Here is a 144,179-nt window from a genome sequence, read left to right as displayed (position 1 = left end):
AGGTCATGCGTACCATGTGTTGATCGCTTACTCTGGCTAAGTAAGTAGTGAACGCATGATACCATGAGCTTCTTATAATGAGCACAGTTATGTTCGATGTGGTAAGGTCGAGACGAATGAAAAAAAAAGTTGAAAGAATCTTGGGGTCAAGAAATCTTATGGGCATACTCGTATAAATGGTTTTCGAGGGAACCATAAAAACGATGTATGGCGTGCATAGAAATAAATGACCCAAGGGAATTCGTGAAATAGGTCATTATGGACGAAAGAGCCAGGGTTGACAAAAAGGGCATGTAAAACCAAATTATAAATGACCCGCGAGGTCATAGAAACGAAGGTATTGCCCATACAAAAAGACGATCGAAGTCATTGACTTTGGTCTTAGTAAAGAAAGGATGATGATGATAATCATCGTTCAGAAATTTTAAGACCATCAAGCATGGTCACATAAAGAATAAAGGTTTGATTAAATAAAGCGATCGATTTCGCTAAGACAACCAAACAAGTCAAAACGAAGTCCTAATGCATATCTAAAAGGTTGCATTAATAAAGACTTCGGTAAAATCACCCGGTTGATGGATAGGAAAATAAACACATGCGTAAACCGAGAGACGGGAACGCGGATTTAAAGTCAAAGGACTCGGATTCTAAGTTACGACTAAAAGACTATAAAAATTTTGTAAATAGAAACTTTGAATAAATATGTTCAACTATTTTGAGGTTGAACGGGTTGAATAAAGAATAAAGTTCGATTGTTTATAAGTGATGGATTTCACATTAACAAGTCAAACGGATTAAATATAATATAATACCGGATGGCATAAGTATAAGCAAACCAGATAACGGTGAGCATAAGATGAACCGACGCATAAATGACGTGAGAAGTCATAGAGTCGGGATAATGATCTGAAATAAAACGATTGTAGTCACGAACTACAGTCAAGGTTAATGGATCTGAAACTTGAAACCAAATGATTTTGCAAATATAAACAAGGTGCCTTAACACCAAACATATATTTTAAGAAATAACGTTTTTATAAATATAAATTCTGATAGGAATTTAGATAGTAAATATTAAAGATACAGGTCTTGACACTGAAAAGTGCAAGATGATACATTCGAAAAGAAAGGTTTTCGATAAAGAAAGGCTAATGTAAACCTTAACATGACGGGAACACGATCACGGTCAAGAAAAATAATGTGAAATACAATCACATTGTAGCCCGAGTGATGGGTGTAAAGTAACGGGACTGATAAGTCTAGTTAGTGAGACCGGTTAAGGTCAAAATTCAAATTAAGAATTTGTTTAGTACGCTATTCACTACGAAGATTAGCGTAGAATAAACATAATTTATAAACTCATGTGCCTAAGTGGCCAACTTTTGGCAACTCAGTCAAGTAAACAACAAAGGTAATAGTACATGATGAAAGTGATGGCCCATGAGACCTTACTAACGGAAAATACTGATCACCTATATTGAGGGATCACAAGGCAACACAAGCAAAGTGTCGGGAAATCAATTCGAGCAAAAGCTCGATTAAAGGATAAAGCTATAAGGTATGTGCTTATATGCTTTATAGAATTTCATTAATATCATCTATTAAATTGTGCTAGATAATTAAGACAAAAATCAAGAAATTGGTTTGTTTGTAAGCGATGGATTCCGTATATATGAATTGAATAAATGAATTCGAAAACAAAAGAGTATGTTTGCTAAAAAGTGAAAGATTTCACTAAATACCTTTAAACAGGTCAAAATAACGGATTCATAAAGAATTCGATAGTATGAAAGCGATGGATTTCGCTAAGTTAACTAAACTAGTGGAAATAATGAGATTATGTTATTTCAAGTTGCATTATGTCGTATGAGATACGTAGATGATTTGTAACCAAAAAGATATTACCTTACTTTTCTGGTAATATTAACAATTGGTTAAGGTATAAGTAATGCTTAAAGGATTACTCGGGTCAAATTGCATTGAGTTTAAAACCTCAATGAACTATGTAAGAAAGGTTTCGAGGGCGAAACCTCTTTAAGGGGGGTAGACTTGTAACACCCCGAAAACGGGTTTGGTAACCAAACCACGTTAATACTAAAAGACGGGTAAAGTACCGTTAGTGATAAAATTAATCCGATGAATATTAGGATTTTTAATAAATAAGCCTATTATTAAATTAAAAGCTGAAAGAAAGCTTTTGAGAAAATAAGGTTTATAGAAGCCCGAGTTAACGGGACTTAAAATAAACTGAGTTTTAGATTCCCCGAACCCACTAATTTAACTAGGAATGTTTAACCTAGTTAATAAGTGGGAATATTGTTAGAAATAAGTAGGTTGTGCCCTACTTAATAACTAACCAAACAAGAGGGACCAAACTTGGATAATTATGAACTTAAATTATAAATAAAGAAGTCAAAACAAAACACACACTCAGAGTGTGTGTTCTGTTCGAACCTAGGAGGTTCCCCAGGAGCCAAAACCCTAACTCTCAACATAATCATCAAATTGAAGGCTCAAACGAGGTCTAAATTCGCAATTGAACGTGAATTAATGATCACCCAAGCTAGGGGATCATAAGGTATGTCAATTTTTGATGATTTGTGAAGTTTTGAAATTTGGATAATCATCATAATCGCGAATTATGAATGAATTATTGAAGCTATGATTGAATTAATGATGTATACATGCTTAGGAACCAAACCCTAAGTGAAAATTTTACATATGATGTTATAATTTGAATGATTTGATGAATTACCACACTAGGATAAGTGGGTATTAATCGTATGATGATATAATTATGATTAGAATCATCATACATGCTAGTAATCATGAAATACTTGAACAAATTGTGGGTTTGAGTATATAATCATACTTACTATGAAATAAGTTTAGTATGATATGATAAAATTTGATGATAGGTTCATGTTAAATGATGTCTAATATCATCAAGTAATAATTCGGTAACTTATGGTTACAAGATTTTGGTAAATAAGTGATTAAACGGTAGCATAATAAGGATACTTACCGTATAGTGGCAAAGTAATAAAACGAGTAGTTAAGCTACATCGTGTAATTACTTTTGTCAACAGGCAGTTTGACTTTAAAAAGTCAAACTGACCAATGATATGATCGAATGATAATTTCGACATAAAGATCGTAGGATGGAGTAGTCGTGAATGATTATGACTAATCTAACCATCTTACCACTTACAATGATAGTTTGACGCTTGACAAGCTAGGTGAAAGCTTGGGAAGGAAGCGGGTCAAACGAATCAAGAATGACGGAAAAGCATAATCTGGATGTTAGGTAAGTCAAAGCTTACACCTTTTATTTAATAACTATTGGTTTTATAGGTTATGAATAATAGAAAGTCATGTTTGAATTTTGATGTTCCGACACGCATGTGCGGTTCGGAACAAAAGACAATGGTAATAAACCATGTTTAATGGTTAAAAAGGACTAAAACGATTATTTGGTCATGCAATGACTAATAGATAATGAGTTTCGAGTGGTTACCTCATAGGGTAAACCAAAACAAATAATAAGGGTAAAACGGTATTTTGGTCACTTGTTGACACTAACTGTTACTTTGTGAAAGACACTTTATAGCATAAGTTATAATGGTTCAAAAGAATCAATAAATGATTTATAAGTAAAATGACTATGCGGTGTAAACCAGAGCGAGTCATATAGATAAGATGGTAATAAATATCATCTCATATAGACTCACGGTCATTTAGACCAAACGGGTCAAAAGGTGAAATTATCACCCTTTGAGAATATCGACTAATGGTTTGTCGAGTTGTATGATTATAGGAATAAATATCAAATGGATATTTACATCGCTATTGCTTAACGGCTACTAAGGCAAGGTATCGAAACGGGTCAATATATTGATCCGAGTCTGGTATGTTACCGTATGTATAATAGGTTAACTACTCAATTTGAACTAGAGGTTCATTGAGAGTTAAATGAAGTTAATAGACATTAGGTTACTTTAAATAAGTAAACTGAATGATTTAAATGATGGTCATGGTGTTTTGAAAACCTAATGACCTTTAATATAAGATCATAGCTACAAGAGGGATTTTGGGTCAAACATGCTTTCCAGAAGCCCTTCATCGTAAATGAAAGGCTGAAATGGACCAAAACGCCCTTGTAAGCTACATCAAGCGAACGACCCTTAAAGGTTGTTTGGAAACAAGTATTATGCTTAAATAAATACTTAGAATAAGTATAAAAAGAGAAAAATGTAAGTCTCTGGTCATTTGACTCTATAAGAGTCTTTGCCGTAAAATAACGATCCGAGGGGTAAAACTCGGAATATAATGATTGCCACGTTAAATCCACCCCAATTATAGTTGTGGTGGAAGATCATTTGATAAATAATGTGGAAATAAGATGATAGAAATAAACTAGCATGAATTATGCGGAAAAGTGCTTATATACCCTTAACGGGTCAAATAAGCATTTAAGTAAAAACGGGTTTAAGAATGTACATAAACTCGTGAATTGAACCTAATATGATAGACAACATTGAAATTATAAGGTTCATGTGAAATTGGGATCAAACAAACTTGTTTGTTTGATAAATGCATGAACGGGTCGAATAATTTGGAAGACCCCTACTGTTCAGTGAACACTCCTACTGTACCGTGAACACTCTTACTGTACAGTGAAAACTCCTACTATTCACTAAAAACCCCTACTATTCAGTGAACACTACTACTATTTAATGAACATTCCTACTGATGGGTGAACATTCTTTAGAAAGGGGTTAAACTAGAGCCCTCGCGGCCCGCAACCAACCTAAATGACTGCAAAAGTGTGTTGGTTGTTAAAATGCGGCTGCGAACTCGTTTAGACATGTTTTAAGCGCTATATGACTAACTCATTTCATGTTTTATGAAATGTAGGTACCAATTGAGTTACCGGAGGACGATCAAGCTCAACGAAGAACCGAACACATAAAGAACAAAGCTTCCGCGAAATGATTCGTCGTCACGTTTTAAACGGCGAATGTTTTATAAAATGTGGAAATGTTTTATTTCTTAAAATGTTTTGACGAACCTGTATTTTTAGTGTATGGTTAACCGTAAATACACTATTATAGTCGAATTCATATAATAATCGTATAATTGGACTAAGGGTCTTACAGAATGTGCCGGTTCTGGATCAAAGATGTGTGATGTGCAGGGAGTATACTGAAACGAGCAAACATATTTTTGTATCTTGCCAGTTTGCACAATCGATTTGGCACAACATTGCGGGTTGGTGCAAGTGTCCTCCTATATATGCGTTTGGCTTAAAGGTTCTGCTCGAATTACATGAAACAGTCTCCGGCTCAAGGATAAAACGAAAAGCTTTTCATGCGGTGGTCTTGGTGACAATTTGGTGTCTATGGAAATCGAGAAACGATGCTGTGTTTAGGCAGACAACTCCGAATACCACGAAGTTGTTAGATGAGATAAAAGCAATGGCGTTCCTTTGGGTAAAAAAATAGATCTAAATTGGCGACATTATCTTGGGAGGTTTGGAGCCGTTTTAGTTTTGGTGGATAGAGTAGTTAAGGTGTAATTGTCTAATGTATTGGTGTTAAACTATTGTATATTTGGTGTAGCATCTTGCTACGTATTTGAATAAAATTTTGTCGGCCGTTCAAAAAAAAATTGATTCCATGATAATTCAAGAAGCAAGGTCAGCTTACAACGAATCCATTCCATTGTAAGGAACCTAATGTTAACTGACAATACTGATCACAGTATTCGGTTTGTATATTTTCATATATTTGTAATTATTTTAGAGATATAGTTTCCTTTTGCTTGTTCCTAATTTTACTCAGTAGCTTTGTATATATAGGATTTATGTTTATCAATAAAGTCAAGGAATTCACTTCTTTACATGGTATCATACACCACAGAGGATTGATTTCGATCTTCCTCCATCACCATCCTTCCTTCCTTTTTTTTTAACAAAATTATTTACTCATGGGTGATAAAGCCGGTGATAAAATCGATCCGGAAAACTCCACCACAACCGACTCCAAACAACAGCCTCTGCATCCTGTTTACACTGTCACGAAACATTCTGAATAAGGTACGTGTTCTCGATGGTGTTAAGGTTTCTTACTCATCTTGGGTAAAACTATTTTTGCTTCATGCGAAAGGGTACGAAGTGCTTAATCACCTTGACGGTTCGCCGGCCCCAACGAAAGACTCCCCGGAATTCGTCACTTGGGAAAAGATTGATGCAGTTGTTTTTCAATGGATCTACAGCTCTCTCTCGGATGATCTCCTCGCCCGAGTTCTTAATGATGAGTCCACGGCCCATGAAGCATGGTTACGGGTCAAACGGTTGTTTGTTAATAACAAAGGTTCTCGGGCTCAAGCTCTTCAGCATGAACTCACAAACCTCACTCTTGCTTCAATGCCCAATCTTGAAGCTTACTGCCAACGAATTCGTGAGTTATCGGACCAACTGGCAGCGGTCGATTATCCTATGAATGATAATCAAAGGGTTCTTCATCTTGTTCGAGGACTCCCAAAAGAATATGACACTATTGCCTCCATCCTCAACCAATCTCTCCCGTCTTGGGAAGATGCCATCGATCAACTTCAGTCCGAGGCTAGACGCATAGCCGCCAGAGAAGCTGTTACGCCCACCCCATTGGTCGCTGCTGCCCTAGCACCATCACAGAGTCACACCAGTGACTATAACCGCCCCAATAATAATAATAATCAGCGGCGCAATAACAATCGAACCGGGCGGCCCAACAACAACCGTAGACCCCCCTCTTCGCAGCCAAGGCAGCCCGCTCCACAGGCCCAATATAATCAGCCAACCCATTTTTACCCACCGCAAATGCAACAGCCCTATTATCAGCCTCCTTATTGGGCTCCACAGCAATATTGGGCCCCGCCACCTTGTCCCTATCCTACTCAAGGTTGGGCTCAACCTTGGCAACCCAGGCCCAACACGCAGTCCAACAGCTACTCTGGCCCACGCACCGCTCAAGCTCATGTCGCAGAAATCGACCCATTACAACCCACACAATTGGCAGATGCGGTCCAGGCCCTTTCGATCGACCAGAATCAGACTGATGATCAATGGAACTTTGATACATGTGCTACTTCCCATGTCTCTTTCGATAAAAACAAACTTGATAATTTTTCTACGTTTGCACCAATAGCGTCAATAGTTGTTGGTAATGGCAATAGAATTCCAGTCTTGGGTTCAGGATCCTCAACTCTAACCATTTCCTCTAAACCTTTACACCTTAAATCCGTGCTTTTTAACCCACACATAGTTAAAAATTTAATCTTTGTGCGTCAATTCAATATTGATAACAATACTTCTATCGAATTTGACCCCTTTGGTTTTTCTGTGAAGGATTTCAAGGATGGCACGATCCTGAGTCGTCACAACAGTTCGGGTGATCTCTGCCCGCTCACACCAACTGCTTCCGCCACAACCTGTTTTGTTTCAACCAAAGACTCTCCGTTTTGGCACAACCGACTTGGACATCCGGGTCAACCAGTCATGGAGTTTCTTCGTTCAAAACAATTTATTTCTTGCAATAAAGTTAAATTACCTTTTATTTGTCATTCATGTCAATTATCAAAACACAAACGATTGCCTTTTTCAGATTCAATGTCACGTACTTTATTACCATTTGCTATGTTACATTGTGATTTATGGACATCGCCTGTTTTGAGCCATGCGGGGTACAAATATTATATGGTTATAACTGATGATTTTACACAATATACATGGGTTTATCCTCTACGATTTAAATCCGAAACCTTCTCAAAATTTACCCACTTTCATCAATTTGTGAAAACCCAATTTTGTTTACCTATTCAAAAGTTCCAATGTGATATGGGCGGTGAATTTGACAATACCAATTTTAAAAATTTTGCAACAAATAATGGTATCCAATTTTGCTTTTCATGCCCCCCACACATCGCAACAAAATGGTAAAGCCGAAAGGATGATTCGCCGTTTAAACGAAATCATGTTTACCTTACTCACTCATGCCTTTCTCCCATCCACATTTTGGGTCGAGGCGCTACATACTGCTTCTTATCTTCATAACCTTCTTCCAACACAACTTCACAACAATCTCACACCTATCTCCCTCCTTTACCTTCGTCAACCCTCGTATGAGCATCTACGCGTGTTTGGTTGCTTATGCTACCCCAACACCTCGGCCACGCGCTCGCACAAGCTTACACATCGCTTGGTTGCGTGCGTTTTTCTCGGTTACCCAGCTAACTACCGCGGATACCGTTGCCTTGACACCACCAACGGGAAAACATTCTTCTCACGACATGTCACTTTTGTTGAGGATGTATTTCCCTTCGCCAAACCACCTCAACCCACACCTTCACACTCCTTCCTCGATCCCTCCCCTTTACTCTTTCAGCCTCACGTCTTTTCCCACCCAACAACCACACTACAGCATCGTCTTCGGCCCATCCGTTCCAGCCTACGGCTTTGGCCCAAAACCCATCCACACCACCGCCTCAGTCACCACACTCTGCATGCCCCAGTCCCACTCGGCTTGGCCACCATTCTCCTCATTACAACCCTCCTACGAGCCCACTACACTCCCCTCAGCCCGTTTCACCCATTCACCCCCCACCCACCATTAACACCTCACACCCAATACCTCCACACCCGATACCTCCTGCTCCTGCTCAAACACTTCATCCGATGAAAACCCGATCCCAATCGGGCATTTTCAAACCGCGTACCCCTTTCTCTCTTCATACTGAAACTTCTCCTTCTATTTCTCCATTACCTAAGTCTCACTTGACTGCCCTCAATGAGCCAAACTGGAAACTTGCCATGACAAACGAATATGAAGCTCTATTGGCTAACAATACGTGGGAACTTGTCCCGAGACCGGCCGATAAACCTGTAATACGTTGTATGTGGTTGTTCAAACATAAATTTCACGCAGATGGTACCCTCGAACGCCACAAAGCTAGACTAGTTGTGAATGGTAAAAGTCAAACAGTTGGGATTGATTGTGACGAGACATTCAGTCCGGTGGTTAAACCCACTACTATTCGGACGGTTCTTAGTCTCGCTGTTTCTAAGGGATGGTCCATTAATCAATTAGATGTTAAAAATGCATTTTTACACGGACATCTTAAAGAAACAGTCTACATGTTTCAACCACCGGGGTTTACTTCTCATACGAACCCGAAGTATGTGTGCAAATTAAATAAATCTTTATATGGTTTGAAGCAAGCCCCAAGGGCGTGGTATCAACGTTTTGCAGGGTATCTATCCAAGTGTGGTTTCAAAAGCAGTGTGTCCGATACGTCTCTCTTCATTTATCAACAGGGTGCTCATCTAGCTTACTTGCTGTTATATGTGGATGATATTATCCTCACTAGTTCTAGTAATACTCTTCTGCAATGTATCATCAAATCTCTCACTGCTGAATTTAAAATGACTGATCTTGGCAATTTGCATCACTTTCTTGGTATTGCGGTTCAACAACAGTCCTCCGGTTTATTCTTATCTCAATCTACTTATGCTGCCGACATTTTGAACCGGGCAAATATGTCAAATTGCAAGCCTGTTAGCACCCCGGTTGTGTGACAACTGGCACAAACCGGTAACTTCCGTACACTTTAATTATTATTTAATGACTGCAATTATATGCTTAAATGTCAACATTGACTGATTAGATGCCAAGCAAGTGAATTCATGCACGATGTATACTACAAAATATTGCTTTATGCATAAACGAGAGCGTTGCGTCAGAAATACTAGTAAACTCACCGGTAAGACACACTGTGTCAGCAGAACTGCAGAAAGCAGTCAGACAATAAAAATTGGGGCCTAGGTGTAGGTCCAACGACAAGAATACATTAAAACCCAAGAGTACATACAAGGGTTTAATATATATACTATACGAAAGCAAAAATAAGCACTAAAAAGCACCCGAACGCACTTTAAGTGCAGAATCTTATATAATTCAGCAATAATTCAGCTTTTAGCATACGAATATTATGTAGAAAATATAATTTTTCAGTCAGAATATTTCCCTAAGTGTTGGGAATCAAAAGTGTTACAAAAGGATACATTAAAGTCACTAAAAAGTGTAATTTAGCACTTTAACAAATCGGTATATAACCGAACAACCGGATATTACCCGAAACATAAAAATAATGTTAGAAGCATTGTTTTTGTTTTTCTAAGCTAGTTAGGGTCCCCGAATACCCTAACGCCCGTTATAAATTATAACACCCAAATAATCTATTTATTCACCTAACAAATCCCACTAACTAATACTTAGCTAGTTAGTGAAAACAAACTATTAACCAAACACCCTCTTGGACGGTTCCCCCATGTGAGACACACCCTTACACATTAGAATATTTTATCCTCTTGTGTCTTGTATCAAGTGAACACAATATCTAATGGTCTTTAGTGGATGATGGATTATAATAATACATGGAAGGTTACCATTTCATTCATTCAACACATCACAAAATAAAAAAAAATTACGACTCTCTCTTCCTTCTCTTTGAGGTTCGGCCGAGAGCCACAACACACCCACTAACATCTTCCAATTTCATACTAGCCAATTTACATACTTACAAGTGTGAAGGATCACGTATAAGGAGGCCCGGTGCTTACGGATTGCCAAGGACCTCACCACAACGTTATTAACCACTCATTTTTCGTCTAGTTTCTTCTCTAGCCACGAGCTAGTAGTAAGTGACTCTAAACATCTTCTTGTTCATGTTTAACGTGGTTAATAAGAGATTTAACAGGTGAAAATTATGAACACTAGAGATCAAAGTTTAAAGTCTACTAAAAACACTAATAATGATGGTTAAAAGCTCATATGTTGTGTAAATGTTGTAGTAATTGATTTGTGTGGTTATTTGGACCCGATCTATGTTGTGGTAGCTCGGATCATCATTTAACCCGGGTTGGTCATGATCATGGATCATGACATAAGGATGTTTTGAAAGAAACAAGGGTTAAAGGGTGAAACTCTACTACACATGAATCATGAACTTGTGTAAAAAGGAATTTTTCTTGTAAAATGAAGTTCTAAACTAATAGATCTAAAGATCTACAAGTGGTATTTTCGAAAGACCAACTGTAAGACGAAACCATGTTTTAAAACCGAATCTTTCATGAACTAGAGGTGTTTTTGTGAACAAACAAGTGTGTGGACACTTGTGTAACAAAAGTTTTAACAAAGAAATAATTTTCATAAAAACCGACTAGAAGTTGTGAAACTTCATATTCTTTAAAAATAAGGTTTTTAAGAAATTAAACTTATTTATAAAGATAACAAGACTTACTAAATGTGCTAGTAAATTACTACACATTTTTGTAAATATTCAAGTTCATGAAATGGAGTAATTAGTGAATGTTGTTGATGATTATTGTTGATAATTGTTGATGTTGATTGTTGTCGATTTAAAAGAAAATAAACACATGTTTTGAAAACATGGGAAACCTCCATTTTTAGGGGAAACTCTGTCAAAATTTTTATAAATTTTGACACTTAGAAAAAAATATAAGTTTTTGAAGAACTTATTCCCTAAAAATGTATTTAAGAGTATTACCAAGGTTTCCCTAATTTTTGGTGATAAGAAATGAGGATTTCTTCAAAAATAAAAATGGATATAAGTATGTATATTTTTTAGAGAAAAATATATATTATTTTATCACCAACTTTTGTGCTAAGTGGACATAGTATGTGTTATACGTGCTAGCGTATTAAGACTTAAAAATACACATACCTCATACAAGATACATAATTCGGGTGCAAATTGCAAAACACAAGATACTTATATTAATTTTAGAGAAAATAATATGAGTAAGATACTTAGTTAAAAATATAAAATATTTTTAACACAAGAATATAAACATAAAAGAGAGTGACTGTACTTGTGCGATGCAAGTCTAGTGACTAACGTTAAGAAAACGCGTATAGGTTACGACGTTAATTAAGCAAAATCCGGTGAAGTTTACGACGCACAGGAACGCAAAGTTGTGAGTTCATGCTCCCCCTTTTCTCTTAACTGTTTTCAGTTTTATAACTTCGGGGGTGAAATACATGTTACAAATATTTTTATGTTTAACAAATGGTATGATAATAAAAAGCACACTTGGTGAGAACGAGTACCAAGTGTGTAGCGATATAATAATACAAGAAACACACTTGGTGAGAAACGAGTACCAAGTGTGATGTGATATAAGAATACGGGAAGCGCGCTTGGTGAGAAACGAGTACCAAGTAGGATGCGCTATGAAAAATGATGCGAGGAATCGTGTCACGAATAGGGTACAGAAGCACCATTAATCAACAATATACCTAGACCGCAGAACAAAAGGTTAGATCTAACGGGTGCCGGGCAGCCACACTCTCGGTGAGGGCGAGTACCGAGTAGTGCTTTTGTGTCTCAGAATATACCAATTAAATGCCTAAGGTTTGGTGACTTCCTATGTCGTGTCACATGTTAATGGCTTTGCAACCCATTAACAATCCTGATACTTACAGGAATACCTTATTTACATAAAATTTCATACCATACTAAAACTTGATGAATACTTGAGTACGTGGGGTACTCAAGAAAATGGGAATTATACTTGAGTACGTGGGGTACTCAAGAAGAATTTGAATTATACATGAGTACGTGGTGTACACATGAAACTGGATTTAAATATATGAAAACTTGATATATAGTACAAAACATGTTTTCATACAAAGTATACAAACGTGACATACAAAAACTGCATGAATTCACACCAACATTATGTTGACGTTTTTCCAAAACTCACATGTATTTCAGGTAACTAAGGTGGATGTGCGTGTGGTCTTACTTATGCTCTTGGATGTCGCTTATGTTTATCTTTAAATAAAGTTGTAAACTTTTAAGACAATGTTTTATGTGACCTAGCAATGTAAACGCTAAACATATGTTTCAAATTATGGTATTTGAAGTTATTTTCATGAGCATGTAGTATGTTTACCTTTCGTATGCAATGAGATCCTTTCATGATCACACCTCGTGCTTCCGCCGCAGAAAGGGGGTGACAGATTGGTATCAGAGCTGCGATTGTAGTGAACCAGGATTCCTTCTCGAGTCTAGACTACAATCTCTAGGATCCTATCACGAAAACAATTTTTCAAAAAGTTTTCATTGCATAAAACGTTCCGCGACATCCACTGCCTGAAACTGTTTACATGAGTCTAGAAAGGACACTACGAGACTTAGGGTGCAGGAGTAGCACTTGTCTTAACTGAGAAATTACTTGCAATTATGTGTGATAATTAGCATGTACTAGAAGTAGGATGTCACAAGTATATGTGACTTTACCTGAAAGCAATGGCCCATCCGAAGGAAGAAATATGAGGATGAAACGAACTGTGCGGACTGTGCAAGGAGTTACGTAATTATGGATGCATACATAATTATGGAATTTAGTGCACAGAAACCACAGCAAGTCTCGTCACGTGTAGATTCCCTCAGTTCAAGCCTACTATGTACTCTGCTGACGTAATAATTGTTTGATGTCACTTATGTGGTATATATACCTGTGAATATATATGCTACTATTGTTTAGTACGACGACATCAAACAAATATTTAACCCTGTTGTGTCATGTTCTATCAGAACATGGCACCCAGGAGAGCTGTGAATGCTCGAGGTGGTGATCAACCTCCTCCTCCCCCACTGCCAAGAACTGCTGAAGAGCTGGACGCTCTACTGGAAGCGAGGATCTCTGCTGCTATCGCCCAGTACGAGGCGAACCGTACCCAAGACAATGGAGGGCCAAGCAATGCTAGGCGTAACGGACATGGAGATTCGTCAGGAGGAAACGCAGCCCAAGGTTGTACCTTCAAGCAGTTCCTCGACTGCAAACCAATGAACTACGATGGCACTAGAGGAGCGGTAGCATTTGTGCGTTGGACGGAGAAGACTGAGGCCACTATCCGCATGAGCAAGTGTACCGCGGATCAACAAGTCACCTTTGCTACTGGGTTATTTGTCAATGAAGCTTTGACTTGGTGGAACCTGCAAGTCCAAACCCTAGGCGATGATGCCGCGTATGGCATGACTTGGAATAGAATCTAGTAGATTAGAAATTCCTTATTCCATAGAACTAGCCAATGGTAAACTTGTTGAATCGGGCGAAGTTGTTAGAGGCTGCACACTAGAACTTGGTGAACGAAAATTTAGCATCAACCTCTTACCTATCCAATTAGGTAGCTTCGATGTTGTAGTCGGCATGGACTGGCTGTCCAAGAACAAAGCTGAAGTTGTATGTCATGAGAAAATCATTCGCATCCCTTTGGCGAATGATGAAACCCTCATCGTACATGGAGAAAGACGAGACGCGCCTCTGCGAATCATCAGCTGCATAAAAGCACAGAAGTGCTTAAGGAAAGGATGTGTCGCTTTCCTGGCACATGTTGTAGATATAAAGGCTGTGGAGCCGAAACTCGAAGACATTCCTGTGGTGAAGGAATTTCCTGATGTTTTTTCCCGAAGATCTACCAGGACTACCTCCGCAACGACAAGTCGAATTCCGTATAGACTTGGTTCCAGGAGCCGCTCCTGTAGCCAAGGCCCCCTATCGACTTGCACCATCCGAAATGCAAGAATTATCCACACAACTCCAGGAGTTGTTGGATAAAGGATTCATAAGGCCAAGCTTCTCGCCTTGGGGAGCTCCAGTATTGTTCGTGAAGAAGAAGGATGGAACTCTGCGAATGTGCATCGATTTAGAGAACTGAACAAGCTCACTATCAAAAATCGGTACCCACTACCGAGGATTGATGACTTATTTAATCAGTTGCAAGGATCAAGCTACTGTTCCAAGATCGACCTTCGATCTGGATGTCATCAGTTAAGGATCCAAGAAGAAAGCGTACCAAGGACGGCATTCAGAACACGTTATGGACATTACGAGTTTCTTGTTATGCCATTCGGACTGACGAACGCACCAGCGGTCTTTATGGATCTGATGAATCGAGTATGCAAACCATATCTCGATAAATTCGTGATTGTATTTATCGACGATATCCTGATCTACTCACGGACGAAAGAAGAGCACGAGCAACACCTCAGAACCATCCTAGAACTACTGAAGACAGAGAAACTGTATGCAAAGTTCTCAAAGTGCGAATTCTGGATTCACGAAGTACAATTTCTTGGTCACGTGGTGAATGAGAAGGGAATTCATGTAGACCCGTCAAAGATTGAAGCCATAAAGAATTGGGAAGCTCCCAAAACCCCGACTGAAGTTCGGCAATTTTTGGGCTTAGCGGGCTACTATAGGCGATTCATCGAGAATTTCTCAAGAATAGCTCAGCCACTAACCGCCCTTACACAGAAAGACAAGAAGTATGACTGGGGTGTTAAGCAAGAAGAAGCTTTTCAGCTACTCAAGATCAAGCTATGCGATGCACCAATATTGTCACTACCCGAAGGCACGGACGACTTCGTGGTATACTGCGATGCCTCGCGACAAGGACTGGGTTGCGTGCTCATGCAACGCCAAAAGGTCATCGCTTACGCTTCAAGGCAATTGAAGGTGCACGAAAGAAACTATACCACTCACGACCTGGAACTGGGCGCAGTGGTATTTGCCTTAAAGATCTGGCGACACTATCTATATGGTACTCGATGTACAATCTTCACAGATCACAAAAGCCTGCAACACATACTTGATCAAAAGGAACTGAACATGCGCCAGCGGCGATGGGTCGAGCTGTTAAATGACTACGACTGTGAGATCAAGTACCACCCTGGAAAGGCAAACGTTGTAGCGGACACGTTGAGCCGAAAGGAAAGAGTTAAGACCCTATGGGTTCGAGCATTGGAAATGACTATCCGATCGAACCTCACTTCACGTATTCGTGACGCACAATAAGAAGCCCTTAAGGTGGAAAATCGCAAAGCTGAATACCTTCGGGGTGCATTGAAGTACATGGCGCCAAATGAAGAGGGAGCCTTATACTTTAAAAAGCGCATTTGGGTTCCGCTCTATGGTGGCCTACGAGAAGTCATCCTTGATGAAGCGCACAAGTCAAGATACTCGATCCACCCAGGGTCGGACAAGATGTATCAAGACTTAAAAGAATATTATTGGTGGCCAAGACTCAAAAGCGACGTTGCTGTCTATGTAGGAAAGTGCCTGACCTGCGCTAAGGTTAAGGCTGAATACCAGAAACCGTCTGGCCTACTACAACAACCAGAGATCCCCATGTGGAAGTGGGAGCAAATCTTGATGGATTTCATAACAAAATTACCCAGGACCCCGAGAGGGCACGATATGATATGGGTGATAGTCGATCGGCTAACAAAGTCTGCGCATTTCCTACCAATCCGAGAGAAGGATAGCACTAGAAAGCTTGCTGAAATATACCTAAAAGAGATTGTCACGCGTCATGGAGTGCCAATCTCCATTATTTCAGACAGAGATGGACGCTTTGTCTCAAGAATCTAGCAATCATTTCAGGAAGCCTTTGGATCTCAGCTAGATCTAAGCACGGCATTCATCCTCAGACAGACGGCCAGAGCGAACGGACTATACAAACGTTAGAAGATATGCTTCGCGCATGTGTCATGGATCTAGGCGGCAGCTGGGATACTCACCTACCCTTGGTTGAGTTTTCCTACAATAACAGTTATCATACAAGCATAAAGGCCGCGCCGTTCGAAGCTCTGTATGGCCGCAAGTGCCGATCACCCCTATGTTGGGCAGACGCCGGTGACAAGCGTATGGTTGGTCCTGAACTAGTACAAGAGACAACCGACAAGATCGCGCAGATCCGAGAGCGCATTAAGGCAGCTCGAGATCGACAGAAGAGCTACGCCGATCAAAGACGAAAACCATTAGAATTCGAGGTGGGAGACAAAGTGTTGTTAAAAGTCTCACCTTGGAAGGGAGTAGCCAGATTCGGAAAACGTGGGAAGTTGAATCCACGATACATCGGACCATTCAGAATCTTGGAGAGAATTGGTACTGTGGCGTACAAGTTGGAGTTACCGGAAGAACTTAATGGAGTACATGATACGTTTCATGTGTCCAACCTCAAGAAAAAGTCCAACACAAGAGAACGTGATCATCCCCGCGGATGAAGTGCATATTGATGACACCCTCCGATTTACATAACAACCCGTTGAGGTTACCGACTGGAAAGTCAACAAGACCAGGAGGAGCAGTGTGTTACACATGGGAACGCGAAGACCAGTTCAGGGAAAAGTATCCCCACCTATTCAAGAAGACTCCTGCGAGACTTAGTTCAGTCTGAATTTCGGGACGAAATTCTTTTAACGGGGGGAGACTGTGACAACTGGCACAAACCGGTAACTTCCGTACACTTTAATTATTATTTAATGACTGCAATTATGTGCTTAAATGTCAACATTGACTGATTAGATGCTAAGCAAGTGAATTCATGCACGATGTATACTACAAAATATTGCTTTATGCATAAACGAGAGCGCTGCGTCAGAAATACTAGTAAACTCACCGGTAAGACACACTGTGTCAGCAGAACTGCAGAAAGCAGTCAGACAATAAAAATTGGGGCCTAGGTGTAGGTCCAACGACAAGAATACATTAAAACCCAAGAGTACATACAAGAGTTTAATATATATACTATACGAAAGCAAAAATAAGCACTAAAAAGCACCCGAACGCACTTTAAGTGCAGAATCTTATATAATTCAGCAATAATTCAGCTTTTAGCATACGAATATTATGCAGAAAATATAATTTTTCAGTCAGAATATTTCCCTAAGTGTTGGGAATCAAAAGTGTTACAAAAGGATACATTAAAGTCACTAAAAAGTGTAATTTAGCACTTTAACAAATCGGTATATAACCGAATAACCGGATATTACCCGAAACATAAAAATAATGCTAGAAGCATTGTTTTTATTTTTCTAAGCTAGTTAGGGTCCCCGAATACCCTAACGCCCGTTATAAATTATAACACCCAAATAATCTATTTATTCACCTAACAAATCCCACTAACTAATACTTAGCTAGTTAGTGAAAACAAACTGTTAACCAAACACCCTCTTGGACGGTTCCCCCATGTGAGACATACCCTTACACATTAGAATATTTTATCCTCTTGTGTCTTGTATCAAGTGAACACAATATCTAATGGTCTTTAGTGGATGATGGATTATAATAATACATGGAAGGTTACCATTTCATTCATTCAACACATCACAAAAAAAAAATTACGACTCTCTCTTCCTTCTCTTTGAGGTTCGGCCGAGAGCCACAACACACCCACTAACATCTTCCAATTTCATACTAGCCAATTTACATACTTACAAGTGTGAAGGATCACGTATAAGGAGGCTCGGTGCTTACGGATTGCCAAATACCTCACCACAACGTTATTAACCACTCATTTTTCGTCTAGTTTCTTCTCTAGCCACGAGCTAGTAGTAAGTGACTCTAAACATTTTCTTGTTCATGTTTAAAGTGGTTAATAAGAGATTTAACAGGTGAAAATTATGAACACTAGAGATCAAAGTTTAAAGTCTACTAAAAACACTAATAATGATGGTTAAAAGCTCATATGTTGTGTAAATGTTGTAGTAATTGATTTGTGTGGTTATTTGGACCCGATCTATGTTGTGGTAGCTCGGATCATCATTTAACCCGGGTTGGTCATGATCATGGATCATGACATAAGGATGTTTTGAAAGAAACAAGGGTTAAAGGGTGAAACTCTACTACATATGAATCATGAACTTGTGTAAAAAGGAATTTTTCTTGTAAAATGAAGTTCTAAACTAATAGATCTAAAGATCTACAAGTGGTATTTTCGAAAGACCAACTGTAAGACGAAACCATGTTTTAAAACCGAATCTTTCATGAACTAGAGGTGTTTTTGTGAACAAACAAGTGTGTGGACACTTGTGTAACAAAAGTTTTAACAAAGAAATAATTTTCATAAAAACCGACTAGAAGTTGTGAAACTTCATATTCTTTAAAAATAAGGTTTTTAAGAAATTAAACTTATTTATAAAGATAACAAGACTTACTAAATGTGCTAGTAAATTACTACACATTTTTGTAAATATTCAAGTTCATGAAATGGAGTAATTAGTGAATGTTGTTGATGATTATTGTTGATAATTGTTGATGTTGATTGTTGTCGATTTAAAAGAAAATAAACACATGTTTTGAAAACATGGGAAACCTCCATTTTTAGGGGAAACTCTGTCAAAATTTTTATAAATTTTGACACTTAGAAAAAAATATAAGTTTTTGAAGAACTTATTCCCTAAAAATGTATTTAAGAGTATTACCAAGGTTTCCCTAATTTTTGGTGATAAGAAATGAGGATTTCTTCAAAAATAAAAATGGATATAAGTATGTATATTTTTTAGAGAAAAATATATATTATTTTATCACCAACTTTTGTGCTAAGTGGATATAGTATGTGTTATACGTGCTAACGTATTAAGACTTAAAAATACACATACCTCATACAAGATACATAATTCGGGTGCAAATTGCAAAACACAAGATACTTATATTAATTTTAGAGAAAATAATATGAGTAAGATACTTAGTTAAAAATATAAAATATTTTTAACACAAGAATATAAACATAAAAGAGAGTGACTGTACTTGTGCGATGCAAGTCTAGTGACTAACGTTAAGAAAACGCGTATAGGTTACGACGTTAATTAAGCAAAATCCGGTGAAGTTTACGACGCACAGGAACGCAAAGTTGTGAGTTCATGCTCCCCCTTTAATCTTAACTGTTTTCAGTTTTATAACTTCGGGGGTGAAATACATGTTACAAATATTTTTATGTTTAACAAATGGTATGATAATAAAAAGCACACTTGGTGAGAACGAGTACCAAGTGTGTAGCGATATAAGAATACAAGAAACACACTTGGTGAGAAACGAGTACCAAGTGTGATGTGATATAAGAATACGGGAAGCGCGCTTGGTGAGAAACGAGTACCAAGTAGGATGCGCTATGAAAAATGATGCGATGAATCGTGTCACGAATAGGGTACAGAAGCACCATTAATCAACAATATACCTAGACCGCAGAACAAAAGGTTAGATCTAACGGGTGCCGGGCAGCCACACTCTCGGTGAGGGCGAGTACCGAGTAGTGCTTTTGTGTCTCAGAATATACCAATTAAATGCCTAATGTTTGGTGACTTCCTATGTCGTGTCACATGTTAATGGCTTTGCAACCCATTAACAATCCTGATACTTACAGGAATACCTTATTTACATAAAATTTCATACCATACTAAAACTTGATGAATACTTGAGTACGTGGGGTACTCAAGAAAATGGGAATTATACTTGAGTACGTGGGGTACTCAAGAAGAATTTGAATTATACATGAGTACGTGGTGTACACATGAAACTGGATTTAAATATATGAAAACTTGATATATAGTACAAAACATGTTTTCATACAAAGTATACAAACGTGACATACAAAAACTGCATGAATTCACACCAACATTATGTTGACGTTTTTCCAAAACTCACATGTATTTCAGGTAACTAAGGTGGATGTGCGCGCGGTCTTACTTATGCTCTTGGATGTCGCTTATGTTTATCTTTAAATAAAGTTGTAAACTTTTAAGACAATGTTTTATGTGACCTAGCAATGTAAACGCTAAACATATGTTTCAAAGTATGGTATTTGAAGTTATTTTCATGAGCATGTAGTATGTTTACCTTTCGTATGCAATGAGATCCTTTCATGATCACACCTCGTGCTTCCGCCGCAGAAAGGGGTGTGACAGGTTGAAGTAGGTTCCAAGCTGAGCGCTGATTCTGGGGCGTTATTCTCTGATGGGTCATTGTATCGAAGCTTGGCAGGTGCGTTGCAATACCTAACTATCACCAGACCCGATATCTCTTACGCTGTTCAGCAGGTCTGCCTCTTTATGCACTCCCCACGGGAACCTCATTTTCAGTTTCTGAAACGAATTCTTCGCTACATTAAAGGTACCCTATCTCAAGGCTTGCTAATCTCTCCCTCTCCTTCTACTAAGTTGACTGCTTATTCTGATGCGGATTGGGGAGGGTGTCCGGACTCTCGTCGGTCTACTTCCGGGTACTGCGTTTATCTAGGCTCGAACTTAATCTCTTGGTCTTCAAAGAGACAATCTACTATTTCCCGATCCAGTGCCGAAGCTGAATATAGAGGGGTTGCCAACGCTGTCGCGGAGCTCAGTTGGGTTCGCAATCTCCTACTAGAACTCCGTGTCCCGGTACGTAATGCTACAATTGTTTATTGTGACAACATCTCGACTGTTTATCTTGCTGAAAATCCAGTTCAACATCAACGGACAAAACACATTGAAATGGATATTCACTTTGTCCGAGAAAAGGTTCGACTTGGCACTGTTAAAGTCTTACATATTCCTGCCGACTATCAATATGCCGACATATTCACCAAGGGTCTTCCGAAGCATCTTTTTCAACGTTTTCGTTCCAGCTTATGCCTTCGATTACCTACGGCTCAAACTGCGGGGGCGTGTTAACTGACAATACTGATCACAGTATTCGGTTTGTATATTTTCATATATTTGTAATTATTTTAGAGATATAGTTTCCTTTTGCTTGTTCCTAATTTTACTCAGTAGCTTTGTATATAGAGGATTTATGTTTATCAATAAAGTCAAGGAATTCACTTCTTTACACCTAATGCTCAAAATATTCCAACTAATAGAAAAAAGAGTTCGATATATATATTGAAGTAGTACTCACCATAACAAAGACTTCTTGGGTAGGTCGCATTCATATCCACAAAATACTTATGCCTTCCGTTCTATTTCAGCTTGCTGTCAACTCCATTGATGATCATGCATACATGCCCCCTAGACGTAAACTTCACACGCCAAGTGTATATGACGTCTCGCATGGCCGGGCCCTGGGGTGGGCGGGGAGGACCACCGGCCAGGGCCTGATATTTCGAATGACACGTTTTTTATGAAAAAAACCCGATATGTATATGTTAAATATTTTTTTAATAGGGTATACACGTACAAACACCAACATATGTCCACTTACAAAACTATTCTTATGGTTTAGATTAGTTATTAGCCCATTGACATTAGGTTTAGACTTTTAGTGAGCTCAATAACCATTTTCGTTAAGGCCTAAGGGCACGTTTTTTAAGCTCGAACAGGGTACATGAATTCTGAGGGCCGCCCTGACGTTTCGCATAGACCTTTTGTGTGATTGTGCTACAACCCAAGTCATACCATGTGGGAGAAATCATTTTCAATTTAGCCATTTAGATTTTGACCTATCATAGGAGCAGCCAAACCAGAACTGACATGAGTCAGACACTGAGTTTGATGTAACCCTATACGCCCCGTATAGGCCTATATGAAGCATATACAAGGCAAAGGGTGTCTAAATAGGCGGATAGGGTGTGTGGATAATTTGAGCCTATTAATATTCGCACGACATGTAGAATCGTGTGATTATTGTATACGTGTCTTTTTTTTATCGATTTTTTTTTGTTTCTTAGCTTGTTAATTTCCTTCTTTAGTTAGAATAAATGGTCAGATGCCTATTTAGGAAAGTTTTTGCACTCAACAGTGGAATAAATCCATCTTTGCCACAAAAGGAGTTTGAAACCTGAATCTGGTTCTTCCATTTACTTTTGGAAGACCAAATGAATCCATTCTAGAGCTATAAAGGTTGAAGGGACAACAAAAACTAGCAAGCAACCCCACAATCATTCTACCTTCTAAACAACTCTAAAATAAGCTAGAACAACACAAACATGGCGACAACTGCGGCGAAACAGTGCAATACATGCCAAAGAAACCTTGTTAAGATGCCTGGATCACAATATGAAGTGTGTCCCGTGTGCACCACCGTCAACCTTTTCAACCAAAAGATCAAGGGTCGTGTTCTCTTCCGAATCGGGCAGGTTATCAACGCAGCGGCAAATCAACATCAGCATGAGCTTCAACGACAACCCTCAAATCACGGCAGGAAAAGAGCTGTTCTATGTGGTATCACCTATAATAACCACAAAAAGAAACTTGAAGCTAGTGTTCATAATGTCAGGAGCATGCAACAATTACTAGTGAACAAATTGGGCTTTCCAAATTATTCCATTATTGTCCTTACAGGTATTCTGTTCTCTGTATACAATGCTTTTTACAAGAGAATAATATGCAACTTTATGAGTATATATCACCAGTTGGCGCATAAGGGGGTAGGGGTGGTTATCACTCACCACCCATTTATCACTCACAACATCCAATCAAGTTCCGCCATGTCATCAACCATTATTCCATCACTCACAACCTTTTTTAGTGGAAATGCCCTTCACTCACCACCACACCCTCACAACACTTACCCTCACAACACATAAATCGTCACACATCAATTTTATCACGGAAATTCCATTTCACACGTTAACTTTGAGGGGTGGCGGTGGTTTCTTCCCTTGTTTCACGAGTTGAAGTAATATATCATGTACAAAAAAGCCACTGCCCCGGTTGGCCTAACAGAAGCAAGAAAACAGACAGCTATAGAATTCCCCAATATATTGATATAAAGTTGATACTATGAATTAAACATTACATGAAAGCCCTTTTATACCTAGTTCTAAATTTTTTAGGTTTGTCAAATTTTCGAAATTACAAATTCGTAATTATTACCATAAGACTAAATTTAAGTCAATCAAGGATAAGTCAAACAACTCTTGGATCAACTCATCATCACCAGTGTAATGTTTGATGCAGAGGAGGAGTCGGATAGCTCGAGGATTCCAACGAAACATAACATACAAGGGGCATTAAAGTGGCTCGTCCAGGGTAGCCAGCCCGGGGACTCATTGATGTTCTACTACGCAGGCCATGGAACCCGAGTTCGCGATCAAGATGGAGATGAGATTGATGGGTATGATGAAGCATTGTGCCCTCTTGACTATAAGAAGGCTGGAACAATGCTAGATGATGAAATCAATGCCACCATTGTAGCACCACTCACTCATGGTGTAACACTTCACAGTGTCGTTGACACTTGCCACAGTGGAACTCTTCTTGATCTACCTTTTCTGTGCACGATCAACCAGTCAGTATTTTACTCATATGAAACATCTTCCATTTTTTCACAACCGTAAAAGGCGTGTTTACATTTGCTAAAGAAACCTCCGTAATGACATTGAATTTCCAAACAGGGATGGATTGTATAAGTGGGAAGAACATCAACTAACAAATAAAGGAACCCGTGGAGGAAAAGCAGTGTGTATTAGTGCATGTGCGGACGACCAGTACTCAGGAGATACATCAGTAAGCACACTCATGCATGACTAAATAAAAAGAAAAGAAGTGTGTATGCACATTCTTTTCGTATCAAATCCACTTTTGTATATGTATTTGTATTTGATCCGGACTCTATATATATATGCAGGCATTCACAGGCAAGGCTATAGGCGCATTGACTTTTAGCTTCATCCAAACTATGGAAAAAGAAAGCAATCTAACATATGGAAAGTTACTTGCCTCTATGCGAAAAAAAGTTAACCAAGCTCAACAAGTGGTAGGCCGATTTGCGCCACATGCATCTCCTATGTCGCAGGTACTATGTAAATCCTTAACCTGAGTTGTCTAATTATGTATTCTTGGTGAGTAGTGTGTAGGAGAGAATAGTGAAAAATGGTTTTAAGTAACTTTGGACACGGATGATTATGTCTAATTATTATTTATACAAGTATTGCGATTTTATTGATGAGAGCTTCCCTTCGCAACAAGCTATCCAAAATGAAGCTTAAAGTGGAGTAATTAAAATTTTTTTTTGAGAAATCGGGTGACGACTTGTCCACGTAGATGATCTATACAGTTGTGTTTTACTTCAGCTCATACGTTGACAAACAGTGGCATGGGTCGAAAACGTATATACCCAAAATTTTCTATAGAACCGGGGGGGTCGAAAACATATATACTAAAAATTTCTATACGAAAACTACATATATAACACTACTGGCCGAAAAGTTCGGGGGGTCGGGCGCCCCTCACTACTAGAAAAGGGGACAATTTGCTACAGAAATTTCCTACACAATTTTTTTCGTCACAGATTACAACACCTTTATGACGAATTTCCTACAAAAAAAAAATTCATGATTTTGTTACAAATTTTCGATGCATCCATGACGAAAAACAAGAAAACCCTAATTAATTGACACTTGCGTCACAAATCTGTCAGAAATAACCTACAAAAGGTTAATTATTATTCTTTACCGAATAAATATTTACATGAGCCTAATAAATAAGGGAAAATAATATCGTTTCCTACAAATTTGTGACGCAAAATAAGAAAACCCTAATTAATTGATAGTTGCGTTACAAATCTGTCATAAATTATATCGTTTCCTACACATTTATGACGAAATATTTATCGTTTCCTCCCGGCCCCTTCAAAGCATCGCCCCTGTTGACAAATTGTCGAGAGTGCCGAGTATGAACATTACTTATGAGTCTGACATGTTACACAAACTAACAAGTGAAGTAAAACTACTATCTCTATGAATTTCTTTTCTTTTTTTTTTACGCTAATAAATGCTAATTGTTGCTAAGTTTTTGTTATGTGCTTACATTTTGAAGTTTGGTCATTGTAGGAGCCTCAACTATCCTCTTCCAAAAGATTTGAGATTTACTCAGAGCCTCTTATAATCTAGAGAATACGTCTGGCCGGTGTTAGCTCCAATAAATGATTTATGATCTACGATTTCAGCGACACAAAATAAGTGTCAAAAAATACAAAACTGTCAAAACAAAAGTGTCCCTATATGTAACAATCGGTCACTAAATTTTACTTGCCCATAAAAATGTGTGATCGTAAAAGCCCATATATATATAGTGACACAAAAATAGGGGATATAGACTTTTAATCCTTTATGAAATAACTTTTGATCCATATAGTGTATTTAATACTCAACTATAACCTTATACGCAAAACTTTATGAAGGTGTAAATTAAAACCCAAATGCAGTGACATATTTTAGTGTTAATAAATGTCATTTTCCTTTGTGGTGAAATGCACTAGCGTGAGAACTTGTGGCATTATTTGACATCTAATATAAACTTTGTATTAGACCCGTAATCTGAATTGAAATATTTTATTGTAAGTAATAATGTATGAGAGTAAATTATTAAAACACTATAACATGAATCATCGTAATACAATTATTCTATAGAACACCATGACTTAAAATCATTTGTATCTAATAGACTTGATATATTTATAGAAAATTGATATATATTTACAGGAAAGTATTGTATTGTATTTATTTTATAGAAATCTCCTCCTAAAATAATGGAGAGAGATTGTATTATTTATAGGGCTTTCGTATGAATGATAAGGGCAACGAATATTACAACTTTCATGGTATTAAGAGGGAAATCGTTCCTCTCGACCTAAGCCTACCCCCTTCCAGCGCCGATTACATCTGTTCCCCCCTTCCAGCGCCCATTACATCTGTTCCCCTGGTTTTTCTGCCTCAAATTCCCTTTCCTTCTACAATAAGAGGGACTTGCAGCATATGATTGGGCGGGCCGTGGGCCGAGTATTGCCCATTCCTCCTTACCAAACACTTATTGGCATCATGCCCTTGACGTTGCCACATACCTTCTAAACATTCTTCCAAGCAAGCTCCTCAACTACCAATCTCCAACCGAATGTCTTTATTTTAGCCACCCTTCATATGACCATCCTTGCGTCTTTGGTTGCCTATGCTACCCACTTATACCCTACACTACAATAAACAAACTTGAACATCGCTCAACGCCTTGTGTTTTTCTCGGGTATCCTCCCAATCACAGAGGGTACAAATGTCTTGACCTTGCCACAAAGAAAATCATAATTAATCGTCACGTCATTTTTTTACGAAAGCACCTTCCCCTTCGCTAATAACCCCAAATCGTCTCTCCACTCATATGACTTTCTCACTAACTCTCTAAACCCAATGTATTGGACACACATACAACCTTCTCCTTCTTCTGATTACCCACCCCCAAACTCCTCCGGCCCAGACCCACCCACTTCCGGCCCAAACCTACCCACTTCTCCCATCCCATCCAACGAACCTACCACCCCATCTGATACTCTTGGCCCACTATCACCAAACGTAATCAACCCTCCACCCTCGTCTCCAACCCAAACGCCACCAACCATACACACTTACTCTCGCCGACCCAAACCCTTCACTACGGTCCAACTACCTACAACCCAATCTCAAATGCTTATTTCTCCTCAGAATATTCCTTATCCACCACCACCTCCTCTTATACAGACTCGTACCATATGCATCGATCCATGGACGGGATTACCAAGCCTAGACAACCGTTTAACCTTCACACCACCGTCATAACTCCCTTACCTAAAACACCCAAAGTGTAACAATCCGCGTTTTAAAAGTCAAAGTACAAGTCAAAGTCAAAGTCAAAGGAAGAAAAGATTGCTAATTGTGATCTGTCACTCCTTGCTTAACTATTGACTGTACGTCATTGACATGTAATCGAATCCTGTATCTTAATTGCTTTAGTTGTATTATGTGGAGTAAATGCTAATAATCGAGGTTCAATCGCATGTTTTATCGCTTTATCGCTAATCGCATCGCAGTCGCATTCGCAACTTGATTGATAGGTTCTGTATATTATTTTACGTGTGTGTGCTATTTATGTGTTCCCTGTGCATGTTTACTTTATGTCGGTGGTGATTAATCGAAACGCAATAGCAACTTATTCGAAATTTAACCGCAACCGCTAAAACGCAAGTTATTTATGTTGATTGTATGTTAGAATAGTATTTGTGTGATTATTATCAATCTATCACATCGCTTAATCGACACTCGCTTAAACGCATCGCAACACTCAAAACGCTAAACGAAACGTCGAAACCTAACTCGCCGGACCACTTCGATCGAATGACCATTCGATCGAATGGTCATCCGTACGGATGTCACTCCGATCGGAGTGACATCCGTTCCGACACTTGTGCTCCCCTTTCCTCTTTTGGCAACCTATAAATACCCCTGTCACATTACCAACGGTGATGTGACAGCTCTCTCTTCCGACCAGCGTGCTCAAGCCCACTTTTCTCTCGATTTCTCGCGATTCTTGTAAGTTTTCAATCCGAGTTTTGTACATCTATCATCTACACACACTTCTTTATCATTTTTACCTTTGAATCTTCACTTTTAACCGTGAAATCAGTGGATTTGAGGTGTTCTAGGGTGTTGTCATCATGGAGTTCTTATGAACTTCAAGATTTGGCTTCATTCCACCAAGAACAACTCAGATCTAAGTGATTTCCACATGTTTTAACACGACTTTCACATAGATCTTAACATTTTCTAAGTTAAAAGGATTGAGAGATGCTTTTCCAACTTTCTTTCAACTCTTTTACACTCAATGCACTCAACCGATAGAATCGGAGTTCGTTCAGGCCTTCTACTCATTTCTTAGTGAAGTGTCAGTCTGAGATCTGATTCCTAGCAAAGAGACAACCGATTTCGGGTTGAACATGAACAACCGTCACAAACAGTTAGCTGAACAGACTGGGGTGATTCCCACTTCGATCGAATGACTTGGACGTGACGAGGTTCCGTTGTTTAATACGTTGTCATACCGTCTCGATCAAACCGTAAACTTTTCAAAATATTCAAAACGATCAGATTGTTGGACGGATTGCCATACGATCGGATTGCCATCCGATCGAACGATAATCCGCTTGGAATGCACTTGTTCTCAACACTTAAACATTTTCATAACTTTCTAAGATCATCAGTTTCTAACGGATTGCCACTCGATCGGAAGACCATCTGATCGAATGACAATCTTGCTGTGAACTTGTTCTCAACTGAAATGTCTCGCCAATCAGATCGCTATCCGATCGAACGACCATCCGATCGGATTTCCGTTCGATCGAACGACCTGAAAGGTAGAGATACTTCTCTGTTTTTAAAATGCTACAACGAAAACTTCAAAGCCATCATACACAAATACATCTATCCCAAACAAATGTCAATCCGACCGAATGGCCATCCCATCGAATGACCATCCGTTCGGATTGTCATCCGATCGGGTGACCCTTCGTCACTTCCTCACTTGACACCGTCTTGCGCACCATTCATCACTTATGCTATCGTTAACTGTTCCGGCTAATCTCTCAGCGCTCCCTTCAATCCAAGAGAGTGTTTATTTACTTAAACGCTATCTGTGAGTATACTCGAACCCTTTTTGCTTTGCGCACTTTTGGGTGTTACATACGTTACTTATTCAAAACACAATCGACACACAACGCAAACACTTTTATACGCTGACCGTTATTGCATGCTACGTGTTATTCGATGAATGCTTGTATGTTATGTTTACACGGTGATTGTTGCCTGACACCTTAGCAACGTCCACCCGACTTTCCATGTTTCGAACCTTAGAAAGTGCCTGGCTGAGTAGAATTTACAAGTTTCACTTGAAGATCTACAAGTGAACGAAACATTACACTTCGTGCAGAAGCCTGTCGAGATCATGGATCGAGAAACCAAGAAGCTCAGACGCTCACGCATTCCCATTGTGAAAGTTCGCTGGGAAGGCAAACGAGGCGCAGAGTTCACCTGGGAACTCAAAAGTGACATGAAGGCGAAGTACCATCAGTTGTTTGTTACGCCTACGGCCTAATTTCGGGACGAATTTCCCTTAAGTAGGGGAGATGTAACAACCCGCGTTTTGAAAGTCAAAGTACAAGTCAAAGTCAAAGTCAAAGGAAGAAAAGATTGCTAATTGCGATTTGTCACTCCTTGCTTAACTACTGACTGTACGTCATTGACTTATAATAGAATCCTGTATTTTAATTTCTTTAGTTGTATTATGTGGAGTAAATTCTAATAATCGAGGTTCAATCGCATGTTTTATCGCTTTATTGCTAATCGCATCGCAATCGCATTCGCAACTTGATTGATAGGTTCTGTATATTGTTTTACGTGTGTGTGTTATTTATGTGTTACCTGTGCATGTTTACTTTATGTCGGTGGTGATTAATCGAAACGCAATCGCAACTTATTCGTAATTTAACCGCAACCGCTAAAACGCAAGTTATTATGTTGATTGTATGTTAGATATAATATTTTTGTGATTATTATCAATCTATCGCATCGCTTAATCGACACTCTCTTAAACGCATCGCAACGCTCAAAACGGTAAACGAAACTTCGAAACCTAACTCGCCGGACCACTTCGATCGAATGACCATCTGATCGGATGGCCATCCGATCCGAGTGACATCCGATACGACACTTGTGCTCCCCTTTCCTCTTTTGGCAACCTATAAATACCCCTGTCACATCACCAACAGTGATGTGACAGCTCTCTCTTCCGACCAGCGTGCTCAAGCCCACTTTTCTCTAGATTTCTCGCGATTCTTATAAGTTTTCAACCCAAATCTTGTACATCTATCATCTACACACACTTCTTCATCATTTTTACCTTTGAATCTTCACTTTTAACCGTGAAATCAACGGATTTGAGGTGTTCTAGGGTGATGTCATCATGGAGTTCTTATGAACTTCAAGATTTGGCTTCATTCCACCATGAATAACTCAGATCTAAGTGATTTCCACATGTTTTAACACTATTTTCGCATAGATCTAAACATTTTCAAAGTTAAAAGGATTAAGAGATGCTTTTCCAGCTTTCTTTCAACTCTTTTACACTCAATGCACTCAAAACCGATAGAATCGGAGCTCGTTCAGGCCTTCTACTCATTTCTTAGTGAAACGTCAGTCTGAGATCTGATTCCTATCAAAGAGACAACCGATTTCGGGTTGAACAGGAACAACCGTCACAAACAGTTAGCTGAACGAACTGGGGTGATTCCCACTTCAACCGGACGACTTGGACATGACGAGGTTCCGTTGTTTAATACGTTGTCATACCGTCTCGATCAAACCGTAAACTTTTCAAAATATTCAAAACGATCAGATTGTTGGACGGATTGTCGTCCGATCGGATTGCCATCCGATCGAACGACAATCCAATCGGATTGCACTTGTTCTCAACACTTAAACATTTTCATAACTTTCAAAGATCATCAGTTTCTAACGGATTGCCATTCGATCGGAAGACCATCCAATCGAATGACCATCCTGCTGTGAACTTTTTTCAACTGAAATGTCTGGCCAATCGGATCGCTATCCGATCGAACGACCATCCGATCGGATTTCCTTTCGATCAAATGACCTGAAAGGTAGAGATACTTCTCTGTTTTTAAAATGCTACAACGAAAACTTTAAAGCCACCATACACAAACACATCTATCCCAAACGAATGTCAATCCGACCGAATGGCCATCCGATCGGATGACCATCCGATCGAATGACCATCCGTTCGGATTGTCATCCGATCGGGTGACCCTTCGTCACTTCCTCACTTGACACCGTCTTGCGCACCATTCATCACTTATGCTATCCTTAACTGTTCCGGCTAATCTCTCAGCGCTCCCTTCAATCCAAGAGAGTGTTTATTTACTTAAACGCTATCTGTGAGTATACTCGAACCCTTTTTGCTTTACGCACTTTTGGGTGTTACATACGTTACTTATTCAAAACACAATCGACACACAATGCAAACACTTTTATACGCTGACCGTTATTGCATGCTACGTGTTATTCGATGAATGCTTGTATGTTATGTTTACACAGTGATTGTTGCCTGACACCTTAGCAACGATAGTACTATAGTTTGGACTCAGCACCTGTCGTGGACTGGGGTTGTTTAGGGCTTTCTCACATGTCACAGTGGTGATATGTGTTGTGCATTCTACAACTCGCAGTCACGTCTGTGCATATTTCATTGTCGATAACCTACTAGCTTTCAGTTTGCTACATGTTACATGCTGGTTATGCGTAAATGATTTCGAATTCTATTATACTATTAAACTTGTATGCTCACCTTTACACTATGTGTATTGACCTCTATTTTAACGTATGTGACAGGTGCTTAGGATGCTTGCTTGCTATTTGTTGGAATCAAGCTAGGATGGAGTCTAGAAACAAACAAAAACAATTTATATTTGAGTTGTCGGAACAGAACTATTTGTCTTTGAGAATTTGTCTGTAATAACTATGTTACTTATTATGTCATGGTATGGGACGTGATGCTTAAATAATCGGTAATCATAGTTGTTATGGAAACTCCTGGACAAACTGTTTCGCTCAGTGCCTCACCCCGATGTTTCCGTCATCTGTTGGGGTGTGACACAAAGAAGCTTTGTCCACACCGGATTGGTATAATGCCATGACTACTGAATCTAATGCTCTTATTAAAAACTAGACGTGGGAATTAGTCCAACGAACACCAGACATGAATGTCATTCGTAGTATGTGGTTATTTCGGCATAAATTCAGGTCTGATGGCACCTTAGAGAGATATAAAGCACGATTAGTATGTGACGGGAGCACTCAACAGATTGGTATTGACTGTGGTGAAACGTTTAGTCCTGTTGTCAAACCTGCAACTATTCGGACTGTTTTGACTCTTGCTTTATCTCAGTCTTGGAAAATTCACCAGTTGGACGTCACCAACGCATTCTTACATGGGTGCTTGAATGAAACCGTGTATGTGTATCAACCTATGGGTTTTCGACATCGTCAGTATCCGGATCATGTGTGTCGACTAAAGAAGTCTCTATATGGTTTGAAACATGCACCCCGAGCTTGGTATCAACAGTTCACCGATTTTGTGGTCACCATTGGATTTTAACAAAGTAAGTGTGACAACTCTCTATTTGTTTTTCATCATGAGAGAAACGTTGCCTACTTACTTATTTACGTAGATGATATTATCCTCACCACTTCCAGTGAACAATTGCGGGTTGACATTATGACACGTCTAGCAGCTGAATTTGAAATGAAAGATCTCGGTCCGTTAAGTCATTTTCTGGGAATCAATGTTTCTCAGCAACAAAACACCATGTTTTTATCTCAAAAATCCTATGCAACGGATATCATTGAACGAGCAGGAATGCACTCTTGCAAGCCAGTCGCCACTCCTGTAGACACTAAGGCCAAGCTGAGTGCCACCTCCAGTCCTATTTTTAACAACCCTACCTTATATCGCAGCCTTGCTGGCGCTCTCCAGTATCTTACATTTACACGATCCGATATAAGCTATGTTGTTCAACAGGTTTGCATGCACATGCACGCTCCTCGGATAGATCATTGGAATGCATTAAAACGTGTTATTCGCTACCTTCAAGGCACGGTTTCGCTTGGATTAACTCTTGGTCCTTTCGCGGATTTATCACTACGTGCATACACTGATGCTGATTGGGTTAGGTGCCCTGACACTGGGCGATCCACTTCGGCTACTGTGTATATTTGGGTTCAAATTTGTTATCCTGGTCGTCTAAACGGCAAGCTGTTGTCTCTCGATCCAGTGCGGAGGCCAAGTATAGAGGAGTGGCAAATGTCGTTGCAGAATTGTGTTGGCTTCGTAACCTTTTGCTTGAATTACATCGCCCTTTACCGAAAGCCAGCTTGGTCTATTGTGATAATATCATTGCCGTATATCTCTCGGGTAATCCAGTTCAGCAACGGGGTACTATTCGCGTCCTTCATGTTCCTTCATGTTATCAGATTGCGGATATCTTCACCAAGGGCCTTTCCCGGGTTCTATTTGATGATTTCAGATCCAGTCTTAGCATACGGCCACCCCTAGCTTCGACTGCCGGGATGTAATAGACCTGATATATTTAGAGAAATTGATATATATTTATAGGAAAATATTATATTTATTTTACAAAAATCTCCTCCTAAAATTATGGATATATATTATGTTAGTAATTCTTATATATCTTTTTCATGTGTGATTTTGATGTATATATTGTGTATGATTTATATGTGACAACCCTCGCTAAATCAGGTTTCCGTACGACTTAATTAATATTTGATTTCTGCTTAATTACTGTGCTTACTTGAAATTATGAATAAACTGCTACTTGAATGCTGGTACATGTACTTACTTATATCATACTTTACTTGCTGTCACTCCATGTTCTGCTTACAGCACCTTAGTGACAACCTTGATGCACCAAAAGCACAGTAGCACAATGAACGGATAACCTATTGAACGTGCTGTCATAGTTAGCACCAGGCAGGTACTGCCTCTAAGGCCCGTATGAGCCCGAGATAGTGTACTACACTAGTAAAGAGTGTAGGGATACAAGGGTTGTAGAACTGCGTCTCTAGGAATAAGTTACAATGACTGGATGTGCCTAAAACGTACACTAAGCACAAAACTCAGCACTTTAATAAACAATTCAGCTTCTAGCTAACTAATAAAGTGCCAAAACATGAGAAAAATATTATTAGACACTTTCCAAAGTGTCGGGAATAAGTTGTGTCACTAAAAATAATGATAACGACACTTTAAAGCTTTGTTAAGCACTTTAACGGATCACTATCCAACCGAACAACCGGACTTTACCCGGAACATAAAAATATTACCATTAACATTGTTTATCTTTTTCTGAGCCAGTTAGGGTCCCTGAATACCCTAACACCCACTGTAATGCATAACACACAACTAACCGGGTTAATCCCTAACTTAACTAAGCTAACCTAACTATTGTCTAATTGATAGTTGCAAACTAACCAAACTAACCCCCCCCCCCCCTTACAAACCGTCCCCAAGAAGGGGGACATACCTTGTCCTCCAAAATATTATTTTAATCTACATGTTTAGTATCTAAAGGACATGTAAACCTTTGGACCATAACTCTAACCTTGTCTATAAGTAACAAGCATTGCACCAAGATCATTTACATTTCTCCATCTCAACAAAACAATCCCTCTCTCTCAAAGGCTTCGGCCGAACACCCCTACACCAGCCATCATCTTTTCGAGTTTAGTTCATCCAATTCCAACATCATTCAAGCATTAAGGATCGCATACAAGAAGGCTTGGTGCATTCGGAGCTCAAAGGACCTCACTCTATTGCTTTTATCCTCTCATTTTGCGCCTAGATTCTTCCCTAGCCTCGAGCTAGTAGTAAGTTGCTTGAATCACCTTCTCGAACTATTTTAAGATGGTTAAAATGTTATGTAACGGCTAAAACTCGTAATCTTACAAGATGACACATAAAAGTCTACTAAAAATGCAAGGAAAGATGGTTAAAAGCTTATTTGTTGTGTAAATCTTGTAGTATCTGATTTGTGTAGTTATTTGGACCCGATCTATGTTGTGGTAGCTTGGATCATCATTTAACCCGGATTGGTCATGATCATAGATCATGACATAAGGATGTTTTGGAAAGTAACAAGGGTTAAAAGATGAAACTCTACCACACACGAATCATGAACTTGTGTAAAAGTGATTTTACTTACAAAATAGTGTTTAAAACTAGTAGATCTACGGATCTACAAGTGGTATTTTCAAAGAACCAAGTATAAAAGAAATCATGTTTTCCTAAAGACGGATCTTACGTTAACAAGAATGATTTTTAGAACACACAAGTGTGTAAACACTTGTGTAGCACAAAGTTTCGACAAAATAACAATTTTTGTAAAATTTACAAGAAGATGTAAAGACGGGATTTCTTTAAAAGCAAAGTTTTTACGAGATCGGATTGCTTTATATAAAGATCCGCTAAAAGTAATGGGATTTACTTCATAATTTTAGAAAACTACAAGTTCATGTGATTTATGCGATTTACATATTTATTAACTAGTTTGTTGTGTTGAATATTGTTTTGGTTAAATAAGAAAAATGGTTGATTTGATTTATAAAAAGAAAATGATACGCTTGAAAGCGTGGCCACCTCCAGTTACAGAGGAAACTCTGGCGAAATTTTTTCCAAAAAAAAAACCTAACACTTAGAATTATTTTCACTATAAGTGTTAGAAATACTTTTCGACATGTTTTCAAAATGTAAGTTTCGCCACGACTTTATTTACAAATATCGGAGGTGGGATTTTCACAAAATAAAACGTGATAAATATATATTTAGTAAATATATTTTTCACAACGTTACTTGTTAATTATTTGTGAAGATACTTAAATATTATTTTTAGGGTGAAAATAATATTATCGAACGTTAACGAATCCAAAATAATACAAACGCTTTCACGATAAACATATAAGTTACACCGGTAATTATTATTACCACTTGATCGTTAAAACGTAACTTACGCATTTTAAGGAAATAATTATGAACGCTTATTTTCGTCAAGTATTATTTTGGGAAAATTATGTGAAATAAAAATATAATATTTTTGAGAAAAATATTTATATTTTGGAATTAGAAATAAAATATATTTTAAGTGGGACTTAATAATATATTTCGAACGCACATGTATTAAATCCCCCATCCTTGGGAAGGAGAATCACTACCAAGTATTTACCAAATGTAAACATGAAATAGTTGTCTAACTATTTCCCCAAAAACCTAAACCTTAAAGCTAAGGCACGGCCATCCGTCTAATAGAGTTAGTACATGTAGGTCGTTGCACAGCTGCTTGACTTGGAGTATTACTTGGTACAGACGCACCGCCGTGAGTTCATGTCCCCCTTTTCTCTTAACTGTTTTTCAGTTTTCTAAACTGCGGGGGTGAAATACATGTTACTATGTTTACGAATATTTCTTATATGGTATGGTTAGCGTAAGGAGGGTTATTATTTAGATCATGTGAATTGGGTAGGCGGAAACTTGAGGTCATTAATCCTCAGGGTAGGACCGAGGGGCAGGAGCGGTAGATCTATCTGGGTGTAGCGAGCCCAGCCCCAGGCCCAGCATAACGGACCTCGGGGTGACTTTGTACCCATCGCATAAGTCTGCTAGGTTTGAGCCTTCCTACTTGCACTTCACACATATCAATGGCCTTGCAAACCATTGGTGATCTCTTTTTCCTTATTTGCTACATACCAGGATTTTATACTTACAAAGGTTTTTACTTACTCACTACACATGAACTTGCTCAACAATTTTTTGTTGATTTTTCCAACTTACATGTATTTCAGGTAATTAAGGATCTGGCATGGTATGATACGTTTTCACGCTGCGTAAAAGAAATAAGGTCATCCAAGTTTGGGGGTCGTGGTTCTTGCCTGGACGAGCCACCGCTCTTAAACTACTTTTGCTTTACGTTTGTGGTTATGAGTTCTGAACATTGCATTATATTAATAGGATGAAATTCTAGTTGCATGTGTCGGTACTTTAAAAACAATGTTGTGGTACTTTTATTTTGAAATTTAAATCAATGGATGATCTTGTATGGTTTTATTTTCATATAGCTTTGTTATGATTAAGCTATGGTATTAAGAAGTCACACCAAATTAACCACGCTTCCGCAAAGCCAGGGTGTGACATTATATTATTAGTGTACAAAAGATGTGGATTTCTTTTATAAAAACGTAATAGAGAGCAATTGGTGATGGAGATGCTTGAAGCATGTGGATACAGAATTCAACCTGTCGCGACATATTTCGTTGTGAATATTGATGCGATGTTGTACATTTTGATTTTTGTATCAATACGAGTTGACGTCAACCCGCGCGTTGCGGCGGGATCTTGATTATGAATGTTTTTAATACCGGTGATTTTTAATTCCTAACTCTAACTACACATTCGCAAGACTTTCAATACTCACAGTTTCAAAACATAACAAAAAACCTAAATCCACAAATGGTGTTTGAAGGTCAAGATCAATAAAAACTAAAATAGCATAGTAAATTTGTCTTCTAAGTAGTTATTCAAGCTGCAAAGAGCAACTTATGGCGTTCATATCTTATTTATATATGCACAAAATTGACAATGAAAAGTGGACAGGAAGTGAACGAAATGGCTACTATTAAAAGAGAGAATAAAAGATGAGATGTAGAGATAAATAACACGTAGGATTATTGGTTGCTTAAGAAGTTATACACATGCTTTTAGGGACTTGTAGTGTTTATTAAATTTAAACTAATATTCAATGTTTGACGGAGCCCTAAACGATGCCGCCTTGTATCTGCCACCTCCTCTGTCTCTCTATCTAGCGTATGTTGTTATACAAAACAAACAGATGAAGAAAGGTTTTAAAAACATGTGTTGCAAAAAGGGACATGGGGTGCGTGGCCTGTGGAAGGCTGACTCACAACTTCCGAGTTGTAGACTTTTCAATTCCACCTAGCTTTCCAACTCTACAAATGATCACCCCCTTTGATCTGAATATCACCTTTTGTCCCTCTGTACATCTAATCTCTTAAACCCAATATCACCCTTTACTGGAGTTATAATGTCATATATTGTTAAAAAGGTCAAATAGACTTTAACTGATATAGGTTATGATATGGCCCAGTGAGAAGAGAGATTTGGTATGGACAGTGAGAAGACCAAGCCTAGAAACACACCTTTAGGAAGTCACCTCAAGCTTACGAAAGATCAATGTCCCAGACCAGAAGAAGAAAAAGTTTATATGGCTAGAGTTCCCTATGCATCTACTGTAGGAAGTCTAATGTATGCTATGGTATGCACGAGACCTGACATAGCACACGCAGTTGGAGTTGTCAGTCGGTTTATGTCAAATCCAGGAAGAGAACACTGGGAAAGTTAAATAGGTGCTTCGTTATCTGAAAGGTACGTCAAAGATGGGGTTGTGTTTTAAAGGAAAGGATGTGGTTCTCAAAGGTTATACAAATGCTGACCTGGGTTGCTGTAAAGAGACATTTAAAAGCACTACAGGATATGTCTTTACAATGGGAGGAACAACAGTGAGTTGGATGTCCAGACTTCGGAAAAGTGTGGCTTTATCTACTACAGAAGCTGAATACATAGCGGTAGCGGAGGCCAGTAAAGAACTAGTATGGTTGAAAGCTTTTCTAAAAGAGTTAGGAAAGAATCAAGCTGACTACTCGTTGTATTGCGACAATGAAAGTGCAGTGAAACTTGCAAAGAATCTTGTTTATCATGGGAAGACGAAGCACATAGGGATGCCGGATGAGGTATCATTTTGTCAGGGGATTGATCAATGAAGGATCAACCATTTTGAAGAATATCCCAGGTGCTAAGAATCCAGCAGGTATGTTTACCAAGGTTGTGGTGCTGGATAAGCTGAAGCTATGCATAGCTTTAGTTGGCCTTTAGGAATATTGCTGAGAAGGCGGGGTAACTAGGTAGATTTGAAGATCAAGGGGGATTTTCATTTACAGAAGTACAAAAGAAATGGTGCAGTTCGAGGTTCGAAAACACCAGGTGGGAGATTGTTGGAGATGTTGTCTTCAGCCCAACCCCTTAAGGCTAGCCGGGAATTAGAGAGAAGAAGGGAAAGGGTTCGGCCGGCCCTAACCCTAATAGGCTTTAAGTGTTTTAGGCCCAGATGTTTAGTTTCTTGTTTAGCAAGGGACTAACCCTAATTCTAGCCTATAAATATATCTCTTGTACTTTTAATTATTATCACTCAATAAAATATAAACCCTAGTTGCCCTGTGGACGTAGGTTACACACGGTGACCGAACCACGTAAATCCCATGTCTTCTTTTCTTATTGCTTTCGTTTGTTGATCGTGTGTGCACCCTCTAAATCTTAACATAAATAACCATGGAAACGAAGCAAGCCGTGAAAACATGCTCCACCGATTGAGTTGCTTCACTACATATTTTTAACCATTTAACCGGTTTAACTTTAATACACTTAGTTTTTTTTAACTGTTTGACCCTTTTCCTTTTAGATAACAACAAATTGAACCTGTTATTTTACTTCACGGAAGTTTTGACCCATCTGACAACTATGATGACCAAACAGGATGCAATCTTATGTGCGTTAATATAATATTTTATCTCTAAACGATCCTACGGATTAAATTAAAATAAAACAGGTCAAACGAGTAGGGATGTAAGAGTTATATAGTTAAGATTTCTAACAAGTCAAATGGATCACGATTTAATTAATTAACAAGACTTTTCCAACATATAATTCCTCACTACTCTCTTGATACTACATATTATGGCAAAAGATCAAATACAAATAATCTTAACATACTAAACATACAAATGGAAGGAAAACCCAAAAAGACAAGGTGGCATTTTTGTAATTACCACCAACTATCAAAGTTACAACCAAAAATACCTAAAAAAACACAATTTTTTTTTAACATTTTTTATTAAAAAATCGCTACATTTCGTTAGCAAAAAAAAAAAAAAAAAAATTTTTTTTGGCTGCTACTAAAAGTAGCGATTTTTTAATAAAAAATGTTAAAAAAATAAAATAAAATAATTTGTGTGTTTTTTTTTATTTTTTTAGATTTTTTGGGGGGTTTAGTTTTTAGCATTTTAGCTTGGGTGGGGGGGGGGGGTAGGTTTTTTTTAGGTTTTTGGGGGTGGGGGGGGGGTTTAGGTTTTTGGGAGGTGGTGGTTGGTTTTTTTTAGGTTTTTGGGGGGTGGGGGGTTTAGGTTTTTTTTGGGAGTGGGGGGAGTGGTTAGGTTTTTTTAGGTATATTTGTAGAGTAACTTTGATAGTTATTGATAATTACAAAAATGCCACCTTGTCTTTTTGAGTTTTCCTTCAATTTGTATGTTTAGTATGTTAAGATTATTTGTACAAGAACTTTACCCTACATATTATATATCTTGCATATACACTTTTTTTTAACAACATCTCGGCCAGGGCTATACATGGCCAAAACTCGGTCAAAGAGGGATTCGAACCTGAGCACTCCTTCAGAGCAGGAACCTACTAGGTAGTAAACCTTCCCACCTCCATTACCACTGGGGCAACTTCATTGGATTGCATATACACGTTAAACTAGAATCATAGTACTAACTTGACAGTTAGGAGGGTTCCCTAGACGTATGATGTATCGGACGCTTGGTTTAGAAAGCACATGCGCTCAGAGACATTTAGGTCACAAAAGCTAAGGCATGCATCACGTACTTGAGAAAATTGCTTTACATACAACCAAATAAGCTTTATTTACAATAAAAAGGTACGTCTCTCTTGTCTATTTTACATATCAACCTTTTTATGAAGTAAAGCAAACGTTTAATAATTTTTCATTCGGGTAGTTGTATTTACATAACAACCTCCAACAGACCCTACGTTTGACCAACCTTGACCCAAAAATATACGAGGCGCTCAAGGTTTAAAAGTACGGAATCGTGCCTTGAGGCGTTTTCCCTTCGTCTCAAAAGGTGTACGCCTCGAGGTAAACTGAGGCGGAATTAAAAAATAAACATATAAATTATAGAGAAAAATGGCCGGATAGTCCCTGTGGTTTGCCCTTTTTCACCTTTAGTCTCTAACTTTCTAAAATTACAGCTATAATCCCCAACTTTTGCAATTTCGTTCCCAGATAGTCCCTAGGCCTAACATCACTTACTTTTCTCAGTTAAGAGGGTGTGAAATGACAAAAATACCTTTACTAAAAAACAAAATAATTTCACATATTAAATAGATTTATTTATATGTGGGACCCACTCTCATTTATTTAAAAAAAACAAAATAACAACCCCACCCCCATCCTCCTCTTTCTTTATTCTATCTTCCCCCCTACAACTCCATCCATCCACCCCACCCTCTTCTGCCACCTTCACCACCACCACCTCACCCCGTCGGAAAAATGCCACCACCACATTCTCCCACCATCATCTTCAACCTCATCTACCACTACCACTGCCACTATCACCCTTATCCACCACTGCCACCATCTCACCCGCCCCACCCCCACCCCCACCCCCACTGCCACCATCACCCTTCACCGGAAAAACGAGAAATAACCTCCTGTAATCTGCTCTCTCGCATTGCTTTTAGGTGAAACTCAACCCTTCTTTTAATAATTAAATACAAACATCATAGATGTCGATTGACCACAAAACTCTATGATTATCTGTTCTTTAATTTCTTCTATGTCGCCCATCTGGGTTTAGTACCATTATGTTTTTGAAGTCAATTGATAAAAAACTTATGTATTTAATTTCTTTTAGGTATGGAGAGATGGAAGGATTTCAATGTAAGAGATATAATAAAGTAGCGTAGTTTTGCTTCGTTTGTATTTTGTTTCCTGTTTTGTTTTCGATTTCCTGTACTTTTGGGTTTTACAGCTTGCTGACCCCCATTCTATAATCATACAATTTTCGCCGTTCAAAAAAAAATTGATTTCTTTTAGTAAAACAATTTATAATTAATTAAGTAAATAAGTATAGTTAAATGATTATGGATCCATAAAGTCAACTACAATCTTGAAAGCACGTATTCAATAATTTTGAACACGGGTTAGGTTTACGTCTTTATCTTAAAGTCAAATAGGAATGTTTTGTTCCCAACCAACATAATGGTTTTCCAAAATCCAAACAGTTGTCTACGGACTACGAATATTAATCACCTGATCATATAAATCATCTCCCCCCCCCCCCCCACCCACCCCCCACAATAAAGATTTCATTTTATTTGATCCTTGAAGCATACATTGGCATCTACTTCAGCATCATCGGTGAAGGGTGATGGTGGGGGTGGGGCAGGTGAGATGGTTGCAGTGATGGATGAGGAATTACAAAAGGGTAGATTGTCGAGGTTGAAGGGTGATGGTTGCAGTGGTGGATGAGGTTGAAGATGATGGTGGGAGGATGTGGTGGTGGCGTTTTTCCGATAGGGTGAGGTGGTGGTGGTGGTGAAGGTGGTAGAAGAGGGTGGGGGCGGGGTAGGGATAGGAAAAATGTGGGGCCCACTTTTCTTTAAAATAATAAATTAGATTTTTTAAATATTTTATTGTGATTTTTAATAGTAAGGGTACATTTGTAATTTCACATCCACTTAACATCAAAACTAACCTTCATCCGCACCAGGGACTATCTGGGAACGAAATTGCAAAAGTTGGGGACTATAGCTGTAATTTTGGAAAGTTAGAGACTAAAGGTGAAAAATGGGCAAACCGCAGGGACTATTCGAGCATTTTTCTCTATATTATATATCTTATACAAAATAAAATACTAACGAATTTCATCATCAAATTCATCAAAAACGTAAAAACACACACATAAAAAAAAGGCATGAAATGGACACAAAAAGTCAAAAACATCAAAACCCCTTAAGCACCACTTTTCTTACCGCCTCAGCCCTATAAGACGCACGTACAAAATAACCCCCTGAGGCCTTAGACTCGTTTTTTGGTGTCTCAACTTGAGGCGCGCCTCAGCCGTTTTTTTAAACTATGGAGGCGCTGTCTCAAGCCGCTAAGGGGTTTTTCAGCTCATCTCGCACGCCTAGCGCCTTGGGCGCAGCTTTTTAAAACTAAAAAAACTAAATACAGAACATGTGTTTATCCTTTAAATTTATGTATAAAAAACCATCTGTTTGTGACATACAGGGGAAAAAACTAAACTACATACAGAATACTCAAAGGGTATACTATTGTCTACAACACAATAAATAAATAAACAAAATAAAACATTCATTTTCTTCTCCCCAAAATCTAAAAGACTGCCTCAAACTGGAAACAACAAATTAACTTACTGTTGATAAGCCCTTGACAAACTCCTTTCAGGAACACCCCAAAGCTCATCTTTGCATTCTGGACACATAAATCCGGTTGCATCAGCCATTGTTTCTGCATCAACCGGCTCGCTAAGGAACTCTTTGTTGCACCATGTGCATTTGGTCCTGAACCTGCCATTGTTATTGTTGTTAACCATGGCTACGGGTGCCTCTACTCCAGCCATCTTTTGTGAGCTGGAAGATGCTTCACCTAATCGTGACTCATCTTGGCCCACAACAGCATGCTGACCACGGTCCGCTTGTGCCTACAAACAAAAGCTACAATTAGTTGCCACAAATTTTCAAAAAATGATTATAACAATAATAGTAACAAAAGTTCCAAACCTTGTCTAAAGCAGGAGGTTTTTTTGGAAGCTCAAATATTCGGGTTGTTTTATTGTGAACAATCGCAAGGTGTTTGTTGAGCGCAGCGATATCATCAAACGTGAGTCCACACGGAGAGCATTCGATAAAGGAGCCTATTTCAACATCATACAAGTCATTTGTTCCATGCAATAGGTTATTATTTGCCTCATGAAGAGTCGATGAATTAGTGAGTTCGTTTATCTGCACATGTTTAAAGAACAGAAATAACATTAAATTATTGTCTTTCACAAATTCGGCTTGCAAGTTGCAACAACTGTGACCTTAGATTGTACTTACAGATTTGAGGAGCACACGACTACCGTTGTTGATCTGTCTCATCTCCCCTTGTTTGGAATGACCCGCATCTATCGAAGATTGATCTCTTAGATACGCTGCAGCCTCCTTGCATGACTTAAATTGCATCCCTGTTGGACTGAATATATCCAGGAAACAACAGTATTGCGTAAGTTAGATAGATCAACGTGATCTAATAAGTAATAAGTAATAACTTCAACATCCTTTATGAAGAATTTATCACATATAAATCTTTTTTTAACACATATGAAGAGATCAACTTAGGCTTAGACATCTTGATATACGTCAAAAACACGTAATATGACCAATACCTTAGAATATTCCTTTTAAGTGCAGCATAAATGAATGACCGATCGACAAAATTACAGATTCTAGTTAGAATCTTATTTATCATCTATAAATCTTATTTCACCAAATATGAAGAGATCACCCTAGACATCTTGATATATATCAATAAGACATAAAATGTATTTCGTGAAACCATCTTGAGTGCATTGTGGTGGTACCGCGGCTACCGCCGATACCTCAAAATGGTCCGCACAAATGATTAATCAAATTACTAAATCTAATTAAAATCTTATTTATCATACAAATCTTAGTTTACCAAATACGAGGATATCACCTTATAAATCTTGAAATGCCTCAAAAACACGCAAAATGTTCTGTTCAGGGACAACACAAATGATCGATAAATTTACCAAGTCTAATTAAAATCTTAATTTTCGTCATATAAATCTAATTGTACAAAATACGAAGAGATCACCTAAGGCATCTTGACATATTTCAAAAACACGTAAAATGTATTAGGTGAAAATGAAACCACGTTGAGTGCATGGTGGTGGTGCCGCGGCTTCCGCCAATACCTCAGAATATTCCATTTAGGAACAACACAGACGATCAATAAAATTACTAAATCCAATTACAACCTTTTTTGTTTAACAATGATCTTAATGTTATTTGAGTTCGAAATATCTTTTTAAGACACAAGTCACCTAACATAAGCCAGCTTTCAAAACACTAATCAAAGGATTTTTTTTTTTTTTTTTTTTTTTTGTAAAGGTTTCCTCATAACTAGCACACATAGAATATCTTCGATCTATTCTCTACTCAAGCTTTGCACATGACACTAGGTCGAAGGCAAACTATTTATAACAGAATCGATTGCAGGATGCTCTATTAGATTTCCCACTGCATAGTAGCGTCACTAGCATAGTTGTTAAAAGCCATCGCCTCTTGCGCCTAGGCCCATTTTTTAGGCGAGGCGAGGCAGTTGCGCTTTCAGTCGAGGAAATTGCGCTTTAATTCTCCAGGTGATGGTTCAGGCGCACATTCCGGCGAGATTCCTAGATTCTGGAGAGTTTCCGGCCAAATTCTCTAATTTCCGACAAGATTCTAGCCAAATTTCTTCTTTCATCTAAGGAAAACTACTTTTCTACACTAATACACTAATATTTTAGAACTTTTTGTACTAAGTAGATGATATAAAGTGTTATATAATAGATTTTGATTATTTTATTTGAAGAATAGTATTCTTTTTCTAATACATAATGTATTTTAACTTTTTTCATTGTGCGTTTTATTTTTCTCAGGCCCTCGCTTTTTTTGCGCTTTGCACCTAGGCCCCAGGCGAGGCCTATGCGCCTTGAGTGCGCCTAACGCTTTTAATAACTATGGTCACTAGTGTTCCTAACTACAATCAAAAATCTTATCGAAACCCCTAGGGTATAAACATTTATGTCCTTCAAGATCTAAACCGAACATTTAACAAAGACACATAAGGTAAACAGCTAACGATACTCTCAAAGCATGACGCAAACATATAGAATAGTAAAAGCCTCTAAATGTAAACTTCAATTAACTTAACATCCACGTTATTTCCATCCGCAGAGTATACGCGTAACCTAAACTCCTAAAGTAACAACGAGAACAAAACACTAGCCCTAAATTTCTTATAACAGCACACTCAAACAACGTATCAAGTATCAACAACGTGTTAATCAAAAGACCTAGAAAACGTCAACAATGTTTACGATACATTAACAGCAGAACACTATCTCTGAACTTCTTCAACGTCATGAATAAACCAGGTAGCAAACAACGTAGATATTAACAAGCACTGTGCAACGTTCCTGTCAAATAAATCAATCAAACTTACAACTATAAGCTACTTTGTAAACTTACGTTCAGATTAACAACTTAACACTAATCAGAATTACTGAAAAACTGTTAGTCACAATGAACACAACATTTCTGATTATACACCGATCTAAGTTAACTCCAGATTCAAAATTAGGTCTAAATCGTCAACAAATCTACAACTAGCGAACCAGAACCTGTAAAACCTCAAAATCACCTGACATTTTTTCAATTAATTTCAACACAAGCACAATAAAAAACAGAATTAACACAACTCGCATGAAAACCTAGCTTACGAACAGCATAGATTAACGTAAAAACTTTCAATCAGAAGTTCAAAACACAATGCAATAACGAGAGGCGAAAGTGACGGTGAAAACCTAACCTTACATAACTCCGGCAGTATAGAGAACACTGTTGAGCACGGCGGCGAACGGCGATCTCGATCTTCCAATCGACCGGCAGAACTTTGACGATTTCGGCGGCAACCACCACCTTCCTCCGCTCACTACGACCGCACCACTCTCCTTCTAAACTATCCATAAACCCTACCAGTTGTACTCTCGACATACCCTGCGTCATGCTCTCTAACTCCCTCTCGTACGCGCCGTCCCCTACACGCGCTACCAAGTTTAGGTCAACCTTTTCTCCATTCTTGTATATTACATTCTCCCCCTCTAACTCTTCTTCATTTTCAATAACCACTTCGTGTTTTCTTTTTTTGTTTTTACTTCTGTTCCGACTTTGACTTGCTCTCGCAAAAGTGTTTTCCCACGAGCGAAAACAAGTGCGGGGACGACGGTGACCGGATCGGGGACGACAGGGGATGTAGAGTTCAGGTAATGTTAGAGTTGGTGATGTTGTGTCTGTATTTCTCATGTCTGGTGTCGAAGTTTTTTGTCGAGGGGCTTTAAGATTGTAGACGCTTGAAAAAGGCTGATTAAAGGTTGATTGTTATTGGATGAATATAATTCTCATGTCTAACATTGAATTTTTTGTTGGGGGGAAGGGGTTAAGATTATTGACGCTAGGAGAAGGCTGATTGAAGGTTGATTGTTATTGGACGACTTTGGATTTTTTTTTTTTTTATGTGATATGTATAGATGGGTGTTTTTGCTACTGGTTATGGCGGATTATTGTGGTGTGAAGTGTTTGGAGGAGAGGCTAATTGACAGTAAGATGAAAAGTGAATCTTATTTATGGTGTTTTTAAGGATGAACACATGCATGAGTTATATGTGTTATTAGTGACGTGGATCAACTAATTATGACACAATGGTATTTGATATTATATTTTAACATTAGTTATAATTTTGGAAGAAAATAAAAGGGACATGAATGTAATAAAATTGAAGATGGGTTTGTATTGCATTATAATGTGAACAATTTGAAAAAAACGTGTGGGTAAATTCAATTAATCAAATAATCTATTGAATTGAATGAAATGTATTACCTTTTAGACATTTTAAACCTTGAATAATTTAAATGAATGATTATAAAGATTTGAAGTTAATGAGCATATTAAATGTGTTATGTGTATATATGCAAGAGCATGTTAAATGTGTTATGTGTATATATGCAAAAGAAATGAATGGTAACTATAGAAACAAAAATGTGATCTCACATTACTCTTGTCTTGTAAATCTGAATATTGAACTTTTAATTAGTATGATGCTTGTCTTTTATAAAAGTAATATGGGTTTAAATTTTTACAATTATAAAGTTAGATGAAATTTAGGTATTAAAAAGTTAGCTCTTAAAAAAATTGAAGTTTTACATCTAAAAATAATTTTTGCAACTATAAAGTTAGATGAAATTTGGGTATAAAAAAAGTAAGTTCTAAAAAAAATGAAGTTTTACATCCAATTTTAAATTTTTGAATAAGTTTCAAGTAAAATAGATAAAGGAATGGTATTGATATTAATTACTTTACTGAAATAGATAAAGGAATGGTATTGATTTTAGTTACTTTACTGAAAAACGGTATTCATCATAGCATTCAAGTAAGATACATGTTTATCGTTGATCATTAATTAAAAGTTCAAGTACTCTTTGATGATGACTATAAAAAGAATATTATTAGCAAAAAGGTAAAGGGGATTATAATCCGTGTTGTATCATTGTGTTTACACTTAGATGTTGATACATGTTTTTTGGTACTATCACTTGTACAGGTACAGGTTATATTGAAAACATGGGAATACACATGATACGTGAGATTTTCATAGAGAATCATCGGATTACATAAGTAAATCGTGATGGGGTTCAAAATGGACAATAACGTAGATAAAATAAGCGATTTGCACCATACGGAACTTAGAAAACATTACGTGGTTTAAATCAATGTTAAGGAAAGCGAAGGCGAGAAAAGAAGACATAAAAACATATTATATTTGAGATGACTAAAGAAATATTAATAACAAAAGCATGGATTAAAATGTTAAATTTTTGTGCGTTTCAAAGAAAAAACTAAACAAATGACAAAAACTAAGGGAAAAAGTAATGAAATTGTTTATAAAAAAATATATTGGCCATCCATATAGGTTTTTATTATGTTATATAATGGTAGTTGAGTCAATTTGTAACTTTTATTGGTTTTTAGAAAACTCAAATAACTTTTATATACTCAGCTATTTTTTTAAATACGCCATTAACTCAAGCATTCTTTTCTTTGAAAAATGTGTATAGTATTAATATATTTTTTTTTTAATAAAAAACAAGTTTTATAAGTGTAACTCACTACGTGTATAACTTTTGTTGTTTACCATACACGGTGCTAATATATGATCAGGTCTAGAATAATTTTATGATTACGAAAATAAAGGTATTGTTATCTAACAACACAATTATTTAGGCCTAGACACATATCAACGTATAACAACACAGTTATATGTGCAATTATCTAGACCTAAGCACATATCAACACCATGTACATTAAGATCTATAAATGTCAAAGATATACAAACATCGAAGGTTTGTTACCTTACCTCACGAAGATCTACAATTATCGAAGATTTGAAGCCTCGGCCCTCGAAGTTGAAGTTGAAGATCTGTAAACCTACGACCCCACTAACTTACACCTCAACATTTTGTATACGTATATTATTCTTTATTGTATATTTTATATGGGATTATTTACGCGTCTGATCTTGTATCGTAATATGTATGTAATGTTGTAGTTGTGATTCATTTAAAGTAGATTCAGTTCAGTTAATAGGATTAGTGGCGCAGCTTAAGAGGGGCCGGGGGGCGCCCGACCCCCCGAAATTTTCGCTCAGTAGTGTTATATATGTAGTTTTCGTATATAATTTTTTGGGTATGTACGTTTTCGACCCCCCGGTTCTATATAAATTTTTTGGTATATACGTTTTCGACCCCCGTCTTCATTGTCAAGTTTCGCCATTGAATAGGATCTCTATTTACTAATTCATTTGCTGGATTAAACTAGTTATACAATGCAAACCTTTGACCCCACTAACTGATCTGTATGGCTGATGAGTTTTCTTTATATATAAACCATCGTAGATTTGTTTCCAATCTAGTTTGTTCCATGGGTTCGTTCTATTTTGGTTTCTTGAACATGGTTTGTTGCTTACTATTTTGTTTTGGATTTATTATAGATTATTTTAAACTAGAAAACGGAGCACGCGTTGCGCCGCCGGCCACGGAATTGACTCGAAGTATATTGATCTATCAAACATAGCTTTATACGATGAGCTTTCAAGACTTATCATTAATACACATGTAACATTTTGACATGCTATAATAGCAAGGCTACCTCAGAGCCGTGTAGAGCAATAGAGCAATTGTATTTTAAATGAGTAATCTGAGTTAAATTGAAGCACCTCTCTGCGTATAATTTAAAGCTATAGTTATAAGGAAACGCTTACAGCAGTTGCATCGGTTACTGCTTTTTTTTTATATTTACCATGTTTATGGTCTCGCTTTTGCTCGGTTCCAACAAAGAAAAATGCTCCTTTGGATAAAACAGCTCATCTACAGGCAATGTCTTCTATAACGCCTGCAAATTAATTAGAAAAACTACATTAAGCACCAGTTGGCCTAAAAAATCTAGAACATGGATTAATGGCAATTCCCAATAACTAGTCCGTAAATTAGCTTTGCGAAGAGCAGAAGAACGCATATAGCTCTTCATTAATCTCAATATAGATATATCAAGAGGCAATTTCACTTCACTGACCTTATTTCTAATCCATGGATGACCTGTTCCATATCATATGACATATCATATCATTATTAACTCAAGATTTAAGATTAACCATTTTTTAGCAAAAAAAAAAAAAGAGAAATGAACCGTCTGTTTAGTGTTGGTTATTAGTACAAGTTGATTGGCTAAAAGTATTTTTCCTATTTAAGTCCTTTTTTCATTCAGTTCTAAGTATGCAATTTCCAGAATAATGTGAAAAAGCTTTTGGGCCTAGATACCTGTTACTGATTTCTTATTCTTATTTGTTATTTATGTGAGTGAATGAAACAACATAGAGAAGTCAGAATCTCCTCACCTGACAAAAGTTCCTCTCAGTATCCTCCAAACCATTGCACCACCTCCATGAACTCGCGTATAAAAATCATAAATCTGAAAAGCATATTTTTTATAATATGATATTATGCCAAGTTTAGGGGATACATGAGATAATATCTTCAACCATTATATTTATCAAATGGCGTACCGATGCTAGGAAATCATGACTCGTGACTCCTTTTGTTAGTTATAGCGTTTGCCAGTATCGCCCTAGAATTAACATTTAGATTCCCTTTTATATATCTTCAATGACATGTCCATTAAAAGAAAGAGGATAACTATATGCCCATTAATAAAGATTAATATGTCAAACTGCATGCTAAATAAAGTTTTGCCACTTATTGATCTTTGAGCAAAATGAACAAATCCGATTGTAGAAGTGCCATTGTTGTGTACCACCAATTTTTCTATACCTGCAACACAAGCATGCAAACCATTAAAGTGTTGTTTTTATTATTGTAAATTATTTAAGTTATATTCATTAGATTACCTTTGGCGTTAACATGTTAACACCACCAACCTATGTTTCTTGGAAATCAAAAACCATTGTTTAATCATTAGTTATGTTATAGTAAAATTCCTTCTGATTCCAAAACTATATTTTTTGGAATGGTGACTTTCTTGTGTGTTCGGCCACCGCACTCCCCAAATTAGAAGAGCCTTATTGCCCCACTCTGGTCAGACTATGTTGTCTTATCCGATCCCCCGGGAAACCATACCGTCGGATGCCACTTGACAATCGTTGAGCCGCCACAAGAGCAAAACTCTCGGACGTAACACACAGTGGGATGAAAACCCGGGGGCTCAGGATAGAGGCTAACACTTCTGCAAGGAGGCAATTCCAAAACTACATTATATTATTATATACTATATATTAAAGATCAATGTCAGTGCTACATTGTTACACGTATCATTTATTAAAGTCAACTCATTCAAGCTCGAACACTTGGCATCCAACCTTAGATATATAAATGTTGAGGCCTTACCATGTAAAAGAGCCACTTAAATACACTTTTTTTCCAATCTTCCATTGTGAAAACATACAATTGATTAGAATTTTTGCTTAAGCTTCTTAGGACTAACACTTGGAGGAAGACACATATCAAAGGTTGTAAGCAAATCATTAAAATATGTTTTCAATTCTTCATTGTTTTCTGTAAATAAAGAAAAAAAAACAAAACCAATACAAAAGTAATGAGTGATATCAAGTAACTACACTTGTGCATAACCACTCAAAATTAACAATAAAAGTTATGCATAACTGTGAAAGCATAAATAACTCAGATGCTATCGCCATTTACCTAATTAACATTAAAGAAAAATAGAAATATGGTGGAATTTAGGAACGGAAATGAAGTAAGTCATTCTAGTGACCTTTTGTATCTACATATAAAAGGACAATCGAAGGAATCTGCAGAAGAATAAAGGGGTTGTGACAGGGTAGAATTAGGGTTTATAATGTTTCCTTCATTACAGGCCAAATCAAGAACACATCTCAGATACGATCTAGTATGCTCTCAAAATCATCCAAAATATGTTGAACAAACAAACCCAATATCAAGAAAACCCTTAAAGCCAAGCAAACACTAAAATTGGCATAAAATTCCTACCTTTTGTTGCACAGTTTTCCTTGTTTGTTGATCAAATAGTTAACCTCCATATGATCCTAAAAAAGCACAGTTGAGGGAGGCTGTAGGAGGGTGATCGACTCCCTCTTTCCCCTAATTCTCTTTGCAACGACCTCTCTATCCAGATTCCAGAATTGAAATGAAAGGGTGATCGTTTAGATTTTTTATGTGAGAGTGGGTTAATAGGCTGACGCATGGGTTGGCCCAAAATAAGCCAATAACATGACACCAAACTGGTACAACATCTTAAGCAGCAAGTACCACATCAATTGCAACAAAATGTTGCAAATTATACTATTATATAATATATAATGGATATCCTATCCACAATGCAAACAACTCCGATTGGGAGCCAGTGTCCGAAAATGAGGTGATTTCTAAGGCTAAAGAAAAGAAGAATCAAAAAAAAGAAACACGATGGAAAACTCCCATATGTACCCAATAGTATTGTAAGTGAATCTCAATCTACACGTGTAAGCATAAAAAAATATGGTTGGTGGGATCATTTTGTTGAGAGTGATGTCATTGATAAGTCTGAATGTATATATTGTCATAAATTAATTAGTTGTGTGGGATGCCCCCTTTGAAAAAACCACATTATCACTTGCAAACAATTTCCTGTAATTATTGATAAAAACAAAAGTTACTTGATCTTGAGTCGTTAGTGATGATGGTTTATTGAAACAAGGACAATACCTAAGTTATGGGAATTTAACCAATAAGTAATTAGGAAAGCCTTAGCAAAAATGATGATTGTTGATGAAGCGTCGTTTTATTTTGTGGAGCGGGAGGATTTTCGTGAATTATGTAAGACTATTAATGCCCATTTTTGTTGTACCTTTACGTTTAACTGCTACAAGGGATTGCTATAGTTATTTTATTGAGGAAAGGAGATGATTGGTGAATATATTTAAAATGATGTCCTCTAGAATATCTTTAACCATAGACACTTGGACTTGGGTCAAAATTATTCTATAAGTGTTTGACTGCGAATCTTATAGATGATGATTGGCGTTTACATAAGAGAATTATAAATATTTGTCTTTACGTTGGTCATTCAAGTGTCCTAATAAGGAGAGCAGTTGAAAGTGATGGTTGATAATGTTAGCTCTAATGATTAGCTACTAAACACTTGCAATGTTAGGACATAAATTAACACCTTTGAAGATCTTCTCATTTCTATCATACCATATCCTCCACACCATCATTAAGAACATTGCGTAGACCGTCTTCTTCTTACGCGAAACATTTAAATGGGGGCAATATTGTAACAAGTTACTTAATGTATCAAAGATAGGCGGAATCAGGACTTTGACCCATGCACATACTTGCCACCAATTGGATCTAGCAACCACACATGCGACCAACAAATGCTCTGCTGAAACTGAATGGATGACACAAGTCGGGCACAAACCGTCACCAAAGGCAAACCCTCTCCTTGCTAAGGATTTTGCAGTTGGAATCATGTTTATAAACACTCGCTACACAAAACAGTTGACCTAATGAATTGCAATGGAGCTCCATATATAATAATTATTTTGCATGGATGAGTAACTCTTTTATGCGACGTCCTTCTTCACATGCATAACCATGTAATCCACCAGACTCCATGTCGTGTTCCAAAGCCACACAACCGAACCACCTTTAATAATCTGATTCTTCAAGATCTCCGAAAGCATGGAAACTTTCGATTTTCCTCATTAGTTTAGGACAACCATTTTCATTTCTAATCCTATACCACCTTGTTATCCAAAACTTTATAACAATCACTAACCTTCACACCTTTTGACTTTACTAATGAATAGAGTAAAATAAATATGCCTTTAAGTTAATCCTCAAAGCACCATGATTCTTTCCAAAATTGGACAGGGACCTCTGCCCTAATTGAGCAAGTGAACTTAGATTGAATATCAATGCCACATTTAGCACTTCAAGACCACATTTAGCAAAGTGCTGATTAACTGACCCTATAACCTTCCACACCCTAGGAATATATTTTCTACAGGGCACAAAATTATAATTTCTATATACCACGATGGACTGAGGTCACCACCCTAGCTAACAATTATTCTTTAGATTACTTATACCTCCACCGCCATTTGGCAACAATAAGACCCAAGTTTATTTCTCTAATCCTTCTTACGTCCAAGTCGCCACATTTCTTAGGTTTTAGAACTTTCCCTCGTGCTAACAACTTAATTTTTCTGATGTTCAACGCTTCACCCCAAAGGAAATGCATACGGATACCCTCTAGAGTTTTAACTACCGCTACCAGAGCTTTAAATAACGAAAGTGTGTAAATTGGAAGAGACCCCAAAACCGCTTTAATTAACATTACTTGTCCGGCGAAGGATAGGTTTCTCACTTTCCAAGACGACAAGCGAGAGTTGAACTTATTAATTATAATTTTCCAATTCCCCACCTTATTTAAGGTGAACGAAATGGAACTCTCCTCTTTTAAAATTAAGGTGATTAGACAAATCACCCACAATCCACCTTCCACCCCACCCCGAACACCAGATTTTAGCTAAGTTTACCCTCAGATCAGATGTCAAGTTAAAAGAACTCAATATCTGATTAAGGTGTTTAATGTTTTTCTCCGACCGTTCGCCATTAAAAAGAGCATCGTCGGCATAAAATAAGTGAGACATAGTCAGACCTTTGTTCGAAAGTTTTATGCCTCTAAAGGTTCCCGCCTCACCGCTCTAGCCACATCACGTGAATAGCTTCCATAACAATAGTGATTAAAATGGGGATAAAGGATCCCCTTGTTGAAGCCCCGTTTTAGTTAAAACTCTTTCATATGAGTTCCGCTTATCAATACCGAAGCTTTCCCTATACACAAGATTCACACGATTCAATTTCTCTAACAAGATTTCCATGATATTTACTAAAAACTTCCACGAGAGGCAATCATAGCCTTTTCAAAATCTACCTTAAAGAACATAACCTCCTTTACCAATTTGGCCCATGAGTACACCTTATCTCCAATTAAATTCTCGCTCCAAACAACCACCGATTATTTTGGAAAGATATCACCTTATCGAGGACTTTTTTTTTTCAGCCAATCTGTTAAAATCTTGAAGAAATACAATCTTTAACATCAACAATAAAAAAATTACATTATTTAGTAAAAAAAAGTTCCGACCTGCCGGATTCGAACCAGCGACCTAAGGATATCTAACGGTTAACCCACTACAGTCCTCCGCTCTACCAACTGAGCTAAGGTCGGTTGTTGTTTCAATTCACATCTAAAACATATATAACATAAAGTCTACACTAACATGGGCTTGTAGGGCTTTTGCTAGGTGGGTTTAGAACGACTATAGCTATAGCTAGTAGTATATTCGTCTCCAAACTCCCTTCTCTTTCAAAAACCTCATCTTTCTAGCACCTTCTCCGCCCTCAACCACCGCATCTCCGACGTCCCTTTCATCTCTGCTTATTGTTCCGTACCTTCAATTTCAGGTTCGTATATCGAATTCCATTTAATTTCCATGTTTATTGTAATTCGCTATCAGTTTTTACTGTTTTGCTTGTGTTTGTTACCGTTCATTTCTGTCTCTAAAACACTAGCCCTTCGTTTAGATGTTTATATAAAGGTTAATTTTATCATTAATTGAAGAGGTAACAGGGAAACAAGTTTTTTAGATTGAAATTATACGGGTTAATACATCCTAATTGAGTGATATGATTTTTGTTTTTTAATTTGTTATGAATAATAATAATAATATTATAATAATGATGATGATAATAGGTTTATTAGTCTGATTATATTTGTTATGGTTTGTTGTTTTGTAGAGAGTAGAGACTATAGAGAATGGCAGTCTTACCTTGTGCGGGTACGTCGGTTGCGCTATGTGGAGTTCAGCCTCAGTCGATGTTGAGTGTTTCTATTGCTAGCAAGTCGTTTGCTCGTTTGCCTTGGTGAGTGTTCTCTTGGTTGTTTGATGTTAAATCTTTGTGTTTATCTGACTATGGACACTTTTGAACCAATTATGTTATGTTATGTACTCTGAAGTTATTTGTATATTGGCTTTTATTAATTCGATATTCAGAAGTCATTCAGACTCCTTTAATGAGTTTTGTTCGGCTTGGCTGTGTTTTCTGTAGACCCCTTTTATGAGTTTAGGTGTACATGTTTGGTGGTGTTTTCGTCTTTTGGGAAGGTTGAGTTGGTATTATGATATGCCCACTTTGCCTAATTCTTAGAATAATTGATGGGCGTGAAATGTTTATTAGAAAGTTTTGAGTAAGATTTCTGTAGGCCATAAATAGTATGCGGTCTATTTTTGGTTGTTGGCATGCATATTCTTGTATAACTATTTTCAAGTGTTGCTATGCTTGACCTTCGGAAATGGTTAGAAACTTTTTGGAAGTCATTTGAATATTTGATGGGGTTGGGAATACTGTTATGAGGGCCGGATTCCTGTTATAGCTACTTGGGCGAATGGAAAAGTTAAATCAGCCAAGTTGTGTTCGAGGTTTCATTCCGCCTATTTGATGTTGGTCACATGATTCATGCATTATAAATAAGAGATCTAGAATTAGTGTTAGTCATTCATCTGGTTGTTGTGCATTAATCTGAAATTTTATTTATGTTATGTTTTTGTGTTTAAAATAGGAAAAATTACAAGTTTTGTCCTTTATCTTTATACCACTTTTCAGGCGGTATCCTTTTTAACGAATGTTGACAGACGGTGTCCTTTACTAGGTATTTTGTTGCAAGTTTAGTTCTTTACACCCAACCCAGTTAAAAAACCCTGTTAATTATTGGGTGTAAAGGACTAAACTAGCAACAAAATACCTAGGTAAAGGACTAAACTTGCAACAAAATACCTAGTAAAAGACACCGCCTGTCAACAATTAACAGGGTTTTTTAACTGGGTTGGGTGTAAAGGACTAAACTTGCAACAAAATACCTAGTAAAGGACACCGCCTGTTAACATTCGTTAAAAAGGACACCGCCTGAAAAGTGGTATAAAGATAAAGGACACAACTTGTAATTTTTCCTTTAAAATATGGTTAGAGGAGAATATGTTGCAAACTATTGAACACTTTTAGGACATATTTAATGTCAATTGAAAATTAGCTCAAAATGTGCTAGTGTGATACATTGATATGGTTTGTAAGTGGTAACCAGAAATATGAAATTACACGATTTGATGCAAAGGTGTCATTTTTTGGAAATTTGGATAATAATTATGTTTTTATCTCAAAATGTGCTAGTGTGATACGTCCTAGAGGATTTGCATCATCATGTTCAAGTTTCTTCTCACAACAATCCTTATACACACTATATCATATGAGGTCTTCGAGTGGTAATTTTCATCACCGCAGAGGTAGCAGGCTCGTTGTTAGAGCTGAATCGGTAAGTTTGCTGTTAAGATATGTATATCATTTTTACTCTCATAATAACGATGATATTTCACTTCTATGTTTTGTAAAACAATTCCGTTTTTGTCTGTATTGTAATATGTAATTACGTTTCATCTTGTACCCAGGATTTCTATTCGATACTTGGGGTGTCAAAGAATGCCAGCAAATCAGAGATTAAGAGTGGTTAGTGAAATATATAAGTCCATGATAGTTTATTAGAGATTCTTGAAGTTACCATCTGTTATGATATTATTATGCGGTACTGGATGGATTTTTTTTTTTATATTGGATACTGACACTATGTTCTTTTAGTTGTGAGTGGATGTATTGACCTCTAAACTTGTTAAGGCTGATAAAGGCTTCATAAATATCTAACAAAATATCTAACAAAAAACTTATGTACTTGAATGTTGGTTAGTAACTCTGCTTGTTACAAGAAGTTTTAACTCGTGTTTCTTGTTCAGCTTATAGGAAACTTGCAAGGAGTTATCATCCTGACGTGAACAAGTAAGTTTAGCTGCTGTTCCATTTTTACAAAGTACATGTACGATCAGTTCTACACATAATGCCTGTGTTCTTTATATGTCTAATTTAATTGTTGATAAGATCAAACAGAGTAGACTCTTTTTATCATACATCTGGGTTGGACACCCAAAAACTTTTTATAGGTGTTTGGTTTAGATCTCGGTACTTAAACTTTCAGATCTTTCATTTAATAATTTAGTTTAACTAGTAAGGTTAAAAATAATTCTGCACTAGAGAGTTATGCTGATCAAACAGTGATACATGTCTAGTTCGTTGGACAACCGACTACTGAACAAATATGGGCTCAGTTATTTTTGAATCTGGTTGCAATAGAATCGTTGAAAAATTCAAGATGCTTATGTCTAGTTGAAAACTGTATATCTCGTACGTTTTGGCATCTTTTTATTTGTTTTATATTGGTCAAATAATGAAGTTGTGGGAGAATATATTTCTGGATTAATACCTGTTCCAGGAGATGATGAATGATGTGTAACATACTCTGACAAGATTATTATATCTACCCTTCAATTAATCAGTTATAGCCATCCAGATTATTAGTTTCATTAATTCATAGATATGGATAATTACAAGTCATGCTAAAAGCCTTAAACTTTATTAAATAAAAGCGTCATCTTTCATCAGTCATCAGTGTTCATTTCGTCATTGCAAGTATTAAACTGCTACTCATAATTAAAGTGAAAGACAGAGAATTTGAGTACAAAGAAAACAGCTTGAAACAAATACGTAACCGATAAAGGAAACCAAAATGTTATAATAAATAATTTTTTTTCTCATGTATAAATGTATTAATATGTTTTTGCAGAGAACCAGGAGCTGAACAAAAGTTCAAGGACATTAGCAATGCTTACGAGGTAACATCTTTGCTCACCATATAATGAGATGGCGATTTATAATGTGTTGATTTGGGTTTTGTTATATTTTAACACTTCAAATGGGTAAAAACCGTAAAATCGTAAAAACACTATAATGAAATGAGTTGAACATTAGAGTATACTATTGATGCATAGAAGCCCCTAAATAAATAAATTATATTATATGAAATGCTAGATTATAATTGGAATAATGTAGTATTTTAGTCATAATTGCCCAAATTTTTAAATATTAAAAATTTCAGGAAAAGAAGTGTTCTGGCATATTGACTTGTTACGCTAATGCAGGTTTTGTCAGATGATGAAAAACGATCCATATATGACCGATACGGTGAGGCTGGGCTTAAAGGTGCTGGCATGGGGGGCCAAGGGGTAAGTTCTATCTGCCAAAAATACTTATTATACCAACATTTTTGTTAGCTTCCATTTTTTAAATCTGCCACTTGGCACATTCCAATTGCTTCACACAGGATTTCAGCAGCCCATTCGACATCTTCGAGTCATTATTCGATATGGGCGGTATGGGCGGCATGGGAGGCCGAGGCTCACGTAACATGGCTACAGAAGGTGAAGACCAGGGTTACAATCTCGTCTTAAACTTCAAAGAAGCCGTGTTCGGTGCCGAAAAAGAGATCGAAATAACCAAACTTGACACCTGTAAGACTTGTGACGGGTCGGGTGCCAAGCCTGGGACCACCTCGTCTAGATGCACCGCATGTGGCGGTCAAGGTCAAGTCATCTCATCAGCCCGAACTCCGTTGGGCGTGTTTCAGCAAGTATCCACATGCCCTTCGTGTGACGGAAGTGGAGAAATTTCCACCCCGTGTGATACATGTAAAGGAGACGGGCGTGTAAGAAAGTCAAAGAAAGTCAGCCTTAAAGTCCCGGCCGGGGTAGACTCGGGCAGCCGTTTAAGAGTCCGGTCAGAGGGTAACGCCGGAAGGAGAGGCGGGCCTCCTGGTGACCTTTTTGTAATGATTGACGTGCTTCCAGATCCTGTGTTGAAACGTGACGACACAAATATTCTTTATACTTGTAAAATCTCGTATCTGGATGCTATATTGGGGACAACAGTGAAGGTGCCGACTGTGGACGGAACAGTTGATTTGAAAATCCCGAGTGGGACCCAGCCGGGGACGACTTTAGTGATGGCGAAGAAGGGGGTTCCGCTTCTGAACAAGAGCAACAAGAGGGGTGATCAGCTGGTGAGAGTGCAAGTAGAGATACCGAAACGCGTAAGTGGTGAAGAAAAGAAGCTAATCGAAGAATTGTCGAATCTTAAAAAGGGTAAAGTTGCAAGTAGCGCTAGATAATGTGTTTTGCTTCAAACTGATTATTTATAAATGTTTGATCATGGATTCTGAGTGGTGCCTATATATTCATTTACTAAATTAGTGAGGAAAATAGACATTTTTAGCAGAATTTTTGGCATTGGATTTTATGATTATGTTGATTATAAGTGATATTTTACGAATGCAGTTTTTGTAATGGGTCAAAACGGGCCAATTTTTATATCTATTTTAACTAGTTTAATACCCGTCCGGTGGACGGGTTACTCTAACAACGTAACAAACAGAGATAATGTATATTGATGGTGTTTCGGTTTGCTTATCCTTTTCTTCTTTTTCATCTCCTATTTGAAAAAGTTACAACTTACAGCCATCTAACTTTTCCTTTTCTTCTTTTCAAACCACAAAAACTCATTCTCAACACATTATCCAAACACTACAAAAATGACCTATTAACTTTAATAAGTCAAAAACTTAAAAGGAGCTCAAAGTAAGCAATCCTAAACACCCACATTAAGTGGACACAAGTCTAAACAACATTATTAACAAAAACACAATTTTTAATTTATAAAAGGGAACGTGAACAATGTACAACCACAAAGCAATATAAAATAAAAGTGATAGAGTGATAAAAAATGAAATGGTGTCCTTTTAATGCAAAAGTAAACGGTAGGCAACACTGGGGGAAAGTGTTATAACAATCAAAGATGGTCTCAATTTTTCGGCTTTTGAATCGTCATCTTTAACCTTAAAGATGGCCTCTTTTCGACTTGTATCAACCTATAAAATCATAATACACAAGAAACATTAATTTACATCCATTTTTTTGGAGTTAATTGCCAAAATCGTCCCTGAGCTTTGGGCAGATTTGCCATTTTCGTCCAAAAGGACACTTTTGTACCAAATTACCCCCAACGTTTGCAACTTTTTGCCATTTTCATCCAAACCACTAACTTAGTTTATTTTTTCTGTTAAGTTGAGGATATTTGGATGAAACTGGCAAATATAAACCACATGGTCGATTTTGGCAATTTACTCAAACTCTTTTAAATTTCTTTTATTTAATTAATTTTGTTACATATATACTAAAAAAGAATATACATGCAATTTTTATATGAAAAAAAAAACAATAGCTTTGTCACATAATCTTTATAAATTTTCATCCAACCACTAACTAAGTTAATTTTTTTAGTAAGGCGAAGGATGTTTATAAACTAAGACATAAATTAATTTCTAATTTTTTATATAGATCAGTTTTATAAAAATAAAATCTACTTAGACCTTTAAATTTTATAAAACTAAAATGCTGGTGACCTTATTGAAAAAATGTCAAATAAAAAAATCTTATCATATGTACCAAGTTTGTAATTAATCTTCTACTCTTTTTGTCACACCCCCAAATTCCACCTGCGGAGTAACATCCGCTTGAGGGCGTGACTGACCAGGATCCAACCACCAATTATACTAAACATTGGTTAATAGTAAAATAATTGCTATCCAAAGTAGTTAGCAACATCGTAGTTTAAGTTCGATAATTAGTTTAAACAAAAACAGCGGAAGCATAAACCAAAAAGATAGTTCAAAGTTCAAGATAATTAAAACCCAACACACGGGTTTTGACGAACACTACACATTCCCAAGCAGCAGCTCCTCAGTCACTGGTTACCTGCAAAGCATGCAGTAAGGTGTCAACAATAATGCTGAGTGAGTTCACTAGTTGTCTAGTTTTAATTACCAAAAACTTGTTTCACCAGTTAATTTACTCGTTTATACATGCCATGGGGAGCTACCCCAAAAGTTAACGACTAAACTGTTTTTCCAATACCGAACACTAGGTAACCGTTTGCGTTTCCGCAGGATGCCCCGATGTCAATGTTCTATCATCATTGACGGATGCCTGAGTACATTAGTTCACGACTGATCCCATACCATGGCACGGTGTGAGGTTGGTAAAACCTAAATAGCGCTATCAACTAATAACCCGTTCGCCTGGCCCCGGCGACTAATCGGTATTAAGTAGTAGGGACTTGAGTGATAGAGTTTCGTTTAGTGCCGTTAGTTGCAATCCGTATAAACAGTAATTAACTAAAGGTTCCCAATAACAAGGGAAGAAAAGTAAGTTGTATTCCTCATAAGGGAATAGTGTTGTTTGTTGTTCCGTTTCCCAAACCACCGGGAACGCATGCTTTAGGTTGTGAACTCACCTTGGGTTGCTCGGTAGATATTTTACTTGGTCAAACACGTTGGTCACCACGTCCTAGCATGGTTACCAAATATTGGTCAAGTTGGGGTACAAGTAATCACGTATAGGAAACACATATAGACACACTTAAAATGCACACATTCAACAGTTGGGTCATTGGGCCTGCCCTAACATCTTCGCAAACAAACAGTAACAGAAGCACATGCAGCCCAGTCAACAGATAGTCCAACAAGCTTTTGGCCCAATGACACTTAGGCAGCCCAGTCGAGACAAGGGCGGTTTCGACTCGAGAATACACGGTCTCGAGTCGCAACCAAGGGTTCCGACTCGCAACCTCGGTCTCGGTTCATCATGCTTTGGTCTCGAGTCGCAACCAGGGGTTCCGACTCGCTACCTTGGTTTCGGTTCATCATGCCTTGGTCTCGAGTGTGCTGCTTGCGAGACGCAATCGGGAGATCTCGAAGAATCACGTTTTGGTTTCGAGTCGCAACCGAGGGTTCCGACTCGCAACCACTGTTACGTGCACCTGAATCCTTCTAGAACCTGTCCTATGTACTAGCCAATAGCATTTTGATTTCATGATAATGTGTACTATCCAACCATATTGCACTAACATGTTTTCTTGTCTGTTTAATAACCAAAATGGATCAAAACAAGCATTTTTCAAATATTCATAACATTCATCACACCTTCAACATGTTCTTCACATATTCTAGTATTCAAGTCACATTCAAATAGTTCACCATTTTTAGGGGTTTTTATCACATGATCATTTTTCAAACAATCACATTCACTAAGATTCAAACAGTCATGCATATCATTCGGCCAAGCATCAATAATAGCAACCACACATGGTTCAACTTCTAACTAGCTAAAACACGTTCATCATCATTATTAGTAACAATTCTAGCTAAGAACATGGTAAGCACTTATCATCAACTCCTAGCCGTAACATATTATCAAATAAGCATCACCTAATGACAACTAATCATCTTTTATCAACAAACACCTTCATTGTAGATGCACAACAATTTCTCATGTATTTGGCAATAAACATCTAAATATGGCACTAACCGGTTAATGTGTGGCACAAAGGTGTTCGAGTAGGTGATAAAATGAAGCCTTCGAGTGATGATTCCAAACCAATCCGAGGGTGTTCTTGTTGCCGGTTGAGTCCGAGAAGGAGGGGAGGAGGTTGTGGTGATGTTCTAGGGTTTTAGAGGGAGTGTGTGTGAGCAAGAGAATGTTTGAGTGTCAAAATGAGGGAAGTGTGGCTTATGTGGGGATTTTATAACCCATTCAAGGGCCATGCACCCTTATGGGTTTCCGAGTGGGTTTCGTGTGAGGCTAAAGGAAGCGGCCCAACAACCCATCAGTTCACTGTTCACTCGAGACCGAGAGTGGTCTCGAGTCGGGTCCTTGGGGTCTCGGCTCACTTGTAACACACATATAATATACATACATACAACACGTAATAACAGATAATTCATAGCTTTTCATTTAATAATATACGTACACGAAGTGTTACATCAAGAAGGTTGTCCGGGAAAACCCGAAGTGTCACATTATCCCCAAGTTTTAAGAACTTTCGTCTCGAAAGTTAAGGCAGTCACTGTCAAGCTAGTATGAGTGAGAATGTTTCAACGGGGTGTCACATCATCCCCCCGTTAGTTTGGAATTTCGTCCCGAAATTCGGCTGTAGCTTCAGTGCTGGGGTTTTCGTTTGGGAACAACTGGGGATACTTGTGCCTCATCTGGTCTTCCCGCTCCCAGGTAAACTCTGGGCCACGTCGCGAGTTCCAACGGACTCGTACAAGAGGTATCTGGCTACGTTTGAGGATTTTGATCTCTCGATCCGTGATCTCAATCGGTTCCTCAGTAAAGTGTAGCTGTTCATCAATAGTTAGTTCCTTTAAAGGAATTACGAGCGTTTCATCTGATAGACACTTCTTCAGATTAGATACGTGAAAAACGTTGTGTACCGCACTCAGTTCTTCAGGCAGGTTCAATCTATAGGCAACTTTACCGACTTTCTCGGTAATTTCGAATGGTCCGATATATCGCGGATTAAGCTTGCCCCGTTTACCAAAGCGAACCGCACCCTTCCAGGGTGAGACTTTAAGTAGAACCCGGTCACCGACCTGGAATTCTAGTGGTTTCCTACGCTTATCAGCGTAACTCTTCTGACGGTCACGAGCTGCCGCCATGCGTTGTCTGATCTGGGCAATCTTTTCCGTTGTATCTACCACCATCTCTGGGCCCGTGATTTGACTATCACCGATTTCCGTCCAGCAGAGAGGTGACCGGCATTTACGACCGTACAATGCCTCAAAAGGTGCTGCCTGAATACTAGTGTGGTAGCTGTTGTTGTAGGAGAACTCCACTAGCGGTAGATGCTTCTCCCAATTCTTGCCAAAATCGATCACACAAGCTCTAAGCATGTCTTCTAGGGTTTGGATGGTGCGTTCGGACTGTCCATCCGTTTGCGGGTGATAAGCGGTGCTCATGTCCAGACGTGAGCCAAAGGATTTGTGCATAGCTTGCCACAATTCCGAAGTAAAACGAGCGTCTCGGTCGGAAATAATTGAGGTTGGCACCCCGTGCCTCGAAACTACTTCCTTTAAGTAAATCTCCGCCAAGGTAGAAAACTTGTCTGTTTCCTTAATAGCCAGAAAGTGCGCGGACTTGGTCAATCGATCTACTATTACCCAAATGGTGTCATTTCCGCGTTGAGACCTAGGTAGCCCTGTAATAAAATCCATGGAAATTTGCTCCCATTTTCATTTCGGGATTTCTGGTTGTTGGAGTAGGCCTGCTGGCTTCTGGTACTCTGTCTTGACTCTTGCGCAAGTCAAACATTTGCTGACATATGTTGCTATGTGGGCCTTCATGCCAGGCCACCAGTATGTTGTCCTCAAGTCATGGTACATCTTATCCGAGCCAGGATGTACTGAGTAACGGGACTTGTGGGCTTCGTCCATCACGAGTTCACGTAAATCTCCATAGAGTGGAACCCAAATGCGCCCTGTTACATAGTAAGCGCCATCTTCCTTCTGTTCTAATCGCTGTCTCGATCCTCGCAGAGACTCAGCCCTGATGTTTTCCAGTTTCAATGCTTCGACTTGAGCATTTCGGATCTGGGTAGGGAGGTTAGACTGGATGGTCAGTTGCAATGCTCGCACACGCTTTGGTATAGTGTCCTTTCGGCTGAGGGCGTCTGCCACGACATTGGCCTTGCCCGGATGGTACTTGATGGCGCATTCGTAGTCATTCAAGAGTTCGACCCATCGACGTTGTCGCATGTTCAACTCCTTTTGCCTAAAGATATGCTCGAGACTCCTGTGATCGGTGTAGATAGTGCACTTGGTACCGTACAGGTAATGTCTCCATATCTTAAGAGCAAAGATCACTGCTCCCAGTTCCAAATCATGCGTAGTGTAGTTTCTTTCATGCGTCTTGAGTTGTCGAGAAGCGTAGGCAATAACTTTCTCGCGTTGCATCAATACGCAACCGAGCCCATGAATGGACGCATCGCAGTAAACCACAAAGTCGTCAGTGCCTTCAGGCAACGAGAGAATAGGAGCGCTACAGAGGTTATCCTTTAGCCTTCGAAAGGCCGACTCCTGAGCTTCATTCCACTTGTAAACAATGCCTTTCTGAGTAAGAGTCGTGAGGGGTTGAGCAATCTTTGAGAATCCTTCGATGAATCTGCGATAGTATCCTGCCAATCCCAAGAATTGGCGAACTTCGGTTGGGGTCTTGGGCGTAGGCCAATTCTTTATCGAGTCGATCTTAGCGGGGTCGACGTGAATCCCGTCCTTATTGACCACATGCCCAAGGAAATGGACCTCTCGAAGCCAAAAGTCACACTTCGAGAATTTGGCGTACAATTGCTCATTGCGTAAGAGTTCAAGGATAAGGCGTAGGTGTCGTTCATGCTCTTCTTGACTTTTCGAGTAGATCAGGATGTCGTCGATAAACACAATCACGAATTTGTCGAGGTACGGCTTGCACACTCGGTTCATGAGTTCCATGAAAACCGCAGGTGCGTTAGTCATTCCAAAAGGCATAACGAGGAACTCGTAATGACCATAACGAGTCCTGAACGCAGTCTTAGAGATGTCTTCATTACGAACTCTCAGCTGATGATAGCCTGATCGCAGGTCAATCTTAGAATAGTAGCTCGATCCTTGCAACTGATAAAATAGGTCGTCGATGCGCGGGAGAGGGTAACGATTCTTGATGGTAACCTTGTTCAACTCACGATAGTCGATGCACATTCGGAACGTGCCATCTTTCTTCTTAACAAAGAGTACTGGTGCTCCCCAGGGTGATGAACTAGGACGGATAAATCCTTTATCCAATAGTTCCTGTAATTGCGTAGAGAGTTCCTTCAGTTCTGCAGGGGCTAGACGATAAGGCGCACGAGCTATGGGTGCTGCTCCGGGAGCTAGCTCGATTTGGAATTCGACCTGACGGTGGGGAGGGAGTCCAGGTAGTTCCTCAGGAAATACCTCGGGGTAGTCACGTACTACTGGAAAATCTTCAATCCTCTTTTCCTTTTCGAGGGTGTCGGTGACCAGTGCTAGAATAGCGGTGTGCCCTTTTTGTAAACACTTCTGGGCTTTTAAAAGCGAGATAATGCCTGTGACTTCTCCACCTTTGTTGCCTTGAACGATGAGGGGTTGGCTAGAACGACGAGGAATACGAACTGCTTTCTCTTGACAGAGGATCTCAGCACGATGTTTGGATAACCAATCCATGCCGATGACGACGTCGAAGCTTCCAAGTTCGACAGGGAAAAGATCGATACTAAACGTTTGACCAGACAATTCTAATTTGCAGTCGTGGATCGCGTGCGAGGCCTCGATGTTCCTACCATTGTCTATCTCGACGACGTGCTTAGAACTTAATAACGCAGGCGGGTGCTTAAGTTTCTTACTAATGCGAAGGGATACATAACTGGCATCGGCACCGGAATCAAATAACACAGAAACATAACGATCATCAAGTAGGAACTTACCCGCCACGACGTTGGGGTCGTTCCTTGCTTCTCCAGCTCCAATCACAAAAGCTCTTCCCCTTGCACCATTCCCAGCATTGTTGTTTTGCTCATTGTTCCCAGCTCCCTGGTTGTTGTTGCGATTCTGATTCAGTTCAGGGCAATCCTTTCGCATGTGCCCTGTTGCCCCGCATTTAAAACATCCGCGGTTGTTTCCCTGCTGCTGTTGCTGTTGGGGTTGTTGCTGATTCTGCCTTGCTGGGAACTGACTTCTACAATCCTTGGCTTCGTGCCCCATCTTGTTGCATCGCTGACACTGACCTTTGTTACATGCCCCATGGTGGTGCCTGTTACACTTGTTGCACTTAGGGTAGCTTCCCCGGTAGCCACCCTGTTGCTGAGTGCCTTTGTTGTTCTCAGTTTTCCTTTGCTGGGCTGGGGCTTGAGTAGAGTTAGCATCCTTGCCCTGATTTCCATCCCACTTTCGTTTGCCATCACTAGAAGTTCCTTCCGCAGCACTGATCCTTTTGGGCAACCTGCCTTCCTCCACAGCCTGGTTGGTGAGTTTGTGGGCAAGACGAACCACAGGCTGTATGGTAGTGAGGTTGGCTGAGGTCACATGGCTCCTGATTTCTGGGGCTAAGCCCTTGATGTACAATTCAATCCTTCGATACATGGGTCGGGACATGTTTGGGCAAAGGGCAGCATAGTCGTTGGACAGCTTGGTGTAGGTCTCAATCTCTGACCCAACCATCTTGAGACCATAGTACTCGTCTTCGAGTTTGTGGATGTCATCCCTGTGACAATACTCTTCCTTTATCATATCCTTGAAATCTTCCCATGCAGTAGCATTAGCAGTCTCCAAACCAAGCATTTGAATTTGCGCCTTCCACCACGAAAGCGCGCTTCCCTCAAGAGTACCAGTAGCAAACTTCACCCAATTAGCAGGGGGACACTCACAGACAGCGAAGACAGCTTCGACCTTCTCGATCCAGTGCAGAAGACCTATGGCACCCTCAGTGCCATTGAATGGAAGAGGCTTGCAATCCATGAAAGTCTTGAAGGTACAAACACGTGGTTGCACAGGCGCATGCTGACCTGTTGTGGGAGCGATACGAATAGGTTTAGAGGTGAAAAGACGATGTGGCGGTAGGATCTAAACATCCTAAAACAACAAGCTTACCTCCTGGGTGAGCTGGGAAAGCTACAGCCACCGTGTTGATCAGGTTAGTGAACTGAGCCTGAGTCATGTTGACGTTTCCTCGTCCGCGTCCACTCATTGTCTTCAGAACCCGAAAACACAGTATGAGTGTGATGTCGTAACATAGCGAGAATGAGATAGAAGAGGGGAGGCGTATCTATCTAATTAGGCAGACTAGTACGTATAGTAGAGCAGAAAACATAAGACAAACAAGCAAGTAAATATGGGTCCGAGCTATGAGGTCAGATAAGTCGAGCCTTGCACTTGGAGTGTAGTGTCGTCACGAGTCACGGGTTATAGTCTGGTTTTTCTCAAAAAGATTTTTCCCTTTTTTTTAAAACCAAGTTCACTATAACCAATGGCTCTGATACCAATCTGTCACACCCCCAAATTCCACCTGCGGAGTAACATCCGCTTGAGGGCGTGACTGACCAGGATCCAACCACCAATTATACTAAACATTGGTTAATAGTAAAATAATTGCTATCCAAAGTAGTTAGCAACATCGTAGTTTAAGTTCGATAATTAGTTTAAACAAAAACAGCGGAAGCATAAACCAAAAAGATAGTTCAAAGTTCAAGATAATTAAAGCCCAACACACGGGTTTTGACGAACACTACACATTCCCAAGCAGCAGCTCCTCAGTCACTGGTTACCTGCAAAGCATGCAGTAAGGTGTCAACAATAATGCTGAGTGAGTTCACTAGTTGTCCAGTTTTAATTACCAAAAACTTGTTTCACCAGTTAATTTACTCGTTTATACATGCCATGGGGAGCTACCCCAAAAGTTAACGACTAAACTGTTTTTCCAATATCGAACACTAGGTAACCGTTTGCGTTTCCGCAGGATGCCCCGATGTCAATGTTCTATCATCATTGACGGATGCCTGAGTACATTAGTTCACGACCGATCCCATAACATGGCACGGTGTGAGGTTGGTAAAACCTAAATAGCGCTATCAACTAATAACCCGTTCGCCTGGCCCCGACGACTAATCGGTATTAAGTAGTAGGGACTTGAGTGATAGAGTTTCGTTTAGTGCCGTTAGTTGCAATCCGTATAAACAGTAATTAACTAAAGGTTCCCAATAACAAGGGAAGAAAAGTAAGTTGTATTCCTCATAAGGGAATAGTGTTGTTTGTTGTTCCGTTTCCCAAACTGTGACACTCTAGGTTTTTCCGAACGAACATCTTGTAATATTTTTGTGTACATATATGATTTAAATGAATACGTGACTTTTTACATGATATGTGTGTTGTGTATGTATATATATATATATAAGTATACGTGTAAACTAGTGAGTCGAGACCGTGGCTCGCAACCACTCGGTTGCGAGTGGGCCACTCGGTTTCGAGTGGGCCCCTTGGGCCGTAACCGATTGGGCCGAAAACCCCAAGCCCAACTCGAGAATCCCTTATATAAATTCCAACCTCCCCTCATTCTTCATTCTTTTGTTACACAAACACATCCACACTTCTCCTATTCTCTCTCACTAGTAAACCTTCAACAACATCCCATCTCTTCCAACTTTCGGTTCAAGCTTGGAGCAAATCGGTAGGAATCTCGGACAAGATCATCACTCGGACACTCCATCTTCTCGGTTCTCTTCTCTTTGTTTTCGGCTCCTCCTTTTCATAACCGGTTAGTGTTATCTTTATGTGTATAAGATTTATGTATGTTGTATGAACTAGAAATGCTTGGTTAGTAGTGTTATACATGATTTTTGGGTGATTTGTGAAGTTGGACTATGTGTGTTAAACCTTATGTATGAATACTTGCTAACATGCTTAAATGGTTATAGAATAATGGTTTAAGGATGATTAGGGCCAACCGAGTTATGTTTAATATCACTAAATGTATGTTTTCTTGTTCTTACATGACGATTCTTGTTAAAACATGTGATTTTGGTTCATAAATGTATGATTATGTTAAGGTGAAAACCCTAGAAATTTATAAATATGGGATGAACTTGTTGAAAATGGTTTGAAGATTTCAAATATGGCAAAGTTTGATCTATTTTCATTGATAGTCAGATTAGGCAAAGTGTTAGTAGAAACCTTATTGGTTGTTTCCTGATTTGGGCCTGATTACATTGTACTAATGGGACTGATGTATCTGCATCATCACGTGTACATGAAAGGGACAGCATTACGACTCGCAACCACGCAGTTGCGACTCGCAACCATGGCACGACAACTCGAAACCACACGATTGCGACTCGAGACTACGACGGTTGCGACTCGCAACCACAACGTGACAACTCGAGATCACACGGTTGCGACTCGCAACCACAGCGTGACAAGCCGAGACCTCCTGGTTGCGACTCGAGACCACCTGGTTACGACTGGGCTGTCCACTTAGGTTATTGGGCCATAGTATGCTTGTTATGGGCTACCTGTTGACTGATCTGCGTGTTACTGTTTGACTGTTTAAATGCTAGGGCCGGCCCAATAACCCACTGTCTATATTTTTATGCATGCAACGTGTTAGTTATGTGTAAGTTTTTACGTGATTGCTTGTGCGCCGAACCTGACCTATACCGGTAACCATGTTAGGACGTGGTGACCAACGTGTTTGACAAGTAACCCAATCTGCCGAGCAACCCAAGGTGAGTTCACACACTAAAAGCATGCGTCCCGCGGAGGGACACGAACAAACTACCAACTTTGGGAAAAACATTTTTGGACCCATTACTCCGGGGGAAACAGAATGGGTAATTACTATCTCCGGGGGAGATACGTTTGGATACTATTTATAAATCACAACTAGCCATGCTAAACGAAACTCTATCACCTTAAGTCCCTGCTTACAGTACCGATTAATCGCCGGGGGCGAACGGGTTATTAGTTGATAGCGCTATTAGGTTTGACAACCTCACACCGTGACCGGGGGGATCGGGCGTGAACTAGTAGACCTTGCAACATGGTCAATGACGATAGACATTGACTCGGGGCACGAATATTTATATTCCGTCAACAGTTTCGGTATCCACAGTTTAGTGAGCTTACAGATGGGGTAGCTCCCCACAACGTGATTATAAATGCTTTATCTAAACAACTTAAGTTTTTGGTAAACTAAAACTGGACAACTAGTGAACTCACTCAGCATTATTGTTGACCCCTTACTGCATGCTTTGCAGGTAACCAGTGACTCAGGAGCTGCTGCTTGGGGAAGTGTAGTGTTCGTCAAACCCGTGTGTTGGGTTAATTATTTTCAACTAAGAACTACCTTAAAACTACTTTGGTTTATGCTTCCGCTGTTTTGTTAAACTAATTATCGAACTTAAACTACGATGTTGCCAACTACTTTGGATATTGAATATTTCTACTATTAATTCAATGCTCAGTATAATTGGTGGCTGGATCCTGGTCAGTCACGCCCTCAAAGCGGGTGTTATCCGCAGGTGGATTTTGGGGGTGTGACAGATTGGTATCAGAGCCATTGGTTATAGTGAACTTGGTTTTAAAAAGGGAAAAAAAATCTTTTTGGAGAAAACCAGACTATAACCTGTGACACGCGACGACACTACACTCCAAGTGCAAGGCTCGACACATTTGACCTCATAGCTCGGACCAGTGTTTACTTGTTTGCTTACCTTATGTTTCCTGTTATGCTATACGTACTAGTGTGCCTAAATTAGATAGATACACCTCTCACTTCTATCTCATTCTCGCTACATTACGACCTCACACTCATACTGTGTTTTCTGGTTATGAAGACAATGAGTGGACGCGGAAGAGGAAACATCAACATGACACAGGCTCAGTTCACTAACCTGCTCAACACAGTGGCTGCAGCTTTCGCAGCTCACCCTATAGGTAAGCTCGTTGTTTTAGGATGTTTAGATCCTACCGCCACATCGTCTTTTCGCCTCTAAGTCTATACGCTTCGCTTCTCACGAACAGGTCAGCATGCACCTGCGCAACCACCCGTGTGTACTTTCAAAACTTTCATGGATTGCAAGCCTCTCCCTTTCAACGGCACTGAGGGTGCCATAGGTCTTCTGCACTGGATTGAGAAAGTTGAAGCTGTCTTTGCTGTCTGTGAGTGTCCCCCTGCAAATTGGGTGAAGTTTGCTACTGCTACACTTGAAGGAAACGCGCTTTCTTGGTGGAAGGCGCAAATTCAGATGTTTGGTTTGGAAACTGCTAATGCTACTGCGTGGGAGGATTTCAAGGACATGATTAAGGAGGAATACTGTCACCGGGATGACATCCACAAGCTTGAGAATGAGTACTATGCGCTTAAGATGGTTGGGTCAGAGATTGAAACTTACACCAAGCTGTCCAACGACTATGCTGCTCTTTGCCCAAACATGTCTCGACCTATGTATCGAAGAATCGAACTGTACATCAAGGGTTTGGCTCCAGAAATTCGAAGCCATGTAACTTCAGCCAACCACACTACCATTCAGCCGATCGTTCGACTTGCTCACAAACTCACTGATCAAGCCGTAGAAGAGGGCAGGTTGCCCAAAAGGATCGGTGCTACTGTCGGAACTTCTAGTGACAACAAGCGTAAGTGGGAAGGAAATCAAAGCAAGGATGCTAACCCCACTCAGGCCCCAGCACAGCAAAGGAAAACTGAAAACAACAAGGGCACTCAACAACAGGGTGGCTATCGCGGTAACCACCCCAAGTGCAACAAGTGCAATCGACATCACAGCGGGCAGTGTGTGAAAGGTCAGTGTCAGCGCTGTAATAAAATGGGGCATGAGGCCAAGGACTGTAGGAGTCCACGTCCCGTGGGGCAGAACCAGCAGCAACAACATCACGGGAACGCTAAGGGTTGTTTCCAGTGTGGAGCCGAGGGGCACTACAAGAAGAATTGCCCTGAACTAAACCAGAACCGCAACAACAATCAGGGAGCTGGAAACAACGATCAGAACAACAATGCTGGGAATGGTGCTAGAGGAAGGGCTTTTGTGATTGGAGCTGGAGAAGCAAGGAACGACCCCAATGTCGTGGCGGGTAAGTTCCTACTCGATGATCGTTATGTTTCTGTATTATTTGATTCTGGAGCCGATGCTAGTTATGTGTCTCTACGTATTAGTAAGAAGCTTAGGCGTCCGCTTTCGTTACTAAGTTCTCCCCATATCGTCGAGTTAGCTAATGGTAGAAACATCGAGGCCTCACATGCTATCAAAGGCTGCAAACTAGAGTTGTCTGGTCAGACATTTAGTATCGATCTTTTCCCTGTTACTCTTGGGAGCTTCGACGTCGTCATCGGCATGGATTGGTTATCTAAACATCGCGCTGAAATCCTTTGTCAAGAGAAAGCAGTTCGTATTCCCCGCCGTTCTGGCAAGCCTCTCATTGTACAAGGTGGCAAAGGCGGAGAAATCTCTGGTGTTATCTCTTTCTTGAAGGCCCAGAAGTGTTTACGAAAAGGGCACACCGCTATCTTAGCACTTGTCACCAACACGCAGGAAAAGGGAAAGAGGATTGAAGATTTTCCGGTAGTACGCGACTATCCCGAGGTATTTCCTGAGGAATTACCTGGACTCCCTCCCCACCGTCAGGTTGAATTTCAAATCGAGCTAGCTCCCGGAGCAGCGCCTATAGCTCGTGCGCCTTATCGACTAGCCCCCGCAGAATTGAAGGAACTCTCTACTCAACTACAGGAACTATTGGACAAAGGGTTTATTCGCCCTAGTTCATCACCCTGGGGAGCACCGGTACTCTTTGTTAAGAAGAAGGATGGCACGTTCCGAATGTGCATCGATTATCGTGAGCTGAACAAGGTTACCATCAAGAATCGTTACCCTCTCCCGCGAATCGACGATTTGTTTGATCAACTGCAAGGATCGAGTTACTATTCTAAGATTGACCTGCGATCAGGCTACCATCAGCTAAGGGTCCGTAATGAAGACATCTCCAAAACTGCATTCAGAACTCGCTATGGTCATTATGAATTCCTCGTTATGCCCTTTGGAATGACCAACGTGCCTGCAGTGTTCATGGATCTTATGAACCGAGTGTGCAAACCTTACCTCGACAAATTTGTGATCGTGTTTATAGACGGCATCTTGATCTACTCGAAAAGTCAGGAAGAGCATGAACAGCACCTACGCCTTATCCTCGAACTCCTTCGCAATGAGCAACTGTATGCCAAGTTCTCGAAATGCGACTTCTGGCTTCGAGAAGTCCATTTTCTTGGGCACGTGGTTAACAAGGATGGAATTCACGTCGACCCTGCAAAGATTGACTCAATAAAGAATTGGCCTACCCCTAAGACTCCGACCGAAGTCCGCCAATTTTTGGGACTGGCGGGATACCACCGAAGATTTATTATGGGATTCTCCAAGATCGCTCAGCCTCTCACGGCTCTTACTCAGAAGGGTATGGTTTATAAGTGGGGTGAAGCTCAGGAAACTGCATTTCAGACACTAAAGGATAACCTCTGTAGCGCTCCTATTCTCTCGTTACCTGAAGGAACAGATGACTTTGTGGTCTACTGCGATGCATCCATCCATGGGCTTGGTTGTGTGTTAATGCAACGCGACAAAGTTATTGCTTACGCCTCTCGACAACTCAAGACGCACGAAAGGAACTACACTACGCATGACTTGGAACTAGGAGCAGTGATCTTTGCGCTTAAGATATGGAGACATTACCTGTACGGTACCAAGTGCACTATCTACACCGATCACAGGAGTCTCGAGCATATCTTCAAGCAAAAGGAATTAAACATGCGACAACGTCGATGGGTCGAACTCCTGAATGATTATGAATGCGCCATCAAGTACCATCCGGGCAAGGCCAATGTCGTGGCAGACGCCCTCAGCCGAAAGGACACTATACCAAAGCGCGTGCGAGCATTGCAACTTACTATCCAGTCTAACCTCCCTACCCAGATTCGAAATGCTCAAATTGACGCTCTGAAACCGGAGAACATCAGGGCTGAATCGTTGCGAGGATCGAGACAACGACTAGAGCAAAAAGAGGACGGCGCCTACTATGTGGCAGGGCGCATTTGGGTCCCACTTTACGGAGACCTACGAGAGCTTGTGATGGACGAAGCCCATAAGTCCCGTTATTCAGTACATCCTGGTTCAGATAAGATGTACCACGACTTAAGGACCACTTACTGGTGGCCTGGCATGAAAGCTCACATAGCAGCTTACGTCAGCAAATGTTTGACCTGCGCAAGAGTCAAGACTGAGTATCAGAAACCAGCAGGCCTACTCCAGCAACCCGAAATCCCGAAGTGGAAATGGGAACAAATTTCCATGGATTTTGTTACGGGGCTACCTAGATCTCAACGCGGGAATGATACTATTTGGGTGATAGTAGATCGATTGACCAAGTCTGCACACTTTCTGGCCATTAAGGAAACAGACAAGTTCTCTACCTTAGCAGAAATCTATTTAAAGGAAGTAGTCTCCAGGCACGGGGTGCCAACTTCTATTATTTCCGACCGAGACGCTCGTTTTACTTCCGAGTTGTGGCAAGCTATGCACAAATCCTTTGGCTCACGTTTGGACATGAGCACCGCTTATCACCCACAAACGGATGGGCAGTCTGAACGCACCATCCAAACCCTGGAAGACATGCTTAGAGCATGTGTGATCGATTTTGGCAAGAACTGGGAGAAGCATCTACCACTGGTGGAATTCTCCTACAATAACAGCTACCACACTAGCATTCAAGCGGCACCTTTTGAGGCATTGTACGGTCGTAAATGCCGATCACCTCTTTGCTGGGCGGAAGTCGGTGATAGTCAACTCACAGGCCCAGAACTGGTGGTAGATACAACGGAAAAGATTTCCCAGATAAGGCAACGCATGGCGGCAGCTCGTGACCGTCAGAAAAGCTACGCTGACAAGCGTAGGAAACCGCTAGAATTCCAGGCCGGGGACCGGGTTCTACTTAAAGTCTCACCCTGGAAGGGTGTGGTTCGTTTCGGTAAACGAGGCAAGCTGAATCCACGATATGTTGGACCATTCGAAATTACCGAGAAAATCGGTAAGGTAGCCTATAGATTGAACCTGCCTGCAGAGCTGAGTGCAGTGCACAATGTCTTTCACGTGTCTAATCTGAAGAAGTGCCTGTCAGATGAAACACTCATAATTCCTTTCAAGGAACTCACTATTGATGAACAGCTACACTTCACTGAGGAACCGATTGAGATTACGGATCGAGAGATCAAAACCCTCAAACGTAGCCAGATACCTCTCGTGCGAGTTCGTTGGAACTCACGACGTGGCCCAGAGTTTACCTGGGAGCGGGAAGACCAGATGAAGTCCAAGTATCCCCAGTTGTTCCCAAACGAAACCCCCAGCACTGAAGCTACAACTGAATTTCGGGACGAAATTCCAAACTAACGGGGGGATGATGTGACACCCCGTTGAAACACGCTAGCTTGGCAGTGGCTGCCTTAACTTTCGGGACGAAAGTTCTTAAAACTTGGGGATAATGTGACACTCTAGGTTTTTCCGAACGAACATCTTGTAATATTTTTGTGTACATATATGATTTAAATGAATACGTGACTTTTTACATGATATGTGTGTTGTGTATGTATATATATATATAAGTATACGTGTAAACTAGTGAGTCGAGACCGTGGCTCGCAACCACTCGGTTGCGAGTGGGCCACTCGGTTTCGAGTGGGCCCCTTGGGCCGTAACCGATTGGGCCGAAAACCCCAAGCCCAACTCGAGAATCCCTTATATAAATTCCAACCTCCCCTCATTCTTCATTCTTTTGTTACACAAACACATCCACACTTCTCCTATTCTCTCTCACTAGTAAACCTTCAACAACATCCCATCTCTTCCAACTTTCGGTTCAAGCTTGGAGCAAATCGGTAGGAATCTCGGACAAGATCATCACTCGGACACTCCATCTTCTCGGTTCTCTTCTCTTTGTTTTCGGCTCCTCCTTTTCATAACCGGTTAGTGTTATCTTTATGTGTATAAGATTTATGTATGTTGTATGAACTAGAAATGCTTGGTTAGTAGTGTTATACATGATTTTTGGGTGATTTGTGAAGTTGGACTATGTGTGTTAAACCTTATGTATGAATACTTGCTAACATGCTTAAATGGTTATAGAATAATGGTTTAAGGATGATTAGGGCCAACCGAGTTATGTTTAATATCACTAAATGTATGTTTTCTTGTTCTTACATGACGATTCTTGTTAAAACATGTGATTTTGGTTCATAAATGTATGATTATGTTAAGGTGAAAACCCTAGAAATTTATGAATATGGGATGAACTTGTTGAAAATGGTTTGAAGATTTCAAATATGGCAAAGTTTGATCTATTTTCATTGATAGTCAGATTAGGCAAAGTGTTAGTAGAAACCTTATTGGTTGTTTCCTGATTTGGGCCTGATTACACTGTACTAATGGGACTGATGTATCTGCATCATCACGTGTACATGAAAGGGACAGCATTACGACTCGCAACCACGCAGTTGCGACTCGCAACCATGGCACGACAACTCGAAACCACACGATTGCGACTCGAGACTACGACGGTTGCGACTCGCAACCACAACGTGACAACTCGAGATCACACGGTTGCGACTCGCAACCACAGCGTGACAAGCCGAGACCTCCTGGTTGCGACTCGAGACCACCTGGTTGCGACTGGGCTGTCCACTTAGGTTATTGGGCCATAGTATGCTTGTTATGGGCTACCTGTTGACTGATCTGCGTGTTACTGTTTGACTGTTTAAATGCTAGGGCCGGCCCAATAACCCACTGTCTATATTTTTATGCATGCAACGTGTTAGTTATGTGTAAGTTTTTACGTGATTGCTTGTGCGCCGAACCTGACCTATACCGGTAACCATGTTAGGACGTGGTGACCAACGTGTTTGACAAGTAACCCAATCTGCCGAGCAACCCAAGGTGAGTTCACACACTAAAAGCATGCGTCCCGCGGAGGGACACGAACAAACTACCAACTTTGGGAAAAACATTTTTGGACCCATTACTCCGGGGGAAACAGAATGGGTAATTACTATCTCCGGGGGAGATACGTTTGGATACTATTTATAAATCACAACTAGCCATGCTAAACGAAACTCTATCACCTTAAGTCCCTGCTTACAGTACCGATTAATCGCCGGGGGCGAACGGGTTATTAGTTGATAGCGCTATTAGGTTTGACAACCTCACACCGTGACCGGGGGGATCGGGCGTGAACTAGTAGACCTTGCAACATGGTCAATGATGATAGACATTGACTCGGGGCACGAATATTTATATTCCGTCAACAGTTTCGGTATCCACAGTTTAGTGAGCTTACAGATGGGGTAGCTCCCCACAACGTGATTATAAATGCTTTATCTAAACAACTTAAGTTTTTGGTAAACTAAAACTGGACAACTAGTGAACTCACTCAGCATTATTGTTGACCCCTTACTGCATGCTTTGCAGGTAACCAGTGACTCAGGAGCTGCTGCTTGGGGAAGTGTAGTGTTCGTCAAACCCGTGTGTTGGGTTAATTATTTTCAACTAAGAACTACCTTAAAACTACTTTGGTTTATGCTTCCGCTGTTTTGTTAAACTAATTATCGAACTTAAACTACGATGTTGCCAACTACTTTGGATATTGAATATTTCTACTATTAATTCAATGCTCAGTATAATTGGTGGTTGGATCCTGGTCAGTCACGCCCTCAAAGCGGGTGTTATCCGCAGGTGGATTTTGGGGGTGTGACACAAACCACCGGGAACGCATGCTTTAGGTTGTGAACTCACCTTGGGTTGCTCGGTAGATATTTTACTTGGTCAAACACGTTGGTCACCACGTCCTAGCATGGTTACCAAATATAGGTCAAGTTGGGGTACAAGTAATCACGTATAGGAAACACATATAGACACACTTAAAATGCACACATTCAACAGTTGCGTCATTGGGCCTGCCCTAACATCTTCGCAAACAAACAGTAACAGAAGCACATGCAGCCCAGTCAACAGATAGTCCAACAAGCTTTTGGCCCAATGACACTTAGGCAGCCCAGTCGAGACAAGGGCGGTTTCGACTCGAGAATACACGGTCTCGAGTCGCAACCAAGGGTTCCGACTCGCAACCTCGGTCTCGGTTCATCATGCTTTGGTCTCGAGTCGCAACCAGGGGTTCCGACTCGCAACCTTGGTTTCGGTTCATCATGCCTTGGTCTCGAGTGTGCTGCTTGCGAGTCGCAATCGGGAGATCTCGAAGAATCACGTTTTGGTTTCGAGTCGCAACCGAGGGTTCCGACTCGCAACCACTGTTACGTGCACCTGAATCCTTCTAGAACCTGTCCTATGTACTAGCCAATAGCATTTTGATTTCATGATAATGTGTACTATCCAACCATATTGCACTAACATGTTTTTGTGTCTATTTAATAACCAAAATGGATCAAAACAAGCATTTTTCAAATATTCATAACATTCATCACACCTTCAACATGTTCTTCACATATTCGAGTATTCAAGTCACATTCAAATAGTTCACCATTTTTAGGGGTTTTTATCACATGATCATTTTTCAAACAATCACATTCACTAAGATTCAAACAGTCATGCATATCATTCGGCCAAGCATCAATAATAGCAACCACACATGGTTCAACTTCTAACTAGCTAAAACACGTTCATCATCATTATTACTAACAATTCTAGCTAAGAACATGGTAAGCACTTATCATCAACTCCTAGCCGTAACATATTATCAAATAAGCATCACCTAATGACAACTAATCATCTTTTATCAACAAACACCTTCATTGTAGATGCACAACAATTTCTCATGTATTTGGCAATAAACATCTAAATATGGCACTAACCGGTTAATGTGTGGCACAAAGGTGTTCGAGTAGGTGATAAAATGAAGCCTTCGAGTGATGATTCCAAACCAATCCGAGGGTGTTCTTGTTGCCGGTTGAGTCCGAGAAGGAGGGGAGGAGGTTGTGGTGATGTTCTAGGGTTTTAGAGGGAGTGTGTGTGAGCAAGAGAATGTTTGAGTGTCAAAATGAGGGAAGTGTGGCTTATGTGGGGATTTTATAACCCATTCAAGGGCCATGCACCCTTATGGGTTTCCGAGTGGGTTTTGTGTGAGGCTAAAGGAAGCGGCCCAACAGCCCATCAGTTCACTGTTCACTCGAGACCGGGAGTGGTCTCGAGTCGGGTCCTTGGGGTCTCGGCTCACTTGTAACACACATATAATATACATACATACAACACGTAATAACAGATAATTCATAGCTTTTCATTTAATAATATACGTACACGAAGTGTTACATCAAGAAGGTTGTCCGGGAAAACCCGAAGTGTCACATTATCCCCAAGTTTTAAGTGTCACACCCCAACCAATGGCGGAAACATCGGGATGAGACGAAGTGTGAAGATTGCTAGAGACATCATAACGCTATTTGTGACAATATTTAGAAAATCCAAATTTCATTTCATTTCATAACTTCAAATAGTCAACGTTACAAGAAATTCAAATACGACAAGTTTAACAAAACAACATGATAACATATCAAAATTTTGATACAACATTTTAAACCCTAACGTCTATATGTGTATCTAGGCATCAACGCTACTTCATTTCATAGCATCATCGTCCTCAACCTGTAACATGTTTAAAATAAAGTTCAATGCAAAAGCAAAGGCGAGTATACAAGTTTGATACGTACATAGCAAAAGATAAGTTTGAACAATTCTTCATAGCAAGCATGTGATTCAAGATAAACATTTAAACATGGCATGTGTCTAACATATCAAACCAAGAAAACGCAACTTGCTCATGACATAACCAAAGTTTCAGTAGAGGCGGGTCGTTAATCCTATAGCGCTACATATGTCAAGGTTTGGCTCGTACGAAGTTAATGATAAGTTCAACACATAAGAATCACCCAAATTTAAAGTATCAAGTCATCACATATACAAGCATGTAGGAATGTTCATGTGTTTAGACAAAAGTTCATGTGTAAGTTTCAATAGGTAAACATGTTACACCCCAAAAGTAGTAAAAGTAAAAAGGGGAAAAGTACGAGTATACTCACAAAGTTTGCATATGTTTTCCGATTATCCAATTGTTGACGAGTAGAGATTTAGAGTCCGAATGTATAAGGGTTAAGGTTCAAGTATGTTTAGAGTCGAGATTCGGTGTTCAAAACAACATAAAAATAAGATATGAGAATAACATGGAAAATAATCATTTAGTACATATGATGCTTGTTCTTGACACTAGGAAACTCGAAGGAGTTTAGATGTTTTCATGGAACAAGGTTCCATTAGAATCGTGATAAGTTATCATAGTCTAGGATGATGTAATCTAGTACCCCGACATATGAACACTAGTTCATCATCAAAGATTCGATTATTCGAATAATATATTTAGGTTATATAATATATGTCCAATAGTTCAAGCATGAGGTAGAAGATTAAAATCTTCATTTTGGTACCTCTAAATGTCATAGAAGTCATGTAGGAGGTAGGAAGATCAAGTCTTCCATTTAGGCACCTCTATGTGTTCACCACTACACTTGATGTAAAAAAAACAACCAAGGAGGGTCATGAACATACAATAAAGAATAAGAAATATACACACTAACTAAGAGAAATCATCAAATCATGTGAGGATTGTATGTTTGGACAACCCAAGTTGTTCCATAATCACTCATGTATCAAAGACAAAGTTTGACATGACTTGTGGGTTAAAAACCCTAAACAAAACACCAAGTTTATGAGGTTTAATCCTCTGATTTTAAATGTCTTAACCTTGTTTTTAAGCTTAACCAACCATGGGATAAGTTGTAAGCATTAGGACATAGGTATGAGATGTGTTAGACACAAGTTGCATAGGTTTAAACAAGTTTTTGATGAGCATAAAAACAAACAGAAAGTTTATGGACTATTTCGGGGCATTTCCAGGTCTGATTTCTCCAAGGAGAAGTCTAGGAATCGAACCCCATGATTATACAAGCAAGTAGGAAAAAGAATCGAGTGAATCGGATAAGAATTGAGTGAGTTATGCTCATTTTCGTGAAGGGGTGTCAATCTACTCGAACCCTTGCTTTCAGCTACGGTTTGGTGGATGTTTTGTGAGTTTTTAGGGTTGCAAAAGTGGTAGGGAGGCTGGTTATAAGTGGTATTTATAGGGGGAAGGATTAGGGTTTCAATGGGTTGGGCTTTGGAAGTGTTTAGAAGGGGTTACACCTTGAAACTAGCCCACAAAACCCAACTATATGGGGCTGAATTTTGCTGAATTGGGCTGCCATATTTCTTTATTTTTTTTATTTTTTTAAAACATTATAATGAGTAATTTTGTTAATTAAGTTGTGTAATAATATGCAACAATGTTTCCCCTAACTTGTAACAAGGTAAAATATGAAATAAAACATGATTTAACTAGGTAAAAAGTGTAATGTACAAGTTTTATTTACGAAGCAAGTTCCGTATTTTACAACGATTACGATGAAAGAATGGTTATAAGAACACAAGATTTCCAAAGATAGAATTTCACGTAAGGTTTCTAAATGTAGGATGTTTGAAAACGCAGGGCGTTACAGTCTCCTCTCCTTTAGGAAATGTCGTCCCGAAATTTATTCAAGAGGAAGGCTTGAAAGAGTTTTTGGCATAAAGGTGATCATTAAGAATTGAAACTTGGGAAGTTTGAAAGTTTTGAAAAGTACCAAATTTTGGAGAACGTCAAGGTAGATTTGCAAGGGGAAGTTTTTAAGGATAGTATAAAAAAATCATACTTTCGTAAAACCTGTTTATTGAGAGGAACGAAAAGGTTTGTTACTTTAAATAAAGCAATAGAGGTATACTAAGTATAGTTTCACAAGAATCAAGAATAGGGAGGCTATTTTATAGGTAACGAGGTAAGTTAGGACTCAAATGTTTAAACAAGCTGGATTGCGAACGAGTTTTGTATAAAATAATACGAGTATAGAATGAACGAATGACTCTTAAAGAGTACAAGTATGTGAATAGCATAAGTGTTGGATAGATGAACGTAGTGTGTTAAGGATGAAGTCTCGTCATGAATAATCGGATATAATGCGTTTGTGAGTTGCGTGAAGTTGTATTAGGTCCAAATGGTCTGCAACACACTGAATTTCTCATGGCACGTTTTACGAAAGTTTGGTAACATGGTGAAAACACTTATATATAGGAAGTACCAGCGGCGTATCCACCATGTTTTAACCACATTATGTCCGTTTCGTTACTTGGGGTCATGTTACGTTCCGTGTCTTACCATACACAGTAGTACACTCTATGGTTCTCATACGCCTATCACTATAATCCCGTGTGCACCCGCGATTATACTGATTGTCGCATGATCCACATAGCTTGTACTAGTTATGTATGAATCAAGGTATACATGAATTTGAAAATAAGATTGTGTACGTAGAAGAATGTCGTATGTAAGCATGTTTATGTTTAAGCATGTATGGGACCCACGTAAGCGAATCCCTCGGATTACGCTCGCGTATAGGTACGAATGTACGAATCATGAGTAAGGATGAAAGTATGAGCATAAGTTTAAGTATGAATACGCATGTATGTATGAGCATAAACATAAAACGTGTAAGTAGTATGTGTACAAGCAGAAGCGTAAAACGTATAAGTAGTATGTGTATGAGTACAAGCATAAAACGTATGAACATAGGTGTAGGTATGAAAAATAAATATTGCGTATATGGTGTACGTTGAGACATTGTAGAGAAAAAAAAAGGTTAAGTATGTAGATACGAACGATATAAATGATGTTATCGCGAGATATCGTCTAAAATGTGTATGATGATGTGCATGTATAGTTGTTTAAACAAAACGTTGAGTTTGTCGAATCGAAATTAGATTGAGCTTGGTTTGAAAGGTAGAATATAGTTTGTATATGTAAAGGAACATAAAGTACTCATTGGTCATGCTTAATGTATTTTGTAATGATTGAAATGCTACTTCTGTTAAAAAAAAGAGGAGTTCACGTATGTTGAAAATTGTCGGTCCCCATGAAGTCTTCTAGCCCACGTGTTTTGAAATTTGGATGACGAGTTAAGCGTTGTAGAGAAGGTGTTTTTTTTTTTTTTTTTTAAATAACGGGTTTGTTTCATTTGCATCAAAACATGAAATTTTGAACTTTGAAAGTTCTTGTGAAAACGTCGACCCTTAGAAAAGAAATTTAGTAAAAGAACTTAGTGATTGTTTAAAAATAATTTTAACAAAGGATTTATTGATGTTGGAAAGAGTATTTGGTAAAACGATCATATAACATCTATGAGGCCTTATAAGTAATTGAGAAAGGTTAGTTTGATTTCGATTTCGATTAAGAGTGGAAGTCTCTAGTATGATGATATAATGTGAACGTGTTTCAGTTAATAAATCAGATGTGAAGTTCATGGGCAAGAGATTCATTAGACCGATTAAATTGATAGGTAGCATTTCGTAAGGTTTGGAAATTCGTGTAGTAAAACGGTAAAGACATGATTAAGAATCTCGTGTATATGATTTGAGTGAAAATGGATGGTAGAATAAGAAGTACGTTTGATAAACAATGTATTTTGAAATCGGTATAAGTAGGTATTTTGAATAATGATAAATGATTTAGGTATAAAACATGATCGGGTTTGCATAATAAAATATTTTGAAAGATAAGTTTTGGGTAACGATCACCTAAGTAAGGGAATCACCCCTAACTCGTTGGTGAAGTCGTTTTAAGGGAAGAGGGGTGGAGTCAATCGTCAAGGTAAGGAAGTCACTCCAATCTCGATGATACATCTCCACTAGTTGTTACAAGGAATATGAATTTAAATTATATGAAAATCATGCGTATATAAGTGTATCGAAAAGGTTCGATATGTTGTGCGTGTGAAAAGAGAAATCAAAGGTAAACTCGAGGTTGAAAGATTGCATCGTATAAAATGAACAATAGAAACACATGTTTGACCAAAGTTTGGAGTGTTCCAAAACGGAACTTTGACTAACCAAAGTGGTCGAAAAGTCTTTTGAATTTGAGGAGCATGTTTTGGCCTAATAGGTAAAATACTCTCGCCGACAAGTCGGTTAACGGTATTTACCCTTCCGGTTACTACATGTCCCAAATCAATCGAAATTTCGAGACTTGGCGGGATTTATGAAAAAAATGCCAAGGAGTGGAACTAGTCGACAAGGTGCGGGTTTCACCCCTAACTTGACGATTTCGTATCCTAAGTGTGGTTGGTACTCGTCGGGTCAAAATTTAATTTCGACGTGTTGACGAGGGTCCACTAGAACTTGAAATTTGAGATTTACCATTAAGATGTGGATTTCACTCCTAGCTTAATCGCGATATCTCGTGTAAAAAAAAAAGAATAGGTAGATTGAGAGTCGTTCACCAAATTGTGGGTTTCACGCCTATTTTGGTGAATTCGTCTCATTTGTACAATATGAGTGTTGTCGGATTTAGAATAATCGAGTAAAATGCATGAGGGAAGTGTATGTCGAAGGAGATACACAAACAAGTATAAACACATAAGAAAGCATATCAAGGATGATACTTAAATAATGAAATAAAACAAGTATTAACACATAGAGAAATATGTCAAGAATAACACATAAAGAATCGAACAACGAAACAAGTGTTAACACATAATAAAACAAGCATTAATGCGTAAGAATAACATGTCGAATATTACACATGAGTAACATACATGTTTAAAAGAGCATAAATAAGTAACAAATAAACTATCATGTAGTAGTCCAAGCAAAGCATACGAATAAGGTTCTAAAACTATAGACTAGGCTAAAGCATTCCTACTTTTCCTAATTCCCTATAGTTATGGCTCTGATACCAATCTGTCACACCCCAACCAATGGCGGAAACATCGGGATGAGACGAAGTGTGAAGATTGCTAGAGACATCATAACGCTATTTGTGACAATATTTAGAAAATCCAAATTTCATTTCATTTCATAACTTCAAATAGTCAACGTTACAAGAAATTCAAATACGACAAGTTTAACAAAACAACATGATAACATATCAAAATTTTGATACAACATTTTAAACCCTAACGTCTATATGTGTATCTAGGCATCAACGCTACTTCATTTCATAGCATCATCGTCCTCAACCTGTAACATGTTTAAAATAAAGTTCAATGCAAAAGCAAAGGCGAGTATACAAGTTTGATACGTACATAGCAAAAGATAAGTTTGAACAATTCCTCATAGCAAGCATGTGATTCAAGATAAACATTTAAACATGGCATGTGTCTAACATATCAAACCAAGAAAACGCAACTTGCTCATGACATAACCAAAGTTTCAGTAGAGGCGGGTCGTTAATCCTATAGCGCTACATATGTCAAGGTTTGGCTCGTACGAAGTTAATGATAAGTTCAACACATAAGAATCACCCAAATTTAAAGTATCAAGTCATCACATATACAAGCATGTTATAGGAATGTTCATGTGTTTAGACAAAAGTTCATGTGTAAGTTTCAATAGGTAAACATGTTACACCCCAAAAGTAGTAAAAGTAAAAAGGGGAAAAGTACGAGTATACTCACAAAGTTTGCATATGTTTTCCGATTATCCAATTGTTGACGAGTAGAGATTTAGAGTCCGAATGTATAAGGGTTAAGGTTCAAGTATGTTTAGAGTCGAGATTCGGTGTTCAAAACAACATAAAAATAAGATATGAGAATAACATGGAAAATAATCATTTAGTACATATGATGCTTGTTCTTGACACTAGGAAACTCGAAGGAGTTTAGATGTTTTCATGGAACAAGGTTCCATTAGAATCGTGATAAGTTATCATAGTCTAGGATGATGTAATCTAGTACCCCGACATATGAACACTAGTTCATCATCAAAGATTCGATTATTCGAATAATATATTTAGGTTATATAATATATGTCCAATAGTTCAAGCATGAGGTAGAAGATTAAAATCTTCATTTTGGTACCTCTAAATGTCATAGAAGTCATGTAGGAGGTAGGAAGATCAAGTCTTCCATTTAGGCACCTCTATGTGTTCACCACTACACTTGATGTAAAAAAAAACAACCAAGGAGGGTCATGAACATACAATAAAGAATAAGAAATATACACACTAACTAAGAGAAATCATCAAATCATGTGAGGATTGTATGTTTGGACAACCCAAGTTGTTCCATAATCACTCATGTATCAAAGACAAAGTTTGACATGACTTGTGGGTTAAAAACCCTAAACAAAACACCAAGTTTATGAGGTTTAATCCTCTGATTTTAAATGTCTTAACCTTGTTTTTAAGCTTAACCAACCATGGGATAAGTTGTAAGCATTAGGACATAGGTATGAGATGTGTTAGACACAAGTTGCATAGGTTTAAACAAGTTTTTGATGAGCATAAAAACAAACAGAAAGTTTATGGACTATTTCGGGGCATTTCCAGGTCTGATTTCTCCAAGGAGAAGTCTAGGAATCGAACCCCATGATTATACAAGCAAGTAGGAAAAAGAATCGAGTGAATCGGATAAGAATTGAGTGAGTTATGCTCATTTTCGTGAAGGGGTGTCAATCTACTCGAACCCTTGCTTTCAGCTACGGTTTGGTGGATGTTTTGTGAGTTTTTAGGGTTGCAAAAGTGGTAGGGAGGCTGGTTATAAGTGGTATTTATAGAGGGAAGGATTAGGGTTTCAATGGGTTGGGCTTTGGAAGTGTTTAGAAGGGGTTACACCTTGAAATTAGCCCACAAAACCCAACTATATGGGGCTGAATTTTGCTGAATTGGGCTGCCATATTTCTTTATTTTTTTTATTTTTTTAAAACATTATAATGAGTAATTTTGTTAATTAAGTTGTGTAATAATATGCAACAATGTTTCCCCTAACTTGTAACAAGGTAAAATATGAAATAAAACATGATTTAACTAGGTAAAACGTGTAATGTACAAGTTTTATTTACGAAGCAAGTTCCGTATTTTACAACGATTATGATGAAAGAATGGTTATAAGAACACAAGATTTCCAAAGATAGAATTTCACGTAAGCTTTCTAAATGTAGGATGTTTGAAAACGCAGGGCGTTACATTAAGAACTTTCGTCCCGAAAGTTAAGGCAGTCACTGTCAAGCTAGTATGAGTGAGAATGTTTCATCGGGGTGTCACATAATCCCCCCGTTAGTTTGGAATTTCGTCCCGAAATTCGGCTGTAGCTTCAGTGCTGGGGTTTTCGTTTGGGAACAACTGGGGATACTTGTGCCTCATCTGGTCTTCCCGCTCCCAGGTAAACTCTGGGCCACGTCGCGAGTTCCAACGGACTCGTACAAGAGGTATCTGGCTACGTTTGAGGATTTTGATCTCTCGATCCGTGATCTCAATCGGTTCCTCAGTAAAGTGTAGCTGTTCATCAATAGTTAGTTCCTTGAAAGGAATTACGAGCGTTTCATCTGATAGACACTTCTTCAGATTAGATACGTGAAAAACGTTGTGTACCGCACTCAGTTCTTCAGGCAGGTTCAATCTATAGGCAACTTTACCGACTTTCTCGGTAATTTCGAATGGTCCGATATATCGCGGATTAAGCTTGCCCCGTTTACCAAAGCGAACCACACCCTTCCAGGGTGAGACTTTAAGTAGAACCCGGTCACCGACCTGGAATTCTAGTGGTTTCCTACGCTTATCAGCGTAACTCTTCTGACGGTCACGAGCTGCCGCCATGCGTTGTCTGATCTGGGCAATCTTTTCCGTTGTATCTACCACCATCTCTGGGCCCGTGATTTGACTATCACCGATTTCCGTCCAGCAGAGAGGTGACCGGCATTTACGACCGTACAATGCCTCAAAAGGTGCTGCCTGAATACTAGTGTGGTAGCTGTTGTTGTACGAGAACTCCACTAGCGGTAGATGCTTCTCCCAATTCTTGCCAAAATCGATCACACAAGCTCTAAGCATGTCTTCTAGGGTTTGGATGGTGCGTTCGGACTGTCCATCCGTTTGCGGGTGATAAGCGGTGCTCATGTCCAGACGTGAGCCAAAGGATTTGTGCATAGCTTGCCACAATTCCGAAGTAAAACGAGCGTCTCGGTCGGAAATAATTGAGGTTGGCACCCCATGCCTCGAAACTACTTCCTTTAAGTAAATCTCCGCCAAGGTAGAAAACTTGTCTGTTTCCTTAATAGCCAGAAAGTGCGCGGACTTGGTCAATCGATCTACTATTACCCAAATGGTGTCATTTCCGCGTTGAGACCTAGGTAGCCCTGTAACAAAATCCATGGAAATTTGCTCCCATTTCCATTTCGGGATTTCTGGTTGTTGGAGTAGGCCTGCTGGCTTCTGGTACTCTGTCTTGACTCTTGCGCAAGTCAAACATTTGCTGACATATGTTGCTATGTGGGCCTTCATGCCAGGCCACCAGTATGTTGTCCTCAAGTCATGGTACATCTTATCCGAGCCAGGATGTACTGAGTAACGGGACTTGTGGGCTTCGTCCATCACGAGTTCACGTAAATCTCCATAGAGTGGAACCCAAATGCGCCCTGTTACATAGTAAGCGCCATCTTCCTTCTGTTCTAATCGCTGTCTCGATCCTCGCAGAGACTCAGCCCTGATGTTTTCCGGTTTCAATGCTTCGACTTGAGCATTTCGGATCTGGGTAGGGAGGTTAGACTGGATGGTCAGTTGCAATGCTCGCACACGCTTTGGTATAGTGTCCTTTCGGCTGAGGGCGTCTGCCACGACATTGGCCTTGCCCGGATGGTACTTGATGGCGCATTCGTAGTCATTCAAGAGTTCGACCCATCGACGTTGTCGCATGTTCAACTCCTTTTGCCTAAAGATATGCTCGAGACTCCTGTGATCGGTGTAGATAGTGCACTTGGTACCGTACAGGTAATGTCTCCATATCTTAAGAGCAAAGATCACTGCTCCCAGTTCCAAATCATGCGTAGTGTAGTTTCTTTCATGCGTCTTGAGTTGTCGAGAAGCGTAGGCAATAACTTTCTCGCGTTGCATCAATACGCAACCGAGCCACTCAGAATAAGTATTAGTTAGTTACCCTGATAATCTTAACTAAATAAATATTTTATTTCTACCAACATATTTTCTAGGTGCTCAACACATTTAAAAAATATGTAATGTTTTACAATTTTTTTCTATCTCTACAACTGATAGATACTAAAAGTAGTAATCAATTGTTATGTGTTGCACACCAATGACGTTTTCTCTTTAAAAAACTAATTTATATAAAGAACATTTAAATTAATTTCTGTCTTAATTTACAAAATTGAAAACATCCTTCACCTTAACAGAAAAATAAATTGAGTTAGTGATTTGGATGAAAATTTATAAAAATTATGTGACAAAACTATTAATTTTTTTTTCTAAAAACTCCATGTATATTCTTTTTTATTATATATGTAAAAAAATAATTAAATAAAAGGAAGAGTAAATTACGTTTTTGGCCCCTGTGGTTATGTCAGTTTTACTATATTAGCCCAAAATAAGAATTTTTAACGTATCTGCCCCTATGGTCCTTATATCTAACCATTTTGGCCCCTAATTCTTACCAAACCCCAACTCTGGTTAACTTCTTGGTCACATGGGTTGCACATGATGGGTAATATGGTAATTTCACCTCCCCCTTCATCCTAATTTCTTTTTAACCCACATTTGCAGATTTCTTCATCACTTCTCCATCATCTACCCTCTTCAATCATCATCATCTTCAATCAGAACAAGCAATCAATCAATCTCAAGTGAAATGGTGTCTAATTTTTTTAAACATATTATCCAGATACAAAACTCATGGATTTGTAATTTGTTACCGATCACCAATATTATCGCTTTATTGCAGCAGTTAAGTTGTTATTATCCTTTTATGTACAAAAATCTAGGAGGGGGTTAAATCTTTATATTTTCTGAAGGTGAAGAAATTGTGAAAACGTACCCGCAACTCTAATCTTTTAGATGCGGCAACAACTCCCAGATCCCCATCACAGCAATATCTTCCATTGGAAAAAGGGATTTCAATCCCTGCTTTGCCATCATAGATCTGAAATACGACAAAATTAATGTATGTGTTTAACTATCTTCCTTGGGATATTAGATTTTATTTTGTAAGATTTGTATTTTGTTATGTGGATTTTCATCTTCAGGTTTGTATTTTGTTATATTTTTTTTTTTGACAATTTTGTGTTAGGAATTTACGGGGTGTTTGGATGTTGTTTATGTGGGGATGATGATGATGATCTTGGTTAGATTTTGTGTTTGAAGTTTATGTGGGGATGATGATGATGGTTGAAGATGATGATGTTCGTTAAAGATCTGGGTTAGATTTAATTGAAGATATGGGGATGATGATGATGGTTGAAATGATGATCTTGTTACCCAGATCTTCAAAAACATCTTCAAACCACTAGTTTCATCTCTCTCTCTCTCTCGATCTCTCTGGTAACTACACACGAAGTGTGTGTTATGTGGGGTGAAAATGGAGACAAAGATGATGATGTTTGGTTGAAGATCTGGGAGGTGAAAATGGGAAGTTGGGGTTAGTCCGTTAGTGTTTTGAGAAAGTGGAGGGGAAGGAAAGAGATGAAGATGATGATGTTTGGTTGAAGATCTGGGATTTTTTTACAAAGTCATTAAAAGGGGAGGTGAAATTACAATTTTACCCATCATGTGCAACCCATGTGACCAAGAAGTTAACCAAAGTTAGGGTTTGGTTAGAATTAGGGGCCAAAATGGTTAGATATAGGGACCACAGGGGTAGATACGTTAAAAATTCTTATTTTGGGCTAATATAGTAAAACTGACATAACCACAAGGGCGAAAAACGTAATTTACTCTAAAAGGAATTAAAAAAGGTTTGAGTAAATTGCCAAAATCGTTCCTGTGGTTTTATATTTGCCAGTTTCATCCAAATATCCTCAATTTAATAGAAAAAATAAACTAAGTTAGTGGTTTGGATGAAAATGGCAAAAAGTTACAAACCTTGGGGGCAATTTGGTATAAAAGTGTCATTTTGAACGAAAATGGCAAACGTGCTCAAACCTCAGGGACGATTTTGGCAATTAACTCTTTTTTTTATTCCCTATCCCATTTTTGGATGAATCTACTTGTTTGGTGGACGGATATTTATCCATATGACAATGATATAAGTTTTTTTTTTTCATTCTAAAGACAAACATTCTAAAACTAATATTAATTTATTATAGTCCAATTTATATAATCTTAAAAACAAATATCGGTGGCTGTCCCATCAAAAGCCACCGACAATTGTTTGTGTATATTAGTCACTGAAAGCAAAGCTATTAACAATTAAATGGTTGGATCAGGTGGCTGACGCATATAATCTTCCCAGTTCCATCCCGGGTTCAAATCCCTCTTATTCAATTTTTTTCATACCCTTCCTCTGCATTTATACCTCCTTTTAAAGAAGGGTTAATTATGCTAACTTTACAAACTTCCTATCTACATTTCAACACAAAACATGTAATAACATATTCAGACCTTTTCTTTTGTTTTCTTTTTCCTTACTTTATTATTATTATTATTATTATTATTATTATTATTATTATTATTATTATTATTATTATTATTATTATTATTATTATTATTATTATTATTATTATTATTATTATTATTATTATTATTATTATATATTGTATGGTATGGTAAGATGTGTTTAAGAGGTTTTCTTTGCTTAGAGGATTTTGTACATGAGACTTTGGTTGATGTACATGGTTTATTTAACTTTAATTCAAATCAGCTAAATATTTTGTAATAAATTTTAAAACTTTTATCGTTTTTAGTTTTCTATTTCTTTTACTATACGCGCACACTGAAAATGATTGAGTTCACATCCGCAATAACGCGCGAGTCACACCCTCAAACTTTTGATATGAAAACTATTAATCCTCATCTTTAAGTAAGTTACACATTCACTTGTAACTTTTGGTTATGAACAAATTGACCGACAACATTTTCTACTTAATAACTTGACACCTCATTTTATCTAAATTACTTTTAAGGCTATACATCGTAACGTGTGACACAATATTATACTTTTTTTTATCTATGTCTAACCACGTTAATAGTTAATATTACTTTTACGACTTTATAGCACTGTCTAAATTATCTTTACAATTTTAAACAACATCCAAGACATTATACTCTTTTTATTATCTATGTATAATGATATTAATGTCACAAACATAATGTGTGTAACAAAGTAAAAAACATGTAATGTCACGTACGGGGACCACACATGAATGTCATCATTGTTGCGCGTGTAATGAGATGACAAACACGACGTTGCCGCTGCAACGTGCGGCATGGGTCAAAATTCTAGTAACAACCAAAATCAAAAGCCACATATTTGCAATCTCATCTATCTTGCAATGAGAGTCACTAAAGTATATTAGTCTTTCATGTATATAAATAATCGTTCCTCAGTATAAGAACAATTAAAGATTTTTTTTAAATAAAAGCTAACTGTTTAATATTAAAACCTCGACATTTAAAATATGTTTGCTTTTAATTTATTAAACAAAACATCATATACAAAATGGGTAAGAAATGTTCGGATTGTATATGGGCCACCCAAATTAACAAATGGATAATATATATGCACTTCTAAAACCTAAGGGTGAGAGGGGCACTCCTCTCATAGGGGAGTCCCCTCTCTTACACACACCCAATCAGCACGTGCCACGTCAACTTCTCTCTTAAGTCCTCATTTTGCACTCAAACGTTGGCATCACTCACTCCACAAATGTACAATATGTGTAGATATTACGCACGTTCATTTTAAAATCATGCACATTATAACTCAAAAATCCAAAATCACGCATGTTGAAACACAATAATCACGCATATTGAAAACATTAATCTCGCATGTTATAGAACAAATCACGCACGTTGTTGTACGTGAAGTACGTTAAGCCGTAATGTAGGATATACTTTTTCTATATATATATATTACATATTTCCCCTCCTTAATCTATATATATTACATATTTATCCATTTCAGTAAAATTACTCTTATTAAATTACTAGTATACTCTTAATAAAACTCATTCGAAGTTCTAATATTAATTATTATTATTAATATCTATTAATAGAAGGATGGAAATGAATAGTTTTTTGATCCTAGTCATCCATCTGTATTAACTTGGGTTAATTTGGGTTATTGGCCCATCTTGTGTCATCTCAGTCTTCTTACGGGTGTAAAAAAAAGGCTACGCTCACCTTTATCCCCACCAGCACACAAAACTCAGTGAATCACCCACCCTAAAAGGGTTATTGGATTTTATCACCCTCAACTATCGGCCTTTGGCCGTTGCCACCCGCAACTAACACTTTGACACCCAGCACCCCTAACTTGACTTTTTGTTTGTAATGGCACCACCCAGTTAAATCTCCACTAACTGAGTTTGTTTTTTCTCCGACGTGGCACAACCAAGCTTTCATGAATAGGATTACATGGCTATTATGTGTCACTATATCACTATACATATATCTCTCTCTCCCTCTCTCTCTCACACACACACACACAACATACACACCATCATCATCATTCTTTTTCTTCTCTGCAAGTGATCATCGGTCAAACCCAACAAGCTCAAGCAATTAATGAAATCTCACTCAAAAATCATAAAACCCATGTTTATAACAAGACTATAAATCTGTTACATCTCACTCACAAATCACAAACACCCATCTGCGCTTCAATTAAGGTCTTCATCTTTAATTCCTGTTGTATCCCTAATTTTACTTTAAAACCTCGACATTTAAAATATGTTTGCTTTTAATTTATTAAACAAAACATCATATACAAAATGGGTAAGAAATGTTCGGATTGTATATGGGCCACCCAAATTAACAAATGGATAATATATATGCACTTCTAAAACCTAAGGGTGAGAGGGGCACTCCTCTCTTAGGGGAGTCCCATCTCTTACACACACCCAATCAGCACGTGCCACGTCAACTTCTCTCTTAAGTCCCCATTTTGCACTCAAACGTTGGCATCACTCCACTCACACAATTATTTTTTTATAAAAAAAGAAGAAAAAAAATAATTGGTGGAAAAAGAGTGGACCTACATTAACAACCAATCACCCCCCTCTCTCTCCTCTCTCTCTCTCTCCTCTCTCTCATGCGATAACTACACCCCGATCTTGGTCATCGAATTCACTCACCGCGGGGACGGCGGCGGTGTTCCCGCTCGGGGAATGGGGTCACCGCTTGCCTCCCCGCATAGTGCCCCGTACCCCGTACCCCCTAACCCTAGCACACTTGCACGTCTTCTAGATATTTCGCCCCTTTCTCCTTTCTCTCTCATTTTTGTTTGATGAAAGCAAGATTGTTCATCTAGTTCGATCCGATTCGATCTTCGTTATTGTCTGATCATGGTTAGATATCCTAGATACTTCGGTCCACATGATCCCGTTTTCAGACACTTTGATCAGATCAAGGTATGATTGCTCATCTAATCCAATAAGATTTGTTCTTTGTTCATGTCAGATCAAGTTTTGATCAAGTTTTGATGTTCTAGATACCTCGTCTGTACGTTGTTATGATTATAAATCTGGTATTGGCATTCTGAGAGTTTGATATGCATTTTCTCATATTCTTGTTGTTGATAAATATGGGTACTTTGGATCTTATAACGTATAAATTTCTGGTGATTTATAAAGATACTAAGATTAGCCTAGAATCTTGAGTTCGATTTTGTGATGGTTTTTGTCATTTCTTGAAGACGTTGAAGCAAATATTTGATCCTATGATTAGTAATTAGTTGTTGATGAGTGTCTTACAATGAGTTAAGTTTTGTTTCTAAGTATTTATATGCTGTTTTATTAAAAGGGTTTCCTGATTCCTTTTTTTAATATTATGTATTTATCTATTTATCAGTTCATGTATAAACATCTATTTATCAGTTCATGTATAAACAATAATATCTTATAAGTCTAATATGAGATTCTTTTGCCTATTTAATATAACTTTGAGGTGCTATTGGATAAAATATTGAATTAAGTTGTGAACTTTAAGGTACTTATTAAACCGCCTTTTTATTTATGTTTACTTTTCGTGGTGCTTAAACTTATCTTTTAATGGGATAGTGCAAGTTCACTGGAATCTTATGGCATGGTACGTGTTTTAAGTGTGCTACTATGTTTTAATATACGAACTTGTGTTTATTGGGATGTGTGCTTTTATGGTTTTCTAAAAAGTAAAGATATCAATATTTATAAAAAATCATTTTTTTTTATTTTTTAGATCTTTGTTCAAACTATTCTACTTCATTTTAATGGAAGTAATTTTTCATATATTTCAGGGTTTGACCCTGTACAAGCGATAAGCGAATGGGTTCGATTTGACCCTGTACAAGGTTTGGTCTACCAAGCCAGGTATGAACCTTTCATATATTTTAGTGGGCTACTAATAAGCGAATGGACTGGATTTGACCCTATACAAGGTTTGGGCTACCGAGCCAGGTATGAACCTTTCATCTATTATTTATGTATAATTTGTGTTGTATTTTGTTTAGGATCTAAAAGGTTGGAATGAACCGAAAATAGTTTTTAAAATTAAACCGAAAATCCATTTTGTGATTAGAGTCTTGTGGTGAAGTGTTATTAAACAAAGTAGGATTTTTCATAGACATGTTTAACGATTAGGATTATTTAAGATAATATTTGAGCTTTTAAGAAATATCAACTTTTTTTTTATAAAATATTCAAATAAGTATTAAGATACCTAATAAGAGCTTGCAAATATAATAATGCTCTATGAAGGATAAAACAATAATGAACGAAAAAGGAACATGACTTTAAAACTTGAAAGAGAATAGGTAGAGAGAATCCTACAGATCTTTAAATTCGTGTAATTTTTCCAACGTATTTAAAACAATTTCAAACACAATAAACAAAAGAAGTGTTAGTACCTTGTCCGATCTGAGAACACAAATGTAAAGATTTTAATATGACACACAAGTTGTATTTATTGTACTCAATATAATGGTTGATCATAGCCCCACCGCCCCTCCCTTAATTAATAGTCTGATTTTTTCTACAAAAGGTTATTTAAATATAATTACAATAATATATGAAAACAAATTCGATATTACGTGAGTATAAGAAATATATTCGACATTACGTGAATGTAAGAAATAGATTCGATATTACGTGAATATATAAGAAATAAAAATAATGTACTCATAAATATGTGTGTAAAATGTATGCCTAAACAACATATTACATTATTACCTTTCACTGATATAAAATAATCACTTTAAACCTTCACTTGCAGGTCAGGTATTCCATCTTTTTGTGCCTTTTCGATCGTAGTTGGTGACTACACGAAGAGATATATGCGTTAGAAAGTAAGGTATGTGTTAATTGTGGATTGTTATGGATTAGAGAGTACCTTGTCATATCTGAACTGGTTGTCGTTGATTATTTCAGCAATTTTTTGAAGCTTCTGCAGTTTGTATAAATTTAGTTTTTACAAAAAAAAAAAGTCAAATGAAAATAATATTCTAACCTGCTTCATTTGCATGTCAAAGTTTCCAGCAGGCTCTTCATATGAGAACATGACAAATAATAACAATAACATCAAGATAAACCATTATCACCCAAACCTTTTAGCTCGCATACCTGCCCCTCCAAACTGAATTGCATTAATGTTTTGTAGTTTTCTTGCATTAATGTTTTGTATTTTTCTTAGTAAGTTAAAAATAATAAACTAATAAAAAAAACATATGTAATAATTTAAAAAAGTGAGGTATTAAGTATACCATTTAAGAGTTGTGTGGCCAGGAACAACAATGTGAATGGTATCTTCAGGAAACTGTACATTGCAAACATATTACATGTTAACAATAAACTAAATTAATAACTAATGTAAATTAATCACTTTAACCTTCACTTGCAGGTCAGACGTTCCATCATTTTGTGCATTTTCGACCACAACGGTAACTACACAAAGAAATGTATGAATTAGAAAGTAAGGTATGTTTTAATTGCATATTAATATGGATTAGAAAGTACCTTGTCAAATCTGAATTGGTCGTCGTCGATTATTTCAGCACCATTTTGAAGCTTTTGCACCATTTTAAGCTTCTGAATTGCTTTTTTTTAGGAATTGAGTTGGTTAAACCCTCTAATCCACATTTATCAGAGGTGGTTTATTATTTTAAAAAAACTGTCAGCAGGTAGATAATGGGGCAGAAATACATGGAGCACCTAATTTAGAGGAGAGAGGTAGGACGTGGGATGGAAGCAAGAAACCATTTATAACCTACTTAAACTGCAGGATTGATAACCCTGAAATACGGACAAAGATGGGAGAGTGGGGAGTTATTTGGTAACCTGCTAAAACTGCAAGTAACTGTCGAGAACCGTCATCATAACGGTTAATTTTGGGAGTTTATGTGGCTGAGATTTAATCTCAGCCAAATCCAATGGTCATTATTGATTTCATAGTTGGTTACACTTAATGGGAACCATAGATATATATAATTTAAGTCTGGCAAAACATGCAGTCAGATGATGGGTGAAACTAGAGGTGCACAAAAAAACTGCTTTGGGCCCGAAACTGTCTTACCCGACCCGAACCGCTTGTGGTTACAAACTAGCACCTTCCAAACCGGTCCCCCATCTTCCTTCCTCACCCCGTATAGAACTGGTTTGGCACATAAGCCGATTTGCAACCAATCCCAAAAAAACCGGTTTGGAATCAGATCTAACCGCTTGAAATTCTAGCAGTAAACGACTATATAGCCATTAACTAGCCTTTTTGGACCATTTTTCTTAACCAAAAATCACCATTTTGCCCCTGGTATAATTAGGTTTTTGAGGCATTGGGTTGATCATAACACTTGAAAACACAAACACACACTTAAAACGCAAAAGAAAAAAAAAACATATAAATTCGCTTTCTTATTCGCTTATTAGCTATGGCTTAACAAAGTGCTTAATCACAAGCATCCATTGGTGTCAGTTCCTCAAATGAGCCAACCGTTCCAAGCCTTTTACAAACGACTCTAACCTCGAAATTTGGGGGCAAGATAATAGGTGGTTCGATCTAGTCTAATGTCGAATGACACTCAAAAGGCTCCTTGCAAAAGGTGTGAAGGTTTTCTCCAACTAAACTCTAACTCGACTTTGAAAAATCATATGACCAAATATTGCCGAACATTGATAGAAAACGTTGAAAGGGGTCAAACATGAATTGAGACTCAAGATGACACTTTTATTTACGACTTTAACAAGGTTCAAGAAAGAATGACGAAGTTTGTGATTCAATAAGGTTTGTCGTTCGACCACTTTGACAACCCTTGCTTAACAAAGATGATTTGAGACACGCTACAACCTCGTTACAAACGTGTAAGCCGTACTACTCTAAGAAGGGTAGTGTATGAAAGTGTGGAAACAAGCAAAAAAATATATAATTTTATCTTATTTTTTGAAAATTTACAAAATGATGTGAACTTAACTACTGATGTTTGGTGACTTTGGTCGGCTCCAGACCATTTGCCGGAATCATACCTTTGCATTTGAATTGTTTGTGTAGCAACACACCGGAGAAATTTATTTCAAATTTTAGATTATGTAATAAAAACTTCTAAATTAAAATATATTTGAGTGCCGTTCGATAACGCCTCAAACAATAAAATAAAAACCGATTTGTAACAAAGATTTTTTGGTTGTGTAAGACGGTCTCGCCGTTGAAATTTCAAGCAAGCTTTTAGAAATATGTTACGCGATTCTTTTAAACAAAATAGAGAAAAAATATATGAAACTAGAAACGCGACTAGCGCTTTGCTATGGCAATTTGCGTTGCGCTTCGCTACACTTGACGTCAAATAGTAACGCATACGATTCCAGTTAGAAGTATTACAAAGTTACTAGTATCCCGTAGATTGTATAATAAATTTGAATAAAATTTACAATCAACTACACCTAACAAAATTACATAACATCATTTAATAACTTCTAATCTAGTACTTTGATCTCCTGTTTAGCTTCATAACGTGCATAAACATTATCATTTATGGGTGAAAACAATTTGTAAAATAACCGACAACCACACATTAATGAACATTGTCATCAAAAACAATTACCAACCCAACCTCGAATACCAAACAGATTCGAAACCCAAATCACAACAGATAACCACACAAAAACCAGAAAATAGAATAAACCAATTGTTCTAACAACCCTTTCAGACAAAATCGTACAAACCAGTTGTTTGCAAATTTGAGTTTTTTAGGTGGTGGTGGCCTGGTGGGTGATGGTGGCGTGGTGGCTGTGACAATGGTGGTTTGGTGGTGTTGGGGTGGTTTGGTGGTGTTGGGTTGATGGTGGCATGGTGGTTGTTGGAAGAGAGAGATGCAAAATTTAGAGAGAAGTTTAAAAAAAGTTATAATAAATTAAGTATACAAAAAAATCCAAAATGCCCCTCAATTTGGCAAAATGTCCAAAAAACCTGTTATTTTACGATACATTTAACACAAAATTGCAGAAATCAACCTTTATGTTATACCTAAACTACACTTCGTACCTTTCACTATGAAATCGGAAAAAAACCAACCTTTATGTTCATGTTTTGCTACAGGTTCAACCTTTACCACTAACCTCGTTTAAAAGCTAGTTAAATGGCCTCACATGCGATGCACATGAGGGCATTTAAGTCATTTCCCCTCTTACTTTTAATATTCATTTAAACTAATGAAAACTTAACTGCATAAATGGTCATCTTCTTCCCAGATCATCAACTTGTTCACCACCAGTGCCATCCATCCTCACCCATCTCTGAAACACAACCACAATAGTTCACCACAACTGCAACCCATCTCCACCCCTCTCTGAAACACAACTACCGTACCACTACCACCACTATTCGCCATCAATGCCTCCCATCCCTGAAATACAACCACCACACTGCTGCCACCACTATTCACCACCAATGCCACCCATTTCCGCCCCTCTCTAAAATACAAACCACCACACACTACAAAAAATTGGGGTGTTTACCCACACATAATTTACCTACACATGTTTGCATATGTGTGGGTAATAGTTGATGATATATTTTCATAATAATTAACACTTAATATGTGTTGGTAATACATTTTAGCCACACTTAGTGTTGGTGGGAAAATTTCCCCCCCAAAATTGCCTACACATGTAGCAAATTTTCGTCATGTGTAGCTAAATTATCTACACATATTTTAAAAAACTAATATATATGTAGGTAAATGATTATGTTTACCAACACATAAGAATTTAAAAAAATATGTAGATAAACTAAGTTAATATATACTTTTTTTTTGAAAATGACATGGCAAATTAAATACCTACACATGATTAAAAATATACAATATGTGTAGATATTAAATACCTATAAAGTAAGTAAATATATATTTTTAGATGATGTGACAAAACAAATATCTACACAAATTTAAAAATGTACAATATGTGTAGATATTGAATACATATAAAAAAAATAATTAAATCTTTTTTAAGATGGCGTGGCAAAAAATACCTACACATATTTACAAATGTACAATATGTGTAGATATTACGCACGTTCATTTTAAAATCATGCACATTATAACTCAAAAATCCAAAATCACGCATGTTGAAACACAATAATCACGCATATTGAAAACATTAATCACGCATGTTATAGAACAAATCACGCACGTTGTTGTACGTGAAGTACGTTAAGCCGTAATGTAGGATATACTTTTTCTATATATATATATTACATATTTCCCCTCCTTAATCTATATATATTACATATTTATCCATTTCAGTAAAATTACTCTTATTAAATTACTAGTATACTCTTAATAAAACTCATTCGAAGTTCTAATATTAATTATTAATATCTATTAATAGAAGGATGGAAATGAATAGTTTTTTGATCCTAGTCATCCATCTGTATTAACTTGGGTTAATTTGGGTTATTGGCCCATCTTGTGTCATCTCAGTCTTCTTACGGGTGTAAAAAAAAGGCTACGCTCACCTTTATCCCCACCAGCACACAAAACTCAGTGAATCACCCACCCTAAAAAGGTTATTGGATTTTATCACCCTCAACTATCGGCCTTTGGCCGTTGCCACCCGCAACTAACACTTTGACACCCAGCACCCCTAACTTGACTTTTTGTTTGTAATGGCACCACCTAGTTAAATCTCCACTAACTGAGTTTGTTTTTTCTCCGACGTGGCACAACCAAGCTTTCATGAATAGGATTACATGGCTATTATGTGTCACTATATCACTATACATCTCCCTCTCTCTCTCTCACACACACACACACAACATACACACCATCATCATCATTCTTTTTCTTCTCTGCAAGTGATCATCGGTCAAACCAACAAGCTCAAGCAATTAATGAAATCTCACTCAAAAATCATAAAACCCATGTTTATAACAAGACTATAAATCTGTTACATCTCACTCACAAATCACAAACACCCATCTGCGCTTCAATTAAGGTCTTCATCTTTAATTCCTGTTGTATCCCTAATTTTACTTTTTTGTTTGATTAATTTATGTTGATTTTGATCACAAAGTTGCTGATTTCATGCTCTGTTTCTTTAATTCCTGTTGTTTTACTTGATGTACATAGTTACAATTCTCTTTTTAGTTTTTTCAGGGAGATTGAAGAAGAATGGGGCGGAATTGGGGGTTAGGGTTTTGGTGTATTGGCCTGATTCGATTGATTGGAGGAGGGTTTGGATTGAGGTTTGAAGGGGTGTGGAAAGAGGTGGGGTTTGATTGGGAGGAAGTGTGCAATGGAGAAGACGAAGCTCGTAGGTGCGGTGGGTTTGCAGGATCGCCATTGAAGAGAACGATGATGATGGTGTGTGTGTTTTGGAGTTGTCTGTGTTATCAAGAAGGGGATGAGGTTTACATAAACATCATTGCCACGTAATCATATCCAACTCAGGAAACTTGTGCCATGTCGGACAAAAAACAAACTCAGCTAGTGGAGATTTAACTAGGTGGTGCCATTGTAAACAAAAAGTCAAGTTGGGGGTGCCGGGTGTCAAAGTATTAGTTGCGGGTGGCAACGACCAAATGCCGATAGCTAGGGGTGATAAAGTCCAATAACCCACCCTAAAAATCAGAACAAAGGAAGCCGGTGGTGTGCGTAGCGTAACCTGGAATATGGACAGCCGGAGGCAGTGGAGGGTGGAGAGGATGAAGGAAACGGAGGAGTTGCTGGCGGGAGTTTGGGAATAACGAAAATGCCTCAGGTGACCGTCCGTCAGCGTTTTTCATAACGTTTGATTTTTTCGATTAGGTATTAGGATTTGTGCTTCATTTTTGAATTAGTTTGGTATATATACTCATCTATCAGCATTGATCTTTTGGGTCTTACTTCTGGATTTCAGCAATTAGGGTTCCAATTTCAGTGTTCTTCATTCCGATTGTAGGTGCGCTTGATGCTTACCATTGATTATGGTTGGAAAAAGGGTTGCACTGATGTAGAGGTCAAGAATGCTTACAAGAAGCTTTCACTGGTAACCAATATTGATCTAAAGTGAGTTGTTTCTTTTAGATTTTGATACCATATTCAAATTTTTTTTTATCGTTTGGTTTTAGAGATGGAACCCAGGTTGTTGTTCTGAATTAGGAAACTTAAACATGTGGAAGAAGCAAAGAATAAGTTTCAGGCAATACAAGAAGCCTATTCTGGTAATTAATGTATTTGGTTTTGTTAATAAAGGTGTTATCTTGAATGACCTTGTAGTATTAAAATTCCTTTTTATAATGTTTACAGATATTTGTGTTAATAAGTTGTTCACTTGCAATTTTGTGTTTCATAATTGATAATGTCGCAATGAAATGCAGTGGTGATCATCGTGCCTATCATTTTTTTTGTTGCTTTGGGATGGCTTATAGAATACATGTCTTTCCAATCACATGATATGCAAAGAGGTCCAGGAGAGTCAGTGAATCACATGTTTATTGTACTAATACCACCCCTTTTCTTCTTTATATTAATTTACGTTTTTACCCCTCGCTGATATTTTGACAGCAAGGATGGTGTGATAGTGTTGGATCTGTTGAAGAAATTCTACTGGCAAGAAAATCATTGCTACCATATTCAAGAAAACAATGGGTATGCCAAAGAAGAGCAAGAACATGGCATTAAGAATCAGTTAAAATCTACTGGCAAGAAAGTCATTGCTTCAAATCTTCATTCCGATTTAGCAAATGAGAAAATGGCCCAATATCAATATGACGGCTTTGATTCTCCTCCTATCAAGTCAACTACCATTCAAAGAAGTTCCTGCTTTGTTGTCTGTCAAGTCAAAGCCCAAGTCAAAAGTAAGTTGCATGAAGACTTCAAACAGATTGGAGGATTGGAAGATCCGACTAAGGCAAAGACTACACCTCCTTCTAATGTTAGCAAAAAAGATTGGGAATCTCTGAGTAAACTGCTAAAATCGTCCCTGTGGTTTGACTCAAATTGCTAGATCAGTCCAAAATCAACTTTTTTTGCTAAAACAGTCCCTGAGCCTAGTTTCTGTTGCTATTTCAGTCCAATAAATTAACACCGTTAGAACCTCCGTTAATGAATGGGTAAAACCGCTAAATTCGTCCCTGAGGTTTGATTCAAGTTGCTAGATCAATCCAAAATCAAGTTTTTTGAATTTGTTAATTATAAACTTATTTAGGTATATAATCTTTCTAGACTTGCATTAATTTTTTGAATTTGTTAATTATAAACTTATTTAGGTGTATAATTTTTCTAGACTTGCATTAATTTTTTGAATTTGTTAATTATAAACTTATTTAGATTATAAACTTATTTAGGTATATAAATCATTAATATCACAAGAGAAAAAAATCCTTTTGTTAGTTATTTTGAAAAATTATTTGTTAGTTATTTTGATTATTATTATTATTATTATTATCATTAAATGTTTACTAATTATATACTTAAGTATTTAAGTAAGATAATACTTAATTTAATTTAAATAAAATTAGTTTTAAAAATATAAATGTAGCTTTTTTGAAGAGCGTAATTTAACCGGCCCAGCCTTAAATACTGATTTTATTTTGATGTTGTTGTTGTTACCATGTAAATATTTAGTATTTATTTAAGGATTTAAATAAGACAACAGTTAATTTAAACAATATTTAGTTATGAAAAATACAAACATTATATGTAAATTTAAATATTAAGAAATTAACATAATTTTTATTTGTTTTTATTTAAATCGTAATATTTAATGTTTAATATTTATCAATTATTTTAATTTAATATTTGTATTATAAAGTTCTTTTATTCATTTTTTCTACTTAATTAAGTGGTTTCTTATTTAATAATACTTATCATTCAGGTGAGGTCGGACAACATGTCGTGCCAGAACAAGTCTCATAAAAAGGATTATTTTGGTTTGAGTCAAAACGGGTTCGGGTCAAACCAGTGTTTAAGACAGGTCAAATAAAGTTGCGCTCTCCAAAAGAGCTACATTCTGTTTATATTTTTATAACTAAACACAAATTTAAATTATATATTTAGGGTAGATTTGTAATTTTTCTTAAATTTTAAGACATTTAAGAAAATATATAATGCATTTGGTACAAGTATTGATGCATTAAGAACCTGTCATTTACTATTTTTTTTCTCTTGTGATATTAATGATTTATTCAACGAACATAAATATAACTGGACCCGCCTTAAATAAGTTTATAATCTTGTGATATTAATGATTTATATACCTAAATAAGTTTATAATCTACATAAGTTTATAATTAACAAATTCAAAAAATTAATGCAAGTCTAGAAAAATTATATACCTAAATAAGTTTATAATCTACATAAGTTTATAATTAACAAATTCAAAAAATTAATGCAAGTCTAGAAAAATTATATACCTAAATAAGTTTATAATTAACAAATTCAAAAATCTTGATTTTGGACTGATCTAGCAACTTGAATCAAACCTCAGGGACGAATTTAGCAGTTTTACCCATTCATTAACGGAGGTTCTAATGGTGTTAACTTATTGGACTGAAATAGCAACAGAAACTAGGCTCAGGGACTGTTTTAGCAAAAAAAAAAAGTTGATTTTGAACTGATCTAGCAATTTGAGTCAAACCTCAGGGATGATTTTAGCAGTTTACTCGGAATATCTTTGTGATATGCGGTCCGAGACAAAATACAAGGTAATGTTTTAACAATATTCTACATTTTTTGTTATTAATTTATGAATTCTGTCTAATATTTTATTTTTTGTTTGGTTGTATGTCCTTGAAGGAAAATGCAGAAAAGAAAGTCAAGGCACATGCACAACGAAAAATAAATAGCAAAATGGCTCGAAAAGTACAATACGCTATCATATTGAGCGTGGACTAGATTTGGAATCTTCAACCGGGCAAATTGAGACATGGCGACTAACTCATTGGGACGCAAAAAAGGTTGGATTTCTACTGATGCGGCTGCAAAATATGTAAGTTTACTTGTTCGGTTCTATGCTAAATATCAATTATTAGGTGTATAATTTTATTTTATCGGTGTTCACGGTTTAGTTTCAAACCGTGAAATTGTCTAAAACGTTTATTGGTTTGGTTTAAATCTCTAACCAGTTACAAACTCTTCAGTCCTTTTGTGTTTCAAATATTCCAATCATATAAAAATTAGTCAAAATTAGAGTTAGGGGCTGTTTGTTTACATCTGAACTGAACCATTAAGGGGAAACATCTGATTCAGCCAGACTTGAGGCTGTTTGGTTAAAAAAAAACATCAGAATGGTTAAAATTGGGTCTGAATCAATCAGACCTGACTGGTCAAATCTGAATGAAACAAACAACCCCTTATTTTCTTACATTAGTTGCTCATTTTGTCTGTGTATTGAAGTATTAAGCATGATTTTAAGTTTTGGGCAACTTTTATATGGCAGCTTGTTTTTTTTTTTTTTTTTTTTTTTTTTTTTTTTTTTTTTGCAAATTTCGAACAAATTGTGTTGCTTATATCTTAATAGTTTATTCGGGATAGTTTGTGTTGGACAACTTGTAAAATTATGCAAATTCTGGACAACTTTATTTATATATATCATATATTTTGGTCATCTTTTAAAAATTTCCAAAGAGCCCAAATCGTTAATGGTTCAGTTGAAGAGTTTTATAGTTTGGTTTTGGTTTACACAAATAAAAAACCGTTAACTAACAGTTCGGTTAAGCTTTGGCCTTAAAAGCATGAAAATCGGACCGTGAACACCCCTAATTAATTTAGTGTACATGTCTTCTTATTTTTTTTCTTTCTAAAGGAAAAAATGATGAAGCTGAGAAATGAGCATCATGTGGAATCAATGAGCGATAAGCCAATTATTGAGACTGTACTTGGAAGAAGCTCTGTTCGTTTACACGGGTGGGAACGTGATACGATTAGTTCTAGTAGCACAGTGGGTGCTACTAAAAAATCAAAGCGTCTTCCTTATGAAGAGCTGGTGGATGCTTACGATAATCTAGTGGAAGAACTTGGAACGGTAAAAGGTAACTGTGCAATTATGGAACAAGCGTTGATTGAGAATAACATCATGCCTCGTCCATCAAGCACACTAGAACAATCTCAATGTGATACATTAGAGGGTGTTGAAAACATTGATGAGTGAATGCGATTTAGTAGATTTTCTAACTCGTTAGTAACTTACAAACACTTTTAGCTTTGGTTGTTTTAGTATTTAAATTTCTATAACTAGTACTTTTATTTGGTTGTTTGTAAGATTAATGTTTATTAGTTTAAATAAGAATCTTAATTTGTTCACGTATGTTTCCATAATGCTTTGGTATTTGTTTGTACATATTGAACATTTTTATCTACATATAGTGTGGTTAATGTCTACACTTTAAAATATAGAGTTAATTACTGTTTTCGTCCCTGAGGTTTGTCAAAAATAACGGTTTCAGTCAATTAGTTTAAAAATTGCGATTTCAGTCCATTAGTTTCATTTTTGTAACCATTTCAGTCCACCAACTTAACTCCCATCCATTTATTCTGTTAACTTTGGGTGAAATTACAAAATTGCCCCTATGGTTTAATTAAAAAAAACGCTGGTCACAAGTTTCGAACCTGGGACCTTTGCTTTGAAATGCGATTGTTAAACCAATAGGCCATGTATCAAACTTGTGAATGAATTCAAATTGTTATTTGGTTTAACAATCGCATTTCAAAGCAAAGGTCACAGGTTCGAAACCTGTGACCAACGTCTTTTTTAATTAAACCATAGGGGCAATTTTGCAATTTCACCCAAAGTTAACAAAATAAATGGATGGGAGTTAAGTTGGTGGACTGAAATGGTTACGAAAATGAAACTAATGGACTGAAATCACAATTTATAAACTAATGGACTGAAACCGTTATTTTTGACAAACCTCAGGGACGAAAACAGTAATTAACTCTAAAATATATTTACCAACACATCAATGTTTTTCCAAAACAAATTAAGATCAATACCTACACATCTTCAACATTTACCTGCACATAATATTACCTTTACCTACACATAAGATTACTTTTACCCACACATATATTCATGCCACGTCAACTGCCACATCGGATGCCATGTCATCTGCCATGTCAGCTGCCACGTCGGATTCCACGTCAGCTGCTACGTCAGCTGTCTTCTAAACAAATTGTTGTACTTTTAACCACACATATAAATGGCTTTTAGCCACACATATATGTGTAGGTGTAGCTTGCTATATGCCTACATATAACTTATGTGTGGATAATGACCTATATCCACAGTCATGAGCCTACACATCATTACACTTGTTTTATGTGTAGGTAAAGAAAACTAACAACGCATTATATGCTTTTTCCCACATATACTTTATGTTGGTAAAGAACTTTCTTGTAGTGACACTGCTACCATCATCGTTCATCACCACAACCACCCATTTCCACCCCTCCCTGAAATACAACCACCACACTACTACCACCACCGTTCACCACCACTTCCACCCATCTTCGCCCTTCTGTGAAATACAAAACCACCACACCGCTGCGACCATCGTTCACCTCCACAACCACCCATCTTATCCCCTCCTTGAAATATAACCACCACCGTTCACCACCGGTGCCACCCATCTCCACCCCTCTCTAATATACAAAACCACCACACCGTATCCACCACCATTCACTACCACAACCACCCATCTCCCCCCACCAACCATCGTTTACCACCATAACCACCTCTTAGATCTGAAAAAGTGATTCTCTTTCACTAAATTTTTAAGAAGATGGTGGCCAGTGATTGTGGTCAACTTGCTAGAGAAGGTTGAAGGTAGTGTTTGGTGAGGTGAGGTGGTAGTAGCCGTTTAATGTTTCTGCAAAGGGAAGAAGAAGATATAGTAGAGAGAGATTAAAGAGAGACAAAGAGTGGGGTGAGTTTTATAATAACAAAGGTGAAATGACTTTAATGCCCTCACGTGCAACACATGTGAGGGCATTTAACCAAGATCACAAACGAGGTTAGTGGTAAAGGTTGAACCTGTAGCAAAACATGAACAGGTTGGTTTTTGCTGATTTTATAGTGAAATGTACGAAATGCAGTTTGAGTATAACATAAAGGTCGATTTCTACAATTTTATCTACATTTAAATGGGGTTAGTCAATTGGATGGAAGTGATCACAAAATGAACCTTAGGTGTCCAACTAAGGAACGATTTTGACATTTCAGTCTTATTTTTAGTTATAAAATATCAATGTTAAATATGCTATAGATATTAGAAATGTATAGTTTGTTAAAATAAATATTTTAGTTATGACATATCAATGTAAAATTTAGATACAAATATAAGTTTATGGATAAATGTTATCACAAATGCATTATTAATTTATTTGATAGTGCAAGGATCAAACCAACAACAACAATAGAATGTTTAGCTACTAGTAGCAAAGATAAACATAGATATTGGCTTCAGATTTTTGAGAGAACGTCAGTGATAAATTTGTCAAAGTTGAGATAAGACAATCCATCAATGGTGACTCCTTCTTCTGCTTTTCTTCTCAACTCCAAAGCCTTGGCTTTCATCAACTTTCCTTTTTCCCCTTCTATCATCTCCCTCACTTGAGCCTCCACCTTCTCTCTTTTCACATTTGTATCTATTTCCATCCCAATCCCCCACTCTACACAACTATATCGACAATTCGTTTGTTGTTCAGCAAAAAACGGCCAACAAAGCAACGGAACACCACTGCTAATACTCTCAAGTGTCGAGTTCCATCCACAGTGTGTCAAGAATACTCCGATTGCAGGGTGCTTTAAAACCTTTAATCGTATATAGATTAATCACCGGGCTTTCCAGTGTTTATATTAGATTTCATGCATGTTATAAACCTTGTTTATAGATTAAACTTGTTTATATTAGAAAACCCCAATTTCCAACAAATTCAACACAACCGATAAGCATAACCAATAGAGTTAAATGACATAAATCTATCATTTTGTAAATAAGTAAATAACGTTTTCACTTATGTATTCTTGCTATAAAACTGTATTCTTGCTAATAATGCGAAATCATGTGTATTCTTTTGTCTGCCATATATGTATTGAGGCCGGTTAACGTACAATATTTCTTAACGTACGAGCGTACGCTGTGAAATTACGCACATTGTGAAACTCAAAACCCTAATCACGCGTGTGAAAAACATATATCACGCATGTTGATATAAACTCGGAACCTACTTCATAAACTCGGAATCTCTTTGGCAAACTCGGAACCTTCATTCAACATGCGTAATTATCTTTTAACATGCGTAATTATCTTTCAATATACGTAATTATCTTTCAACATGAGTAAAAGATTATAACTCGGAATCTACATCACAAACTCGGAATCCTTTCAACATGTGTAATTATGTTTCAACATGCGTTATTTCCATAGCGTACGCTCATACGTTATGTAATATTGTATTTTTTCACTATATGTATTAATATAAATATATTATGTAGATATTATATGAATGAAATCATGTGGATTCTTTTGTCTGTTATATATGTATAGATATTATATGAGTTTACCTGTTCTTGAGGACACCAACTAATGATCAAGCCTCTCCCTTTAGTCTCAACTAGGAACTCCGGTGGCATCACCGCCTCATTGCCGCAAACAATGTCCGGCCTGGTTATCCATAAGAAATCCTTCTTGCTGTTAGCGAGTCCCCATGCGAACTCAATTAGTTGTTCCTTTGTCAACACTGTAATGCTTCCATAGTTGACGAAAACAACCGAGCCAGGGTCTTTTGTATCAAGCCAATGGATGCAAGTTACATCTTCTTTCCAAAGACTGGACCCAAGCTGTTTGACTCGTTCATCTTGCACATGCTGTTGCATCAGGTTTAGTGGGCCCACAGTGAAAATTCGTGGCATGGAAGCAGTTAAGAGGTTAACAGTGTCTTTTTCTAGGGCATCGAATGTGTTAAGCACCACAACGGAGCCTCTAGTTAGAGCCTCAGCCTCGGTCACGAGATAGTTAAGCAAGATGTCGTTAATGTCTGTGGTTCGAATGAAGCTTGGGAAATCTCTTAATCGAATGTTGTTCATCCCTGGAATCCAATCTAAGATTGTTTCTAAATACCCATTTGTCACGTAACTCATATCTGAAACAATTTAGTTGGTAACTAGTATAAGTAATCAAATGTAGACAATTTCACATCTTTATTGGGGAATGTTTAACATGTTTTGCTTCTAAACAAATAATTGTTAATTAATATTGTAATATAGATACATCAATGTTATTCTTTTCAGCAATGTTTTAAAATCCGATTTTTTACTGTACTAATATCAAGTTGACTATTGTAATATATATATATTTTTTTTAACTTTGAATTTATATTTATCGCTTTCCTTTATTTGGTTTTATTAGGAAATAATTTGAATTTAATGTAAATTATATCATTTTCTTGTATTTGTTATTATCTCTCCGTAATTACAGGAGAGATTATTGTAATTCTTGTTTATAAATATAATCCTTCCAATCCTCAATTGACAATGAGGTTGGTTTACAAATCTTGACATAGTATCAGCCTAAAATTACCACCTCCTTCCTTTCTCTTTCCTGCGACCTGCTCTCTTCCCCACATTCCTTTTTTTTAGCCGACAACATTCTTTTTCACCCTAATTCCACCTTCTCATGGCTTCCGATTCCCTCACCAACATCAATTCTGTCCCTCACCTATCCCCAATCAAACTTTCAGCCGATAACTACTTGGTATGGCGCAACCACATGAATATTCGTGTCGGCCTTCATCAGCTCTTGCACCATAGTGACGGCTCTTCTTCACCGCCGTCGGAAACTATCAAATTAGAGGACAAAGACATTCCTAATCCAAAATATACTTCCTGGCTTCAAAATGACCACAAGGCTTCTCTTCTTCTTCTCTCCGCCTTAACCGAAGAAGCCACGGCAGAGGTTCTCGGCTTATCCAATGCGAGATAGATCTGGTGTGCTCTCGAAACTGCCTATAGTAACGCCTCTGTGGAACGAGTTCAGTCCCTTCAGGATTCTCTTAGGCAACTCTCCAAAGGTACGTCCTCCGTTACGGTCTTCGCACGTCGTTTTAAACTTATTTGTGAACAGCTTGCCGCTATTGGGCATCCAGTTGCTGACATTGATAAGCTACATTGGTTTCTTTGCGGACTTGGTCCCTCCTACGAGGTGTTCTCTACAGCCTTACGTGCCACGAAACCGGCCCCCTTGTTTCGTGATCTCGTTGCTCAGGCCGAGAGTCACGAACTTTTCCTTCAGTCCATTCATGGGGCTGCCACCCCCACTGTGTTTCATGCTCAACAACGGCGTGAATCTTCAACGCCTAGCAGGGGTCGTGGTTTCCAACGTGGTAATTCTTCCCGAGGATCTTATGGTAGGGGTCGTGGCAACACGCGTCGCCCTCCTCACTGTCAGCTTTGCCGTACAAACGGTCATTATGCCTCTGCCTGTCCAAACCTGCACACTTTTGCTGGTCAAGCTCCATCTTCGATGAGTCCTTAGCTAAGGCCTTCCATGCTAAGTGTCATGTTACCAATGATTCTTCAGATTGGACTGGCGATTCAGGCGCCTCTGATCACATGGCTCCTGACAAGGAATGTCTTCATCATTTCGGCTCCATACAAAGGTAATGATAAGGTTATTATTGGTAATGGAAAGCATCTTCCAATTACTCACACAGGCACCCACAAACTGTGCAATAATATTCATCTTCGTAACGTACTTGTTGTTCCGAGTCTGACTAAAAAATTATTATCTCTTAGCAAGCTAACTGCAGATCATCCAGTTGATATATTGTTTTCTCAACACTACTTTGATATTCAGGATCGGAAAACTAAACAGGTGGTTCTTGCTCGTGGGTCATGCATTGATGGACTTTATGTGCTCAAGAATGGACCACAAGCCTTTGTTGCTGATGTTTCGAATAAAGCGTCTTATGAACTTTGGCATGCTCGTTTAGGGCATATTTCTTTTGATGTTATTTCAATGTTGAATAAATGTGGTGTTTTGTCTGTTACCTCCTTATTACCTAAAACTGATATTTGCACCTCGTGCCAACTTGCAAAAGGTCATCGTTTACCTTTTAATTTGAATGAAAAGCGTGCTTCATTTCCTTTGGATTTGGTTCATTGTGATTTGTAGGGTCCTGCACCTATGACTTCTACAGATGGTTTTCGCTACTATGTTATTTTTTATTGATGATTATTCCAGATTTACGTGGTTTTATCCACTCAAAACCAAAACAGGTTTTTATGCGGTTCTATCCGCCTTTATTAAACTTGTTCAAAATCAATGCTCGAGAAAAATAAAAGCATTTCAGAGTGATGGTGGCACCGAATTTGTGAACCACACCGTTCAAATTTTTTTTTGAAGAAAATGGAACCTTCCACAAGTATTCTTGTCCATACACGCCTCAACAAAATGGGCGTGCTGAAAGGAAACATCGCCATATTGTTGAAACGGGTCTTGCTATGTTATTCAATGCTCATGTTCCAGCTCAATATTGGGTGGACGCATTTACTTCGGCTACATACATTATTAATCGTGTGCCATCACCTCTTCTCGACAACAAATCTCCCTTTGAGCTTTTATTCGGACATGTACCAAATTATTCTAATTTTCGGGTCTATGGATGTCAAGTATTTCCATATCTACGCGATTATGCTAAGCATAATCTTGAACCACGGAGCCTCCCATGTATTCTTATTGGGTATAGTCCATCCCATAAGGGTTTTCGGTGCTTGGAACCATCTACAAATCGGATCTTTATCTCTCGTCATGCACGCTTCAATGAGTCCTACTATCCATTTATCAATAATAATGCCAACTTGGATTCTCAAAAATTGGTGCTTACTACCTTCTGTGAAGAATTACCTTTACCTCAACATAACAATATCTTGCATCTACCCCATCCAATCCTAGCCCATCTTCAACCACTGGCCCAACTATACCCTGCCAATTATGCGACCCATCTCCACATCCTCCACTGACTTCATTAAACCCACCAAATGAACCACCAACCCTTGAGCCCACCACACCTACCCTCGAGCCCACCACACCAAACGACCCAGCTCCTCATTCACCAACCGGCCCACCACACCAAACCGACCCACCAACCCTTGAGCCCACAACACCCCACCTTTCTCCCTCTTCGCTAAACAACTCCACTTTCGCCACAGCTAATCCCCCAACAAATGCACCCACCACCTCTAATTTTCATCCCATGACGACACGAGCTAAGGCCGACGTTTTTAAACCAAAGTATCAAGCAGACTTTGCTGCTTTAAACTCGCATTCTTTACATGTTGCCTTATCATCTGTGCTCGAACCAAGAGGATTCAAATCGGCATCCAAAGACCTGAAATGGATGGCAGCCATGTTGGACGAAATTGAGGCTCTAAAACAAAATGATACATGGACTCTTGTTCCGCGTCCTACATCCATGAATGTTGTAGGCTCCAAATCGTTGTTTCGAGTCAAGTACCACGCTGATGGATCTATTGAGTGCTACAAAGCCCGCTTAGTAGCTCAAGGCTTTACTCAAATTCCAGGATTGGATTACTCTCATACGTTTAGTCCCGTCCATAGGGCAAATCGGATATGTAATTATTGGAATAATTGTTGGAGACTCAAATGATGGATATGCAAGCATGATAACTTATATGCCTGGAAACTGCATCAGCTCGATGTCAAGAATGCGTTCCTAAATGGAAATTTGATTGAAACCATTTTCATGGAGCAACCACCTGGTTTTGTAAGCACTAAATTTCCCAACCATGTTTGCAAACTATCCAAGGCTCTTTACGGACTCAAACAGGCTCCTCGTGCTTGGTTTCAATGATTAAGCACGTTTCTTTTATCTTATGGGTTCACTTGCAGTCGTGCCGATACATCCCTCTTTGTTCTTCGAAGAGACTCTCATATCATGTATCTTCTAGTCTATGTGGACGACCTTATTCTCACAGGCAACGACGAAAACATCATTCGGACATTTGTTTCTTGTCTACACCATGAGTTTGCTATTAAAGATCTTGGGGACTTAAATTATTTCTTGGGCTTAGAGGTCATCAACACCACTACGGGCTCTTCCTTACAGAAGCTAAGTATGCTAAGGATATCCTTCTTCGAGCAAATATGTTAGACTCTAAACCTGTTGACACACCACTTTCACCTCATGAGTCCTTCATCGCTACTGGTGAGCCTTATTCGGATCCCACTTTCTATCGCTCCGTAGTCGGTGCCTTGCAATACTTGACTATTACCCGACCAGACTTATCTTGTGCTGTAAATCAGCTCTCTCAGTTTCTTCATAGTCCCACTGTTGATCACTTTCGCGCCGTGAAACGACTATTACGCTATGTTAAAGGCACACTATCCTATGGACTTACTTATAGTTGCTCCAACAAATCATCTATCATTGGCTACTCTGATGCTGACTGGGCTCGGTGTCTTGATACACGACGCTCTACGTATGGCTATTCCATTTTTTTGGGAGGTAATCTTGTATCCTGGAGTGCTAAGAAGCAACATACTATCTCCAGATCCAGTTGTGAGTCGGAATATCGTGCCATGGCAAACACCGCTGCCGAATTAGTCTGGCTAACTCATCTCTTACGGGAATTGCATGCTTTACCACCGGATCGCCCTACTTTGTGATGTGATAACAAGAGTGCCTTGTTTATGACTCAAAATCCCATTTCTCACAAACGTGCTAAACACATTGACTTGGACTATTATTTTATTCGTGAGTTAGTCAACTCTGGCAAACTTTATACCAAGTTCGTTCCAACCAATCTTCAGGTGGCTGACATTTTCACCAAGAGCCTTCCACGCGCTCAATTTGATGTATTTCGCAAGATGCTTCGTCTTGGACCGCCACCATTTCGATTGAAGGGGGTATTAAGAAATAATTTGTATTTAATGTAAATTATATCATTTCCTTGTATTTGTTATTATCTCTTCGTAATTACAGGAGAGATTATTGTAATTTTTGTTTATAAATATAATCCTTCCAATCCTCAATTGACAATGAGGTTGGTTTACAAATCTTGACAGGTTTCATATTAGACAAGGATTGAACTTTTGGTTATGTAAGTCATTTATCTATTTTTGTCGAGTTCATAATAAAGAAAAGAATCGAAGTTGGTATGCTTCAAATATCTTGTATATTCATCTATTTTTCGGTTTTGATACCATTGTATTGTATTCCAACAGTTTGTATTGCATCAACTATTCAATAAAGATACTAGTGGTAATCCTCCGCGTTTCGCGGCGAGATTTAGGTTGGTATTAGTTTAGTTCATTATAGTACTAACAACGATACCAACACTCGTTATATCAATCGACACATGTTTTTCATCGATCAAAAACTATAAAAAAGAATATTGATATCGGTTTCGATGTTATTTGCTTGGTATTGGTTCGGTTCGCCATGATATCGTACGGTAAGAACACTCTGTAAAACTTACAATACCAAAAAATATTCTATCGTACATACAACTTTGGATTCAACGAAACTTATACGGCTACAAAGAGAAAACCATAAAAACGAATATGGTAGTACATGTATCGATGTTGCTTGGTCAAGATCTGTTCGGTTGGTTCGTGACAATAAAGAGCAAAAAAAGCTAGAACTTTTATCAAATCACAACGTATATTTGGAATTCTACAAAACGTTATATTATATTACTTAAAAAACTTGAATCACTATTCATCGCCTTTTCTAGCGCGTTGCGGCGGTACGTTATTGCGAGCATTGGATCGCACTGGGTATAGAAATCAACACCTGTTTTACAACTACTGAAAATGATAAAAATGAACACCATTACCGACACCATGTTGTCCGAATGAAATCGATTGGTTGAGATCATCACGATATTGGTATGGATATTCATTTATTGTCCAAGACATACATACTTGCATATTTGAAAAATTATCGAGATCGAAAACCATAAAAATGAATACAGGTACCGGTATTGGTACCGATGTTGTTTGGTACGGTACGGTATTGACACGATGTCAGTTTATCGAAAGCAAAAATACTAAAAATAAATATTGGTACTGAAACCGAAGTTGTTCCTTTGGTTTCGGTTCAGTATCATATCAGTATGGTATCTGTTAACCAAATAGGAAACCATAAAAATGAATACACATACCGGTTTGGTCCTTTTGGTTCACTTTGGTATTCAAGTTATATCGCAATGTTGAAAAAAAACTTAGAAGTATAGAGCACAAGTTATTAGAAAATCAAAGTAGAATGATGAATAGAATATTACTAAGAAATAAATAAATACTTCAAAATAATAAATTATTATTTACCGTTGGTTTCGGGTTGGTATGGTACAACAATGGCACGGTATCTATTTTAAATAAAACTTATATCGTAATTTTGGAAAAAAATAAACATAGTTGTGAAGTTAGATTTTTAAAAAGCTTAACGAATGCAAATTATTAAAAAATAATCAAACTAAACAAAGAATAAAATATTATTAAAAATCTATAAATACTTAAAAAATATAGAATAAAGAATTAATAAATGCTTAACAAATTTTAAAGCACTATTCATTGAATTCATATTCATAGTGTTGATATTTTAAAGCACTATATTAAAGTATAATATGTTATAAAATTATCATTTTATTTTAAGTTTAAAAAGAATTATAAAATGCAAAACAAAATAAAAATGACAAGTCATGCCTTAGGTCAAGTCTCTCTAGTCGTCGGCTATCATCGTCGTCCTTAGACTACCAGGCCCTTTATCCCATTTCGTGTTATACTCTTAACTATAATTTGTCCTATTTATACTAGAGGGATTCCCGCATCTTGCTGCAGGACTTTGGTCATTATCAATCGATCTGGTTCATTACAGTATAAGTATGATACTGACATTTGGCATAACAACGTTACCAATCAACATGTGTTTTACATCGATTATTGAAAACAATAAAAATGAATACTGGTACATGTGTTGTTCTGTCAGTCTCAGTCCGTTACGATACCGGTATCGTACAGACACTCGATATAGCTTACGGTACCAAAAAAATACTTTATTGGGAATATAACTTTGTGTTCAATGAATTTTATACAGTCACATCGAGATAATTATAATAAGGAATACGGTACCGTTATCAATGTTGTTTCGTCGGTATATGTTCGGTATGTGATGATAAAAAAAATCAACTACATACGGCCCTTTCGAATAGAACTTTTATCAAATCGTACATAATGATAAACACATGATGACACTAATAATAAAAAAAACTGTACCGATGTTATACGGTACGGTACTGATGTCGTTCAGACAGTGCCCATAATATTAAAGAAATAATTAAAAGGTTAAATTAAAGAAATATGTTTAAGGTTAAAAGAAAATATAATAGTAATCTATTGAAATATTGAAATGATAGAAGTATTGATATATATATATATATATATATATATATATATATATATATATATATATATATATATATATATATATATATAGGGAGCCGCTAAAATGAAAACCACCTCCAGTTGTAAGAACCGTGAAAACCACTCTCAGCCAATTAGATTTTGCCACTTAAAAGGGTAGTTTTGTCATTTCCCCACAAATGTCATTTCTTTTAACTTCTCTCCCCATTAATTATGGCAGACCTTCTCTCCCCATTAATTAACTTCTCTCTCCTCACCATTTATATTTGTCAGACCTTCTCTCCAAAATTTTGAAACTCACCATTCATCTTGAAAAACTATTACTTTGCGCTCTCTCTCTCTCTCTCCATAATTTAGTGGAGAACAGAAGCCCGGTTTCATCCTTCATTTTTCACTCTCACAAGTCACCACCCACCTCTAAAAAATGCCGCAAAACGAGGCTGCTACTGCCATAGCCCCCATCGCCGGTGGAAGCTTTTCCCGGCGTTTCCCGGCTTCTATTCTCCGACCCTGAAATCCGGCCGACAACCTCCACCGATTTGCCACCCCCGTCCGGATCCATCACCAGCCACCCCCCACTTGCTCGATTTTGTCATGTTGGCACAATCAGAGGGGTCATTTTTTGAGTGTTGTTTCTTCACCCCCAAATCTCTCTCTCTCTAACTAAACTCGCCGGCTGTTTGTCATGTCGAGCTCAAAAGTCGCCGGAGCCGGAGAAGAGAGGCGAGAGGAGAGCAGAGGTGGTTGTTTGGTTGTGTGTTTGGAGTATAGATCGAGAGGGGGGATTGTTGTGGTGGGGTTAAGGGGCGGTGTGTCGGCGGCGCGGCGGAGGTGAATAATGGGTGGAGGGTGGGGGTGGGGTGAGGAGGGGTGTCACTGTTTTGGGCGGATTTGTTTGAATATGGATATAGGTTCCTTGAATATAGGTTTGAATCTGGATACAGTATTGAATCTGTTTTGAATGATGTTCTTTGTTCCTTTTGAATATGTTTGAATCTGGATACAGGTTTGAATGTTTTGATGTGTTTGAATGTTTGATCTTTGTGTCCCTGTTTGTTTGAATGTTTGATCTTTGTGTCCCTGTTTTTGGTTCTGATCTTTGTGTCCTTGTTTGTTTTCCGGTGATTTTGATGTTTTACGGCCGATGATTCAAAAAAAAAAAAAAACAGGTGATTTTTGCCGGTGATTTTGATGTTTTGCCGGTGATTTATTGATGTTTGCCGGTGATATGGTTGTTGGTGCCTTTTGATCTTAATCTGGATATTTGGTTTGATTCTGAGTTTAGTATGTTGGGGATTTTGATCTGTGGGTTTTGATTTGTGATATTTAAATATGTGAGCTTTGATACGATCGATGGGGTGGCGATGATGTAAAAAAAAAAGAAAAAAAAACAACGTAGATTTTGATGACGATGGCGCGGCAAGGACGGCGGAGGGTAGGGTTTTTGATCCTGCAACCCCACTTTTGCAGCCTCTTTGATTTATCGGATAATCTGAGCCAAACCCTGTTTTTTTCCGAGACCCCTTTGTTTTTGATGTTTGTTGGGTTTTTATATTTTTTTTGAGGCGTCGATGATGATAGCAATCTATCTGAGACACCTACCGAGTAGCGATTTTCTGGGTGCGTTCGTTTTTACGTAGAACGTTAAACGTTTTACGTAGAACGTAAAACGTAAAAAGTTTAACGTGAAACGTAAAAAGTTTGACGTGAAACGTAAAAAGTTTGACGTGAAACGTAAAAAGTTTGACGTGAAACGTAAAAAGTTTGACGTGAAACGTATAAAGTTTTATGTAAAAACGTAAAAAGTTTTACGTAAAACGTAAACCGTAAACTTTTTTATCGTAAAACGTAAACTTTTTAACGTAAAACTTAAAAAAACGCCGCGTTAAAACGTAAAAATTTTAACGTAAAACGTAAAAAAACGGTGCGTTAAAACGTAAAAAATTTAACGTAAAAAACGGCGCGTAAAAAAAAAACGATTCTTGAAAAAGCCTGGCGTAAAAATCGGCGCGTTTAAAAAACAGGCGCTTGAAACGTAAAAAATCGGCGCGTAAAACGTAAAAAACCGGCGCGTAAAACGTAAAAAACGTTAACGTAAAAACTTTTTACGTTCCGTAAAAAAAACGCTCGTAAAAAAAGGGGCGTAAAAAGCAGGGCGTAAAACGTTCTGTAAAAAAACGGCGCGTTAAAACGTAAAAAACGGCGCGTAAAAAAAACGATTCTTGAAAAAGCCCGGCGTAAAAATCGGCGCGTTTAAAAAACCGGCGCTTGAAACGTAAAAAACCGGCGCGTAAAATGTAAAAAACCGGCGCGTAAAACGTAAAAAACGTTAACATAAAAACTTTTTACGTTCCGTAAAAAAACGCTCGTAAAAAAAACGGGGCGTAAAAAGCAGGGCGTAAAACGTTCCGTAAAAAAACGCTCGTAAAAAAACGGGGCGTAAAAAACGTAATATAAAAATCTGTTTTTTAATCATTAAAAAAATATCATTAAAATCTGAATTTAAAATATTTTTTTAATATAAAAATCTTAAAAATTAAAAAAATTATAATAAAAATTTGATTTCAAAAAATTGTTTAACAAAAAAAATCTGTTTATAAATAAAAAAATAATTAAGTCAAAAAAACTAATTAATGAATAAGACAAAAAAGGAAATTTAAAATTAATATAAATAAAAAGACAAAATAGAGTGATTTTACTTAAATACCCTTTTTTATTATAATATTAAAGACATAATATGAAAAAAAGCTTTTAATATTAATATTAACTACTTTTAATCACATCCATCCATCTAGTTGATCTAATGGCCAGAAAGTGGTTCCCATAGTTCTTACAACTAGAGGTGGTTTTCATTTTAGCGATCCCCTATATATATATATATATATATATATATATATATATATATATATTATTAAGAAATCAAATTAATATTCATGATAACTTTTCATTATACTTGCGTGACGAAACGGAACAAATGATAATTTGAACACATGTTGTTTGAAAATGAAGCATGTTGTTTAAGAAGTCAAACCATTAGAATCGGTTCATTTTATCATCATAGCATTTTATGATACAAAATAAATACTCAATTTTGAATACAAATTCATTTTTAACAAAATGTATACCATAATGTCGAGGAAAAAAATTAACGAACAAAAGTTATTAAAAAGATATCAAATTAATTGATAAAGGAAATATAACTTAAAAAAAATAAATATAATATTAAACTATTATAATATTAAATAAAAAATATTAAAAAACTATATATTATTATAAAATTAAATTACTATTTATGATTATTGCTGTATAACGAATAGAGTTGTTTTTGTCTTTTAGTCTATTTCGTCATTTAGTGTAAACTTTTTAATTTGTAACTATGTAGTCTTATTATTGTATTCTTTTTCTTTTACCTTAACCAAATTATTTTTCTACCATAAATAGTTTTTTAAGGAACAACTTAATACCGTTTTAAAAATATTTTTAACTTTTATTTTTCTTTTTTATAACGTGTGTGGCGAATGTTTTTTTTTTAGTTTAGTTTTTTTAACGAACGCACCATTACTCTTTTGAACATAATTTTTAACTTTTCTTTTTATTTACTATAACGAGCGCATCGAAACCGACCGAATTTCTATCGTTTTCTTTTTTGTTTATCTTTGTTATTTACTATATTGTTTTACATTTTTCTTATTATTTTGATGTTTAGAGCCGAGTTACGACGCAAATAACATAACACATTTAGATATCTTTTTATTTAATTTTACAAATTTATTTATCGGTTGTTATCGTGTGCTATACGTTCTGAATCCCAACAGCGTCCCTACGCAACACACATGTAACTACGACCCTAGTTATATATAATATCATATCAGAGCCAAAGTTCAACCACCAACATTATATTATATTATACTTAATTGATCAATTGATCAATGACCTCAGCCAAAGAACATGTTTACTTCTCGATCACACCTACTGTTCATTAGCAAGCGATTAAATAGTGATACTATTTGAATAAACTCTTTTTCCAACAAAGATTATACAAGAACGACGATAGGAAAAATATTAAACGTATTTAGCTTTATAGAAAAGAAAATGAAGGTGAGTTATCGAAGAAAATTAAATTATAGAAAAACTTAATGGGTTAAAAGCGCATATATTTTAAAGCATATGCCAATACGGATTTTGATAATACCGATACTGCAAATATTAGAATTGATGTTGTTTGGTTGGTATTAGACCACACGGGGCGGTTGCCGTGATGGCATTTATAACGCGTGGAACTTTAAAATCCCCACCCCCACCTCATTGTATAACGCGTTAATATATAAGGAAAATCCAATTTCGTTATTTTTACAACGCGTGATGTTTTTTTTTTTGTGAGTGTATTGTTGGTTCGGGGGGAATTGTTGGGTTTGGTGGTGAGTGATGACCACCCCCACTAAAAAAAGTTGTGAGTGATGAAAAAATGGTTGATGACATGGCGGAACTTGATTGGTGCTTGTGAGTGATAGAATTCTGTCACTAGTGACCACCCCTCTCCCTTAGTATCGTTCTTTATAGTACCGTTATGGCACCGACCCTTGATCTAGCACACGATAAAAAATACTCTATTTCAAACATAAACCCATTATTATAAAAAAAGTTAAATATTATTAAAATAAATAATTTACTATTCATAAACTTCAAAATTATTTTACTCTAATCTAATCTAATTCTAATTCTAATTCTAATTCTAATTCTAATATAAACAATAAAATTTAATCATGTCACCTCTCCGTGATACACACTCATCTTGCGACCACCTATTATCCTCATCTCAGTTTTAAATGAATACTTTCTTTTAACATTTTTTTACACTTCCATTTTTTTAACAACTTGCATGATATGATCTGAACTCCTATCATTTTTGCGAGATACACATCATACAACTAGGTAATGAGTTTTTAAATGTTTATTTAAATATCGAAATAATTTGATTCAATATTTATTGGCGGTAGAGATTTATGAAAACAACAGAGAGGGAGACGGTAAATTTACCTTTGAGAGGAGTATACCCTTTTTGCATAAGATCACGACAGCGAAGGTAACCCAAAAGCCCACAAGCACTCGTCGTCCAAAAGAATACTTCCGGCAACCCAAACTTCTCAGCAGCTTTGAGGGTAAACGTCATAGCTCCATCAGAAACAATACAGCTCACCCGTGGCACGTCAGATGCACCATTAAGCCTTGTAATCAGCTCACAGAAAGGTTCGACACAGTGCTTAGGAATGGAGTGAAAGAGGTCTGGGATTGACTGGGTGGCATCGGCATCAGATGGTGGGAGGCCATCAGGAATGGAGTAGAAACGGAAGTCTGGCAGGCCGTCGAGGGAGGAGGGACCTTGGGATCGGAGCAAGCGCTTATGGTTGAAGTGGGTGTTTACGAAGGAGATGTGGAATCCCTTCAAGTGAAGGAGCTTAGCAAATTTCATCATGGGGTTTACGTGGCCTTGTGCTGGGAAGGGGATGCATATGGCATGTGGCTTTCCCAATTCTGCATTGGAACCCATTTGATGCAATAACGTAGTCTTTGTGTGAGTTTGTGTGTTTATTTTGATAGTTCTGCTATGGATGAGAATTATTAATATATAGAGGAAAAGTCTGAAAAATATAAATTTGATAGTTGATATTTTTACTTAACCCTACTATAATGCTGTAACATATATCAATATCATATCCGTGTGTGTGTCAGGGAACGTATTATGGAAAGTGAAATAACATATCCATTATTTTTTTTCTTGGGTTCATCAAAAAAAAAAAAAAACTATAGATATAATCATCACATGGAATAATCTCGAGAGCTTATGCTACATAAGGAATAATCACTTGATGCATATACTACAAATGTATTAGCATAGATAAGTTGCAGTATAGATATCCAGATGGAATAATCTTGAGAGCTATAGCATCGACTATGTGTGGATGAGCGGCTATTCATATGAGGTGAGCGTGAGCCATCACAAAATCTTATCTTGAAAAACCCAAGTCTAGTGTTTTAAGTCTATGAAAATTCATTAGGGTGAGAGGGGCACTCCCCTCTTAGGGGAGTGACCTCTCTTACACCCAATCAGCACGCGCCACGTCAACTCCCCTCTTAAGTCCCCATTTTGCACTAAAAAAAGAAGAAAAAATATGATTGGTGGAAAAAGGGTGGACCCACATTAACAACCAATCACCCCCTCTCTCTCCTCTCTCTCAATCAGTGAGTACACACCGCTCCCCCACCCCGCTTCCCCTACCCGAATTGATGGCGGCGGTGTTCCCGCTCGGAGACTTTACTCCCCGCTCCCCTCCCCGAGAAGTGCCCCGCTCATCCTTAGAATCACAGCATTTTGGATCTAACTAAAATAACTATCCTAATTTAAGCTTAGAAAATTGGGATGATATGCAGAGTCCATAGCTGATGGATGAGTTCAATAATATTTACACATCATCATCATCATCATCATACTCAGTAAATCCCACCAATAGCAAAGATAAGGTAGGGTCTGAGAAGGATAAGATATAGTCAGCCTTACCTCTACCACGTAGGAATAGATAGGCTGCTTTCGATGAGACCCCCGGCTCGATAATAGTTTTGCATCAAGCCTTGGATATAAGGCACATAACACTTAACAAAAGGTCGATTAGTGCATGTACCCCCTTGTCTTTCGGCATGGGCAAAGCTCAAGTAGGGCGGGAGGGGGCGGCCGATCCCCCAAACTTTTCGCTTAATAGTGGAGAGTACGTAGTTTTCGTATAGAAATTTTTGGGTATATACGTTTTCGACCCCTCAGTTTTATAGAAATTTTTAGGTACGGTGACTTCCGCCCTCCGGTCGGAAATCTCAAGCTTCACCACTGTCTTTCGGCTATCAACGCCACCACATGATGCATGATTAACCGTCCCTCGCTTTTTAACGTTATTTTCATGAAATTAGTAAAATAACGTTAAAATTAGTGCACTTTATTTACACATCTCATCCAGATTTGTTATACTTTTTTTTGAACGACATCCTGATTTGGGACAATTCACTTTTGTTTTCACAAACTCCAACATCTTAACTCTTCTTGGGAGTTCGAGGTATTAGAGAATTCAACGTTGCAATGATATCCAAGTGGTTGTGGAGATATAGAGATGACCAGAATCAACTTTAGGTGAAAGTCGTGTCATCTATTCGCACTACAAAAGACCATAACAACCTTATCCCGCTGAAAAAAAAACCATCCCAGGTATATGGAAAGATGTTGGGTCGATAGACGAGATACTAGCAAAATCTGGTGTCCACAATAAAGAAAGAATCCGGGTTTTGATTGGAGATGGGGTAAAAACGCGTTTTTAGAAAGACGGGTGCTGACCAGGGAACCGTTGAAAGACCTTTATCCAAACATTTACTAGCTCACAAAAAATAAAGATGATTCTGTTGCGGCTCATGCGAGTTTAGCAGGGAACACCATACAATATGGGGGGCGGGGGTGGATTAACGACCCACATTCATTCAGTGAATGGGAGGAGGTGAATAATTTAATGGGAGGCTAAAGAATATGACCCTTAAAAACACTTTGATGTGTGGAAATAGGAAAATCACATGGAGATCAACTTCTTTATTAAAGCATTAAGAAGGGAATTGGAAAAATAGATGCAACCAACGAAGAACACTTCTAGTTTTTTGGAAATGTGGGCTCCATTAAAATGCAACTACCTATTGTGGAGAGCTTTACAAAATAGAGTGGCTTCAAAAATGGGTCTTTGTCACAAGGGTGTGTCTATTTCAGATACAAAATAGAGTGACTTCAAAAATGAAGTCAAAACCGTGGAGCATATTTTTTTTAACATGCCTTTTTGAAGTATAAGTGGAATTTTTTTTGTTTGAGTTAGAATTCCAATGCCCAATACAATAAACTCCCTCAAAGAGATTACAAAAAAAATATTCATGAAAGTCCTGATTCGTAACGATGGAAAAAGATTGTTTATACTGCAGCTCTTGCTACGGCTTGGAGTATATGGGTTGCAAGAAAGGCAAAGGTTTTCGTGGGGAGATTCATAGCGGTCAGGGGAATGATGGTGTCACACCCTGACTTTTGCGGAAGCGTGATTATGTGTGACTTGCTTAATATCATTGCATTCAATTATAAAAACAACTATATGATAAAACTAACGATGATCATCCATTAAATCAGATTAAAAACATAACAACAACATTGTTTAAAACATAAATTCAAATTCGAGTACAAACCATGCAACTTGTTTTTAGAGTTCACAAGGACTCGACAAAAGATATTAAATAAACCAGGTTTTGGAAGACGTGTCTCGTCCAGGATAAGACACACTAACCAAACCCTAAGACCATGGATGACATCTTTTATTCTCAAACAACACTTGGAACTTCCGAACGCCCGCCAGATCCATATTTAATTCCCTGAAATACATGTAGTTTGAAAACATCAACAAAAGTTGAGCGAGTTCGTGTGTTTATTTATGTTTATGAATAAACCTTTGTAATCATTGAAAGTATGTATGTAAGTTTGTAAATCCCGGTATGAAAGCAACAAGGAAAACATATCATTAATGGTTTGCAAGGCCATTAATAGACGTAATGCAGGAAGGCTCAAACCTAGCAGACTTTGCACCGGGCTTCCAGCTGTAAGACATAGTCAACCCATGGGCCAAACCCTGGTCCAACATGGGCGGGGCTCGCTACACCCAAATAGATCTATCACTCATGTCCCTCGGTCCTACAACGAGGATTAATGGTCTTAAGCGTCATACCCACCACTCACATGATCTAGCAGTACCCTTCCTTAGCTAACCATACCAAATAATAACGTTTCTAAACAGTTGTAACATGTACTTCACCCCCAAAGTTATAATACTGAAAACAGTTAAAAGAAAAGGTGGTCACGAACTCACAGTCTTGCGCCTTCGTATCACCGTAACTCAAGCTTCGCCTGGCGTACACGGCTACCTACAATCGTACTAACGTCTATTAGACGAGCGGGTCGTGCCTTGACTTAGTATTAATTAGTGTCTTTGAGTTATGTTTCTTCATGTCTTCGATATTATTCCAAGTTATAATTATTTGTTAAAATAATAAATATTTTAACTTAAATTATATTTATTAATTTTTGGAATAATTATCAAAACAATATATTTTAACTTGATATTCTTCAAGTATTTATACATGTATATCCTTCCCAAGGATGGGTGTACTTGTATTCGTATTCTTATACTTGTATATTTTTGCCATGTATTGGGGTCGTATTCTGGTGTGTATTTATACGTATGAGAATACGTATTTTTTATTGTATTCATTAAGTATTCTTATACTTAATTTTGTATTAATTTTTCCGGAATATTATCTTTAATAAAAGTTCACCAATATATATTTCCAAAATATATACTTTAAGAAATATTATTTATAATTTTCCTTTGGCAAAAATATTTGTATTTTCATATAGTTCCAAAAATAATATATTTTCAAGTCTAACTTAGAAAATATATATATAAACTTATTTTTCTCCAAAAATGATATATTTCATATTTATTTGAGAAAATATATCTTTCACCCCGAAAATATTGTATTTCATGTTTGTTTAAGAAATATATATTTTCTCCCAAAAATAATACATCTTCTAATAATTCCAAGAAAAATATATATATTTTTATTCACCCAAAATAATATATTTTCCTCTTGGCAAAAATATGATATAACTTTGTAATAATTGTAAAAATCATATTTTTGTTTCCTTTGGTGTCCAAAATATTATTTGCCAAAATATATACATGAATATTATTTCCGGAGTATTTTGTAAGTTATATTCCTTAGTTCGGTTTTACCAATATATTGTGTATAACTTGTATATTCATGTTCTTGGAATTTTGGTAATATTTTGGATTGTAACTTCCGGTATTTTGATGAGTTATATTATTTCATGTCCTAAAATAATATAACTAATACACAAAGTATACAAATAATAACACACACGGTGACTTCTAAATATATATTTCCTAAATACATATTTAGTCACTTTTATTTATAAAAACCAACCTCCAATATTTATAATTTTTGTAACAAAATTTATGGCAAAGTTTATGTAAAAATTTATAGTTTGAAATACACTTGTAAATATTTGTTTAGAAATATTTTTCTAAGTGTTTAATAATTAGTAAAATTTTGCCATAGTTTCCCCTAAAAATGGAGGTTTCCATACCTTGAAGGTATATCATTTTCTTTTGTAAAATCAACATAATGAATCCACAATCAACAATACACATTCTACACTTACCAACTTTGCCAAAAACAAGTATAATCTACTACTTTATGAACTTGAAATTTCACAAAAATTCGTAGTAACTTACTAGTGTTCTTAGTAAGCCTTGTTACCCTTTAAAGTGTGATTGATTCTTTAAAAACTTTATTTTTAAAGAAAATGGATCTTCACAACATATAATCATATTTTTCAAAAATGTTTCTTCTTTGGTTTTTCTTGTTACATAAGTGTTTCTACACTTGTTTAACCTTTAAAAATATGGTTTATTTATGTAAGAACCAAGATCAAGCAAATCTTGTTTTTTTAACTTGGTTCCTTTGAAAAACCATCCATGCAATTTTAGATCTACAAGTATTACAACTTACTTTGATCATTATTTTACAAGAAAACCACATATTCTTTCAAGTTCATGCTTCTCATGAGGATGATCCATTAACTTCTACCATGTTCATCCTCTCATCTTGCTAGATTATGTTTTTAATCATGATCTAGCAAGATCATATGGTGATCAACATCATTTTCACAAGCAATCAACAATCAACAAGTATTACAACACATAAACATTAAGATTTCTTATGTATTCATGCTTATATTCATGTTTTGTGACAACCAGTAGTTTACGCCCTTAATTACGTAATTAACAGGCGATTTACGCGATATTAAATAGTGTTTATGACACAAATTAACTTAATTAGGCCTTTGGAGTGCCTAGGAATGTCTATACGACCTTACAGTGCGCGAACGGTGGTTTATAGAGAAACCTGCTGAATATTACGCGACAACGGACTGATACCGTACGAAATACTGACAACGCCAACAGTCACGAATTTTATACAAATATTTTATACTTATAATTTAGTTTCGCGAATTTATAGTGCTTCCGTACGACACAACACGCAAACGAGAACGAAGAACGCGGAAACAGTAACGCATCGACAAACAACGACGAAACGGAAGTACCGGACTCGAATGTAGTCTCGATATTAATATATTATGATATATTTGGTTTCGTTTTCGAATTTTAATAACCGTATTCGAAGCCGGATCGAAAAACGTATTAGAAACGGTAAACGACGCAATTTACGCTCTTTTTACGCAACCGACGATCAAGACGCGACAACGACTACGTACATAATTTTAGTTATCCTTGGACCAAAACTTATAATTTATGGCATTACGAGGAGTTTGGGTTTTAATGACGGGTCTCGTAGAAGATTTTCGGGCCACTTAAATGCGGGAATTGGGCTTGTGGGCCTTGGGCCCAAGCCTAAAACCCACAAACTATAACCTGTGTATATATTTAAGAGACCCTATGGTCACTATTTTGTTCCATTTATGCAGACATTCAGCATATCAGCCAAACTCACACCCACAGTCCTCAGCTCTTTTCTTCTCTAGACGACATCTCCGGTGATCGGAGCCGGACCTCCGACCGGCCACCGGCGACCGGTAACTCACCCAAACACCCTCAACACTTCTCCTCTCGATTACATACAACAGACACCCCCCCTTTTTTCTTCGATCAGCAACGAACCACCACCATCAACGTCGGGTGGTGGTGAGCGGCAGTCAGACGGCGAGGAGAGAGCGAGAGATGTTGGGTTTTGAAGGCTTTAATCACACAAAGAAAACTCACGTACAGAGAATGTGTTTGCTGCTAAAAAAAACCCTACTTCTCATTCTATAGAAAACGTACAATATATAGGAACAAACAATGACCCACTAATCCACTAACTAATAATTAGGGCCACTAACCCATTAACCCACTAACTAATAATTAGGGCCACTAACCCATTAACCCACTAACTTAATATTGCTTAACACTTCAACATTAAAAACACATGACTAATTAAAAATACTTGACCCATTAAAAACATACTACTACCGACCCGACTTGACCCGTCAAGATTAATCTAACATTCACCCCCTTAATCTTGACATTTTGACCCGTTTCTTTCTTGCTCGTTGATTGAACCACATAGGTTCTGGTCTTGCTCTTGCCATACGAACCGTTAAGGTTCGATTCTTTCTTTCTTTCTTTTGGCTATCGATATTCTTCTTTCTTTCTAATCGACGCCTTTTCTTACTTTCTTCATTCTGACTAGTGCTTGCTCTTTCTTTCCTGTGACACCGGTCTCTTTCTTTCTCTTTTTCTTGCGAGGCCTTCTTTCTTTCTTGCTAAGCGACGCCGGCCTCTTTCCTTCTTTCTTCTTTCTTGTGGCGCCTCTGCTTTCTTTCTTTCTTTCTTTCTTAAGGATTCAATTATTTGAACCCGACTTTCTTTCTAGCTGATCTTGCTAGTTAACTTACTTTAAACATGCTTCTTGGTTGCTATCCATCGCCAAAAATTACCTTGCTGCTCGTTCCAAACCGTTCTACTTTCTTGCTAGCTTGTTTGCCTTATTCTTGCTATGACCAGATTTGGCAACCCTGTACCAATGCCACTTGATACTCTTTCGTTACCGATTCAGCCCCGAAACAACCCGCCATTCAATTGTCCAATCCCACCGGTATGACGTTTATCGATCACCATCTAAAAAATCGATACCTTCTTTGATTGTTGTCTTCTTGATTTTCCCAATTTCTTGACGTGCTTGGTTTTTTTTTTAGTTTAATCGCCACATCCTGCCTTGAACTTCTACATCCTACTTCTTTTCAAATTCATTCCACTAGTGCCGCACATCAATTGCCGTCACAACCGTACTGCCGTCTCATCTTGTTGACTTCCCCTTATTTTAAATTCTTACCTTCGTGAACTGCTGCTTCTATACTTCATCCTGTCGATTTTTACCTCCCAAAAAAAAAACGGTTGCTCTCCTCTTATGTGTTTTCTTCTGCCCTGCAGCCAAGGGCTGCTCTCTTACTCCAAAACGACTCTCAAAACGGCCCTCTCTCTCGTACTACGGACCAGGTATGAGCCTAGGGCTCTGATACCAATTGTTGGGTTTTGAAGGCTTTAATCACACAAAGAAAACTCACGTACAGAGAATGTGTTTGCTGCTAAAAAAAACCCTACTTCTCATTCTATAGAAAACGTACAATATATAGGAACAAACAATGACCCACTAATCCACTAACTAATAATTAGGGCCACTAACCCATTAACCCACTAACTAATAATTAGGGCCACTAACCCATTAACCCACTAACTTAATATTGCTTAACACTTCAACATTAAAAACACATGACTAATTAAAAATACTTGACCCATTAAAAACATACTACTACCGACCCGACTTGACCCGTCAAGATTAATCTAACAAGAGAGACGACGAGGAGATAGAGAGAACTGGTGGTCCTTGTCTTTATCCGGCGTGGTTTCGCAGCGGAGACAGAGAGACCGAGGAGAGAGAAAGAGAACCGGTGGTGGTGGTGGTCAGCGGCGGTCGGAGACTCGGACCGGCTGTCACACCCCGAAATATCAGAGCTGGCGTGACTGGACCGGTATCTTCATTGCACAGCGGAAGCAAATAAGCTAAGACTTCTAGAAATTAAACGCCTGCTAAGTACTCGAAATCCCGTGGGTTATCCTATTCCAACCGTTCCGTAGTTTTGAAAAATGCAACCTGAGAAAGAACATGCGAAAAAGTCAACATAAAGTTGAGCGAGTTCATAGTTTGCTTTGAAAAGATTTAAAATAAATCTTTTTGGTAACCGGTTTAAAGTTGTTGAGAAAATATAGTAAAATCATTTTCTTGGCATGATATATGAGAACTGTGGGTCTAGCCCACGAGAGTGTTGGTGCATTGCACGAGAGGGAATGGGCCGAGCCCAGACGAACCTTTGTAAGCAGGATCAGCGCTTCCTCTTACTTAGGTATAACTTGGAAAACGTTACAAAATTTGTAATTCATGTATTTGTGAGTTTCCATCAAATGAATCTTATGAATATATGAAAGTTTTAGTGTTGTAAATGGGTATGTAAAGCGTCTATGAACAGGTTGATCGTTAATGTTTCGCGAGGACATTAGCGTATGCGGCGACATAGGATGTACTCAACCCGTGTAGACGGTTTTTAGTGTCGAATCACCTCGACTGTGTCGAATCCCCTCGACTGTGTGAATCACGTCGACTGTGTCGAATCATCTCGACTGTGTGAATCACGTCGACTGTGTCGAATCACCTCGACCGTGTCGAATCCCCTCGATTGTGTCGAATACCCTCGACTGTGTCAAATCACCTCGACTGTGTCGAATACCCTCGACTGTGTCAAATCACCTCGACTGTGTCGAATACCCTCGACTGTGTCGCCCATACCCATTAGAAAATCATGCACGTTTCGTAAATATACGGATGTGTTTTGTAAAACCGGTATGCTTGATCGAAACCATTCGTAAACCATTTAAGTTCCTTGAATTTCATTCGCAACACGGTTTAGAAATATGAGTTTTCGTTCATCGAAAAGTTGTTTATTTTTGCAAAACTTGCATGTCTTTCCACCCCCGAAAACATTTATAAAAAATGTAAAATAAATCCGAAAACGGTTAAGAGAAGTGGGGGTTATGAACTCACCTGGATATTCATTTTTGTCGGCATTGTCAGTATTTTGTACGGTGTCGGTTCGTTATCGTTTAACGCGCAGCAGATTATTCGAGGATGATCATACGCGCACCGTAAAGTCAGATAGGCGTTCCTAGGCATTCCAAAAGCCTAATTAAGTTAATTCGTGTCTTAAACACTATTTATTATTGCCTTGAATGTTTTTTTTATCGCATAGTTAGAAGCCGTTAAGTTCCGGTTGTCACACCGGCGGTCCTTGTCTCGGCCCGGCGGTCTTTGTTTTTGTCCGATAGATTTCCGGTAAAACCAACCCCTGTTATTTTATTTGACTTATTTATTTCTTTTCTTTTTAGAATGATGATAATGATCAGTTTGTTCGGGTTTCGGGTTCGACTCGTCTCTGGTTTCGGGTGGTCGCCGGCAAGACGCAACGGTGGTGGTGAGTATGTTCTGATCCCAGTTCAGTTCAGGCACAGGCACAGGCACGACAGGTTCCCACGACAGATTGTTCACGGCTCGGGTCAGATTCGAGTCTTGTTTCAGCCGTGTTTCAGCGTCGGCTCAGCACGACTCACTTCAACTCGGTCTGACTCGGTGTATTTCAGCGACTCACTCCAACTCGGTTCGACTCGGCTCTATACGGCTCGACTCAGTCCAACTCAGCTCGACTCGGTTACGGCTCGACTCAGTCCAACTCAGCTCGACTCGGTTACGGCTCGACTCAGTCCACATGGGTTGACTCGGTCAACTCAGTCAACGAATCGACGCGAGAATTCGGTATATTATAACGACACGTTCATAGTTTATTATATATTTTATGGTTGTTTACTTACGCGATATTGAGCTCCCGAACCGATTAAACAAATGAATTATTAGTTAAAAGTATTCGGATTATTTATTAGCTTGTTTACATAAATTGATTATATACATATGCATTGATTGACTATTGTTGAATTTTGAAAATTATAACGACAACTTGTGTTGTCGGGGCGTCCCAAAAATAGAGGAAACTATGCCCATTTTTCGAGAAAATCCATAAAAACAACACACGTTTTATTATATAACGAAAACCAATCGGATTTAAACGACTTTTATAAAACTAGATACAAATGCATGTTATTTCGACGACACTTTATAACTTACAAAAGACGACGATGACGCAAACTATTTTACAAAATAAATATAATTTCTTATATTTATATTTCAAACGTTAAAACTCGAATCCTCTTTATAAATAAATATCGTTACATATTTATTTCCGACGCAAACAAATCGATCCTCTTATAAATATAAATATAGTTATATATTTATTTTCAAACACGACAAGTCGACGATCCTTTTATAAAATAAATATAACTTTTATATTTATTTCAAACGCCTAAACGGCTTACGATATATAATACGAGTTATTATATATTCTTTTCATGAAACATTCGTTACACACACGTACGACTTCACGAGACGGCTAACACGATTACAACAATATATTTATATATTTTTATAAATATTTATATACTCTAAAATCTTTCGTAAACTAAGTATGTATAGACTTAGTAAATTATCATGACAATAAACGAAACTTAGCAAGTATAACTTCTTCGTTTCTTATAAGTTAACAACAAACCGTCGAATCGTTCGGTCCACGATTCGGTAGAGCTCGGTAACACGTAGATCTGTTACCACATTAATTAGAGACTTATTAAATATTCCATGTTAGGAATATTGTAGAATACACGCTAGCGAGCCTCGTCTTGGAAACGACATCGCGAAGTCGTATTTAGCTAGCTTTGCACAGGAATATTCAGGTGAGTTCATAACCCCACCTTTTTACTTTTTTACATTTTTCTAAATGTTTTCGGGGTGGAAAGACATGCACTTTTTGCAAAGCATACAAGAATTACATATTTCTAAACCATTTTACAAGCAAATTTTAACTGACACAAATGGTTTACGAAAAGCTTATGTTTTATACCGGTTTTTCAAACAAGCGTATTTTTCGAAGTATGCATACACACGAGTTCTAGTTTTCTAAACTACGGGAAAACACAAATATAAGAGTTTACAAGATACAAATGTTACAATGTTTACAAATGGTTTGATGAATACAAAAACAAGAAGCACCCTTGGTGATAACTAGTACCAAGTACGATGCGTTTGAGGAATGATACGAGAAATCGTGTCACGAATAGGGTACCATAAGCACCATTAATCGTGTACATACTTAGACCGCAGAACAAAAGGTTAGATCTAACGGGTGTAGGGCAGCCCCACTCTTGGTGACAACTAGTACCGAGTATTGTTTTTGTGTCACAGTCGTGAAGCGACAACTAGAAAAATGCCTATGGTTTGGTGACTTCCTATGTCGTGTCACATGTTAATGGCCTTGCAACCCATTAACAACAAGATACATATAAGAATACTTGATTTATACAAGAATACATGATATATACGAGAATACTTGATTTATACAAGAATACTTGATACAAAGCTTCCATATAACTTGACAAGAAAATGATTTTAAATTCGTTTTCTCAACAATACAACAAAAACCGGTTATTCAAAAAGATTTATTTCAAATCTTTTACAAACAAACTATGAACTCGCTCAACTTTATGTTGATTTTTCGCATGTTTCTTTCTCAGGTTGCATTTCTAAGACAAGGCACGGTTGGAGTAGGAGAACCATGTGGAGTCGAGTACTTAATGGCGTTCAATTTCTAGAAGTTTTAGTATATTTGTTTCCGCTGTGCAATGAAGATACCAGTCCAGTCACGCCAATGCTCTGATATTTCGGGGTGTGACATGTTTCAAGTTCAAGTTTCTTAGTGTTCTTCAAGATCATCATTATGTAACATCTTTTAACTATTTGAAATAGATATAAAATAGAAAGATCAAGGTTCTTACCACTAGCTCAAGGCTAGGGATGATCAAGTGAAGTTAAGAGATGGATAAAAGAAAATGAAAGAGGTCCTTGAACTTCTACAAGCTCCTAGCTCCTTTGTATGTCTTCTAACACCTTGATTTATGCTTGGAATGTATGAGAATGATTGAATGATGTGAGTGTGTGTGTGTGTTGGTTTTCGGCCGAGAGCACAAGAGAGGGAAGGAGAGGGTGTTTGTGTTTTAGTGTGTGTTAGAATGAGAGTTATAAACTTAGTGTGCATTCTTATAATCCATTCTCATGTATTTTCCAATGGTTCTAATGTTTAGGAAAGTATAAACAAGATCAAATATTATGTTTAAACAAATCTTGAGGTGGGCCATATGTTGGCAGATTTCATAGGTGGGGGGGGGGGGTAGTAGGCTTATGTTGTAAACATTAGTTAGATTATGGTAAAAATGTAAGTATCTAGTTAGATACTTTAGTTACTAGATATTTATGTAGTGTTATGATGTTCGTGGATCATAACTAGTTTGGTAATGTTAAAACAATGCTTCTAATGAAAATTTCGTGTTTCGGGTAGTGTCCGGTTGTTCAGTTGGTTACCGGTTCGTTAAGGTGCTAAACTATGCAGTTTAATGTGCTTTATGTTACCTTTTGTGACACTTTTGATTCCCGACACATAGGAAAGCATTCAGGACCATTTAACCATATTTCTGCATGATATTAGATTGTTTAAATACTGAAAATTGCTGATTTTTGCTGAATTCAGCACTTTATGTGAGTTTGATGCACTTTTCCGGCACTTAAACTATCTCTAGGAATGCAGTTTTATGATCCTTACTTTCCTACACACTATACTAATGTAATACTTAGTTTTTGGCTCATTCTGTGTCTCAACACACTGTCTGCCTATATGCTGAACTCCGTCAGCATATTTCTGATTTGTCTGAATTCTGTGCTAACTGTGTTTCGTACATCATTTGAGTCAAATAAGCTTTCATGCAATAATGGTATGACATTAAGCAATATGTGATGCACATGTATGTGTATGGCAATAATCAGGAAACAATTAAAGTCATTAATTGTAATTCAGCACAGTCATTAAGCACTAATCATGGTTTAATAGTTGTACGGATACCTGAAATTTTGATAGTTGTCACAGATGGAGACTATAAAAGAAGACACCTTTGTATGGATTAGTAATCGGTCGAAGCTGCCCATGCCCGACTAGGATAAATAGGTGTCGGTTTATCTCTCTCTCTCTCTCTCTCTCTATATATATATATATATATATATATATATATATATATATATATATATATATATATATATATATATATATATATATATATATATATATATATATATATATATATATATATATATATATATATATATATATATATATATATATACACACGCACACATAGTTTGTTTGCCACTCAAAAAGAGATTAAAAGTTGGAAAACTAAATGTTGGTATACATAACATTATAGAAGCTAAGGCCGGAGGGTATGGAGGGCGTCATCCCTCCACCTCATTCATGTATAGTGTCACAGGGGCTCCATCACCACACCCAGGTTTATAAGAGGGGGGGGGGGGACCATCCCTTCTCCGCTACCATGGTAACGAGAAGAATGAGATGTTCAGGTGGGGCCCACTTAATTTAATCCAATGATTTTTTTTTTAATTTTGTTTAATAGGGGGCTTTATACCATACCATGCAAGTTAAAGGAGGGCGTTATAAAGCCCCCTGGCTGACGTGGATCCTACGTGGCGCTGCCGTGTCCTGATAAAGACCCTAGGGGCTCCATCCCACACCCTCCTTCCTAATTAACAATTGCATATTCCAAAAAGAGATTACATCTAGAATACTTGAATAGGGGCATCCATTAACTTAACTCATTACACCACCATCACTTCATCAAATAACAATTCAATAAGAAGAAACCATAACCTAATCAAGATAGATCCCAAATTCATTCTAAAACCCTAATAATTTAGAGTTAGAACCATAATTAACCACAAACAAGTATCAGTAAAGCAAAAATCTGAGTTAAAAACAGAAATAAGGAAACACAAACCCATTGATTAAGCTCGGCCTTAAAATTGTAGGAGGTGAAGTCAAAATACACAGAAGCAAGGCACAATGCGCTTACCCTTGGCGAACATAGAAATTATGAATCATACAAAATCTAATTCCAAAATTTCAACATTCACAAGCTTAGGATTCTGAATGCTCACCTTTTACACACATCTAAGTGTATTGGTGTTAATCAACAATAGTAAAGGCACTTGTGCAAAGAAACCCGATGCTCAACAACAATCAGTATGTGAAAAGGAAAAATGAGAGGAAAGTTAGACCCAAAGCAAGATCTAATGGTCTCTAAACAATAAACCAACATTTTAATGGTCAAAAAATTGGATTTGAGTCCTTGCTAGTTTTACCCGTAAATATTGTTACCAATTGTATCTTGAACCCACTTTCATCTATGTGGAGCAGATGAGGTCCACTTGCTCATCGAAATATTGCCATTTTCTAGTTTAGTATATTAATATCAATCAGACAACTAAATTCTATAGATATCATGTAAAAAGCATGATATATAAGCATACCTTAGTTATTAAGATGGTTGAAACAACGGTTAGCAGATTCGACATCCAATGTGGTACAATACAGTGCTAGAGTAAATAACATAGTAAAAAGGTCAAACTAGTTTGTAAACTGATGATTCTTAATAGTAACAAACTCTTCATTTGTAAACTGATGAGTCTTAATACAATCCAAATTCTGTAAGCCTTTCATTTATAAAGCACATAACCATCTTTAAGAACCAATCGAAAACCAAATTATTCTGGCGAATAAAAAAATACTGAACTGATTCACGAAATGGCAAGAATTAATGGTTAAAAATCCTAATCCCATAGATATTCACTGATAATCAAATATAAAAGGATCATTGTTCGAAATCATAATTCGAAAATTTACTAAGTCTATCTTTAAAGTTTGATTCAAAATCATACAAAGATTTTAAAGATCAAGAAAAGGAGATGTCAAAGATCGATATATTTTAGAAAAGAAGTCAGAATTTTGACTTCATCAAAATTACTTTTGGAGAGAAACATTATCTATATTAAATTAAATTAAAATTAAAACCAACTCACGATGAACAGTAACCTTGTTGATCAGTTCTGTTTTAGGCATAATGGAAAACATGAAAACATACCTTTGATTGCATCAGCACAGGCCAGCAGAGAATCCAGATGGAGACGCAGCAATAGTGTTTGACATGATTGTCAACTTGATCTGGTTCCTCCTTAGAGTGCAATCTAATGATGGCGATGATGAGAAACCGACAAGGGAATCGGTTAGGAGAGGGAGGCGAGATTGATGTTATGTGTTATTAGGGTTTGTGTAATTGTCTAACCCTTTAACCTCCACATTATTCTCCTTATATATGCACCCAGGAGGAAACCCTAATTAGTTAATAAGGGTAATTAGGCCCATCAACAATTACCAACTAATTATTTAATAGGATTGTTATATATTTTGATCCATATAATGTAAATGATTATAATGGCTACTAGATTAAATATAATATAAAATATTTAATCTTACATTCTCCCACTTAGCCGAGTAATCATTTACTATGAGTATTAGATAAGCCTGATCAGGAGTTAACACTCATTTTAGCCTTAAACAAGTACTATAGCAGAGAAATACATCCGTTGAATCATTATGCGACTCAGGACCCCCATTAGTCATACTATGGCCTTAATTTAAAACCTAATCTTCATGATCAAAATATGCATAAGCCCTTTGTTTGATTTGTAACTTTATTTATCTATATGCCATTATGTCGACTTGACATATTCTTAGAGACATACAAAATCAAACTGATGAGGAAAATTAACTAATACTTAGTCATTCATAGTACAATATGCAATTGCGCATGACCATTAATTAATACCCGTCTATGAGCTCTCTTAATAAGACTTATGGGTAATAGCCCTTCAGTTATAGGATCCTTAAGCATATCATGAATGTATTCGATACAAACTTAGTTTCCTCAATTCGTTCGCAAACGAATAATTAATTGTGTATCGAAATTTAATGCAGCACCTCTTGAACTGTTACTGTTCAAGGAATCATGATAGTTGACTTTATCACACTAAGTCTTCAAAATATTAATTATATGGAGTTAATAAACTTATGAGTCCACTGATATATTTCCAACAACATTTAGTGACTATATTATGTCGTTATAACTTAGGTTGTCAATATCAGTGCATTATGACTCCTCCATGAGATAGGTTTTGTCTGCTGACATAAAGATATACCCGAAATTACATTTTATCATCTTTGAATATTTCAAAGTTAAAGTAATAAACCGGTTTTAATTCTCTCTTCTTCTTTAAATTGTAGTCTTTCGTTTCTTTTAAAGATATTGTAATACTCTATTAGATGCTTCACATTAATCTAGACATATCTAATGTGTTGCAATGTGAGTAATATCTAGACGAGTATAGACTTAAACTTACATAAGGCTTCCAATTAATGAAGCGTAAGGAAATAATCTCATTTATCCTATTATCCTCTAAAGGAGAGCAGTATTTCGTTACATATGTAAGGATCCATTTAATGTTAAACTTATGGAATGAAACTAATGTCCCATTGGGTTTATCTCGGTATGTTATGATATTAATCACGTAAGAGATATCTCTGAGATCTATTATATCAAAGTTTGTGTTAACAATGCTTTGACTTATGTAACATATACTTGTCAAAAGAATATCATCTGTATAGGCAAGTTTATCTTAGTTGCTCCCACTCATTTTGAGGTAGGTACATTAATCCACTTGGTTGTTGATGAAAATAATTATGTTAAGATTTCATCACATTATGATGTTTGCATTAACCCATACATGGATTTTATTGGCTTACAAATAAAGTGTTCTTTAACCTTCAGTTTGAAACTTTCAGGTTGTTTTATGAACATGTAAGCCGTTTGTTAGGGAAAATTGTTTTTAATGTTCATCTAATGTAGCTTTAAACTATTATAAGCTACTAGAATAGTGATGATCCTCAAAGAAAACTTTGATAATTTATCTCTTCCTAAGTATAACCTTTGACAATCAATCATGCTTCTTAGTGTCTTAACGCTTATATCAGGATTTGGTTTAGTTATGAACACTCTTAGGTAATTCAATCAAATCCCAAACGTTATATGAACACATAAAATCAGTTTTACTAGAAAACTGTTTTATTCCATTTAGAAGATTGATTGACACTAATGGCTTAATTTGAAGAGATAGGATCAGTAAACATTTCCAAAATCCATTTCAACTTCATTAGGGAGGTTATGTAATCATTAAAGTTAGTAGGCTTTTAGACCTAGATGACCTCCTGAGTTGATTATTGGGTTTATTAGAAGTTTCAGTTTTATGGATTAGCTCTTGGTTAGGTTGCTATCATTTTCAGGATTCTAAGTTTGTAAGAGTTGATGCAGTATGGTGTACAAGAGGTGTAATCGGAGTTAAATTCGGAGTGAAATTTAATGACACTCTTCCCCCCCGCCTCTTGTATTCCTTGCAAGTCATGATAAGGACTTTGACTGCTCCCACTAACCTTAGAAAACTTTTAGGAACTCAGCATGCTTAGGGTCAACATTTAACGACCAACAAATTCTAATAGAGAAACAAGTTAATGACGTTAGTCGTTGTGATTTCTCTTGTTGAGGATTATGTTAGTTTAGGTAAGAAATCTAAGTGTGCCCACAAGGCTGCCCGTGATAGGCAGAAAAGTTACGCTGATCCAAAGCGTAAGGATTTTCACTTTGAGGTAGGTGAAAAAGTGTTACTAAAGGTATCACCCTGGAAGGGGGTGATGCGTTTCGGTAAGAAGGGAAAACTGAGCCCGCGGTACATAGGACCTTTTGAGGTTATCGAACGTGTCGGGTCAGTTGCCTATAAGTTGAACTTACCGGAAGAGCTCAATGGAATCCACAACGTGTTCCACATCTGCAATCTAAAGAAATGCTTCGCTGATGAACCATTAGTGATTCCACACACAGATGTGCATATAGATGAAAGCTTGAAGTTTGTGGAGAAGCCTTTGTCGATTGAAGACCGACAGGTGAAAAAGCTCCGAAGAAAACATGTACCGATAGTTAAGGTTAAATGGGATGCCCGGAGAGGTCCCGAATTCACGTGGGAAGTTGAATCCACGATGAAGGAGAAATATCCCTATTTATTCGAGTAAATCTCGGGTCGAGATTTATTTTAAGGGGGTGAGGATGTAACACCTCGAAATTTTGTGTCCAATAATGTATTGACACGTGTCTTGAGTTTACACGTGGCATTTAATATTTAATAAAGGACTAATGATGACAAACCTTGAAAGTATGTAAATTCGAGGGTTATAAATGTCAAACAAGGGTAAGTATACTGTATAGTAACCCTAAACGATGCTCGTACCTTCAAACGAATGAGTCATGGATCGTACGGAAGCGAAACACGGAAGAAAGTGAGAGATTACAAGCTGCGGGGGTTAACTGTGTTAACATGTTTAATTATACCTCAGAGTGACCCTTTGACAAACCCAAGGCTTTGTAACAGTAAAA

At 37.6% G+C, this 144,179-nt stretch overlaps 5 protein-coding genes, 2 long non-coding RNA genes and 1 other non-coding gene across 11 annotated transcripts; 3 read left to right on the top strand and 5 right to left on the bottom strand.

Moving 5' to 3' along the window:
- Positions 1 to 22,298: 22,298 nt before the first annotated feature.
- Positions 22,299 to 25,863, top strand: LOC110890354 (metacaspase-3). Its single transcript, XM_022137951.2, has 5 exons — positions 22,299 to 23,166; positions 23,785 to 24,115; positions 24,222 to 24,333; positions 24,455 to 24,622; positions 25,659 to 25,863. The coding sequence occupies exons 1-5, from the start codon at positions 22,812 to 22,814 to the stop codon at positions 25,716 to 25,718; spliced, it is 1,026 nt and encodes a 341-aa protein (XP_021993643.1). The 5' UTR covers positions 22,299 to 22,811; the 3' UTR covers positions 25,719 to 25,863.
- A 7,053-nt stretch (positions 25,864 to 32,916) lies between these two features.
- On the top strand, positions 32,917 to 33,753 carry LOC110888308 (uncharacterized mitochondrial protein AtMg00810-like). Its single transcript, XM_022135838.1, has one exon. The coding sequence runs from the start codon at positions 32,917 to 32,919 to the stop codon at positions 33,751 to 33,753; it is 837 nt and encodes a 278-aa protein (XP_021991530.1).
- Positions 33,754 to 43,316: 9,563 nt separating this feature from the next.
- Positions 43,317 to 47,247, bottom strand: LOC110890353. The gene is made up of 4 exons (XM_022137950.2): positions 46,739 to 47,247; positions 44,200 to 44,335; positions 43,882 to 44,103; positions 43,317 to 43,802 (listed from the first exon to the last, which is right to left on the bottom strand). The coding sequence occupies exons 1-4, from the start codon at positions 47,230 to 47,232 to the stop codon at positions 43,512 to 43,514; spliced, it is 1,143 nt and encodes a 380-aa protein (XP_021993642.2). The 5' UTR covers positions 47,233 to 47,247; the 3' UTR covers positions 43,317 to 43,511.
- A 2,809-nt stretch (positions 47,248 to 50,056) lies between these two features.
- LOC110890351 lies at positions 50,057 to 52,741 on the bottom strand. Of its 2 annotated transcripts, XR_002564427.2 has the most exons (5): positions 52,506 to 52,741; positions 51,044 to 51,308; positions 50,876 to 50,949; positions 50,554 to 50,576; positions 50,057 to 50,373 (listed from the first exon to the last, which is right to left on the bottom strand). It is a non-coding gene; the product is annotated as an uncharacterized LOC110890351 (long non-coding RNA). The 2 variants fall into 2 exon arrangements; XR_002564428.2 differs by lacking the exon at positions 50,554 to 50,576 and having other exon boundaries at positions 52,506 to 52,738.
- Positions 52,742 to 55,665: 2,924 nt separating this feature from the next.
- TRNAY-GUA lies at positions 55,666 to 55,755 on the bottom strand. The gene is given in 2 exon segments: positions 55,666 to 55,701; positions 55,719 to 55,755. It is a non-coding gene; the product is annotated as a tRNA-Tyr (tRNA).
- Positions 55,756 to 55,834: 79 nt separating this feature from the next.
- On the top strand, positions 55,835 to 60,800 carry LOC110890350 (chaperone protein dnaJ A7A, chloroplastic). Of its 2 annotated transcripts, none has more exons than XM_022137949.2 (8): positions 55,835 to 55,991; positions 56,332 to 56,450; positions 57,753 to 57,894; positions 58,028 to 58,085; positions 58,367 to 58,409; positions 59,251 to 59,299; positions 59,606 to 59,689; positions 59,788 to 60,800. In XM_022137949.2, the coding sequence occupies exons 2-8, from the start codon at positions 56,344 to 56,346 to the stop codon at positions 60,628 to 60,630; spliced, it is 1,326 nt and encodes a 441-aa protein (XP_021993641.1). In that variant the 5' UTR covers positions 55,835 to 55,991; positions 56,332 to 56,343; the 3' UTR covers positions 60,631 to 60,800. The 2 variants fall into 2 exon arrangements, with proteins under 2 accessions (XP_021993641.1, XP_021993640.1); XM_022137948.2 differs by having other exon boundaries at positions 55,839 to 55,991; positions 56,325 to 56,450.
- Positions 60,801 to 98,135: 37,335 nt separating this feature from the next.
- LOC118483732 lies at positions 98,136 to 98,579 on the bottom strand. The gene is made up of 3 exons (XR_004871287.1): positions 98,488 to 98,579; positions 98,371 to 98,424; positions 98,136 to 98,298 (listed from the first exon to the last, which is right to left on the bottom strand). It is a non-coding gene; the product is annotated as an uncharacterized LOC118483732 (long non-coding RNA).
- Positions 98,580 to 110,722: 12,143 nt separating this feature from the next.
- LOC110890349 (UDP-glycosyltransferase 85A8) lies at positions 110,723 to 125,515 on the bottom strand. 2 transcript variants are annotated; one of them, XM_022137947.2, is made up of 3 exons: positions 124,924 to 125,515; positions 112,008 to 112,585; positions 110,723 to 111,254 (listed from the first exon to the last, which is right to left on the bottom strand). In XM_022137947.2, exons 1-3 carry the CDS (start codon positions 125,432 to 125,434, stop codon positions 110,904 to 110,906), a joined length of 1,440 nt encoding a protein of 479 aa, XP_021993639.1. In that variant the 5' UTR covers positions 125,435 to 125,515; the 3' UTR covers positions 110,723 to 110,903. The 2 variants fall into 2 exon arrangements, with proteins under 2 accessions (XP_021993639.1, XP_035835147.1); XM_035979254.1 differs by having other exon boundaries at positions 110,832 to 111,120.
- Between the last annotated feature and the right edge of the window lie 18,664 nt (positions 125,516 to 144,179).

Source organism: Helianthus annuus, chromosome 11 (assembly GCF_002127325.2).
Source record: "Helianthus annuus cultivar XRQ/B chromosome 11, HanXRQr2.0-SUNRISE, whole genome shotgun sequence".
NCBI classification, from domain to species: domain Eukaryota; kingdom Viridiplantae; phylum Streptophyta; class Magnoliopsida; order Asterales; family Asteraceae; genus Helianthus; species Helianthus annuus.
This window is presented reverse-complemented; position numbering and strand designations above follow the sequence as displayed.

Bases quoted from the DNA above. Each gene is read 5' to 3' on its own strand.
- LOC110890354 (XM_022137951.2), top strand. From the start codon at position 22,812: ATGGCGACAACTGCGGCGAAACAGTGCAATACATGCCAAAGAAACCTT. The intron at 23,167-23,784 runs GTATTCTGTTCT...TGTTTGATGCAG, and splicing joins TTCCATTATTGTCCTTACAG to AGGAGGAGTCGGATAGCTCG. The intron at 24,116-24,221 runs GTCAGTATTTTA...ATTTCCAAACAG, and splicing joins TTTCTGTGCACGATCAACCA to GGATGGATTGTATAAGTGGG.
- LOC110888308 (XM_022135838.1), top strand. From the start codon at position 32,917: ATGACACGTCTAGCAGCTGAATTTGAAATGAAAGATCTCGGTCCGTTA.
- LOC110890353 (XM_022137950.2), bottom strand. From the start codon at position 47,232: ATGAGAAATACAGACACAACATCACCAACTCTAACATTACCTGAACTC. The intron at 44,104-44,199 runs GTAAGTACAATC...AAACATGTGCAG, and splicing joins GTCGTGTGCTCCTCAAATCT to ATAAACGAACTCACTAATTC. The intron at 43,803-43,881 runs GTTTGGAACTTT...TTTTGTTTGTAG, and splicing joins AACCTCCTGCTTTAGACAAG to GCACAAGCGGACCGTGGTCA.
- LOC110890350 (XM_022137949.2), top strand. From the start codon at position 56,344: ATGGCAGTCTTACCTTGTGCGGGTACGTCGGTTGCGCTATGTGGAGTT. The intron at 58,410-59,250 runs GTAAGTTTAGCT...ATGTTTTTGCAG, and splicing joins TATCATCCTGACGTGAACAA to AGAACCAGGAGCTGAACAAA. The intron at 59,300-59,605 runs GTAACATCTTTG...ACGCTAATGCAG, and splicing joins ACATTAGCAATGCTTACGAG to GTTTTGTCAGATGATGAAAA.
- LOC110890349 (XM_022137947.2), bottom strand. From the start codon at position 125,434: ATGGGTTCCAATGCAGAATTGGGAAAGCCACATGCCATATGCATCCCC. The intron at 112,586-124,923 runs GTAAATTTACCG...AAATTGTTTCAG, and splicing joins AGGGTATACTCCTCTCAAAG to ATATGAGTTACGTGACAAAT. The intron at 111,255-112,007 runs GTAAACTCATAT...ATACGATTAAAG, and splicing joins GTTGGTGTCCTCAAGAACAG to GTTTTAAAGCACCCTGCAAT.